The sequence below is a fragment of the Gadus morhua genome, chromosome 22 (genome assembly GCF_902167405.1).
Source record: "Gadus morhua chromosome 22, gadMor3.0, whole genome shotgun sequence".
Classification (NCBI taxonomy): Eukaryota; Metazoa; Chordata; class Actinopteri; order Gadiformes; family Gadidae; genus Gadus; species Gadus morhua.
The window spans coordinates 5,516,117-5,636,116 of NC_044069.1; the positions used below are offsets into that span (position 1 = coordinate 5,516,117).

General features: G+C 47.1%; 6 protein-coding genes and 2 long non-coding RNA genes across 18 annotated transcripts; 4 read left to right on the plus strand and 4 right to left on the minus strand.

Annotated features, from left to right (window-relative positions):
* Positions 1-19,462: 19,462 nt before the first annotated feature.
* LOC115535723 (uncharacterized) lies at positions 19,463-20,040 on the minus strand. Its single transcript, XR_003974548.1, has 2 exons — positions 19,896-20,040; positions 19,463-19,807 (listed from the first exon to the last, which is right to left on the minus strand). It is a non-coding gene; the product is annotated as an uncharacterized LOC115535723 (long non-coding RNA).
* A 14,770-nt stretch (positions 20,041-34,810) lies between these two features.
* cdca8 (cell division cycle associated 8) lies at positions 34,811-54,166 on the minus strand. Of its 2 annotated transcripts, none has more exons than XM_030347144.1 (10): positions 53,919-54,166; positions 53,238-53,366; positions 52,698-52,738; positions 52,507-52,579; positions 50,681-50,754; positions 49,521-49,594; positions 48,266-48,364; positions 46,803-46,932; positions 34,938-35,024; positions 34,811-34,849 (listed from the first exon to the last, which is right to left on the minus strand). In XM_030347144.1, the coding sequence occupies exons 1-10, from the start codon at positions 54,007-54,009 to the stop codon at positions 34,826-34,828; spliced, it is 822 nt and encodes a 273-aa protein (XP_030203004.1). In that variant the 5' UTR covers positions 54,010-54,166; the 3' UTR covers positions 34,811-34,825. The 2 variants fall into 2 exon arrangements, with proteins under 2 accessions (XP_030203004.1, XP_030203003.1); XM_030347143.1 differs by lacking the exons at positions 34,811-34,849; positions 34,938-35,024 and adding exons at positions 40,365-40,709; positions 40,798-40,884.
* On the plus strand, positions 43,659-44,898 carry LOC115535722 (uncharacterized). Its single transcript, XR_003974547.1, has 2 exons — positions 43,659-43,792; positions 44,305-44,898. It is a non-coding gene; the product is annotated as an uncharacterized LOC115535722 (long non-coding RNA).
* A 60-nt stretch (positions 54,167-54,226) lies between the features above and the next one.
* airim (AFG2 interacting ribosome maturation factor) lies at positions 54,227-56,309 on the plus strand. Of its 2 annotated transcripts, none has more exons than XM_030347147.1 (4): positions 54,227-54,733; positions 54,983-55,162; positions 55,771-55,871; positions 56,032-56,309. In XM_030347147.1, exons 1-4 carry the CDS (start codon positions 54,453-54,455, stop codon positions 56,079-56,081), a joined length of 612 nt encoding a protein of 203 aa, XP_030203007.1. In that variant the 5' UTR covers positions 54,227-54,452; the 3' UTR covers positions 56,082-56,309. The 2 variants fall into 2 exon arrangements, with proteins under 2 accessions (XP_030203007.1, XP_030203006.1); XM_030347146.1 differs by having other exon boundaries at positions 54,228-54,733; positions 55,771-55,889.
* A 515-nt stretch (positions 56,310-56,824) lies between these two features.
* cldn35 (claudin 35) lies at positions 56,825-58,995 on the minus strand. The gene has a single exon (XM_030347145.1). It carries the CDS (start codon positions 57,525-57,527, stop codon positions 56,832-56,834), a length of 696 nt encoding a protein of 231 aa, XP_030203005.1. The 5' UTR covers positions 57,528-58,995; the 3' UTR covers positions 56,825-56,831.
* Positions 58,996-60,490: 1,495 nt separating this feature from the next.
* On the minus strand, positions 60,491-87,760 carry ago4 (argonaute RISC component 4). 6 transcript variants are annotated; one of them, XM_030346972.1, is made up of 19 exons: positions 87,570-87,760; positions 79,449-79,623; positions 78,901-79,021; positions 77,392-77,573; positions 76,876-77,012; positions 74,954-75,088; positions 74,102-74,189; positions 73,816-73,963; positions 73,318-73,467; positions 72,517-72,678; positions 71,859-72,007; positions 71,115-71,299; positions 70,164-70,323; positions 69,382-69,553; positions 67,505-67,648; positions 66,922-67,056; positions 66,364-66,465; positions 65,675-65,874; positions 60,491-65,166 (listed from the first exon to the last, which is right to left on the minus strand). In XM_030346972.1, the coding sequence occupies exons 1-19, from the start codon at positions 87,586-87,588 to the stop codon at positions 65,058-65,060; spliced, it is 2,673 nt and encodes an 890-aa protein (XP_030202832.1). In that variant the 5' UTR covers positions 87,589-87,760; the 3' UTR covers positions 60,491-65,057. The 6 variants fall into 6 exon arrangements, with proteins under 6 accessions (XP_030202832.1, XP_030202834.1, XP_030202833.1 ...); XM_030346974.1 differs by having other exon boundaries at positions 71,859-71,992; positions 73,348-73,467; positions 79,449-79,647; XM_030346973.1 differs by having other exon boundaries at positions 73,348-73,467; positions 79,449-79,647.
* A 759-nt stretch (positions 87,761-88,519) lies between these two features.
* Positions 88,520-106,306, plus strand: clspn (claspin). 4 transcript variants are annotated; one of them, XM_030347490.1, is made up of 24 exons: positions 88,520-88,813; positions 89,790-89,907; positions 90,534-90,970; positions 91,481-91,627; positions 92,105-92,179; positions 92,636-92,708; positions 93,111-93,213; positions 93,721-94,334; positions 95,208-95,396; positions 96,372-96,544; positions 97,094-97,272; positions 97,646-97,698; positions 97,979-98,169; positions 98,829-99,345; positions 99,573-99,627; positions 99,791-99,887; positions 100,135-100,259; positions 100,695-100,856; positions 101,284-101,405; positions 102,247-102,374; positions 102,998-103,133; positions 103,645-103,724; positions 104,593-104,748; positions 105,350-106,306. In XM_030347490.1, the coding sequence occupies exons 1-24, from the start codon at positions 88,790-88,792 to the stop codon at positions 105,473-105,475; spliced, it is 4,080 nt and encodes a 1,359-aa protein (XP_030203350.1). In that variant the 5' UTR covers positions 88,520-88,789; the 3' UTR covers positions 105,476-106,306. The 4 variants fall into 4 exon arrangements, with proteins under 4 accessions (XP_030203350.1, XP_030203349.1, XP_030203347.1 ...); XM_030347489.1 differs by having other exon boundaries at positions 88,521-88,813; positions 104,590-104,748; XM_030347487.1 differs by having other exon boundaries at positions 88,522-88,813; positions 97,976-98,169; positions 104,590-104,748.
* Positions 106,307-111,526: 5,220 nt separating this feature from the next.
* Positions 111,527-114,652, plus strand: c19h1orf216 (chromosome 19 C1orf216 homolog). Its single transcript, XM_030347710.1, has 3 exons — positions 111,527-111,685; positions 112,678-113,500; positions 113,532-114,652. Exons 1-3 carry the CDS (start codon positions 111,681-111,683, stop codon positions 114,234-114,236), a joined length of 1,533 nt encoding a protein of 510 aa, XP_030203570.1. The 5' UTR covers positions 111,527-111,680; the 3' UTR covers positions 114,237-114,652.
* The last annotated feature ends 5,348 nt before the right edge of the window (positions 114,653-120,000 follow it).

Consider the following 120,000-nt stretch of genomic DNA (forward strand, 5'->3'; position numbering starts at 1 on the left):
AAAACACAGACCCTGTTCGCTACTCGGGGGGGGGGGGGGGGGGTATGTAATGGTTGAGGACGCAGTCGAACGCCTCAAAGTTACTTTGAGTATCGTATGTGTTACTGGTGGTATGATAAGGTGACAGTGATTAATAACCAGGGCTGACCTTTAGGGGGGCGCGCTCTAGCTTAGCGCTCTGCTTGTTTATGTGTTCTCGTGTAGAGAGGGGGTCTACCTGTCTCTGCTAACAAGGTCAGTGTTAGAGGAGCCTGTTTCATTTGCTGTTCTACTATTCCTCCCCTCACCCCTTCCTTACACACACGCACACACACACACACTCTCTCTCTTTTCCCCCATCTCTCTATCTGTAAACCTCTTTATCTTTTATTTCTACCTCCCTGAGAACAGTTTACAAGGCTCCCCCCAATCCAGACACACACGCTCTATTTATATCCATCTCATCCTCTCCTCTCCTATCCCTATCTCTTCAGCTGTTTGTTATCTCTCTCTCTCTCTCTCTCTCTCTCTCTCTCTCTCTCTCTCTCTCTCTCTCTCTCTCTCTCTCTCTCTCTCTCTCTCTCTCTCTCTCTCTCTCTCTCTCTCTCTCTCTCTCTCTCTCTCTCGCCCTGCCCATCACCCCCTACTGTGTACATTTCGCACCACACAACAACACGTTGTGTTGCGCTCGTTGATTCGTTGTCGTGGGTAACAGCAATGGTGCTTCCCAGTCGTCGGTTTGGCCCGGGCCCAAAATGGCTGCCCTTGGCGTGTCAACTGAAACTAGACTTCTCACCGTTCGAAAAAGAGACGGGAGGTGAGGGGAGAGAGGCCGACAGATGGTGCGAGAGATACAACGGGGGTCCGAGGGGTCGCTGTGGGATGTCTCGAAGGTTTTTCTCATTGCACTGTGACTCTCAGGCCACATCCACACTAATGCGTTTCTGTTTGAGATCGGATACAACTTCCTCATCGTCTCTCTGAACATGGAGATCTCTGGTCTCGATTTTTGCATTGCTGTTCTTACGCTGTGGTCATTTCTGCAATTAAGCGACCACCACAGAGCGAACAATGGGTACTGTTTGCAGGGGCAAACGCATAGCCAGTGTTGTGAATAGTCACGGGATATGTGTTTCGGAGAATACTTCTGAAACTGTGCTAAAAGGCTGGATGGACGGATATGGTTCTAGGGTAACTATTACAGACAGATATGGTTCTAGTGAAAGGTTTACGGAGAGATATGGTTCTAGGGAAACGTTTACAGACAGATCTGGTTCTAGGGAACGTTTGCACACAGATATGGTTCTAGTGAAACGTTTACAGACGGATATTGTTCTAGTGAAAGGTTTGCAGGATGTAATGGTTCTAGGGAAACGTTTACAGACAGATATGGGTCTAGTGAAACATTGAGGTGTGGATGAGATGTTCACGAGTCATTTGTTTGAAGTCCAAGTCGTGTCTGAAGTCTTTGAGCTCGAGTCCAAGTCAAGTCTCAAGTCTTTGAGGGGAAGTTCAAGTCTCAAGTCTTTTTCCACAAGTCCAAGTCAAGTCTCAAGTCTTTGACCATCAGATCTGTCCCTAACACTGTATTGCTTAATCTTATGAAGTGAAAGCATGTCCTGTAGCTACCATCCATACAGTACAGTATCAAAATCAGTTGAAGAATAACTTTATCTAATGCAATGCAATCTGAAGAAACACTAATATAAATCTGTTTCAATTTCATAACTGTATTTAACATTTTGGCATCTCGGATACACGCGCACACACACACACACACACACACACACAGGGAGAGGCTTTTATGCTTTGTATGAAATCAATCTGTTTATTTCAACAACTGCGCCATCAATATCAAATTATTTCAACGTTGGCTTAGGCAGATAGGCCTACACGCGCCGAAACAGATCGCCATTTATTTATTTATTTTACTGAACGCAGCCTGCATGACGGTGAACTAGACACGTCTTTAGCGTATGGAAACTATGGAACAAGTCTGCCTTTCCAGTTTTTGTAAGGGATAATGTATAGAACGCCGGTCATTATCTGGAAAATAAGGCTTATTTTTGATAATGACCGGCGACGTTCTATACATTATCCCACTTATTACACGGCTACTTGCCAAAACGAAAATAGTACGAAAAAAGTGTGTCTTTTTACAATTTATTTCTTACCAGCATTCGTAGTGTCGATCAGCAGAGAAATAGTCTGGCAAAGACGCTGACGTCGTGTAGTAACCGAGGACGCTGGGGTTGATAAGTTACCGAACTTGCGGAGTGATAGGCCTACTACAGACGGCAAAAAATTCACTTTCATTATATGCTTAGCAATGGTGAATTATCAAAAAATTACGACGATCATTGCCCATCCCCAATAGAAATACATGGATAAATGTAGATTTAATTGATTTAATTGCATGACTTGACGAGACTCAAAGCTCGAGTCTGCGTCAAGTCTTTTGGGGGGGTCGCAAGTCAAGTCTGAAGTCACCGTTTGTGCGACTCAAGTGCGACTCGAGTCCGAGTCTCAGACTCGAGTCCCCATCTCTGGGATGCAGACGTCAGAAGGTATAATACACCCTATATAAACCATATAGCTTCTCTCAGTTCACCGCCTGGCGTTCATAAAATGGGTAAAACAACAGGGCCTTCCCTTACACAAAGACAAAAAGTACAACAAGACAAAAAGTGTAAGCCAAGAACATTTTCTCAAAATCACTGACGATAACATCGGTTCATCAAAGTTGAGCAGATGAGAGCCAGACACGCACCCCTGCAAACAGACAAAGACGGGTGTTTGTGATAATGAAGGTGATCTAATGGCTGGTGTGTGATTGAGGCCCACGTCCGTCTGTCTGTTCAGAGCTCTGTGCCGTCCTTTGCTTCCGACTGCGCCGTCGTCATAATAACACGCTTATTAGTGTACAATAAACATAATTAGGCCCATCTTTCTCCCCGCCCGGCACGTCACACGCCATTAAAGTGAGCCCGGTGCGTAACAAAGGCCCCCGAGACGGAACGGTCTCATGCGTAACGCGCGGAGAAGAGGCGCCGAAGGAGCTAGAAAGAAGGTTCTAATCGTGTCATCGTTTACGACCGCGTCAGACACTAAAGGAGACGGGACACAGTGGTGTGTGTGTGCGTGTGTGTGTGTGTGTGTGTTTCTGTGTATGTATGTGTGTGAGAGCCTATGATGTGATCTGTGTGTGATCTGTGTGTGTGTGTGTGTGTGTGTGTGTGTGTGTGTGTGTGTGTGTGTGTGTGTGTGTGTGTGTGTGTGTGTGTGTGTGTGTGTGTGTGTGTGTGTGCGCGTGCGTGCGTGTGTGTGTGTGTGTGAGCCATGTGTGTTAGCTTGCTGTGCGATCCGTGTGTGAGTGTAGGTTCGCTAGACAGTCACGCCGTGGGCGTCGACAGGAGAGGCCTCACCGAGTCAACTCATACAACGTGAGCCTGCTTCAGTAAGAAAAGAAAAACACACTCGCGCACACAAAGAACGGAGACAGAGAATGGATATCCGGTTGCCATGGCGCAGTTTATTTTGAACACGCAGTTACGCAATCCGATTTTTTTCCTCCCTTTTTGCCTTCAACGTCTTTGACATACACTACCTTGCAAAAGTTTGAGGTCACTTAGAAATGTTCTTGTTTTTTAAAGAAAAGCACTGTTTTTTTCAACGAAGATAACATGAAATTAATCAGAAATACAGCCTAGACCAGGGGTCACCAACGTTTTTAAACCTGAGAGCTACTTCATCGGTACTGAGTCATACGAATGGCACCCCGTTTGATACACTCTTCTGAAATAACAAATTTGCTCAGTTTGCCTTTAGTTATATATTACTATTAATGATGATTAATGATACTCATCTATGTGAAACATGTTAATTAATTAAGTCATGTTAAGGATTTCTCACAATAAATACCAACAATGACTTAAAAAAGGTGGGAAAGAGTTGTTCGAGAATGAGTAGCGCTATGTTTAGAACAGGCCTGCGGGTGCCTCACGCGGTCCTTGCGGGCGCCCTGGTGCCACTGGTGGCACTGCGTTGGGGACCCCTGGTCTAGACTTTGTTAATGTGGTAAATGACTATTCTATGACTATTCCGATTTTTTATGGAATATCGACAGAGGCCCATTTCCAGCAACCAGCCAAAAATCAGCCCAGTGTTCTAATGGTACATTGTTAAAAGGCTAATTGATGATTCGGAAACCCGTTGTACGATTATGGTTATCACAGCTGAAAACTGTTAAATTAAATAAAAATTAAAATTGAAACTCAAATAAATTGTTGAGTTTCATGGACGACATGAAATTGGCTGGGTGACCCCAAACGTTGAACAGTACTGTGTATTTAAAGTTCTGCGTTTGGAATGCGAGAGCGTGCGCGTGTCCGCTGTCAATTAAGGCGGTACCCACAACCATGCAGGAGCGCTTGGTTTGTCAACTGTCTGCCCCCGGAGCGGTGCTTATAGACATCTTATAGCATAGACGGAGCATTGGCTGCTGGGACGCGAGAAATACGGCTGCCATCTTGGAGTGGTCAACCGGGAGCAGCAACAGCAGCAGGAACAGGATGCCGGGCTGTTGTTCAGCGTATTCCTGCTCAAATCAGCGGACCATCCACAATGGGAATCGGGGGATTACTTTTCACAAGTAAGATTTAACATTACCGTACTATTGGTATAATTAGTATTGAATAATAAAACACGCCAAACCATGTGGCCTTTATCATAGCTACACGTATGACAAAAAACCGCATGAAAATCTGTGGTATTCAGTGAGGTATGATTGATTAAATGCGCTGACCGTTCATTGCTCCAGCCAAACGGATTACACTGAGTGGAGCGGATGACCACTCCAAGATGGCGGCCCCGCGTCTCGTCAGCGCCAGTAGGCGGTAATGTCGATGCTCCGTCTATCATATAAGATGTCTATGGGTGCACCGACGCGACCGCCTCAATCAGTCAGAGGCAACGAGCTCTCCCAGTCCTCCCAGTCCTCCCAGTGAAGCACAGGCCTACCATTAGCGTAGAGCACTGATAGATTCAGTTCTAACGCCGCCCCCATCCCTTGTCGTCTTGAGTGGCGTTCGTATTTAAGTCTGCGACGGGGGTAATGAGTTTCGAAGACACGAGACCAAAAGAGTTGTTGTCGCGGTGGTGTTAAAAGTGGCCCCTTCAACGAGTATCTCTTGGATAAAGTCGGCCCCGTGGCAACTCTGTGGGAAGCATGTCTGGGGATAATTGTAGTCTTCTGTGTCGTTCCTTCGTTTAGCTGTCGCTCTACACAGAGGGGTTTACACAAAGCTTCCAGGAATAATGTAAATCCGGGTGTCCAAAACTGTGGACACAATTTGGGGTCCCCTGACCTGGTACCACAGGAAACTGCTGACTTATTGGGGTATAGGTATTAGAGGATACACTTTTGATGATAAAATGGTGAAATAAAGTTGGTTTGAAAGGTCCCGTTTAGGCGTGCATGCAAACATACTGTCCAATGATTCCCAGCCACGAGCAAACTACAACCACAAACAACCGAATGGGGCTGAGTGACTGAGCGAAGTCTGGGGTTGAAGTTAGATCGGGAAAAAAAACGTCGGGAGCGAAGAACTGCGCTAAACGAACGAGCATCCGGTGAATGTCCCCGAACGAAGACCCCATTTCACCGGAACGTCCCTGCTTGTAAGCGAACTGGTGTGCACATCGCGAGGCGCCTTCTCCTCTGAAACGACCGAGAATAAACGGTATACTCCCTCCTTACTCCACGGACGAAAGCACTTTGGAGAACACTTCATCTGGATTGGGGGGGGCGTGTGAGTGGGGTTGACAACGCCAAGATCTACCGTGGAGGGGGGTGGTGTTTCTGCAGGCATTCTGTTCTCCTGCTCACAGCAAGGCTCTCTCTCTCTCTCTCTCTCTCTCTCTCTCTCTCTCTCTCTCTCTCTCTCTCTCTCTCTCTCTCTCTCTCTCTCTCTCTCTCTCTCTCTCTCTCTCTCTCTCTCTCTCTCTCTCTCTCTCTCTCTCTCTCTCCCCCCCCCCCCCCCCCCGTTCCCGGAGTCTCAGCACCACAAAGAGGAACACACAGACAAGAGATTTAGACCTCAGATTGATGGGCGGAAGCAGAGTGTTCCATTGTGTGTGCGTGCGTGTGTATTTGATGGTTTGTGTGGATGTGTGTGTGTGGCCTATTTCCTTGAAGAGCCTGTGCTTGAGAGTGTGTATGCCTGTATTCGTATATGATTCCATGTGTGTGCATGTATTCTCTTGCAATTGCTAGCGTGTGCATGCATGTGTGTAAATCCCGGTTTCTTGTGCACATGGTGCGAGACGGCCTTTCTCTCCCTGCAACGTGGGCGTGCAAAGAGTGGGCGAGCGAGGATGGAGAGACATGGGAATGAGAGAGGAAGCTGCTGTTTACCACAATGCATTCTGACCTTCTCTCGCTCTTTCGCCCTCTCTTTCTTTCTGTCTCTCGCTCTTCGCATTAATACCCGCTCGGGGGGGATGAGTTAGTAACTGAGCTTTCTCTCAGGTCCTGAGTTCAAGTTCAGGATTCTGTGAGCTGGTGGGTGACGATTAGGGGTTAGGGGTTAGAGACGCCAGCAGAGATAAGGTCAGTGTAAGGGTTAAGGTAAATGTTAGCAAAAAGCTTTCTTAGCAAGATGAATATTTCCTAGATGGCTTTTATTAAAGTTATGGTCGGGGATAGTTAATGTCGGGGTTAATATGTAATATGGCGATAGCTTTTCCGCGACTGGCTCTTTCACACCTGAAACCATTCGTTGGGTGGATTCATCATGATTCACTTTATATATGAAAATGAAAAGAGATTTCAATCATTTGGATGTAGACAATGCATAAAAGGGTAATATATGCAGGCATACCTAACAATATACCATATCATTTGACTTTCATGTTGAAGACAGACATTGATGCTATGATCCGACCGACCATAGGTTACACACCACTGCCTCAAGAGACTCTCAGTCTACAGACTTTATTCACCTCACCTTGCCATAGTTGGGTGGGAAAACTTGTAAGAATATTTGGGGAAACCAGGAAACGTAGAGTAGCAATGTGTAAAAAGCAGCCGTCTTGTGATTTTCTCAGGGCCCATTGAGTTTTAAACAATGAATTGAATAATGACAGGAAAGAGGAAGTAATTAAATCATTCAAACTTGTAAAATCCTTAGAGTGGAACAGTTCGTCCAATTCTAAAAACGATGTTTCCGTTACAGGGTTTTTTATCGCTTTGAGATTAACTGGAGTGGGTGGGTGCCTTTATTTTGAAGGGACAGATTTAGAGACAGATATAAGGTGAATCACCTGTGTGTCACAATAACTATGAAACCTGAATGTTATATCTATCGCTCTTACTTTATGAAAACTGTAGCCCTTTTCAACAGTTGAGTGTAGCAGTGTGTGCATGCATGCACGTGTGTGCATGTGTGTGTGCGCGCCTTCCATGAAGGTTTCCTTTAATAATATATAAAGAAATGACCTGACTATGTGACTCCTGGCGTCTCCCATGTAGTGATTAATGAGCTGGCCCGAGCTATATGGCTCTGAAGGAGAACGGTGACCACGGCAACTATAAAAGGATACTTTCTCCACAAGGTCACCCCGGCTTTGAAAATAACCTGCTTTGAACCCCTTTGCTGTATCCGCCGTTCCAGAACTTTCTAATTCCTCCACCCGGACTCTCCAGGGCCTCAGCGTAGCCCGATGATGATGATGATGATGAGGAGGAGGAGGATTTCACAGTGTGGTGAGTCGAGGCTGCGGTCTGCTAGCCCTTCCTTGGCCCAGCTCCTGAGGGCTCCGTCCTCTCACACATCATTACACCGCCGCTAGCGTTCTCAGCAGAAGACCTCGCTGTTTATATGTATAATGCTCCTTCTTAACTGGCTTCCTTATGAAGGGCTGAGTATGGTCCCACGTCCGCACAACGCAAAGGGGTTACGGACCTCTTACGTCCTTGCGGACCCTCGTTGCGTCCGACGTAAGGGCGTGACGTGCGCCTCCCATTGTCACCTTCCGTCGAGGCGACGCAGCAGCCAGGGCTGTGATTGGTCGGCTCACTAAAACCCGACGCAGAACCTAATCAGCCCTTTACCCCCCTTGTTTGGATCCAATGATTCAGCACAAGCTGCAACACTGGATGCATTACCCAAGGGAAAATGGCTGCCGTACTTAGAGGGGGGGGGGGGGCTATGCTATGCTAGCGTCCGGGGCCAGAGAACACATCCAGAGCCAGGAAGAGGTGCATGCTGGGTAGTCTGGCAGGCAGCAGGGAACAAACACAACACACTGAGGAGTGATTTGGAAGTTCACCGCTCAACACAAAAAGTTCACTTTAAAGTAAAGAATACAGACTGGGCTGATTGGAGCGTACTCCAATGCTCGTTTTGTATACGCGGTATGGATCTCTACGCGGTTATATCCACGAACAGAATCCACAGCGAACGAAGTTTAGAAGGAGAGAAGAGCAGCAGTGAGCGAAGGAGTGTTTTCTTTTTCCATTAGAGGAACGCGAGACCCGAAGCCTTTTGTCTCCCCCTCTCTCGTCTCTTAATTAATTGGTTTTAGACCATTTTGGAGCAAATTACCCTTCCCACTCCCGTCCTAATTTTCCAATTTGCCATGTCATTTACACCTAATTGATGTGCTCTCCGGGGCTGTATTTGTGAGGCTGAAGCAGGTGATGGAGAGCAGCGAGGGCCCGGCAGAACACAAGGAGAGGGCCCCCCCGCTAAACCAAACATCAATTGAGGGAGGAAGAGGCGGGGGGACGTGGGCGCGCTATGAAGAGCCCTTTAATTGTTTCTCAAAGACAAACTTGGGTCTGCTGTTGGCCTCCCGGTGGGCGCCGTATACGGGCACATCCTGTGTTTGCGTTGGCTCCCGGGGTTTTTAAATGGACGCCGAGAACAGCGGTGGTGTAGCGGCGGGGGGGCGGCTCTGAGGTGATTTGCCTTTGAACACCGTCATGTATTGTGCGATTGCATGACAGGACAGGCGGCTAGAGTCCCAGAGAACACAACGTCCAAGCCCTGAAACACCCGGATGAGGAGGGAGGGAGGGAGGGCAGTGGCTCAGGAGGGAGGGCGGGTTGACTGGTAACCGGAGGGTTGCCGCCAGTTCGATCCCCGGTGTTTGACTCCGCCGTCGACGTGTGATTGTGTGAATCAGGGTTGTAAGACCTTGATAGGATAAAAGCGGCTGCAAAATCCCCTAAAATGTATGAGACGCCGCCTCTCAAACAGGAAGACATCCGTCACTTCCTCTGAACTCCATCTTGGATGGAATGTAACTGGTAATAATTTCGCTGCTCCGGCAATGACAATAAAGTATTCATTCTTCTTAGAGGCATTTCCATCTGGTTTAAGTTGAAGGTCCATGCCCCTTGAGGCTAAAAGAGACCTAAACAGATTCTTCCCTGAAGAGCGTGCAGGCAGGTGAGGAACGTATCCAACATGTGGGGCTTTGTGGGTCTCCTGCCCCACACTGTGACTCGCATATTGCTGGCAACTGAAAGTACCCTCACAGGAAATAGAGTTATTACATTTCTTATGAGCTTTCATTCCACTGAAGAAAATTAGATTCCATCACCGCATTCGAACACAATCAATACAGCTGGACAACATACGTTTTTTCGTTTCAAAACATTAAACCATACACCAGATTTCCTGTGTTTCGTGTCCCATCTCATCCACAATAATACAGAATTATGTCATTACGTATATAAAACATTTTATACATTATATTTGTTAGTTCGTCTAGACATCATTTTCCTGACTGCAGGCCTGTTAGAAGCCACGGTGACACGCTAAGCATTGGCAATAGCAAACGGGGAGAAAACGCATTAAGAAAATGGATAAAGTTTAATTTCGCCAATGTTCTAATCTGGTCTCATCTCCATCATTTCCTGCTTCTTCAGCAGAACGCTGCCGTCTCTGAGGTCTGAACGCCATCAGCAGACGCTGCCAGCCGCCCTTTCTGCCTTTCAACCCAGAAAACCTTATTTAAATTTCAACTCCCACTCACACCCACACGCAGACGCAGACACACACAGACACCCACACACACCCACACGCAGACGCACACACACACACCCAAACGCACACACACACCCAGACGCACACACACACACACACCCAGATGCACACACATACACCCACAGTGTATGCTGGCAACAGATGTTCCACATCTCCCAAGATCAAGATAGGTGGGGGGGTAATAGAGATTGCCTAATCTACATCATGGTGCCACCCCAGAATGCATTGTGTTCCGGCCTCTACCACTCGATCAGCCTTTTGCTCCCTAAAACGATCTTACCCTCTCCCTCCTACACAGTATTCACGCCTTACTTTAGACATAATAAAGCGCTTGACAACGTGGATTTGTCCCTTTTCTGGCGACATTACACCTCCGGAAAAAAAAACACCGAACCCATAATAACACTCTCTCACACACCCACAAGTGTCTCGCGCTTGGATAATGCTGAACCGAGTGAAACGGTGGCAGACGCGTGCGTCTGCTGTGCACACGCGTGTGTTGATGTGAATAAAATCGATTAGCTGAGCGCTTGACGGATGAGGTTTATAGGGCAGAGCGACGCGATAGAGAATTCATTTGGCTGGGCCAACATGGCTACGCCTGGGCCATTTGTCTTGGCAGGGGATTTTGGCAATTCCTCACCCCCCTCCCCCCCAGACACACACACACACACCCCTTTAAGAGCCTCTACCCACCCGCAGGTCTGGAACTCAGTTAAGGTAAGGCACTCCTTTTAGGAGGGGGCGGGATAAGCAGAGTTCACCTCAATGATGGTGGTATGGCTGACGGATTTAGGAAAGATACAGTGAGGAGTAATGTGCAAAAAAAAAATTGCCATTGATTTGATTTCAGTTGGATTATTTAGAAAAACATCCATCGTTCAAAGGGATTTAAGTTATTTTGATATGAAGACATACAATAAAAACGGAATCTTTCTGAAAACACAGAACAGGCTTACAAAATGCTTTGTACATAGTATCTATTCCAGTTTCAAAGCCCTGCTTTCTTTGGCGTCTTATTAAAAACTTTGCATAACAGAAGAGCCAGTGCCAAGACCAGGGGACTCTTAAAGCACAACCAAAAGATTGATCATCGTGTATCCAAGGATCTCCTCGTCTAACTGGATGACAACGTAACTGAATAACAGGCCGGCGAAACCACTGCATCCCGATCACGTGGGCCCGCTAACCATCAGAAGAGAACTTATGCGATAACTTCTGTGATAACTTTGCTCTCCCTCTGCGAGATGACGTCACGCCACGTCTAGCACCCCCCCCCCCCCCCCCCCCCCCCCCCCCTCCCCAGATCCATCTCGATTCGTCTTCACGGATGATTTATGAAGCGGGGGTCGCTGTTTGACCTTAGAATCATCCACATCCACACAGCGCACCTGTCCCTGCCTCACTGGAAACCAAGCCATCCGTGCAAAATAGCAATTTTCCAACCACCTAGAGCAATACGAAAAGAGCCACACACACACACTCGGCGGCAGGCAGCCGGATCCAGGGGTATTTGATGGTTAAGTAGAGCAGGTGTGCCGCGCAGTGTCACGGCAGCGAGGGAGCTACACCTCCGGCACGCTCCGCTGACCGCAACATCTGTCACAGCGGGCGGGTGCCGGGGTGAATACTACCTCCGCCGGTGACAGTCTCTCTGCGCATAAAGAGACGGCAGATGAGGGTTTGGTTGCACTCGCGAGGTCCGGGGCCAGGGTCGGCATAACGGCCGTGGTGGCCTACGATGATGACACAGGGCCGTGCGTTTGGGATTGGTGTAGTGCGTTATTATGGCCGTCTGGTCTTGGGCCAGACCTTGCCGGGTCAGAAGCCCCCTGACAAACCCATCACGCTTAACGAGCCTCGACCGGCCGTGCGGCGTGACGGCGCACAAAGTTGCGCAGGTGCGGCTGCCAGGAGGCACCCCCTCTGCCGCTTAAGTCGCCGCCGCATAAATCACCACAGCGTCTCGTTGGTAAATAAACCACGGAACGGACAGAGCTTAATGGAAATAAACATGCTGTTGATAGGCGATCAGGATTAAGGGTTGTTCGGTGTCGATATGCGAGCGGGAAAGGTTCCAGTTGTACGTTCACACCTATGCGTCAGCCAGTGCGTAACCAAAGTGAAAGTGATCACGTGTATTGGCATAGGCTGGAGGCCAGTATTGCAGGTGAAATTAAAGTTTCTAATGCGGTCATGCACTGGTCAGGACTTCATAAGCATGTCAACCTTACATGGCACATTCCTTCTTTCCGATATCTATGGGGCTACTTAAATCAGCCCTAAAGGTGCATGTCGTTTTTCATGCAGATTGTGCGGTACGAACAGACGAGACAGTTTACCCTTATTAATCTTTTAATACAAGGCAGCCATCTGCTGGTGGTCAAAGGTATCACGGGATACCCATAATGCACTCCATACAGAAAGCAAATAACATTTCTAAAAACACCTGAAAAAAGGTTCATACATACACATCAATGAATCCCGATGACCAGATCATCTTTACACGGTATAAGTGACCAGATTATCAGCTGTATCAGCTGTATCAACAGTCTTCACCAGTCTACCTGCAGGCGTCTGATTCCCTCGAGGGCCGCCTCATCCAGCGACGACAGGTCCACGCTGTCCATCTGGCTGGCCAGCAGCTGGATGTTCTGCCCACACACACACACCAAAATAAGTCCTTTAAATGTCTAAGTGAGCTTGGCTTCTTTGTCAACCGACGGCGGGCGGTGAGGTGGGGAACCTGGTGAACCTGTTTTACTATCCTTTTCAGACCTGCAAACTCCTCAGAGGAAAAAAGGTGACAGTGTCACAGGGGGATTTTTTTTTTTGTTGTAATATACAAATGACACTACTCTGAGCGTGACTTAACAAAACTCTTTATCAAAAATCAATGTCAAAACATCCTTAAGGCTTATAAAAAATATTTTATTTACAACTGTCACCATTTTTTTTTTGTCTCTTATTATTGGAGAGACAAAAAATAATTATTATTCTGTGAAGTTGATGAATTGTCACTTTTAGGTTTTCTAAAAAATAAACATTTGGAATAGTATGCGCTGTGGCAAGCACATGGTTTGCATGTGTTACTTCGAAGGCAAAAAAAAACACAAGAAAACACAAAAACCTACATTCAACCAGTGGGGTATGGCCCCTGACTCTCTGAGGAGGTAGATACCTCCAGGTACCACCTCCATGCCAGGGCGCCCTGAATTTATGTTTATTAACAGCTCCTCCACCGGGGTCAAGACAATTTGAGGGCCAGATCCAGTCTGCCGACTGTCGGCCTATTCACGATTTGCTTAAAAAAATGGCTAATTTAAATTTATACCAATACGATGGTGGCAAAAGCTTACCAGCTTTTATGTTTTTTATACTTCATTTCTATAGGCCTACTTGATCCGCTGACCGCTTGGAAGCCATCGGAGTACATATTTTTTTTAGAAGAAAGGGGTTATGTGGTAGGATCTTTAAGAATGCTTAACTGGGATATTTATATATTCATGGCTCAAATATTAAGGATCATGGTTTTGAGGTGTAACTAACGCATTTACGCGGTCAGCGATCCGCTGCCAGGCTTTGGTTCTCCGGGTTGCAGAGGCTTTAGCGTTCCCTTTTCTTGTGATAATGTCCTTCTCCTCGTCATAGCTCTCCAGGAGAACCTGAAGTTCCATTTCATTGAAATAAGCGGCCCGTTTCGCCATTTCGAACAGGGTTTCCATGATCCATACATCACGTCTTTTTAGGTTTGGCGGTGACGCGCACAACCCTGTGTTAACCAACCGAGTTGATTGAACTAATGCATAACCGCTGCTGTGGAACCGAAAACTCTGGGTTAGTCGGCACAGGGTAAATCAACCTAGAGTTCAGCGTTAACTCAGTGTTTGGTAAACCTCCGTTCGTGGAACACCCCTCTGGACGAGGGTTTCGCAAGCTCTCTTGCGTTGTTTGGCGCGCATGAGCGGTAGGCGACCGTCTCATCCAATGGCGAGCTCAGTTGGCGCTGTGTGCTTCAAGATTCCGATTGGCCCAGAGAAATGTCAATTATAAGAAAGATTCTGAAGCAAGTGCTGAGATTCCGATTGGCCCAAGGAAATGTCAATTATTAGAACGACCCAATAATTATTCGCAATTCTGGACCCCCCCCCCCCCCTCCCCCCAAAAACAAAACTCTCCGGTTCTACACGATTCACGTGAATGACCAAATTGACCAAGAAAACGGCGATTGTCGCCGAAAAGCGACAAGTTTGCAGCTCTGCCTTTTATAACTTCATTCCTATTTAATGTCTCACACGGGATGACGCATTAAAAGACGTCCTACGTCACCGTAATGTGGGCGTTGGAAAATACCAGAACGTTCTAGACGGCCACAATTTAGTATAAATAGAACCAAGAGTTCTCTCAGTTGACACAAACATGAAGAAGATCAGCCAGACTACCGGAGAGGACGGCAGCACGGCCCCACCGACTATAGAGGACGGCAGCACGGCCCAACCAACTGCAAGAGAGGACGCCAGCACGGGCCAACTAACTGGAGAGGACGGCAGCACGGCCCCACTGAATACGGGCGAAGACGGGTCCATGGCCTTCATATTTTTAACTGAAACCGGGCTTAAACACAACATTTTCTTTGATTTAATCAGGTCTTGCCCTATAGGTTGCAACGGAAATTATGTTCATAAATTACAAATTAAAGGGGTTGTAGTCGCCACCATTTATTCTGAGAGATATATAGTTCAACATAGATTTGTGTTTGAATACTTAAAATTGACGATCAAACAGTCGAACAAAACAGACCTCCTTATTACCATTGTCTATCGGCCACCCCGTAGTTCTGAAATAGTTTTCCATTCTCAGTTTGGAGAAATGTTGTCCACTATATGTCGCAAACATCGTAAGATCATTAAAGCTGTGATTTTAATGTTCGAAAATATGTTCCAAGCATTTGAATGATCGGTTTGTAGTAACCAAATATTGTTTTTTTTGTCCAATCAAGAATAAAAAAAACTTAAATTGAATAGGCCTACGTTTTCTGCACATCTTTTACCGTAACTTAAAAACACTATAGTTGTCATACTTAGTCCAAGCATCGTTCTTTAACCAGGGTAAACGTCCAAAAATACAAACATTAAAATACAATAAAACACAAGTTCTCATCTTCATCCGTTTATCCGCGGATGCAGGTATAATCTCTCCACCTAGTACTGGGTCTTCCCCGAGGTCTCCTCCCCACTGGACGTGCCTGAAACACCTCCCAAGGGAGGCGTCCAGTGGGCATCCTTACCAGATGCCCGAACCACCTCAGCTGACTCCTTTCTAAGCAAAGGAGCAGCGGCTCTAATCCGAGTTCCTCACGGATGGCTGAGCTTCTCATCCTATCCCTAAGGGAGACGCCAGCCACCCTTCTGAGAAAACTCATCTCGGCCGCTTGTACCCGCGATCTCGTCCTTTCGGTCATCACCCAACCCTCATGACCATAGGTGAGGATAGGGACGAAGATCGACCGGTAGATTGAGAGCTTTGCCTTGCGGCTCAGCTCTCTTTTCGTAACAACGGTGCGGTAAAGCGAACGCAATACCGCCACCGCTGCTCCGATTCTCCGGCCAATCTCACGCTCCATCGTACCCTCACTCGCAAACAAGACCTCGAGGTACTTGAACTCCTTCACTTGGGCTAAGGACTCATTTCCTACCCGGAGTAAGCAATCCACCGGAACATGCTTTAACAAACCAGCCTCACACCAATGCAACCTTGTTTTTGGACTACCAACACTCCTCCTTTGCCTGTTTTGTGGTTTTCTCCTTAAATGTTAAATAAAAAGGGTTTCATTGAAGGATGACATTGTGATAGGCCTATTGTTTTTTTGTACTGTTTGCACAATTGATCATCAGTTATTAGTGTGTTTTTTTCTCCATTAAAACGTGACTTTAAAACGTGCTTGAAGTGGTAATATGCGCTGCTGGCGTTTCACTCATTCCATGAATTTTTTGCCTCACGATCTTGCTCTCTCGGGATAGGGGGGTTATAGCCCTGCGGATTTAGGTGAGGGCTTCAATTCGCAATAGAAAATACAACCACCAGATGCCGCTGTTTAGACACAGATTTTGTTAATAGCCTACATTGGTAGTCAAGGCGGGGCCCTATTGTTGTTAAACCGGCCGCCTTAACCATACAGTGCTGGGTGCAGTGTTTCCCCCAGCCCCTCATCCCATGACTGTTTTTAGACTGACTGACGATCTCGCTCTCTCGGGATGGTCAGGTGATGTGGTGGACCTGTTCTGATGGTCTGTCATAATCCCTCTCTGATGCTCTTTTCTGTTGGTTAGTTTTTTACCATTTGTTTTGAATAAGGTTCTTCTGGTTATGTCTCGGCCATATTGGTCAGTGAAGCCAAATCACTCATTATCGAATATGATTACTATTGCAGACTATAAAAATACGGAATAATAAGTAGGTTTCAGGTAATTGTGGATTTTTTTCAGTTGTCGTGGCCTTTTTTGTGGGCCTGTGTGAATTTCAATTGGTTATGATTTTGCAAATGTTGCGCTCATCTGTTGACATTTCAAAATGCCTTGCAGTTTGATAAAGGTGTGCTTTCATACACAAACAAAGGTGTCATTGATAAGAGAAGAAAATTGACTAACTGTCAGGCTCGGACATATACATCTTGATGCCTGTCGGGCTCGGGTCGGGCTCGGTTAAAATATGCGGCCCGTTCCGCGCTCTACTGGGGTCACACTTTTCTGGTGGGTTACAGAATACGGTGTAACACCGGAAAGCCGATTCAATAAATCGCTGCTCAGAGGAAGCTTTACTATCCACACACACCGTAGTGGTATGCAATACGTTTCCAAAAGGTTTGGACGCCGCAGTCAACCGCTGCACAGACAGAGGTCCACACGTCCACACAAACCGCCGGTGCCCCTCGTTTCTCTCAATTGGGGACTTATTTCGGGAACAGTGATAAAAAGGCATCTATTACTATGTTGACGATGATATAGTACAAATTTCCACTCTTAAAAATATTCTAAAAACATTTTGGGTTCACTGGCTCTTCAACGTTTCGTCACGTTGCGTAAAGGGGTATCGGGTGGTTGTATCGGAGCAGTATCACGAGTACATGAGCACAGTATCGGGCCCTAGTCCGAGGGTTGCATTTGGTATCGGTGATGGTATCGGTGCATCCCTACCCGCAGGGCACATTCTAAAATAGCACTCGTCACCATGGAGTCACAATTGTGATGATTTACATTTAGGGCATTTAGCGGACGCTTTTATCCAAAGCGACTTACAATAATTACATTTGTCAAAAGAAGTGCATCAATATATCGCTGTCGGTACAGAAAGGATGTTCATAGAACCAAGTGCAAGTACAGCAATCGCTAGGCTAACCAATTCCCTGTGTTACAGCAATGATAGCAGCTACTGCAGTTGCTACACAGTTCAGTACTATAATACAATACAATACAACACAATACAATACAGTGTACAATGGTGGCCAGAAGGGGGAGGGTGGCTATGCAGTGTCGAGGTGGACTCTGAACAGGTGAGTCTTGAGTCATTTTCGGAAGATAGTGAGCGACGCTGCGGTCCTGAGAGCGGCAGGGAGCTCGTTCCACCACTGAGGTCCCAAAACCGAGAAAAGTTGTGACTTTGCTGAACGGCCTTTGCTAGCTCTTAGCGATGGCGGTACCAGACGTCCAGCTGAGGTAGTTGAGCGGAGAGATCGAGCTGGGGTGTGTGGCTTTAGCAATGCTTGGAGGTAGGCAGGGGCAGTTCCATCGACTGCCTTGTATGCCAGTACCATCGTCTTAAATTGGATGCGAGATACTACAGGGAGCCAGTGGAGGTCCCGGAAGAGGGGGGTTACATGGGAGAACTTCGGTAGGTTGAACACGAGGCGCGCTGCCGCATTCTGGATGCGCTGCAAAGGTTTAATCGCAGGGGCGGGAAGTCCCGCCAGGAGTGAGTTGCAGTAGTCGAGGCGGGAGATGACCAGTGATTGGACTAGAAACTGAGCTGCTTCCCTTGTGAGGAAGGGCCGGATTCTGCGGATGTTGTAAAGTGCAAATCTGCAGGATCGGGCCACCGCAGTGATGTTTGCAGTGCAGCATAACTGATTGTCCAATACCACACCGAGGTTTCTGGCAGTTGGAGATGGAGATACAGCGATGTTCTCAACGGTGACCAGTAAGTCCATGTGTGGGCAATCTTTCCCTGGGATTAGGAGGAGCTCGGTTTTGTTGAGGTTAAGCCTCAGGTGATGGGCAGTTGTCCAGGGGCTGAAGTCCGCCAGACATTCCGATATGCGTGTTGCAATCAGGGCTTTATCAGATGAGGGGAAAGAGAGAAATATCTCAGTGTCGTCAGCATAGCAGTGATAGGGAAAGCCGTGTGATGCAATTACCGAGTCCAGAGATCTGGTATAGAGGGAGAACAGAAGAGGCCCCAGTAGAGAGCCTTGAGGGACACCAGTTTCAAGCGTGCAAGGTTTGGACAAGGAGCCATTCCATGTCACTTGATAGGTGCGATTCGTTAGGTAGGATGTGAACCTGGAAAGAGCAGATTCAGCGATGCCAAGTTCGGCAAGAGCGGCAAAGGAGGATCTGGTGGTTCACCGTGTCAAATACTGCGGACAGGTCGAGGAGAATGAGAACCGATGAGAGGGACGAGGCTCTGGCAGCACGGAGGGGCTCAGTCACCGCGAGGAGAGCCGTCTCAGTGGAGTGTGCCTTCTTGAAACCTGACTGGTGAGGGTCAAGGAGGATGTTAGATGAGAGATAGGAGGACAGTTGGCTAGCAACGGCACGTTCCAGTGTTTTAGACAGGAATGAAAGAGATACCGGTCTGTAGTTCTGGCTGACGGTGGTTGTAGAGTTGTTTTTTTTAGGAGAGGCTTTATTCTGGCAGTCTTGAAGGACGCTGGAACAATGCCTGAAGTGAGGGAGGAGTTGATAATTGAGGTGAGAAATGGCAGGATCTCGCTTGAGACATCCTGGAGGAGAGAGGAGGGGGTAGCGTCAATGGGGCAGGTGGTGGCATGGTTAGATGTTATTATTCCGTTGCCCTCGTCAGAGGTCAATGATGATGATGTTTCTATAGGCCTGTGTCGACGTCACGTGACTGTCAAGTTTCTGTTTGCAAAAACGAACATGGCGGACATTCTCAGTGGAAAATGTAATTTGTTTACATAGATCCAGCATTTAAATGGGGTTCTGATGTTTGAGTTTTGCGCTGTACTGTCTGGAATTCGCGACACCCTTCTTCATTAGAGCATGGAAACCCAGTTTAGGATTTCATAAGCATGTCAACCTTACACTGCAATGAACATTCCTTCTTTCCAATATCCATATGGCTACTTAAAGCAGCCCTAAAGGTGCATGACGCTTTGTATGCAGATTGTGCGGTACAAACAGACGAGACAGTTTACCCTTTTTGAACTTTTAATACAAGGCTCCCATCTGCTGGTGCTGGTCAAAGGTATCACGGGATACCCATAATGCACTCCATACAGAAAGCACTTAACATTTTCTAAAAACACCTGAAAAAAGGTTCATACATACACATCAATGAATCCTGATGACCAGATAATCTTTACAAGGTATAAGTGACCAGATTATCAATATTTTCAGCTCTGCGGACATCAATGCACAAGGAAAGTTGCTCCAAAGTTCTCCACAATAAAAGTACAGCAGATACACTATTTACAAGTCTGCGTCAGTCGAAGGTCCATTCAAGCTCCCTGCTCACAACAGGGTTGCCAGGCGACTCTGCAGAAGGGAGGAAGAGAGGGAGGCCGGGGTTAGTTCTCCGTGGTTCAGCCGAAGTCAGCTGTATCAACAGCCTTCATCAGTCTACCTGCAGGCGTCTGATTCCCTCGAGGGCCGCCTCATCCAGCGACGACAGGTCCACGCTGTCCATCTGGCTGGCCAGCAGCTGGATGTTCTGCACACACACACACACACACACACACACACACACACACACACACACACACACACACACACACACACACACACACACACACACACACACACACACACACACACACACACCAAAATAAGTCCTTTAAATATGTAAGTGAGCTTGGCTTCTTTGTCAACCGACGGCGGGCGGTGAGCTGGGGAACCTGGTGAACCTGTTTTACTATCCTTTTATAACTTCATTCCTATTTATTGTCTCACACGGGATGACGCATTAAAAGACTACGTCACCGTAATGTGCCCTTTGGAAAATACCAGAACGTTCTAGACGGCCACAATTTAGTATAAATAGAACCAAGAGTTCTCTCAGTTGACACAAACATGAAGAAGATCAGCCAGACTACCGGAGAGGACGGCAGCACGGCCCCACCGACTATAGAGGACGGCAGCACGGCCCAACCAACTGCAAGAGAGGACGCCAGCACTGGCCAACTAACTGGAGAGGACGGCAGCACGGCCCCACTGAATACGGGCGAAGACGGGTCCATGGCCTTCATATTTTTAACTGAAACCGGGCTTAAACACAACATTTTCTTTGATTTAATCAGGTCTTGCCCTATAGGTTGCAACGGAAATTATGTTCATAAATTACAAATTAAAGGGGTTGTAGTCGCCACCATTTATTCTGAGAGATATATAGTTCAACATAGATTTGTGTTTGAATACTTAAAATTGACGATCAAACAGTCGAACAAAACAGACCTCCTTATTACCATTGTCTATCGGCCGCCCCGTAGTTCTGAAATAGTTTTCCATTCTCAGTTTGGAGAAATGTTGTCCACTATATGTCGCAAACATCGTAAGATCATTAAAGCTGTGATTTTAATGTTCGAAAATATGTTCCAAGCATTTGAATGATCGGTTTGTAGTAACCAAATATTGTTTTTTTTGTCCAATCAAGAATAAAAAAAACTTAAATTGAATAGGCCTACGTTTTCTGCACATCTTTTACCGTAACTTAAAAACACTATAGTTGTCATACTTAGTCCAAGCATCGTTCTTTAACCAGGGTAAACGTCCAAAAATACAAACATTAAAATACAATAAAACACAAGTTCTCATCTTCATCCGTTTATCCGCGGATGAAGATATAATCTCTCCACCTAGTACTGGGTCTTCCCCGAGGTCTCCTCCCCACTGGACGTGCCTGAAACACCTCCCAAGGGAGGCGCCCAGTGGGCATCCTTACCAGATGCCCGAACCACCTCAGCTGACTCCTTTCTAAGCAAAGGAGCAGCGGCTCTAATCCGAGTTCCTCACGGATGGCTGAGCTTCTCACCCTATCCCTAAGGGAGACGCCAGCCACCCTTCTGAGAAAACTCATCTCGGCCGCTTGTACCCGCGATCTCGTCCTTTCGGTCATCACCCAACCCTCATGACCATAGGTGAGGATAGGGACGAAGATCGACCGGTAGATTGAGAGCTTTGCCTTGCGGCTCAGCTCTCTTTTCGTAACAACGGTGCGGTAAAGCGAACGCAATACCGCCACCGCTGCTCCGATTCTCTGGCCAATCTCACGCTCCATCGTACCCTCACTCGCAAACAAGACCTCGAGGTACTTGAACTCCTTCACTTGGGCTAAGGACTCATTTCCTACCCGGAGTAAGCAATCCACCGGAACATGCTTTAACAAACCAGCCTCACACCAATGCAACCTTGTTTTTGGACTACCAACACTCCTCCTTTGCCTGTTTTGTGTTTTTCTCCTTAAATGTTAAATAAAAAGGGTTTCATTGAAGGATGACATTGTGATAGGCCTATTGTTTTTTTGTACTGTTTGCACAATTGATCATCAGTTATTAGTGTGTTTTTTTCTCCATTAAAACGTGACTTTAAACGTGCTTGAAGTGGTAATATGCGCTGCTGGCGTTTCACTCATTCCATGAATTTCTTGCCTCACGATCTTGCTCTCTCGGGATAGGGGGGTTATAGCCCTGCGGATTTAGGTGAGGGCTTCAATTCGCAATAGAAAATACAACCACCAGATGCCGCTGTTTATACACAGATTTTGTTAATACATTGGTAGTCAAGGCGGGGCCCTATTGTTGTTAAACCGGCCGCCTTAACCATACAGTGCTGTTTGCCGTGTTTCCCCAAGCCCCTCATCCCATGACTGTTTTTAGACTGACTGACGATCTTGCTCTTTCAGGATGGTCAGGTGATGTGATGGACCTGTTCTGATGGTCTGTCATAATCCCTCTCTGATGCTCTTTTCTGTTGGTTAGTTTTTTACCATTTGTTTTGAATAAGGTTATTCTGGTTATGTCTCGGCCATATTGGTCAGTGAAGCCAAATCACTCATTATCGAATATGATTACTATTGCAGACTATAAAAATACGGAATAATAAGTAGGTTTCAGGTAATTGTGGATTTTTTTCAGTTGTCGTGGCCTTTTTTGTGGGCCTGTGTGAATTTTAATTGGTTATGTTTTGCAAATGTTGCGCTCATCTGTTGACATTTCAAAATGCCTTGCAGTTTGATAAAGGTGTGCTTTCATACACAAACATAAAGGTGTCATTGATAAGAGAAGAAAATTGACTAACTGTGTCGGGCTCGGACATATACATCTTGATGCCTGTCGGGCTCGGGTCGGGCTCGGTTAAAATATGCGGCCCGTTCCGCGCTCTACTGGGGTCACACTTTTCTGGTGGGTTACAGAATACGGTGTAACACCGGAAAGCCGATTCAATAAATCGCTGCTCAGAGGAAGCTTTACTATCCATACACACCGTAGTGGTATGCAATACGTTTCCAAAAGGTTTGGACGCCGCAGTCAACCGCTGCACAGACAGAGTTCCACACGTCCACACAAACCGCCGGTGCCCCTCGTTCAGGGGCGGACTGGCCATCGGGAATACCGGGGACATCCCCGGTGGGCCGATGGCCGAAAATATAAACCCACCGGCCCATCACTATTATGTACCGGCCCACGCCCATGATCGCATCAGCCCTACAATGGTTAACTCAGCGGCACAAGCGTAATTTTCTCCAAGAGCTATACCTATCTAATCGCACTGACTGACTGACTGACTGACTGAGTTTTATACTGCTACTCGCAATCGGTCTTCACACTCATGGTGACTATTTTTCAATTTTTTTTTAAGTGTCTTCTAATATGTGTTTTACAGACTTCGGAAGTCCTAATTAAGAAAAGATCTCCACCTTATTAATAAACACCTCTAAATTGGTTCTTGCACAGCCGAAGTGTTCTCAGCTGTGCGGATTGAGGTAGAGAATTTGGATTTGCATACAGACACGCAACGCGGCACCCAGTTCTACGCATGCGCTCAACCCATGAGGCCCAGCTCTTCGTTGCCTCTTCCAAACTCTTGTTTTAGGTGTTATTAAATATCACTCACTCTAGCTTATATTATATTTTTTTTATTTTGTGCCCTTTCCTTTTATTGTTTATTTATAGCACATTGAGTTGCATGCTCATTGGTTGCTGAGTAAACTTGTTACATTTGATTTCAAAATAACATTGTTGAGCTGCAGTGCGCAGCCGCAGAATCCTGGTATTAATCGAAAATTACAGTTGGTCCTCCTATCATAGACGAAAGTTAGCCTAACTAGCTAATTATCACCAAACATGGATTTACGAAAATGGCTTAAACCTCCTGCTCCTCCTCAGCCAGTAGCAGACTGTGACACTCCGGCCACCACCACTAGTACAGCCACGGTCTCTGAAAGCCAAGCTGGCCCTTCTACTAACGCAAGCTCCGGGCAACCGCAAACGGATTTAGCCGGCGCAGCCATAGAGCAACGACGATCTACAAGCCCCCCAAGTCAGCGGACAGCGGTTGATGATCTCGGGACGGACAGGCCTGTCCAAACTGTGTTAAAACAGTATCCTGTAACTCTTTACAATGGTAAGGGGAGATGTTTTCCGGTTGTTAATTTATTCACTTCTTGAAGCCAGCCCTGGCTTTCATTATAAGGCCTACTAAGCAGGTAAAATGTTGATTAATGTTTGCTTTGTCTATCTATTGGTGTTTAATAGGCTTGTATACGTATGGCATTGTGTCATTTCTGCCTGGTGCGTGGCTTGTTCAATATGCTACTTTCTGCCACAATGCGTGCCTTCTGTCAGCGGTCCTGTTCTGTTATATGTTGTCAGGGGTGTTTTTGATTATTGTGGAGGCTGTTCTCTAAGGTTTATAAACAGTGCCAGGCCTACTTGATGATTTTTTGGAGGTTCATAAACTGTTGTGTGTGTGATGTGAATAAACTATTTATGACATAGCAGAGGTGGTTAAACTGCACTTATTTGCGTTTAGCATTCACGACAGCCCTCCCCCTTTTTTTGCGTTCAAATATTTCACAAACGGCAGTGCCCCCCCGCTGGCGACCCATGCCCCTCCAGTAGATCTGCTCTGGAGCCGACTCTGGCAACGCGGCGTACTTAGTTGGCCGCGCGCCGTGTATTGAGTGGGCCGGTCTGACAGAAACTCCCGGGCCACTTTTTTCCCCCAGTCCGCCCCTGCCCTCGTTTCTCTCAATTGGGGACTTATTTCAGGAACAGTGATAAAAAGGCATCTATTACTATGTTGACGATGATATAGTACAAATTTCGACTCTTAAAAATAATCTGGGGTTCACTGGCTCCTCAACGTTACGTCACGTTGCGTAAAGGGGTATCGGGTGGTTGTATCGGAGCAGTTTCACGAGTACATGAGCACAGTATCGGGCCCTAGTCCGAGGGTTGCATTTGGTATCGTGATGGTATCGGTGCATCCCTACCCGCAGGGCACATTCTAAAATAGCACTCGTCACCATGGAGTCACAATTGTGATGATTTACATTTAGGGCATTTAGCGGACGCTTTTATCCAAAGCGACTTACAATAAATACATTTGTCATAAGAAGTGCATCAATATATCGCTGTCGGTACAGAAAGGATGCTCATAGAACCAAGTGCAAGTACAGCAATCGCTAGGCTAACCAATTCCCCGTGTTACAGCAATGATAGCAGCTACTGCAGTTGCTACACAGTTAAGTACTATAATACAATACAACACAATACAATACAGTGTACAATGGTGGCCAGAAGGGGGAGGGTGGCTATGCAGTGTCGAGGTGGACTCTGAACAGGTGAGTCTTGAGTCATTTTCGGAAGATAGTGAGCGACTCTGCGGCCCTGAGAGCGGCAGGGAGCTCGTTCCACCACTGAGGTCCCAAAACCGAGAAAAGTTGTGACTTTGCTGAACGGCCTTTGCTAGCTCTTAGCGATGGCGGTACCAGACGTCCAGCTGAGGTAGTTGAGCGGAGGGATCGAGCTGGGGTGTGTGGCTTTAGCAATGCTTGGAGGTAGGCATGGGCAGTTCCATCGACTGCCTTGTATACCAGTACCATCGTCTTAAATTGGATGCAAGATACTACAGGGAGCCAGTGGAGGTCCCGGAAGAGGGGGGTTACATGGGAGAACTTCGGTAGGTTGAACACGAGGCGCGCTGCCGCATTCTGGATGCGCTGCAAAGGTTTAATCGCAGAGGCGGGAAGTCCCGCGGGGAGTGAGTTGCAGTAGTCGAGGCGGGAGATGACCAGTGATTGGACTAGAAACTGAGCTGCTTCCCTTGTGAGGAAGGGACGGATTCTGCGGATGTTGTAAAGTGCAAATCTGCAGGATCGGGCCACCGCAGTGATGTTTGCGGTGCAGCATAACTGATTGTCCAATACCACACCAAGGTTTCTGGCAGTTGGAGATGGAGATACAGCGATGTTCTCAACGGTGACCAGTAAGTCCATGTGTGGGCAATCTTTCCCTTGGATTAGGAGGAGCTCGGTTTTGTTGAGGTTAAGCCTCAGGAGATGGGCAGTTGTCCAGGGGCTGACGTACGCCAGACTTTCCGACATGCGTATTGCAATCAGGGCTTTATCAGATGAGGGGAAAGAGAGAAATATCTCAGTGTCGTCAGCATAGCAGTGATAGGGAAAGCCGTGTGATGCAATTACCGAGTCCAGAGATCTGGTATAGAGGGAGAACAGAAGAGGCCCCAGTAGAGAGCCTTGAGGGACACCAGTTTCAAGCGTGCAAGGTTTGGACAAGGAGCCATTCCATGTCACTTGATAGGTGCGGTTCGTTAGGTAGGATGTGAACCAGGAAAGAGCAGATTCAGCGATGCCAAGTTCGGCAAGAGCGGCAAAGGAGGATCTGGTGGTTCACCGTGTCAAATACTGCGGACAGGTCGAGGAGAATGAGAACCGATGAGAGGGACGAGGCTCTGGCAGCACGGAGGGGCTCAGTCACCGCGAGGAGAGCCGTCTCAGTGGAGTGTGCCTTCTTGAAACCTGACTGGTGAGGGTCAAGGAGGATGTTAGATGAGAGATAGGAGGACAGTTGGCTAGCAACGACACGTTCCAGTGTTTTAGACAGGAATGAAAGAGATACCGGTCTGTAGTTCTGGCTGACGGTGCTATTAGAGTTGTTTTTTTGAGGAGAGGCTTTATTCTGGCAGTCTTGAAAGACACTGGAACAATGCCTGAAGTGAGGGAGGAGTTGATAATTGAGGTGAGAAATGGCAGGATCTCGCTTGAGACATCCTGGAGGAGAGAGGAGGGGGTAGCGTCAAGGGGGCAGGTGGTGGCATGGTTAGATGTTATTATTCCGTTGCCCTCGTCAGAGGTCAATGATGATGATGTTTCTATAGGCCTGTGTCCACGTCACGTGACTGTCAAGTTTCTGTTTGCAAAAACGAACATGGCTGACATTCTCAGTGGAAAATGTAATTTGTTTACATAGATCCAGCATTTAAATGGGGTTCTGATGTTTGAGTTTTGCGCTGTACTGTCTGGAATTTGCGACACCCTTCTTCATTAGAGCATGGAAACCCAGTTTAGGATTTCATAAGCATGTCAACCTTACACTGAAATGAACATTCCTTCTTTCCAACATCCATATGGCTACTTAAAGCAGCCCTAAAGGTGCATATCGCTTTGTATGCAGATTGTGCGGTACAAACAGACGAGACAGTTTACCCTTTTTGAACTTTTAATACAAGGCTCCCATCTGCTGGTGGTGTTCAAAGGTATCACGGGATACCCATAATACACTCCATACAGAAAGCACTGAACATTTTCTAAAAACACCTGAAAAAAGGTTCATACATACACATCAATGAATCCTGATGACCAGATAATCTTTACAAGGTATAAGTGACCAGATTATCAATATTTTCAGCTCTGCGGACATCAATGCACAAGGAAAGTTGCTCCAAAGTTCTCCACAATAAAGTACAGCAGATACACTATTTACAAGTCTGCGTCAGTCGAAGGTCCATTCAAGCTCCCTGCTCACAACAGGGTTGCAAGGCGACTCTGCAGAAGGGAGGAAGAGAGGGAGGCCGGGGTTAGTTCTCCGTGGTTCAGCCGAAGTCAGCTGTATCAACAGCCTTCATCAGTCTACCTGCAGGCGTCTGATTCCCTCGAGGGCCGCCTCATCCAGCGACGACAGGTCCACGCTGTCCATCTGGCTGGCCAGCAGCTGGATGTTCTGCACACACACACACACACACACACACACACACACACACACACACACACACACACACACACACACACACACACACACACACACACACACACACACCAAAATAAGTCCTTTAAATATGTAAGTGAGCTTGGCTTCTTTGTCAACCGACGGCGGGCGGTGAGCTGGGGAACCTGGTGAACCTGTTTTACTATCCTTTTATAACCTCATTCCAATTTATTGTCTCACACGGGATGACGCATTAAAAGACTACGTCACCGTAATGTGCCCTTTGGAAAATACCAGAACGTTCTAGACGGCCACAATTTAGTATAAATAGAACCAAGAGTTCTCTCAGTTGACACAAACATGAAGAAGATCAGCCAGACTACCGGAGAGGACGGCAGCACGGCCCCACCGACTATAGAGGACGGCAGCACGGCCCAACCAACTGCAAGAGAGGACGCCAGCACGGGCCAACTAACTGGAGAGGACGGCAGCACGGCCCCACTGAATACGGGCGAAGACGGGTCCATGGCCTTCATATTTTTAACTGAAACCGGGCTTAAACACAACATTTTCTTTGATTTAATCAGGTCTTGCCCTATAGGTTGCAACGGAAATTATGTTCATAAATTACAAATTAAAGGGGTTGTAGTCGCCACCATTTATTCTGAGAGATATATAGTTCAACATAGATTTGTGTTTGAATACTTAAAATTGACGATCAAACAGTCGAACAAAACAGACCTCCTTATTACCATTGTCTATCGGCCGCCCCGTAGTTCTGAAATAGTTTTCCATTCTCAGTTTGGAGAAATGTTGTCCACTATATGTCGCAAACATCGTAAGATCATTAAAGCTGTGATTTTAATGTTCGAAAATATGTTCCAAGCATTTGAATGATCGGTTTGTAGTAACCAAATATTGTTTTTTTTGTCCAATCAAGAATAAAAAAAACTTAAATTGAATAGGCCTACGTTTTCTGCACATCTTTTACCGTAACTTAAAAACACTATAGTTGTCATACTTAGTCCAAGCATCGTTCTTTAACCAGGGTAAACGTCCAAAAATACAAACATTAAAATACAATAAAACACAAGTTCTCATCTTCATCCGTTTATCCGCGGATGAAGATATAATCTCTCCACCTAGTACTGGGTCTTCCCCGAGGTCTCCTCCCCACTGGACGTGCCTGAAACACCTCCCAAGGGAGGCGCCCAGTGGGCATCCTTACCAGATGCCCGAACCACCTCAGCTGACTCCTTTCTAAGCAAAGGAGCAGCGGCTCTAATCCGAGTTCCTCACGGATGGCTGAGCTTCTCACCCTATCCCTAAGGGAGACGCCAGCCACCCTTCTGAGAAAACTCATCTCGGCCGCTTGTACCCGCGATCTCGTCCTTTCGGTCATCACCCAACCCTCATGACCATAGGTGAGGATAGGGACGAAGATCGACCGGTAGATTGAGAGCTTTGCCTTGCGGCTCAGCTCTCTTTTCGTAACAACGGTGCGGTAAAGCGAACGCAATACCGCCACCGCTGCTCCGATTCTCTGGCCAATCTCACGCTCCATCGTACCCTCACTCGCAAACAAGACCTCGAGGTACTTGAACTCCTTCACTTGGGCTAAGGACTCATTTCCTACCCGGAGTAAGCAATCCACCGGAACATGCTTTAACAAACCAGCCTCACACCAATGCAACCTTGTTTTTGGACTACCAACACTCCTCCTTTGCCTGTTTTGTGTTTTTCTCCTTAAATGTTAAATAAAAAGGGTTTCATTGAAGGATGACATTGTGATAGGCCTATTGTTTTTTTGTACTGTTTGCACAATTGATCATCAGTTATTAGTGTGTTTTTTTCTCCATTAAAACGTGACTTTAAACGTGCTTGAAGTGGTAATATGCGCTGCTGGCGTTTCACTCATTCCATGAATTTCTTGCCTCACGATCTTGCTCTCTCGGGATAGGGGGGTTATAGCCCTGCGGATTTAGGTGAGGGCTTCAATTCGCAATAGAAAATACAACCACCAGATGCCGCTGTTTATACACAGATTTTGTTAATACATTGGTAGTCAAGGCGGGGCCCTATTGTTGTTAAACCGGCCGCCTTAACCATACAGTGCTGTTTGCCGTGTTTCCCCAAGCCCCTCATCCCATGACTGTTTTTAGACTGACTGACGATCTTGCTCTTTCAGGATGGTCAGGTGATGTGATGGACCTGTTCTGATGGTCTGTCATAATCCCTCTCTGATGCTCTTTTCTGTTGGTTAGTTTTTTACCATTTGTTTTGAATAAGGTTATTCTGGTTATGTCTCGGCCATATTGGTCAGTGAAGCCAAATCACTCATTATCGAATATGATTACTATTGCAGACTATAAAAATACGGAATAATAAGTAGGTTTCAGGTAATTGTGGATTTTTTTCAGTTGTCGTGGCCTTTTTTGTGGGCCTGTGTGAATTTTAATTGGTTATGTTTTGCAAATGTTGCGCTCATCTGTTGACATTTCAAAATGCCTTGCAGTTTGATAAAGGTGTGCTTTCATACACAAACATAAAGGTGTCATTGATAAGAGAAGAAAATTGACTAACTGTGTCGGGCTCGGACATATACATCTTGATGCCTGTCGGGCTCGGGTCGGGCTCGGTTAAAATATGCGGCCCGTTCCGCGCTCTACTGGGGTCACACTTTTCTGGTGGGTTACAGAATACGGTGTAACACCGGAAAGCCGATTCAATAAATCGCTGCTCAGAGGAAGCTTTACTATCCATACACACCGTAGTGGTATGCAATACGTTTCCAAAAGGTTTGGACGCCGCAGTCAACCGCTGCACAGACAGAGTTCCACACGTCCACACAAACCGCCGGTGCCCCTCGTTCAGGGGCGGACTGGCCATCGGGAATACCGGGGACATCCCCGGTGGGCCGATGGCCGAAAATATAAACCCACCGGCCCATCACTATTATGTACCGGCCCACGCCCATGATCGCATCAGCCCTACAATGGTTAACTCAGCGGCACAAGCGTAATTTTCTCCAAGAGCTATACCTATCTAATCGCACTGACTGACTGACTGACTGACTGAGTTTTATACTGCTACTCGCAATCGGTCTTCACACTCATGGTGACTATTTTTCAATTTTTTTTTAAGTGTCTTCTAATATGTGTTTTACAGACTTCGGAAGTCCTAATTAAGAAAAGATCTCCACCTTATTAATAAACACCTCTAAATTGGTTCTTGCACAGCCGAAGTGTTCTCAGCTGTGCGGATTGAGGTAGAGAATTTGGATTTGCATACAGACACGCAACGCGGCACCCAGTTCTACGCATGCGCTCAACCCATGAGGCCCAGCTCTTCGTTGCCTCTTCCAAACTCTTGTTTTAGGTGTTATTAAATATCACTCACTCTAGCTTATATTATATTTTTTTTATTTTGTGCCCTTTCCTTTTATTGTTTATTTATAGCACATTGAGTTGCATGCTCATTGGTTGCTGAGTAAACTTGTTACATTTGATTTCAAAATAACATTGTTGAGCTGCAGTGCGCAGCCGCAGAATCCTGGTATTAATCGAAAATTACAGTTGGTCCTCCTATCATAGACGAAAGTTAGCCTAACTAGCTAATTATCACCAAACATGGATTTACGAAAATGGCTTAAACCTCCTGCTCCTCCTCAGCCAGTAGCAGACTGTGACACTCCGGCCACCACCACTAGTACAGCCACGGTCTCTGAAAGCCAAGCTGGCCCTTCTACTAACGCAAGCTCCGGGCAACCGCAAACGGATTTAGCCGGCGCAGCCATAGAGCAACGACGATCTACAAGCCCCCCAAGTCAGCGGACAGCGGTTGATGATCTCGGGACGGACAGGCCTGTCCAAACTGTGTTAAAACAGTATCCTGTAACTCTTTACAATGGTAAGGGGAGATGTTTTCCGGTTGTTAATTTATTCACTTCTTGAAGCCAGCCCTGGCTTTCATTATAAGGCCTACTAAGCAGGTAAAATGTTGATTAATGTTTGCTTTGTCTATCTATTGGTGTTTAATAGGCTTGTATACGTATGGCATTGTGTCATTTCTGCCTGGTGCGTGGCTTGTTCAATATGCTACTTTCTGCCACAATGCGTGCCTTCTGTCAGCGGTCCTGTTCTGTTATATGTTGTCAGGGGTGTTTTTGATTATTGTGGAGGCTGTTCTCTAAGGTTTATAAACAGTGCCAGGCCTACTTGATGATTTTTTGGAGGTTCATAAACTGTTGTGTGTGTGATGTGAATAAACTATTTATGACATAGCAGAGGTGGTTAAACTGCACTTATTTGCGTTTAGCATTCACGACAGCCCTCCCCCTTTTTTTGCGTTCAAATATTTCACAAACGGCAGTGCCCCCCCGCTGGCGACCCATGCCCCTCCAGTAGATCTGCTCTGGAGCCGACTCTGGCAACGCGGCGTACTTAGTTGGCCGCGCGCCGTGTATTGAGTGGGCCGGTCTGACAGAAACTCCCGGGCCACTTTTTTCCCCCAGTCCGCCCCTGCCCTCGTTTCTCTCAATTGGGGACTTATTTCAGGAACAGTGATAAAAAGGCATCTATTACTATGTTGACGATGATATAGTACAAATTTCGACTCTTAAAAATAATCTGGGGTTCACTGGCTCCTCAACGTTACGTCACGTTGCGTAAAGGGGTATCGGGTGGTTGTATCGGAGCAGTTTCACGAGTACATGAGCACAGTATCGGGCCCTAGTCCGAGGGTTGCATTTGGTATCGTGATGGTATCGGTGCATCCCTACCCGCAGGGCACATTCTAAAATAGCACTCGTCACCATGGAGTCACAATTGTGATGATTTACATTTAGGGCATTTAGCGGACGCTTTTATCCAAAGCGACTTACAATAAATACATTTGTCATAAGAAGTGCATCAATATATCGCTGTCGGTACAGAAAGGATGCTCATAGAACCAAGTGCAAGTACAGCAATCGCTAGGCTAACCAATTCCCCGTGTTACAGCAATGATAGCAGCTACTGCAGTTGCTACACAGTTAAGTACTATAATACAATACAACACAATACAATACAGTGTACAATGGTGGCCAGAAGGGGGAGGGTGGCTATGCAGTGTCGAGGTGGACTCTGAACAGGTGAGTCTTGAGTCATTTTCGGAAGATAGTGAGCGACTCTGCGGCCCTGAGAGCGGCAGGGAGCTCGTTCCACCACTGAGGTCCCAAAACCGAGAAAAGTTGTGACTTTGCTGAACGGCCTTTGCTAGCTCTTAGCGATGGCGGTACCAGACGTCCAGCTGAGGTAGTTGAGCGGAGGGATCGAGCTGGGGTGTGTGGCTTTAGCAATGCTTGGAGGTAGGCATGGGCAGTTCCATCGACTGCCTTGTATACCAGTACCATCGTCTTAAATTGGATGCAAGATACTACAGGGAGCCAGTGGAGGTCCCGGAAGAGGGGGGTTACATGGGAGAACTTCGGTAGGTTGAACACGAGGCGCGCTGCCGCATTCTGGATGCGCTGCAAAGGTTTAATCGCAGAGGCGGGAAGTCCCGCGGGGAGTGAGTTGCAGTAGTCGAGGCGGGAGATGACCAGTGATTGGACTAGAAACTGAGCTGCTTCCCTTGTGAGGAAGGGACGGATTCTGCGGATGTTGTAAAGTGCAAATCTGCAGGATCGGGCCACCGCAGTGATGTTTGCGGTGCAGCATAACTGATTGTCCAATACCACACCAAGGTTTCTGGCAGTTGGAGATGGAGATACAGCGATGTTCTCAACGGTGACCAGTAAGTCCATGTGTGGGCAATCTTTCCCTTGGATTAGGAGGAGCTCGGTTTTGTTGAGGTTAAGCCTCAGGAGATGGGCAGTTGTCCAGGGGCTGACGTACGCCAGACTTTCCGACATGCGTATTGCAATCAGGGCTTTATCAGATGAGGGGAAAGAGAGAAATATCTCAGTGTCGTCAGCATAGCAGTGATAGGGAAAGCCGTGTGATGCAATTACCGAGTCCAGAGATCTGGTATAGAGGGAGAACAGAAGAGGCCCCAGTAGAGAGCCTTGAGGGACACCAGTTTCAAGCGTGCAAGGTTTGGACAAGGAGCCATTCCATGTCACTTGATAGGTGCGGTTCGTTAGGTAGGATGTGAACCAGGAAAGAGCAGATTCAGCGATGCCAAGTTCGGCAAGAGCGGCAAAGGAGGATCTGGTGGTTCACCGTGTCAAATACTGCGGACAGGTCGAGGAGAATGAGAACCGATGAGAGGGACGAGGCTCTGGCAGCACGGAGGGGCTCAGTCACCGCGAGGAGAGCCGTCTCAGTGGAGTGTGCCTTCTTGAAACCTGACTGGTGAGGGTCAAGGAGGATGTTAGATGAGAGATAGGAGGACAGTTGGCTAGCAACGACACGTTCCAGTGTTTTAGACAGGAATGAAAGAGATACCGGTCTGTAGTTCTGGCTGACGGTGGTATTAGAGTTGTTTTTTTGAGGAGAGGCTTTATTCTGGCAGTCTTGAAAGACACTGGAACAATGCCTGAAGTGAGGGAGGAGTTGATAATTGAGGTGAGAAATGGCAGGATCTCGCTTGAGACATCCTGGAGGAGAGAGGAGGGGGTAGCGTCAAGGGGGCAGGTGGTGGCATGGTTAGATGTTATTATTCCGTTGCCCTCGTCAGAGGTCAATGATGATGATGTTTCTATAGGCCTGTGTCCACGTCACGTGACTGTCAAGTTTCTGTTTGCAAAAACGAACATGGCTGACATTCTCAGTGGAAAATGTAATTTGTTTACATAGATCCAGCATTTAAATGGGGTTCTGATGTTTGAGTTTTGCGCTGTACTGTCTGGAATTTGCGACACCCTTCTTCATTAGAGCATGGAAACCCAGTTTAGGATTTCATAAGCATGTCAACCTTACACTGAAATGAACATTCCTTCTTTCCAACATCCATATGGCTACTTAAAGCAGCCCTAAAGGTGCATATCGCTTTGTATGCAGATTGTGCGGTACAAACAGACGAGACAGTTTACCCTTTTTGAACTTTTAATACAAGGCTCCCATCTGCTGGTGGTGTTCAAAGGTATCACGGGATACCCATAATACACTCCATACAGAAAGCACTGAACATTTTCTAAAAACACCTGAAAAAAGGTTCATACATACACATCAATGAATCCTGATGACCAGATAATCTTTACAAGGTATAAGTGACCAGATTATCAATATTTTCAGCTCTGCGGACATCAATGCACAAGGAAAGTTGCTCCAAAGTTCTCCACAATAAAGTACAGCAGATACACTATTTACAAGTCTGCGTCAGTCGAAGGTCCATTCAAGCTCCCTGCTCACAACAGGGTTGCAAGGCGACTCTGCAGAAGGGAGGAAGAGAGGGAGGCCGGGGTTAGTTCTCCGTGGTTCAGCCGAAGTCAGCTGTATCAACAGCCTTCATCAGTCTACCTGCAGGCGTCTGATTCCCTCGAGGGCCGCCTCATCCAGCGACGACAGGTCCACGCTGTCCATCTGGCTGGCCAGCAGCTGGATGTTCTGCACACACACACACACACACACACACACACACACACACACACACACACACACACACACACACACACACACACACACACACCAAAATAAGTCCTTTAAATATGTAAGTGAGCTTGGCTTCTTTGTCAACCGACGGCGGGCGGTGAGCTGGGGAACCTGGTGAACCTGTTTTACTATCCTTTTATAACCTCATTCCAATTTATTGTCTCACACGGGATGACGCATTAAAAGACTACGTCACCGTAATGTGCCCTTTGGAAAATACCAGAACGTTCTAGACGGCCACAATTTAGTATAAATAGAACCAAGAGTTCTCTCAGTTGACACAAACATGAAGAAGATCAGCCAGACTACCGGAGAGGACGGCAGCACGGCCCCACCGACTATAGAGGACGGCAGCACGGCCCAACCAACTGCAAGAGAGGACGCCAGCACGGGCCAACTAACTGGAGAGGACGGCAGCACGGCCCCACTGAATACGGGCGAAGACGGGTCCATGGCCTTCATATTTTTAACTGAAACCGGGCTTAAACACAACATTTTCTTTGATTTAATCAGGTCTTGCCCTATAGGTTGCAACGGAAATTATGTTCATAAATTACAAATTAAAGGGGTTGTAGTCGCCACCATTTATTCTGAGAGATATATAGTTCAACATAGATTTGTGTTTGAATACTTAAAATTGACGATCAAACAGTCGAACAAAACAGACCTCCTTATTACCATTGTCTATCGGCCGCCCCGTAGTTCTGAAATAGTTTTCCATTCTCAGTTTGGAGAAATGTTGTCCACTATATGTCGCAAACATCGTAAGATCATTAAAGCTGTGATTTTAATGTTCGAAAATATGTTCCAAGCATTTGAATGATCGGTTTGTAGTAACCAAATATTGTTTTTTTTGTCCAATCAAGAATAAAAAAAACTTAAATTGAATAGGCCTACGTTTTCTGCACATCTTTTACCGTAACTTAAAAACACTATAGTTGTCATACTTAGTCCAAGCATCGTTCTTTAACCAGGGTAAACGTCCAAAAATACAAACATTAAAATACAATAAAACACAAGTTCTCATCTTCATCCGTTTATCCGCGGATGAAGATATAATCTCTCCACCTAGTACTGGGTCTTCCCCGAGGTCTCCTCCCCACTGGACGTGCCTGAAACACCTCCCAAGGGAGGCGCCCAGTGGGCATCCTTACCAGATGCCCGAACCACCTCAGCTGACTCCTTTCTAAGCAAAGGAGCAGCGGCTCTAATCCGAGTTCCTCACGGATGGCTGAGCTTCTCACCCTATCCCTAAGGGAGACGCCAGCCACCCTTCTGAGAAAACTCATCTCGGCCGCTTGTACCCGCGATCTCGTCCTTTCGGTCATCACCCAACCCTCATGACCATAGGTGAGGATAGGGACGAAGATCGACCGGTAGATTGAGAGCTTTGCCTTGCGGCTCAGCTCTCTTTTCGTAACAACGGTGCGGTAAAGCGAACGCAATACCGCCACCGCTGCTCCGATTCTCTGGCCAATCTCACGCTCCATCGTACCCTCACTCGCAAACAAGACCTCGAGGTACTTGAACTCCTTCACTTGGGCAAAGGACTCATTTCCTACCCGGAGTAAGCAATCCACCGGAACATGCTTTAACAAACCAGCCTCACACCAATGCAACCTTGTTTTTGGACTACCAACACTCCTCCTTTGCCTGTTTTGTGTTTTTCTCCTTAAATGTTAAATAAAAAGGGTTTCATTGAAGGATGACATTGTGATAGGCCTATTGTTTTTTTGTACTGTTTGCACAATTGATCATCAGTTATTAGTGTGTTTTTTTCTCCATTAAAACGTGACTTTAAAACGTGCTTGAAGTGGTAATATGCGCTGCTGGCGTTTCACTCATTCCATGAATTTTTTGCCTCACGATCTTGCTCTCTCGGGATAGGGGGGTTATAGCCCTGCGGATTTAGGTGAGGGCTTCAATTCGCAATAGAAAATACAACCACCAGATGCCGCTGTTTAGACACAGATTTTGTTAATAGCCTACATTGGTAGTCAAGGCGGGGCCCTATTGTTGTTAAACCGGCCGCCTTAACCATACAGTGCTGGGTGCAGTGTTTCCCCCAGCCCCTCATCCCATGACTGTTTTTAGACTGACTGACGATCTCGCTCTCTCGGGATGGTCAGGTGATGTGGTGGACCTGTTCTGATGGTCTGTCATAATCCCTCTCTGATGCTCTTTTCTGTTGGTTAGTTTTTTACCATTTGTTTTGAATAAGGTTATTCTGGTTATGTCTCGGCCATATTGGTCAGTGAAGCCAAATCACTCATTATCGAATATGATTACTATTGCAGACTATAAAAATACGGAATAATAAGTAGGTTTCAGGTAATTGTGGATTTTTTTCAGTTGTCGTGGCCTTTTTTGTGGGCCTGTGTGAATTTCAATTGGTTATGATTTTGCAAATGTTGCGCTCATCTGTTGACATTTCAAAATGCCTTGCAGTTTGATAAAGGTGTGCTTTCATACACAAACAAAGGTGTCATTGATAAGAGAAGAAAATTGACTAACTGTCAGGCTCGGACATATACATCTTGATGCCTGTCGGGCTCGGGTCGGGCTCGGTTAAAATATGCGGCCCGTTCCGCGCTCTACTGGGGTCACACTTTTCTGGTGGGTTACAGAATACGGTGTAACACCGGAAAGCCGATTCAATAAATCGCTGCTCAGAGGAAGCTTTACTATCCACACACACCGTAGTGGTATGCAATACGTTTCCAAAAGGTTTGGACGCCGCAGTCAACCGCTGCACAGACAGAGGTCCACACGTCCACACAAACCGCCGGTGCCCCTCGTTTCTCTCAATTGGGGACTTATTTCGGGAACAGTGATAAAAAGGCATCTATTACTATGTTGACGATGATATAGTACAAATTTCCACTCTTAAAAATATTCTAAAAACATTTTGGGTTCACTGGCTCTTCAACGTTACGTCACGTTGCGTAAAGGGGTATCGGGTGGTTGTATCGGAGCAGTATCACGAGTACATGAGCACAGTATCGGGCCCTAGTCCGAGGGTTGCATTTGGTATCGGTGATGGTATCGGTGCATCCCTACCCGCAGGGCACATTCTAAAATAGCACTCGTCACCATGGAGTCACAATTGTGATGATTTACATTTAGGGCATTTAGCGGACGCTTTTATCCAAAGCGACTTACAATAATTACATTTGTCAAAAGAAGTGCATCAATATATCGCTGTCGGTACAGAAAGGATGTTCATAGAACCAAGTGCAAGTACAGCAATCGCTAGGCTAACCAATTCCCTGTGTTACAGCAATGATAGCAGCTACTGCAGTTGCTACACAGTTCAGTACTATAATACAATACAATACAACACAATACAATACAGTGTACAATGGTGGCCAGAAGGGGGAGGGTGGCTATGCAGTGTCGAGGTGGACTCTGAACAGGCGAGTCTTGAGTCATTTTCGGAAGATAGTGAGCGACGCTGCGGTCCTGAGAGCGGCAGGGAGCTCGTTCCACCACTGAGGTCCCAAAACCGAGAAAAGTTGTGACTTTGCTGAACGGCCTTTGCTAGCTCTTAGCGATGGCGGTACCAGACGTCCAGCTGAGGTAGTTGAGCGGAGTGATCGAGCAGGGGTGTGTGGCTTTAGCAATGCTTGGAGGTAGGCAGGGGCAGTTCCATCGACTGCCTTGTATGCCAGTACCATCGTCTTAAATTGGATGCAAGATACTACAGGGAGCCAGTGGAGGTCCCGGAAGAGGGGGGTTACATGGGAGAACTTCGGTAGGTTGAACACGAGGCGCGCTGCCGCATTCTGGATGCGCTGCAAAGGTTTAATCGCAGGGGCGGGAAGTCCCGCCAGGAGTGAGTTGCAGTAGTCGAGGCGGGAGATGACCAGTGATTGGACTAGAAACTGAGCTGCTTCCCTTGTGAGGAAGGGCCGGATTCTGCGGATGTTGTAAAGTGCAAATCTGCAGGATCGGGCCACCGCAGTGATGTTTGCAGTGCAGCATAACTGATTGTCCAATACCACACCGAGGTTTCTGGCAGTTGGAGATGGAGATACAGCGATGTTCTCAACGGTGACCAGTAAGTCCATGTGTGGGCAATCTTTCCCTGGGATTAGGAGGAGCTCGGTTTTGTTGAGGTTAAGCCTCAGGTGATGGGCAGTTGTCCAGGGGCTGAAGTCCGCCAGACATTCCGATATGCGTGTTGCAATCAGGGCTTTATCAGATGAGGGGAAAGAGAGAAATATCTCAGTGTCGTCAGCATAGCAGTGATAGGGAAAGCCGTGTGATGCAATTACCGAGTCCAGAGATCTGGTATAGAGGGAGAACAGAAGAGGCCCCAGTAGAGAGCCTTGAGGGACACCAGTTTCAAGCGTGCAAGGTTTGGACAAGGAGCCATTCCATGTCACTTGATAGGTGCGATTCGTTAGGTAGGATGTGAACCTGGAAAGAGCAGATTCAGCGATGCCAAGTTCGGCAAGAGCGGCAAAGGAGGATCTGGTGGTTCACCGTGTCAAATACTGCGGACAGGTCGAGGAGAATGAGAACCGATGAGAGGGACGAGGCTCTGGCAGCACGGAGGGGCTCAGTCACCGCGAGGAGAGCCGTCTCAGTGGAGTGTGCCTTCTTGAAACCTGACTGGTGAGGGTCAAGGAGGATGTTAGATGAGAGATAGGAGGACATTTGGCTAGCAACGGCACGTTCCAGTGTTTTAGACAGGAATGAAAGAGATACCGGTCTGTAGTTCTGGCTGACGGTGGTTGTAGAGTTGTTTTTTTTAGGAGAGGCTTTATTCTGGCAGTCTTGAAAGACGCTGGAACAATGCCTGAAGTGAGGGAGGAGTTGATAATTGAGGTGAGAAATGGCAGGATCTCGCTTGAGACATCCTGGAGGAGAGAGGAGGGGGTAGCGTCAAGGGGGCAGGTGGTGGCATGGTTAGATGTTATTATTCCGTTGCCCTCGTCAGAGGTCAATGATGATGATGTTTCTATAGGCCTGTGTCGACGTCACGTGACTGTCAAGTTTCTGTTTGCAAAAACGAACATGGCGGACATTCTCAGTGGAAAATGTAATTTGTTTACATAGATCCAGCATTTAAATGGGGTTCTGATGTTTGAGTTTTGCGCTGTACTGTCTGGAATTCGCGACACCCTTCTTCATTAGAGCATGGAAACCCAGTTTAGGATTTCATAAGCATGTCAACCTTACACTGCAATGAACATTCCTTCTTTCCAATATCCATATGGCTACTTAAAGCAGCCCTAAAGGTGCATGTCGCTTTGTATGCAGATTGTGCGGTACAAACAGACGAGACAGTTTACCCTTTTTGAACTTTTAATACAAGGCTCCCATCTGCTGGTGCTGGTCAAAGGTATCACGGGATACCCATAATGCACTCCATACAGAAAGCACTTAACATTTTCTAAAAACACCTGAAAAAAGGTTCATACATACACATCAATGAATCCTGATGACCAGATAATCTTTACAAGGTATAAGTGACCAGATTATCAATATTTTCAGCTCTGCGGACATCAATGCACAAGGAAAGTTGCTCCAAAGTTCTCCACAATAAAAGTACAGCAGATACACTATTTACAAGTCTGCGTCAGTCGAAGGTCCATTCAAGCTCCCTGCTCACAACAGGGTTGCCAGGCGACTCTGCAGAAGGGAGGAAGAGAGGGAGGCCGGGGTTAGTTCTCCGTTGTTCAGCCGAAGTCAGCTGTATCAACAGCCTTCATCAGTCTACCTGCAGGCGTCTGATTCCCTCGAGGGCCGCCTCATCCAGCGACGACAGGTCCACACTGTCCATCTGGCTGGCCAGCAGCTGGATGTTCTGCACACACACACACACACACACACACACACACACACACACACAGTAAGTCCTTTAAATATGTAAATGAGCTTGGCTCTTTGCTGCCCGACTGCGTCGAAACCAGCCATGTTAGTTACAATATTTAAAAAGGCGTAGAACCAATTTGAAGGCGGCAACTTTTGGCCGTGGCAGTTCAACAGGAAGCAGAGTTTACAAATACACATTTGTCACATTGGTGTCATTAAGTGACTTAAGAGTGAATTAGGATACAGGACGCTAATCAAGCCACCATACCTCCCCGTCATCACTGCTAAAGTACTGCTAAAGTGAATAGTTTTATAAAAACCAAACCGGTACTTCATTAATGTGGTTAGAGTAACAGTAGCGTTTGTGTTGAGCAGAATGAAAGGAGCCATGTGAAGTAGACCATGGAATCCCCATCCGAGCCCGACGGGCCGGGTCAGGAACTAAATTAGGTTTGGGTTCGGTCACATCTGCGCGATAAGGCGTTGTCGCTTGTCGTTGTCGACCAGTTTTGTTTCGGTGAGGATGTTGTTGAGTTCTCCGCTAGAGTACTTGGTGCCGTTGCAGTTAAAATAAAGAATGCATGAAAACGCAGAAAAGAAATTGTGCTTTTGGACTACCAACACTCCTTTGCATGTTTTGTGGTGGTCTCCTTAAATGTTGAATAAAAAAGGGTTTCATTGAAGGATGACATTGTGATATCTGAGTTTTCTTGTTCTGTATGTACAAATGATCCCGTTTTTCCTAATTTCTCTGATATCTTAGTGTGAAAATTGTTTTTTTCCCCCAAATCAAACTTTTAAAAGATACTTTAAACTTGCTTAAAGTGGTAATATGTGCTGCTGGTGGGGTGTTTCACTCATTCCATGACTTTTTAGACTGACGATCTCGCTCTCTCGGGATGGTCAGGTGATGTGGTGAACCTGATGGTCATCCTTTTTCTCTGATGCAGTCCTCTTGTTAGTTGTTTTTTACCATTTGTATTGAATAAGCTTATTCCGGTGATGATCAGCCAGATTGGTCCGTGAAGCCAAATCACTCATTAAAATAATAATAATAATAACTCACAAAATACGATTACTAATTGCAGACTTTAAAAAAAATGGATTCATAACTGCAGGATATCTATTTAGTTTCTCACACGGAAACTTATCACACGGGATGACAGCATTAAAATACGGCTACGCCTAATGGCCTTCGTCACCGTAATGTGGCCGCTGATTAGGATGTTACAGAACGCTCTAGGGTTGCATTTGGTATCGGCGATGGCATTAGTGCATCCCCACCCGCAGGGCATGTTCTAAAAATAATCCTTGTCACCATGGAGTCACAATTATGATGATGTTCGACCCAATAAATCTTGCATTAATGTAGATTTGTTATTTATTGGTCAGAAATGTTTAAATATATTATAAATATTACTTTCATCATTAAAGATTAACCATAAAACTTGTTTTTTCAGGAAGTTTGTATCAAACAAGTAGCTCTTCGTGTTACTCGGTACCCTAGAAGTAGCTATCAGGTTGAACAGTTTCTGGTCTAGACCAACAACTGTGTCTCATGCTGCCCATTGCCCTTGTCTATTTAGACCTAGCACAATTTGTGTGATTACCAGTTAGAACAAGACAAAATGATTTAGGTGTCTGTCTCAGGACCTTGTACTCAAGATACACAAGGTCTTGACAAATAGATGTTATAAGGTTCAAATCATCTGGAATATCAACATAACGGGCAGGTTTTGGTTCTTCATTTGCAATCTATTATCCAGGAAATCAGATTGTGCAGCTCAAGTCGCACAACAAATTTAGCTTCAGTCTCCTTTAAATCATCCGACGGTGGCAACGGGAACGTTATACCGGGAGAATCATTGTTGTCGAGTGCCCTGCCGGAGTACTTGGTGCTGTTGCAGTTAAAATAAAAAAAATGCATGAAAATGCTGAAAAAAATGATGTTTTTGGACTACCAACTCTCCTCCTTGGCCTGTTTTGTGGTGGTCTCCTTAAAAGTTGAATGAAAAGGGTTTCATTGAAGGATGACATTGTGATATTGTTGTCTTGTACTGAATGTACAAATGATCCCTCTCATTCCTCTGATACAGTGTAAAAAATGGCTTTTTCCCATTTAAACTTTTAAAAGTTACTTTAAACTTGCTTAAAGTGGTAATATGTGCTGCTGGTGTGGTGTTTCACTCATTCCATGACTTTTTAGACTGACGATCTCGCTCTCTCGGGATGGTCAGCTGATGTGGTGAACCGGTTCTGCTGGATTGTCATCCTTACTCTCTGATGCTTTCCTCGGTTGGTTAGTTTTTTTACTATTTGTTTTGAGTAAGGTTATTCTGTTTATGTCTCGGCCAGATTGGTCCGTGAAGCCAAATCACTCAATTTCGAAATATGATTACTATTGCAGACTAGGGCTGGCCCGAATTATTCGAATATTCACGGGGAAAAACAAAGGAACTTCAACCTACTTAGGCCTACTAATTAACGTTCAAAAGCTATTAAACCTTCAACAAAATATGCAGATACTGTCAAAATCGGTTCCAGGCAGTATATAGGGATTATTAATGTTGTTTTTGATGGTGTTTTTTTCTGGAACGAGTATTCGAGTATTCGCTCGGAAAAACCAACGAGTATTCGAAGCCTGAAAAATGGTATTCGTGCCAGCCCTATTGCAGACTTTAAAAAAAAATATTGTTAACAGCAGGATATCTATTTCGTTTCTCGAACGGGAGAATCTTATCACACAGGATGCACAGCATTAAAAGACGCCTTATGGCCTACGCCTCCGTAATGTGGTCGCTGATTAGGATGTTCCAGAACAATCTAGATGACCAAGGTTTAGTATAAAAGAACCAACAAGAGACCCGTCACAATACAAATGAATTTGTCAATTTTTAAATGTAAGTAAACCCTTATTTCGATATTTCATGTTTTGTTAAACAAGCCTATTACCATAGGTTATTCATTCACTTGAGACTAGAGCTATGCGATTTTTAATTACATTCACTAAACTTACACTTAATTTAGAATATTGGAGGCTTTTGTTTTGCTATAGCCCGTTTTATGCACACAGTCTTCTACTGTGGCGGAGTTCTCTGGTTATGGATTGTCTTTGTAAATAATGCCGCAAGCTCAGGAATCAATGTGACATAAGGCAGTGTCACTCTAAAATATTCAAAATGTATTAAGATACATTAAGCATATAATAATAATAAATTTAATTTAGAGGCGCCTTTCAAGGCACCCAAGGTCACCTTACAGAGCATAAAAATATCATAAATTGTTTAAAAACTTATTGAAATGTCTTCACTATTGGAACAATCAACATTATTTGACTTTCTTAATAAGTGTTGCTATTATGGAAATATAATTCAACTCACCAAGGCTTATCTTATCTTTGCTTATCTTTTAGATGCGTTAAATTTTAAATCCGCCTTAAATCTGAGGCGGATACCGAAAACAAAACAAAATACATCAGAGGAAGGGAGCGCGGACCAACCGAACACCATCCCCAAAAAACAAGTGCCGCCTGAGCAAGGCAGACATCAAGAGGAAGGGGCCGGAGAGAGCGGGGACCAACCGAACATCATCCCCAAAAGACAAGTGCCGCCTGAGCAAGGCAGACATCAAGAGGAATGGGCCAGAGAGAGCGGGGACCAACCGAACACCATCCCCAAAAGACAAGTGCCGCCTGAGCAAGGCAGACATCAAGAGGAATGGGCCGGAGAGAGCGGGGACCAACCAAACACCATCCCCAAAGACAAGGGCACTTATTTCCATCCGTCAATCAGATTGCTAAATTTTACCTTTGATTTTACCTATTTAATAGAGCTGGGTTTCGATTCAAATTTCAAGAATCGATTCGATTCCGATTTTTAAGTTTCAGAATCGCTTTTTTCCAATTTTCTCAGATTCCATCCGATTCGATCAGATTTTCATCTGATTTCCGATTCGATTCGATTTCGATTCGATCCGGGGGTTAATGTTATTAAAAATGAAAAATGTATTTGAACCGTTTCCTTCACTTCATGACTGTGTAGAGAAGCAACATATTAAAACTAGTATTATATCAATATTAAACAGCAAATCTTACAAGTATTGGTAGTTACTGATGGCTGGAAGACTGATGAAAAGGTTAAGGGTCAATCTACCTTCAAGAAAGATAATTCAGGACAATAAATGTAGGACATCATTGAGGTGACTATATCTGCAACAGTGGATTCCTACTGGGACACTAACCAGTGCATTATTATTATGCTTGAAAATAATTAAGAATTCACCCAAAAGCGGTTGCTACCAAAAGCATTTTTATTTTAATACTGCTCACACTTAATAAACTGAGAAGTACTGAAACTGGAAGTATAAAATGTAAACGTTGAGCATTTTTCTTTAAAGTGCGAACATAAGAACAGAACATTTTAAACTGTAAAAGCACTGAATGGCGTCTATATGAGCATGTTCAAATCTGTTCTAAAACCACACTCAAGATTTGTTTAAGAATATGCAGCACCCTAAGTGTCCAGGGGAATCCCATGAATATTTTCCAGGAATATATCAAATATAAATTTTTAACTTATAAAATTCAATTTTTTTTTTTTTTTTTTATTAAAAGAAAATCGATCTTTGGACGTACGTATCGATAATCGGTCATTAATATGCGAATCGATTAAAAATCGGAAAATCGATTTTTTCAACACAGCTCTACTATTTAAATATGAAAAATTGTAACCTTTAAAGTAGGACCTGGCAAGCAGCTCAGAAGAAATTATTATTCAGAAAAGACACGCATGTGTTGCCTGTTTGTAGTAACCAAATTTGTTTTTTTCCCCCCAATCAAAAATAAAACTTTACATTTTTTTTACACATCTTTTACCATAACTCAAAAACATTTCTAGTTCATACTTTACCAAAGCACCGTTCTGTGAAGCACATTCTCTTCAACAAATTAACCAGGGTAAACGTACAAAAATACAAGCATTGAAATACAATAAAATCATTAAAACATTAAAAGTATTTAATGTTTTAAAGTTGTAACGTATTTTAAAAATCACATACGTTTTAAATATTCTATACTTTGTCTAACATGTTTTAGACTCACTTCATGAAGATGGTGATGGATGATGCCCATGTAGTTAGGAACAGTCCTATTTAGGAACGAGCTTTAACAACCCAGCCCCACACCAGAATGTAGTACAACTATGTTGGTCCACAGCGGAAAACTTAGTAGTTTTACAATAACGGCTCTAGAAATTTGAGATGCCAATTTTTTTGGCTTGTTACAGCTATTCACACCTGATGGTATAATATGGGACCATTAAGAGAATACACTCTTCCGTCTACTCACTCAATGTGGTAGATAATTGAGATTATTCAGGTAGATTCCACATTCCATCTTTAGATGATAAACAACTATTGATATATGGTTCTCTATTCCTTATTCCTATAAATATGCAGCTTGCCATGATCATACACACTGAGCATGAAGAATAACCGCTCACAGATGAGGGGGGGGGGGGGGGGGCGGTCATTGCCTCGGGGGTACTCGGGGAGGCGCTGTTCTGTCTGGATTTCACGACACCCTACTTGATCAGAGCATGGAAACCCGACGGGGGTCGGGTAAGGTTCAGAAAAATATTTAGAACGGAAGCTCGGGTTCGGGTCGGGCTCGGTCACATCTGCACGATAAGGCGTTGAAAGTTGGCGTTGCTTTTGTGTAAACGTTAATTTTACATCGCTGGGGACGCTCGTGTTCATTTGAATTTCATAGGCTACCCGTCCTACAGAACCTCAGAACCTTTTCTATGTAATTTTATGGATTTCTTTCAGTTATTTTTCTGGCCGAAATGTGAATTTCAATTGGTTATGATCCTGCGCAACAAGTGCACGTAAAAAATTGAATGTGAAGCCCACCTCTCCGTTGCCGATGGGAACGTTGATGACGATGTCCTGGTTGCTGGACTGTACGGGAGAGCCGTTGACCGAGATGCTGTAGATCCTCTCCTTGTGGCGGGGGACCCTCACCCCGGGGGTCTTGGGAAGCCTGCAACCACAACCACTCATCAGACCTCCTGCTGTGCTGCTGCTTCTGGGTAGGGGACCAGTTTAGACGACCACTAAGAATCCATCACATCTACTGGTCAGTTGGCCCACCAATAAGAAACCTTCTTAACGTCTACTGGTCAGTTAGCCCACCAATAAGAAACCTTCGTCTACTGGTCAGTTAGCCCACCAATAAGAAACCTTCTTAACATATACTGGTCAGTTAGCCCACCAATAAGAAACCTTAACATCTACTGGTCAGTTAGGCCGCCAATAAGAAACCTCCTTAACATCTACTGGTCGGTTAGCCCACCAATAAGAAACCTTCTTAACATCTACTGGTCAGTTAGCCCACCAATAAGAAACTTTAACATCTACTGGTCAGTTAGCCCACCAATAAGAAACTTTAACATCTACTGGTTAGCCCACCAATAAGAAACCTTAACATCTACTGGTAAGTTAGCCCACCAATAAGAAACATCCTTAACATCTACTGGTCAGTTAGCCCACCAATAAGAAACTTTAACATCTACTGGTCAGTTAGACCTCCAATAAGAAACCGTAACATCTACTGGTCAGTTAGACCTCAAAAAATAAACCTTAGCATCACCTGGTCAGACCACCAATAAGAAGCCTTAACATCTACTGGTCACTTAAACCACCAATAAGAAACCTCCATCACACCTACTGGTCAGTAAGACAACCAATAAGGAAACATAACATCTGAATCCAAATACTGGTCATTATTTTTTTTTTTTATAGGAGCAGGTCAGGTTTAGGGCGAGGTAGGGTTAGACTGAGGACTGAGCCAATACCTTTCTAGGGCTGAACGATTTGGGGATATAACCTAATCGCGATAATTGAGACAAATATTTTGATGGCGATGTGATTTTTTAAATGTATTAAGTTCCTTATGTTCTGTATTATTCACAAAAAAGCAATAATCATTCTTTAGTATGACCAAAAGAAAATTGAGGCTAGGCCAATGTGTTCAGATGAATTGATAACATTTATTTAACAATTGGATTGTATAAGAAAAATAAATATAGTAATAGTAATCAGTAATGTTAACAAATCACAAAAAAATATGTATTGAAAAGAAAAGACAGTTGTTTTATTACTGCTGCCTTTGCGATTTATTACACAGAATTGTATTAATCGTTAGCGCTAAACCTTCCCCCTGGGAGTCAAACAACTCAACCACTATAATATCCTGCCCCTATTCCACATCAGTATACATAACTAAGCAATATCTGAACAGTGTGGTCGCGTCATTTATAGCTGCAGCAGTTAGTAAGCTACAACATGTGAAGGTTATAAAAGCTGCGTCTCACCTGGGGTCGAAGCGGGGTGTGATGAGCGGAGTGGCGCCCATCATCATAGAAGAGTCCAGCATGCTTCTGGCAGGAGTGACCAAATTCTTCCTGGTAGACCTGAGGCACACGCACACAAACACACATATGTTGGCATTGTACTCCCACAGTGCGAGTTAGGAAACATGGCCGCATTAGGCCACTGTTGGAAGAGTGCATCTAAAGGAATATATTTTAGCATGAAGCTGCCGTTGTAACAGTGGATCCCAGGCAAGACAAAGAAACCTGTTAGCATAATGCTACTGTTGGTATTATGCTAGAGTTGCTAAAGTGAAATGTAAAAGTGGCGATAATAAAATCTGTGTTTTCCCATTAACAACTTCCAGTAGCTTGAGAAGTAGTTAGAGCTATGTCAATAGTTTGAAAAAAAATTCTGACAGAAGTCGAGACTCATTAAAGTGTAAGTCCGTCGAAAATTGAACCCATGGTCTTAGTTTTGGCATGAAAACCCATCAAATAAGCCCTCCAGATACCTTTTTCATTGAAAAGCGAGTATTAGAGTTTGCCCGGCGCAATGTTTGGCATCCATTTTATTGGCTTGGTTTCTCCTTGAATTCTACTTGCCCAAAGTCAATTTTCACTGGCCCCAAGTATAGTTCTTTTATTAGTGGGTATCAAATAACGACAAAGATTCAGGTAAATTGTTATATTTGATAACAGGTGGAAACACATCTGCTCACATCAGTGGCAGAGTCTGCCAGGACACTGAAGTTCTTCATCAACTGACTGCAGCGTGCCCGCTACCTGCCGGGAATCTCGCGATCTCGATTTTGATTGGCCGATGCCACATTCAAATAAAATCAAAAATCAAATAGTACACCAAGCATTATCCGAAGAGTGCAAGGGGAGGGGGCAACATAATAACTTTACCGATGATCGAAAAAAAGAAAAGTTCCAATTTTTTTTGTTTTTTTTGCTTCGAGTCCTCCGCTTGCCCGAACGGGCAAGCGGAGGAGCTCACGGCAGCCTTCATGCTGTATGAGAGGGACGCAGACACTCTGGATCTGTACACCTGCACCCAGGTGTACAAACAACAGTATCGTTGTGTTGACGTCCGGGTTGATAGTTACTTGCCCGACGTGGCGTTTTACTTGTCACGGGATGTCGGCGGGGTTTTCGTTTACTGATTTTTCCTAAACGGTTTTGATTTACTAAAGGGTTACACGTGTACACGTGCACACCCCTAGTTGCCAGTAACTACCAAATATGGCCTTACTTCCTGCCGGTCTGCCCGAGGACCGACTGGACCCTGGTCTTCTTGGAGGTGACGGGGGGCCTCTTGGACTTGCCCTGGAGGAGAGAAGAACCAGAGATCAGACGCCAACCCCCTGCATCTGGTTTTTAATCATTTATAAAAACAAACATGCTACTGGTATTAAGACACGGTCAAACAATGTAGTCAGAAAAGGGTGACGGTACTTAGTAGCATCACTAAGTAAGTATGCAAAATGTATCCGACCCATTTACACCCTTCCTTCCTGTGCAAGGTCACCCGTTTCCTGTGCGGAGTGACCCAAGCCTTCCAGTGAACTACAGATCCCTGGATTAAGTGGTTTGAACCAGACTGTGGTTTCTGTTGAATGGAGGCATATCCTTGCTATCCAAAAGGATTGGATGTGCCCTCACTCTGTCCACTAGGAACTAGGGGTGGGAAAAATAATCGATTCTTCGATGCATCGCGATTACCTCTAGAACGATTCTGTCTATTCCGTTAAGAAACTGAATTTAATAAAAAAGATCAAAGTTGTTGTTTTTTCGCCTGCTGCCACATTCTGTCTGTCACATTCTGTGCAAATTATCCAGAGGGATAATTTTAAAATTAGTTAATTTATCTTCAGTGTGTTTTGACCAATCTGATTTGTCTTGACACGATTGCGATTAAGCCTACACATAGCATGCAAGCAAACTCACAGCCAGCCACAAGAACTCCTTCTAATTCAAGAGCAGCTTTTTCTTTAATGATTTAGAAAAGAAAGATTAGAAAGAAAAGGAAACTGAACCCTATTTTATTTTTTTTTTTTACATACTTCCATATTGTTTTGTAATGCAAGCTGCATTGATTATTACATTGTTCATAGAAAGTCATATTTGTGACAAAAGCTTTTTCTCTCATAAAATATTAGATAAGTTAATTCATCAGTTGATGTCTAATGATCATCACAAAAGTAGGAAGTGATTAGCAAACTCTAGTAGCAAACTCATATTTTTTGAAAATCAATCATGGAAAAGTACATTCAAAAAAATGTTTGCATCGATAATAGTTTTAGAATCGAATCGTTGACCTCATAGTCGGAATCGAATCGTGAGGTGCCAAGAGATTCCCACCCCTACTAGGAACGTGAGCAGAGGACAGGTTGAGGGAAGCTCTCTCCTTACCTTCTTCGTCTTGGTCTGAGGTGCCGTGTTCTCGTCTTCTGGACTAGACTTGGCATTGCTCTCCTTCTTTGACGCTATTGGACGGATGGGTGGGATGATGTCATCAGGATTGGTACATACATACATGAGCTCAACAGACATCTGAGGGGTGTTCCACGAACGGAGGTTTAACAAACACTGAGTTAACGCTGAACTCTAGGTTGATTGACCCTGTGCCGACCAACCCAGAGTTTTCGGTTCCACAGCAGCGGTTATGCATTAGTTCAATCAACTCGGGGTTGGTTAACACAGGGTTGTGCGCGTCCACGCCAAACTTAAAAAGACGTGATGTATGGATCATGGAAACCCTGATCGATATGGCGAAACGGGCCGCTTATTTCAATGAAATGGAACTCCAGGTTCTCCTGGAGAGCTATGACGAGGAGAAGGACATTATCGCAAGAAAAGCGAACGCTAAAACCTCTGGAACCCGGATAACCAAAGCCTGGCAGCGGATCGCTGACCGCGTAAATGCGTTAGTTACACGTCAAAAGCATGATCCTTAATATTTGAGCCATGAATATATAAATATCCCAGTTAAGCATTCTTAAAGATCCTACCACATAACCCCTTTCTTCTAAAACAATATGTAGCCTACTCCGATTGCTTCCAAGCGGTCAGAGGATATATAAGTATAAAGTATAAAAAACATACAAACTGGTAAGCTTTTCCCACCATCGTATTGGTATAAATTTAAATAAGCCATTTTTTTAAGCCAATCATGAAAAGGCCGGTACCTGGAGGTAGGCCTACCTACCACCTCAGAGAGTCATCATGGGCCATACCCCACACTGGTTGAATGTAGGTTTTTGTGTTTTCTTCTAGGCCTGTTTTAGATTTTTTTTGCCTTCGAAGTAACACATGCAAACCGTGTGCTTGCCACAGCGCATACTATTCCAAATGTTTCTTTTTTTGGTAACTGGGTAGAAAACCTAAAAGTCACAATTCATCAACTTCACAGATCAAGATGGATCAGTGCTTGTAATGAAGCCGCCGGCTACGATCGAACATTCTCCAGTGGATGCAAGTCCGTTAGGACTATTTTATACTTTATGTTGTAAATGCCTCTCGGCATAGTACTCAGACAATATTGCTCTTTGTATGATAGGAGGCCGATACAAATCTTGGATGGGTCATCTGAAACGACTGTGATGTGCTCAGCATATCCAGCCTTATAGCCTAGATAAAACTACCATTTGAAAAAAACGGAGGGCTACGCAAATAGTCTGGAGTGAACTGAGGCCAGGTCCTCGATTGGTAGAGTTGGCTATGTAAGGCTATTTAAATATATTAAAGATTTGCGCGAGAATCTATATCTCTCCACTCCAGCAAAAAGTCATCCAATATGCCAAGATGTCGAGCCGTGGTCTTATCAATCGCTCCCGGTGGATTGCACGTATAATTTGCGCTCTGATATCAGCAGTTCTCTCATCAAAAGGGCATGCCATTGTGAACACATGAAATCTGCGGTGAACGCCGGTTGAAATACCCAAAACCGGGTTATGTTTCAAACTTAACCTACGCAAAACCTGGTCCGACCAGGTTTGATTCAGAGCATATGTTGCTATAGCAACTAACATACCGTGATCCTTTTGGAACGGAAAACCTAGGGTTACCGAAAACCCTGGGTTAACTTACCCGGTTATGTGATAAAACCGGCTTTGTGGAACATCCCACTGAACTCGCTTGTTGTTGTTTTTTTCACACGATTACAATTAAGTAAATTAGAAGATGCTTGTATCCAAAGAGAACGGATGTATGTCATAGAGTAGCAGGCAGCCACTTACCCTTCTGGAGCGTTTTAGGAGCGGCCATGTGGTTCTCAACCAGAATGTTCTCCAGTTCAGGAACCTCTTCTCTCTAAACCCAGACAGAGACACAACAATCACAGAGTTACGGGTGGCGAGAACATCAGTAGCTTCCTGAGCTGTGGTACATGCTGAAGATGTGCTGATGTTGACACAGAGGGTGATCGTACCTTTGAATCGTCCACCGTTGGGGATTGAGGTTTCTCTGGATCTGAAGGGAGAGGAGTAGAAACATTGTACTATTATAACAGCTCATTTCCAGAGAGCACCACACCGGGTGGGCTGATCTACCCATCATTCATCTGGCTGACACGCCCGATGTCACTAGAGGGTACATTTTGATAAAGCTTTTAAAGGCGTACATCAGACCCGTTAGTAAAATGGGGAGGGTTTGGGTTAGCCAGTGTACCCACTATTTCAGATGTCATTGGAACACTAAGTGATTAATTTTTTTTCGAGTTTCGGTAAAGAGGGTTATCCCCATGGTTACGATCTAAGGCACCTTTTTGATACTTATTTAGTACCGTCGTTGTGTAAATTAATAGTGTTATAATAAGCGATGTTGTATATAAAATCTGCCCCAAACCGGGACGTCGGACTACCTCGGGAAAAGTAGTTTGACGTCGATAACACCATCTACCGAACCCCCTCTTCGCCAAGCTCCTAACCCCGTTACCCCAAAGGTCAGCAGGTACCAAGAGTGTCCTTACTGAAGTAGAGCAGCCAGTTCATCTGCCTGACGGCCTTGGGAAGCTTGATGATGGCCATGTTGTATCTGTTGTCAATCTCCGTCAGCAGTTGCATCTGCTGCTCCTTCAGATGCAGAACCCTGGACTTCACTGGAGACGTAACACAAATGCTTGGTTATGAACAGACACAGACTTGTTATCAAGTATAAAGAGACATGATGGTACTTTATTAATCCCGGCCGTGAAATGTGGGTGCCACAGTCAAAAGTCGAGAACCATAGGTAAAATTAAAAAAGTACAACATAAACAATTGATACAGAAAATGCATCGAATGCATACATAGGAGTAGTGGGGAAAAAAAGGAAAACTATTAGAGTCACCTGTTTAGAGCAGGACGTTATAGTATGATAGCTCAAGTGTGACTATGCACTACTGAACCAGTTCAGTAGTAACATGCACTAACTTGTTCAGTACTGCATGTTCCCCAGAGGATTCGTCCATACCTGGGTAGGGTACACCTCCTACTTAACGCAGCCCAAAGTCATCATAGCTTCCATTTCTGGACCGTTTCCCCTACGTTTGCCTTCTATGATAGAGTACTGTGCCCCCCATTTTCAACCAAAATATCCACGTTCTATGCGATACTTTAATAGGAAAGCGCTACCGAAAATAGCCACGCAAAAAACAACAAGCCGACATTACCTTCTGCGTCGAAGTCTTCGAGGAAGGCGTCGAGTTTGGCCTGCCTAGGGTTTTGCTTGGCTTGTTTCGTGGTCCTCTTCTGAGGAGCCATGTCTGCCGAGATATATGAACCCTAAGAGGTCAAATGTTATTCTTCAGCGAGCTATGTTTGCCGATAGCGTGAAGACAATCCGACTGGCTGCGGCGAACCTCTCAACTGTCGCTCCACAAAGCAATTTGAAATCTCGGCGCAGAGCCAGGGAGCTACGTAGAAGCGATCAGCCAATCACAAGACCGATGCGAAACGTAATATCCGCTTCCTGTAATGGACCAATCGCGAAGGTTGTTGACATCCTGACCCCGGAAACTGGACTAGCCAGGAGAAAGCAACGTGAGCTCGTTGTGATAAATTCCTATTTTACATCCAGGTAGTAGCTACGTGTTTTGCAAACTGATTATTCAGTACATAGTATCGATAAGTATTTTTTTTAATTAAAAATGCATAACCGTATCCCCGTAGTCTAAATAGTGTGTCTTAAAATATCAAATCGGTGAATGTCCAGTGAGATGTCGATACCTTCGTCTTTGGCTCTCCAACAAGTTTTGAGGAAAAGCTTTCAGCACTTGGAAACCAATCAGAAAACATGGCACTCTGTGTTGGCCGAGTGCATCCCTTTGGTAGGGTCTGTAGGAAATCTGGCTCAGCAGCTGCGAGCTCTCTCCAACGTGAACATCCCCAACACACCACTCCAAGCCTTCCCTGACCTACAGCAACGTCTGCATTTCAAGCTTGTCCTGGCATTGGATATAGTGCTGGAGAAACTCAACGAAAAACTGTAAGAGTTGTAACATAATAAACGAAAAACGTTTTTAATTGATTTCATAGTTTAAAGTAATGTTGCCCTAATATCGAAATGTCCACCTGAACTGTCTAGTGTGTATATTCTTTCTTATTCCTTCTAGCCAACTGTCAATTTCCTGTCCTAAAAGGCAAATCGGAATTTACTTCCCTCTCTTGTAATTGTCATCGTTTTCTACTACCTCAATATGCCAAACTAAGTGTACATGGGCTCTCTGTGTATTAGGGTTTTGCTGCAGTCCGTGAGGGACTCCCACAGTAACCAGCTCATGGCAGCCTTTCAACTGTATGAGAGGGACGCAGACACTCTGGATCTGTACACCTGCACCCAGAGGTCTCCTGTCGCCCCGTCCATCGCTGACATGCTAGAGTGGCTGCAGAATGCAGAGCTTTACTACAAACAACAGTATCCTTGTGTTGACGGCCATTTTATTGAGGAATACTGCATGTGTCTCTGTGTCTTGTTTGTTTCGTTATGATAACATGTCAATTTGACTCATTGGTCAATAGCGATTCATTCATATTCATCGGCTATTATGATTCTGAGAACTATTGAATGTAATTTTTATTTTGGTTTTTTGTTGTCCCTAAATATACTATTAAACACTCTTACTGTAGACTTAGAACCACCAAACATACAATGAAATATTAAAACAACTTTCAGAAGGAAAAAGAACAAGGCCTAGTGGCAAGAGCTATGGGGGGGGGGGGGGGGGGGCATTTGGCTCAGGAGGTAGAGCGAGTTGACTGTTAACTTAAAGGTTGCTAGTTTGATCCCTGGCTCCTAGAAGTGTGTCTTAACCCTAAGTACTCCAGACGAGCTGGATGTTGCCTTGCATGGTTGACACCACTGTCTGTGTATGAATGGGTGAATGTTGGGGAATATTGTAAAGCACTTTGAGAGGCCACTGTTTAGAAAAGTGCTGAACGCATTCCATTCTCGTTTAGCATCTAATAGGAACAGATAGGGGTTAATCAAATGAAAACAAGTCATATTTCCTAATCCGTGTTCAGATTTCTGAAAAGAAAGACTTTGTTACACAGCCTGATGCCCGACGATCTCTCACTACTGGAATCAACTCCCGAGAGATGGGACTCTCTAGAGACATCTAGTGGTGAGGAATATATTACAGGTAAAAAATAAAAACTACTTGATGCACAGTTAACAGTATCACATAGTGTTGTTAATGATGTTTTTCTTTTATTTGAACCAGAAGAGTTATTAGGTGAAAATACAGCACATTAAGGATTAATTTATTGTTTGTCCTTTTTCAGATACCCTTTTCCGGGTCTCTTTCTTTGTGGAGTCAAACAAAGGAGAGTAAGAAGAATGTGTCACCTAGGATGAAAATCTATTGTTTACCCACGTTTACATTTGTCCGAATCTGATGTGAAATTGTATTCTTATCAAAGCTGGAATTTTGTATAAGGATGGACAAAAATGTAAAAGGTCATGGGGTTTTCCGGACAATGTGAAAGGAAAAGAATTACAATTTCTAAAACACTGTTCTGATAATTCCATAGCTGGAATAAAGTTTTTCTCAGCAAAACTGTTTCATTGCATTGTTGCTTTATTGTGTTCTGTTGGAAATAGATACTTAACATCATTGTGTATTTATGTGAGGAAATTCTAGAACACACACACGCCACACACACCAGGATTGAAGTGGAACAAATCAAGTATTGATGCATGCTCTGGGAATCCCGTTAGTGTAATTCCCGTTCGGGTAATTTAAGTGTAATTTAATCTTAACCAAAGTTTTTAATTAGCTGAATGTGAAGGGACAAACAGAAGACCCTTAAAACCGAGCCCAGAGACGCTGATCAGGGAAATGAGCGTTTTCTTCTCATCAAATGTTCAGAGCACAACGGTGAATATCACAGTGAAGAAAAAGGCAACAATTCAAATAAATATACAAAAGTTATGAAGCACAACATACAGAAAACCACTAACCCCTTCTTTTTTTTATTAAATTAAGAACCCTTATGTCCAGTCCCGTTGTCCCCCTCTCCCTCCCTCCTCCACTACCTCCTCCCTCCCCCCCCTCCCCCCCGCCCACTAGTCCCCAAAGCGTCTAAACGTACTCCTTCATCGGCAGGCTGTAGTTGTTGACGATGGGCTTCGGGGGCTCCGGCGCCATGGCGGGCGTGTTGGCGAAGCTTCGCCCCATGTAGCCGCCGCGGCGGTAGCCCACGCTCTCCTCCGTGTGCGGACACGTGAAGCTCAGCACGGCGCCGCTGATCATCAGCAGCACGGCGGAGGCCCAGCCCAGGTAGATGGCCTGGCCCAGCTCCCGCTTGTGCATGGTGGGCACCGCCGGGTTGTAGAAGTCCTGGATCACCGTGTTGGCGATCCAGGACACGGGCACCAGCACGCACAGGCCCGTCACGATGAACAGCACGCCGCCGGAGAGGGCGATGCCGGCCTTGGCGCGGCGGTCGTCGCCGGCGCAGGTGGTGCACTTCATGCCGCAGCAGGACACGGTGCAGGAGAGCCAGCCCATGAAGATGGCCACGCACATGAGGGCCCGCGCCGCCTGGATGTCGGGCGGCAGCGCCAGCATGGAGTCGTAGGTCTTGCACTGCATGTGGCCCGTGGTCTGGTACACGCAGTTCATCCAGATGCCCTCCCACTTCACCTCGGAGGTGAGGATGTTGCTGGCGATGAAGGCCGACACCTTCCACTGGGGCAGCGTCGTCACGGCGATGGCCATGATCCAGCCGGTCACGGCGCAGGTGAAGCTGATCAGCTGCATGCCCGTGTTCACCATGATGGAGCAGGGCCCTCCTTCTCTCTCTGGGGTCGGTGGAGGCACTTTGACCTTTGACACGCGCTCTTACGGTCGCGGCTCCGCCTCTTCTACTGTTAAGGGGTGGTTCCCGTCGGGGTTCGGGGGTTCCCTCCTGATTACCTTTGAGCACAGTAGTCTGCCGTTCCCGGTGGTCTAAAGCTGTAGTTCTTCCAGACTACAACCCGCTCTAGCGTTGTTTTCAGCGCTGACCTTTCCCTGTAGTATTTACATCAGGGGGGGGTCAGCAATGTGAGGTCAGTGTTCCTATTCTGTACTTTCCCTTTGTATCGCCGCTCTTCTCTCCACAGGTCTTAATCCTCTTGTCTTCTTTTATCACCACCCCTCTCCCTCTGGAGGCTGGGGTCTCTCGCCCACTTTCCCCGTTCCCCTCAAAACAGTCAAGACGGATTGTACAATAACGCAGAAGTGAATTATTGATTGAAGTTAATGATTGATCAGGCAATAGCGGTCCTGCCACAGTCCAGAACCAGTCCCCGCTGGATCGGTCCGGTCGAGGTGTCTTCGTTGTTTACCCTAGGCCCGCTGGGGTTTGCAGCTGAAATTATTCTTTTGCCGTTGCGTCACTGAACCGGGGAGCTCCAGAACCTTCCGCCAGCCCATCACAGCCTGTGGTCACCTGCCACGCTCTGGTCCAGCTGAGGTGTAGTCTTACCAAAGGGGACAGCTCACCGCGCTGGTATCACCTGATACCGAACTCAGGCGCCACACCAGGGGACAGGCACGCTCAGAGTTTAACAGTAGTGATGCTGGACCGTCCGAACCAAAGATAAAATGTGCTAAATGCACGTGTTAAATAATAAATAACGCACGCAGGCGCCTCAAAACACAAGTTTCCCGAAGAGCCACTAAAATCATCCTCAAACACAAAGCCTGTTGCTGGATTCCTCGCCAATGTCAGTCGAAAGAGCACTCAAATCAACATTTGAGTAAATCAACATCGTCGGTCGCTTTTCTTCCAGTTCACTATAATCCCGGCGGGCGGTTCTTTGCTCTCGGCGTGTGTGGATGAGGAAACCACACAATCGGTCTTCCAGGGAACGATGAGCGGCGTCCGCGCAGCTGCTGCTGCTGCTTCACCGGCCTCTTCAAGTGTCTCCTCGCGGCGACAACAACAATCAGGAATGGCGCCCCAGCCTTGGGGGAAGGCCACTTGAGTGAGGCTCTAGCCAAGCAGTTGGCGCACACAAATCACCCCCCTTCTCTCTCTCTTTCTCTCTCTGTCTCTCTCCACACGACACTACACTCGGTCCAAGCAGGTCAGTCCTTCGTCCGATCCCTGAGATCCAAAGTCTGGGGACTGGAGTGGCTCTGATGGGCTAGGTGGAGTAGATGGAATCAACGTTGTATGTTGTATCTCCTTCAGAACCCCTCACGTACGTGTGTGTGTGTGTGTGTGTGTGTGGTCAATCTGTGCATTATGGCTAGGGAGAGAGGGAGGGAGGGAGAGAGACAAAGGAGGGAGGGATGGAGGTAGAGAGGAGTGTTTCAGATCTATTACCACAAAGACCGCCTACGAGAGGGCCCCAACAATGAGGCTGACACGCAGTCACCCCATTCCATACCGCCTCACGCTCTAAATGGAAAGCAAAAATCAGCTTTCAGCCACCCAGTTTGTTGTTTTGTGTGCTAAGGTTGAAAGGGAGAAGTTACGTGGAAAGTGTGTGTTTGCTTGTTGCTTTTTTTCCTTTGATTTGGTTGCAACTAACACTGGTCACACCATGGTGAAAACTATGAGAGAAATGCACATTTCAAGAGCCTTTGTATGCCACAGAAATGTATTGTCTTAGAAACAGTGCAATGAGGCTGGGAGGTTTGACGGATGTTTGACGGATAAAGTTTGGATTTAATTACTTGTTTCAGTTTGAGTTACATTTGAGGAATAAAAATGATAACACATTATAAATGTATTTAAAATAATTAATTTTAAACTCTCTAGGTTTTGGTTCTAAATGTATAGCAATTTGTTATAAACTAAATTAAAATATACTTTACAAGCTGGATTATTTTGATGTTAATTTTTGATAATATTTAGATATTTCTCAGTCTAGACTCTGCAGTGTGTGTCAGCAATCCTGTTCACTTTGGGGCGGTGATGAATTAAATATTACCGCCACTAGATACATGGTTCAGCTTTCGCTTCTTAGATCGCCTCCCCTCTCCTTGGCAACGGTAGTCATGACAACAGACCGGGACACAGGAAATGGGAGAGGAGAAGGGGTGACAGATAAAGGGGACATCGAGAAGTGTCTTACCAAAGATGGCGGCCGTGTAAACAAATAGGCATGATTTATTCCCTGTTAATTTGGTAGCGCGAGGAAAATCTTGATTAAATATTCTATCAATAGGCCTTGTAATTTTTACATCAAGCTTTAAATAAGAATGAGGTGTATGGATATTGGGTTTTATCACGCATTTTCCATGTGACAGGTGAACTGCTAAACTTCTCATGAAAGAGGACTTCACTAACCTTCGTAATATGTTTACCTGTCCATCTAAATCTTCATATTGCAAATATTTTAATCTTATCTCATTAAAATTAAATAACAAATATTGAAATTGTTTTAGGACAATGCGATTTAGCGTTTAAACCCATACATTTGTGTAATTTGGGTCGTATTACGTGACTTGTCTTACCTCAGGACTACCACTAGAGGCCACCGTTGCTTCACTGAAGCATGTTCATGTTGAACTAGTTCTCTTGTCTAGGCGCGGTTCGGTTTGTATAAGTCTGAGTGAAGTAATGCACTGAGTAAATGGCTAAGAATACATTTACCATTTAGGTGCGTGTGTTTATAGGTTAGTAGGCCAACATTTGTTTACTTCTGTAACTGCTTTTGCATAGTAAATCTTTATTTGCCATGTCTAAGTTCTTGATTTTAATTGAGAAAACGCAAAGGACAAAGAAGAAAAACGTCATCAAGTCGGTTTTGATATGGGCATAAAATATCAATTTATTACTTTGCACATTAACACAAGTATTCCCTGCAGGCTAAAAAAAGGAAAAAAGTATATAACATCACATAATAGCAATAACAGCAAATGATTAGGCACCCTTGTTCAGGGGCCAGAGGAAGTCCCGCCCCTTCAAACTTTTTAAAAAGGGTTCCATTCATATAGAATCAGACCGAACAGTTCTGATTCTATTGTTCTATTGCTATTGGACAATCACACTGCGAAGAGACCACTAGCTAGAAAAAAAAAAACGGTAAGCTACAACACACCCCGAATAAGGAACCAAAAATAAGGAAACAAAAAAACAAAATTAAATTACACAATACACAATGTCAACTTACAAATCCATTAAGATATAATCATATATATCAAAGTCATAGGAATTACAAAATAAACCATGCTCTCTTTCAATAAGGGCCCGAAAGAATGTATGGATCCATTTCGTGTTCTTTTTAAAAAGGTTATAAAGAGGTAATCCTGTTCCGTAGGTGCCGTTAGGTTTTGCTAAAACTCACCGCCGCCACACAAAGAGTAAGTGCATTTGTGTGAAGATGGTACATAGGTGCCAAGGACACAGGATGGGGGGGTGGGGGGCACAAAAACCAGGAAGGGAGAGGAGACCCCTTCCTCGGGGGGGGGGGGGGGGGGTGAGGAGCAGGGGCAGATCTCGACCAGGTCCGTGTTTTTTTTTTTATTTTTAAGAAAGGGGTACCTCGTTTGAATGTGGACGCCGGGCAGAGATCGACCCCCGCCCGCCCCTCACCCCCCGGGGAGAACCGGGCGACGCCGGCCGAAGAACCGACGGCAGGTGTGTTTGTAGGAATCTTTAAAATACGTCGGGTCGGTTTGAGACTGGACAAATTTCGCTAGCCTTAAAACAGCCTCACTTTTAAAATCAACGCTTTACCTTAGAAAAACTGTCGATGTATTTCCTCCTTGTCGTCATAATGCTAATTTTTTTTCTTGTTTTTATATTTATTTTTTTAAAAAGGACAAAATTCATGGCATGCAGGCGGGGTGATAAAATAAAACGGAGTCAACAGAGCCATTTCACGAAATGCACGTCCCCACTGATTGATACAAGCAAGAGAAAAGATACAAATAAAAAGTACACACAAACAAACGACAATAACTGACCGAGAGAGCCACAAAGAGAGAATAATTATAGCTTGATTTCTTCGCGTCTGAAAAACTACATATTGGAATAATATTGCTTTGCAATGTCGAGTTGAAACACGGGGAGTGATTGCTGATCCTATATCATAAGAACGTTGTGGGAGCTCGAAAAAAAAAAAAAAGACTTGTGCCGACGGACGAATCCTGAAGCCTTTCGAACAACATTTCATGTCAGCCCACTCGGCTGAGAAAACTAGTGCACGTTTAAAAAAAATTAAAAACAAAAAAATAAAAAATGTAACCACCCCTGTCTGGATTAATTTATTGCATGCAATGCCTGGACAACACACCTCTTCTTCCAGAACCCAGCGAAGAAACGGCTCACCGGCCCCTCCCACATTCCACTCCTGCCCTCCCATTGGCCGAGGCCGAACGCGCACGCGCCCGGCAGGCGGGTGCTCAAACTCATCCATAGTAAACCTGCTGCTTTACGGGTGGTTTATTACAAAATGGTTTCCCGCCGAGCTGCCCTCCTGGCGAGGCGTGTGCGTCGACGACTCCCCCTGGGCGCCCCTGAACTCTCTCCCGCCCTCCCGTCGCACGCCGTGGAGGGGTTGGCCACCGTCAGGGTTGCCAGATTGGGCAATTTTTTTTCCCGCCCAATCTGGCAACCCCGGCCACCGTAGTGTGGCTGTCGCTATGGCTACCACTGGTGTTCCCAGAATTAGTTGGTTAAGTGTTTGTGTTGAAGGGGGGGGGGAGATGGGTGAGTCAGTGCTAATGCTTATCGTCAATTCATTAAATACAAGGGTAAAAATGCATAAATGTACAAAAGAAACGGAACAAAAAAAAAACACGTTTTAAGAGCCTTCTAGATATCCGCGTTGTCGCTCGAAGAGGACGAACGACAATAGAAAAGAACCGTTGGTTTTTCTTAGTAGGTTTGAAGTTAAAAAATAAATCCAATTCGTCGCTGCCCCACGGTTATTCTTTTTTAAAAGTCCAATCCCCTGCGCTTTACCACTCAGACGTTCGTCGTCTCCACAACACCACCACCGCCTCGTTGAGCCTCGACCAATCAGCGTCCTGCTCATCCACACCCTCACTGACGAGCGGGGGCACCGACCAATCAGCTGCCTGCTCATCCACACCCTATCCCTAATAAGCAGAGGCTGACTCCAATCTTTACACACAACGGTAGCTACAAAAAAGGAGTATAAAATCAGCCATCCTGCAGCCTCGCCCTCCCTCTCCTCCTTGTCGTCACTCTCCTTCTCATGGCCAGAATGCTACCATTAAGTTTTCCAACACAAAGCTCCACTGACCCACAGGCTCACTCTAAAAGTCACTATATAAAAACTACACAAGTGGCTTTGCTACCAAACCTTAAAATGTCATCACCATAGTAACAACAAGAACAACAACACAGAACAATAACAACACCGACGGTCATCTACCGATTTCTAAACGACAATATTTTCTTCAAGAGAATGTCCACCAAAACGTCTTATATTAAACTTTTACAAATCTGTTTTTGTGTCGATTCTTATGTATAAATGCATAAAAGGTCAGGTGAGTTGTTTGAGTGCGCTCCATTTCTGTCCCCCTCTCGCCTGGGTCAGTATCAGCGATGGCCGGACACACACACACACACACACACGCACACACACACACACACGCACACACACACACAATACAGGATGGCTAGCACCTCTATTGTGGGGGAAGAGATTAAAATAAAACAACCAATCCTCTTTTGACAGTGTATCAACATCGCCTCAATCGGGTGATTATCAGGGCTCTGTGGCTTGAAGCCCTACCGCACTCAGACAGCGCCATCTGGTGGCCAAATCTGGAGCCACAGGTGAATGAATCTAAACGCACACTAAACCGCTGCTACATGAAAAGGCCCAAGCCTGTTTCCCCTGGAAACCAATCGGGTCACTCCACACTGCTGCTGCTGCTATGGTTACCACTCTGGGACAGTTTCAACTGTACACAGAAAACCGTTGGTGTCGCAAGTGACATTAAAAGTCACGTTTGATTTCACCAGCCACACAGCCAACGTTAGTAGGATACAGAGTTCGCAAAAACCCAGTGAAGTAGTATTTGTTAGGACCGAAAACGCGCAGAGTGACCAAAGAGGTTCCGCTGAATAACAGACCTGGGACTACTGCCAATACCTCCCCCTGGAGGGGGGAAAAGATACGTAATCTGCTTAAAAGTTGCTCTTATAGATTTAAATATAAGTTATATATGTCCTGTATGTGTGAATATAAAAACATCAACATCTGAGGCTTTTACAGCAGTTTTCCCTTTACAATGCAGTGGCTTGCAATGAAACGCGCACACACACACACACACACACACACACACACACACTTTACCGACCCCTTGTATACACACAGGCACTGCCATACACAAAAGCAAACACACACACTTATTTGTTGCTAAATGAAGGGGGGGGGGGGGTGGGGGGGGGGAGCAGTGGATTTGACCAAGGTCACCTCGCTTTTGTAGAAGACTGTAAAGAAACGAACCGAACGCGCACGCTCATAAAAAGGAACAAAAAATATATGCATCATATATTTAGATATTTATATATAGACATATTCTGAAAAAAAAAAACTCAACTCCCCTTTCCCCCCCTGTAGCCCCCCCCCCCCCCCCCCCCCCCCTCCCCTTAAAGGAAAACTCAACCCGAGACCTTGTGACAGAGTTGTGCCCGTGTGGGGCTTTGAGGTAAAGGTAGAGTCAGAGTCCTGTCGGCTGATGGGAGCTGCCATGGCAACGCGGCGCCGCCCACCAGCGAGTTCACCCAGCACATAACGGCCATGTTGTTGTTTCGTGTTTTTTTTCTTTTTCTTTATTTTTTTTTTTAACCCCCCCCCCCCCCCCCCGCCGCCCGGTTTAAAAACAAATCAAGGTTTGAGGAACGATCACTCGGTTTGGGTTAAAAAAACAAACAATGGAACCGTCCCAGTAATGGCTCGTAATGGGGTCTGTGTGTGTGTGTGTCGTCTTTTTAAAAATCGATTGTGCATCGGGTTCCACGGTTGCCACGATTTGCTGGTTGTAGAGGCGGCTCCGTACAGAACTCTTGTTGGTGTTGGTGTTCGCGTCCCCGTCCCCTCCCTCTCTCCCTCCCTCCCTCCCCCCTCCCCCACCCACCCCCAGTTCGAACAGAAAGGTGCCAGGAGGGCGAAGAAAGATGGCAGAGTTGAGGCCTCGTCAGGGAGGATCCTCAACAAAAAGAAGGGAGAGAGACATAGATAACCGACGGCGGGGAGGGAGAGAGACACAGTGATAGAGAAAAAAAAAAAAAGGGAGGTTTAAGGTAGTGGGGGGGGGACAGACACGGAAGAGAGGAGAGAAAGGGGGCGGGGAAGTGCGGAAAAGGGAGCTGGCGTCTGGTGGTGTTCAGGCGAAGTACATGGTGTGCTGGGTGTCGTAGTGGATCTGCACCGCCTTGGCCAGCGCCTGGGGGTCCCGGCCGTTGCTCTGGCCCGACACGTGGCTGCCCTCCGCACTGTGGGGGAGGGAGGGAGAGAGGGGGAGAGAGAGAGCAAGGGGGGTTGCGGTCATGAGACGGGAGCAATTGACATGGCGTCGCCACTTACGGGGGACCAGACCCGCTTACAGGGACCAAACGCAATTATGGGGGACCGCACACACACACACACACACACACACACACACACACACACACTTACGGGGACCTGACACACTTTTGGGAACCCCCCACACACACACTTATGGGGACCCCACACACACACACACACACTTATGGGGACCCACACACACACACTTACGGGGACCCCACACACACACACTTAGGGGGATCGGACACACACACATTTAGGGGGACCGGACGCACACTTACGGGGACCGGACACACACCTACGGGAGACCTGACACACACACCTACGGGGGACCTGACACACACACATAACACTCTCACACAGACCCTCTCTCTATACATTTCAAACACACTTCCGGAGCCCCATGCCTATTAAAGACCCATCACGCGGTCCTACCTGTCGTGGTCTTTGTCCACCAGGTGGTAGCGTGCGCGGAAGGCCACCAGCCGGGCGTAGTAGGCGGGCGCGGGGATGGACACGGAGCGGGTGCAGCGCACGTAGGTGTGGCACAGCTGGTAGGTGAGCAGCTGCAACTCGTCCGCCGTGAAGCAGTTGTCGTCCCACAGGACGTGGTAGTGGGAGGGCCGGCTCGTGCCCTGAGGGGAGAGAGGGGAAGCTCAGGACTTTAAACGTCACCCAAGACGCTGAGACAAAGCCCGTCAACGGTTTACTACGGTGTTGTGGTTTTACTGTTCTATTCTGGGCAAATGGCCCGGACGTTTGACCTGAATTTAAATACAGTGAAACAGATTGAAAAGTCACAAAAAGTAATTTCTTTGGATAAATTTGTTTGGTGTACATTTAAAATCCAAGGTCTGGTTTTAAGACCGATATACCGCTTGAGGGATACAGAAAGAGAGGCGGAGACCCAGGGACAGAGGGAGAGGAACAGAGATGCTAAACCGGTGAACTGCAAGGTACATAGAGAGAGAGTCAGAAGTAGAGCTGGAGAGAGAGATTTTGAGGTGTGTGAGATTGATTGTTGGTTGGAAACTTTAGGCAGCCATCAACAGCACACTCTCCCCCCAGAGAAAAAGGGAGACGGTGATACCAAGAGGAGGTTCAGAGCGAGGGCCAGTCCTCACCTGGATGCCTGCATGGCTGCACAGGTAGAAGTCAAACTCGGACGGGTGTGTGATGGTGCTGTCCACCGTGGTTCCTGCCGGGACGTTCCCGCTCTTCCCAACCTGTGGCCACAAGCCAAAAAAAGGAACATGGATCACACCACCGAAAAAACGGGCCCAGAGGGCATTATGGGAGTTTGAGTTTAAATAAGCAGTGAATCGTAAAACAACATCAAGTGGTGACATCAACCTGGTTATTTTTCGACGTGAATTTGCACAACCCCGATCCAGGCCAAGAAAAAGCAAGATTAACTTGATCTTAGGTTTAAATAGCTTAATTATTGATAATAGAAACACTCACACTAGGTACGTTAAAGTACATGATTGTAGTCATTACATATTTTACTACAGGTTGCCCGAGTGGGAATCAAACCCGTGACCCTGGCGGTCTTTAACGTCACGCTCAAGTTAATTATACATGTAAGGCCCTGTGTAACTGAACGGGTAAAGAGGCACCAGGACTCAAGGCCATGAATAATGAATGTAAAATGCATAGGAATGCAGATGTAGGACCCGCACCCTCTCGGACTTGTCGGAGCAGAAGAGGCGGGTGTGATGGCGCTTCTGGACCACGATGTAGGTGATGCCCGGCCGGTAGTCCTCCTCTAGGCTGATGCAGGCCTTCCTGATGGCGATCAGCTCCGGCCACGCCACCTGGGAGACACACACACACACACACACACACACACACACACACACACAGTTAGAAGTGCTCACCTAAAGACCCGTGAACAGCAGACCAGACATAACATGATGGAAAGACCCGACCAAACTCGGGTTAAAACACACCCTGTCCAGGCTTACGGCCAACGGTGACGTGGTACAACGTGGGCACAACACGTATACATTTAGCAGACGCTTTTATCCAAAGCGACTTACAATAAGTACATTTTTCAAGAAGTAGGAGAAACAACAATATGTCGCTGTCGGTACAGTCTGGCACATCCCCCGTTGAGAAGGGACCTGCGGTTAAAGGACCGGCATAACTCATTCGCCCGGGCTGTCTGTGTGCACGCCCCTCCCATCGTCAGGCCAAGGTTCAAAAGGGTCAAGGTACAAAAGGTCAAGGGGTCATGGGGTCGCCGGGGGGGGGGGGGCTCACCTGCTTCATCTGGCCCTCGGACACGCCCCCCCGGTAGTAGATGATGCGGGTGGGCTTGAAGCGTGTGGACTTGTAGAACTGGATGAGGAGCTCCCGAACCATGTTGGTCAGGTCCTGGATCACCTCCTGGCTGAACAGCTGCTCCTGGGGGAGGAGAAGGGGAAGGGGAGGGGAGCAGAGGGGGTTAGGAGGAGGGACATAGTACAAGCACAACCTTATCTACTTTTTAAAACGTTAAAAACACATATTTTTAGTTCAGCTTTCCTTTCCGCCTTCTGATTTCTACCCGTTTATTTGCCCTGTTTTTACTTGTTCTCATCCCTACATCTGGTGAGCACTTTACGCCCTATGCATTGTTTGTTTTCCCCTCTGAGTGTCTCTATGGGTGTTTTTCCCTTTGTACCTTGCATCCGTTCATCCTGTGTCAATCTCCGTCCTGTACGCTTGCTCTCTGACTGTCCCTGTCTGAGTGTATAATGCATATAGTGTCAGTGTCTGATTGACTCTATGTACTTTGTATTGACTTTATGTATCTTATTTGTACAGTGCCCTTGGGTACCTTGTAAGGCGCTTAAAAAAAAAATAAGTATTATTATTATTAGTACCGGACCAAAGTACTGGAGGTCTGTGTGTGTTTGTTGAGTAAAACCGATATGACACTCTTGGTTTGTGTCGTGCCACACAAATGGACGTTATTCCCAGAATGTATGCTAACAGCGCCGGTCGTCAGTTCAGTTGTGAACGGCAACGACAGCTACTGTAAAAAAAAAACGTAGGGTCACAGTGGATATGAATACCATCCGCAATCTTCAGCTGGGGAATACATCTGGTAATGATCGCAATAAATTGTCGGATCGGTATGAATTAGGGCTTTGACTCCGAACTTCGTCATTCGAATATAATTCGAATATCAAAAAATAAATCAAAATTCGAATTAATATTAGGCAGCCCTTAATATCTGAACCTGTTATGGGCAGGTCAAGAGGGAGAGACGTCGGAGAACCCGACGCAGTCTATTCATAATATTGTAATGACCACGGAAGAGGCAGTGAATGAAGCATTGATTAGACAGCGATTTATTAGAAACCTAATAAACCGTTAAGACCGGTAACCATAGCAACGCGGTAAACAAACCGCAAGAAGCCCAATCCATGTCTTACTGAAGGAATTTAATGGTCAAAATATTAATAATAAATATTCGGATATATTCGAATATTAATATTAATAACAAACTAACAAACAAACTTCGAATATGATTTTTGGGCAAAGGTCAAAGCCCTAGTATGAATCACAAGTCATTTTTTTTATTTTATTTATTTATTTCTTATTGCTTATGTTTATTTATTTATTTATTTATTTATTTATTTTTTCCACAATGTCTTGCTTTTTAAAAAATGTATGATGACTATATGCTCTGTAAGGTGACCTTGGGTGTCTTGAAAGGCGCCTCTAAATTAAATGTATTATTATATTATTATTACAAGACACACACACACATGTCTGTTAAAGGGGCGCCATTTTGCCACCAGGTGGGAATGTGTTTATTGCCAATTCGAAATCCCTCCTCTATTGATATCATGAGAAGCCACCCAGATGTATGATAGACAGATAAGCCTTTTCAACACCACACCTGGTGGCAACATAGAGGGCACTCTAAGAGTTTGTTTACATTGTTCGCTGCGGAAAGTTTGAAAGCAACACGCTTGCATGTTGAAAAAAGAAAATTAGTCAGGGCCTCATTTTTTGAAAGGGAACGTTTTCAAAGTCAGACCTGAAAGAATAAATTGGAAAAAAATAATCATGCGTTCATAGCACCCGTGGCCCCGGCTCAACACTGGGGGGTGGGGGGGAGGGGGGGGGGGGGGCACGGTCCTTACTTGGGACAGGTCCTGCCGGGACGTCTGGACGCGGACAGTGGCGCAGTAGCGGCTGGGGTGTCCGTCCATGCTGCCCACCACCGCCGCGATGGACGGCTTCTTCCCGTCGCCCGCCGGCGGGTGCGTGACGTCCGCCCCCAGGAAGATGACTGGCTGCTGGAACACAGAGGGCCTGAGGGGGGGCGGGGAGAGAGAGGGGGGAGCCAATGAGATGGTTTTATTTATGTAGCTTGTTTTTATTGAGTTAAAGCTGCACTATGTAACTTTTTTAATTGCGGCTATTTATTCCAGGACAAAATATATCCGAACTAGACTGTTTCTCAAGAATAAACCACAACCATACCTGAGAATTACTATAATTCTCTTACTACAAATGAAACTACAGTCAAGCTACTCGAGTTTGCTGAAGCACGCAGGTTTAATATTTTTACTAGTCTAATCTTATGAGTCAAGTCCTTCAAGAGAGGCTTTCAGAGTAGCCATAGGAACACAGATTAGTGCCATTATAAGCCGTAGCTTTTCTACTGCAGCTGTGTATTCCACGACAATAATATCCAAACTAGACTGTTTCTCAAGAATTAAACATACCAATCCACGGGAATTGTATAACTATAAGTTGGGCTACAAGTCAAGCTACTAGAGGTTGCTAAAAGGGTAAAAAAACGAAATTTACTTCTAATGTAAGTCCATAAGGATACCCCTTTCAGAATGGCTATAGGAACATAGTTTATCGACTAGCACAGCATGGGAGCCATTGAAGGTCGCAGCGTGAGGATGCTGACCTCTGGTGCGGCACAAGGACGTTGTTGATGCCCCCCAGTTTGGCGTTGATCTTCAGGCAGAGGTTGGACAGGGTCTGGGGGGAGGTCTTCACCACGTTCTTCACCTGGACACACTGGGTGGCCATTCCCAGCAGGGTGTCTCCCACACGCTTCACCTCCGCTGGGGGGGGGGAAACATCACGTCATTTGTGAACCAGGATCAGAAAAGGACTTTTCTGTGGTTTACTGGTGCAGAAAATAGGAAATGGATTGGAAGCGTCCGTGACTCCCAAAGGGGCCGATAATGTGAACGGGGAAGAAGCTTCTTAGTTTACAGTATATCTCAGAGCCATCACTATCCATTCGTAACCCGAGCATGAGTCTTGTGGTCGATCTATTCCACATTAGTGGAGGTATCCAATGCCAAGTGGGCAATTCCAAACTCCCCAAACGCCGCTTGTACCGGACACGTTTAAAACCCCCACTCATGGGGCTGTGCAACTTTGTACTCGCATAACGCTGTCTCACACACATGGACTTGTAGTCAATAGATAGAAAACTACAAGTCCCACACACATGGACTTGTAGTCAATAGATAGAATACTATAAGTCCAACACACATGGACTTGTAGTCAATAGATAGAAAACTACAAGTCCAACACACATGGACTTGTAGTCAATAGATAGAAAACTACAAGTCCAACACACATGGACTTGTAGTCAAAAGATAGAAAACTACAAGTCCAACACAGAAAACTACAAGTCCACTACAAGTCCACTACAAGTAGTCAATAGATAGAAAACGACAAGTCCCACACATGACTTTGAGTCAAGAAAATAGAAAACTACAAATCCCACACATGGACTTTTAGTCAATAGATAAAGAACTACAAGTCCCACACATGGTCTTCTAGTAAATAAAACGGAAAACTACAAATCCCAACGGAAAAAGAAACAACGACCTTTCCCTACCATAGACGGGGGTCTTGCCGGGCAGGATGACCACGATGAGCTGCAGGCCCACGTAGGACATCTTGAGGTGTTTGAACATGGGCTCCACGCTGTCCGCCCCCTGGGCGTATTTACAGAAGCAGGGCTGGCCCTGGATGGGCATCCCCGCGTCCTTGGAGATCTTCCTCAGCTGGTCCGTGAAGCTCCTGTCAGAGGGTAGAACGGCCAATCAGCATGTTTGGTGTACTGAGAGTGTTAACTCAGCCAATCAGCATGTCTGGTGTACAGAGAGTGTTAACTCAGCCAATCAGCATGTCGGGTGTACAGAGAGTGTTAACTCAGCCAATCAGCATGTCTGGTGTACAGAGAGTGTTAACTCAGTCAATCAGAAAGTTTCCTAAGAGATTTACACAGCCACGTCGGGTCAAGAGTGTCGAACTATAGGGGGGTGCTAATGGGCCCGCCTGGTGTTTAGCAGAGCGATTTGATTATGGTTTGGAAACATTGATATCACCGGCAGATGTCGATCGGGTAAGAACTTATTTTGCATGGATCCAGATGCACTAAAGTTAAAGTTGGGCGTTTCAAAGCTAAACATGTGTTTGACGTGGCAAAGGAGGACGGGAACCACTGGTCTAGGACCTTGGGATACAGGGGATCAGGACACAAGGAGGTCTAGGTTTATTGGGTCAGAAGGGGATCAGGACAACAGGAGGTCTAGGTTCATAGGGTCATCAGGGGGGGGGGGGGGGGTCCAGGACTCACTTCAGCAGGTCCTCCCGGCACTGTTTCTGCGGCGCGAAGCAGGCCACCGCCCACACTTTGATCTCGATGCCGGCGTAGAACTGCTTCCCCCTCATGTCCCACACGCCCTGGTTGGGCGTGGCCACCGTCTTATTCTGCGGAGAGAGTCCCTAACCCCTTAGTTATCCCCCCGGTTTGGCGAGTCGACACAGCAGGTGGTACCACAGAAACCCCAAAGGCCCCCCCCCCCGTTCCCCGACCATAAAGCGTGAGGTTCATTATCCAATCCAAGGCCTATCTATTAGTGATGTGAAAAATTATAGTAATTAAAGTCGTCACGTACACCACCTGTTTGTGACATCAGAGAATCTAGCCATTAGTGACATCACAAAAATCTAGCCATTAGTGACATCACAAAAATCTAGCCATTAGTGACATCACATAGTCAGCCCCTTAATGACATCACAAAACCGACCCCCCGATTAGTGACATCACAAACGCTTTACCCAATTGGTGACATCACAAAAGCTATCCCCCATTCGTGACTTCATAAAAACAACCCGTTAGCGACCTCACAAAACCCAGACCCCCATTAGTGACATCACTAAATCGACCCGTCTGCGCCCGTCGTGCGTGCCGGCCGCCCTGACCCCGGCCCCCGGCCCCGCGCGGTACTCACCCTGCCACAGTCCCGGCCCGAGTCGCTGCCGACGCGACCCCCGTACTGCAGCATGGGCGCGGGCAGCACCCGGCCCGTCACCTCCGTCATGTCGTTGTGCACCACGATGCCAAACTCCTTCAGGTACGGGTCGGGACCGCCCACCATGCTGTTGCTCTTCACCTGGACAACGGGGATAGAGAGAGGACGGCGTCAGAGCCAGCACGCGGTGAGCGTCGACATGTAGCTCGTTACCGTGGGGACAGTGGAACAAAGGTGGCGGCTTGCCCTCTTGAACGAGGGAGTTACACATGAACGTCGTTAGCATACGGAAGTTATGGTACATGTTGGAAAAGGTCAAGTCTTGTAGAAACAGCCTGTTACGTTTGATTAAATGGTAAACGGACCGCATTTATACAGTGCAGTTTTAACCAGTGGCCACTCAAAACGCTTTACAAATATTGCCTGACATTCACCCATTCGTGCACACATTCACACACCGACGGCGGCGTCAGCCAAGCAAGGCGACAGCCAGCTCGTCGGGATCAGTTAGGGTGAGGTGTCTTGCTCAGGGACACCTCGACATTCAGAGAGGAGGAGCCGGGGATCGAACTAGCAACCTTCCGGTTACCAGCCAACCCGCTCTACCTCCTGAGCCACATTCGACATTCCGATTAAATAAATTGAATTTAAACTAATAAAAATACATTTCTTAAGCAAATAAATAGGTAGTTGGCAAAAAAAATGGCGAGTATATAAATGTATACATGACATGTAAATACAATTATTATTATTTATGGGAATATATACTGCAGTACCCACCCCTGTCCAGAGGAGGGCGCCGTCACTCACCAGTCGGCTGATCTCCTCCTGTCTGTCTGGGGCAGAACGGGCGGTGGCTTTGATCATGGTGGACGTCTGGTTGTCTGTCAGCTTCTTGATGCAGCGCTGGCCGGCCACAATGTTACACACCTAACACACGCACGAATGCACGACAAATGGATCAGGCTACAATAACTGGAACCTCCAACTGGACGCTCGTGGAGAACGAGTCGAGTTCAGGTTGTATCTGTGGTGCAACGGGGAGGAAGTGATTCAGGAGAATATCTTTTCAAATGAACTCCTTCTTTAAAGTTTTTATTTTTATTTTTTTAAGTAAATCATCATTTTTTTGTTCTTGCTGCGGCGTGATAAGTGGAGAAAAGAGAAAAAAATACGGAATTATACTAAGTAAAAAAAGAAAACGAGACACACTTCCCGTCATGAATCACAAAAAACTCCACAATAAAAGCCCCGGGCACTGGAAGCCTCTGTGCTCACCTCGAGGGGCAGGTAGGTGTGCTTCTGCTCCTGCCCCACCTGCAGGCAGGGCAGGTGGGGGTACTTGAGCTGCAGGCTGTACTTCTGCTTGAAGTACTGGGCCACCGTGCACTCCATGGCTTGGCCGTTCTCCAGCTGCAGGGGGAACCTGGGGGGGGGGGCATCACCGGGGGGTTCACACGCACGTCAAGCTCCCAAACGGGGGGGAGGAGGATGGGTGGGGGAGGTTGGGGGTGGGGGTGTGTTCGTTGCAAGTATGGTTAAGGAGGGGGGGGGCGGGGCTTACGTCTGGTGGCTGGCAGGACGGCGGGTAACGTTGCACACACGGTACTTCCTCTTCATCTGACCGCAGTGTGTGACCTCCACTTTAAGACCTGCACACACACACACGTTCGTGTTCACACACACACACACTTGTGACAAAGCCACAGCCAGTTTACCACTTTCCACTTTGAGCGCGGGCCTTCTACAAATGTCATCCATTCCTAACAAGTGGGTGTGGACCTGTTAGAAAACACTTTCGGGTTTAAAATGGGACATTTTACAAACGTTACAAATAGAAATACGACCCCAGCGGCCAAATAGCCAATCTCCTCGCATTTGTGCCCATGTGATGAGGAAACCCAACCAATCATGTTTCAAGCAGAGTGTGAGTGTGCGCGAGAGAGAGAGAGAGTGTGCGAGAGAGAGAGTGTGCGAGTGTGCGAGAGAGAAAGTGTGCGAGAGAGAGAGAGAGAGTGTGCGAGAGAAAGAGAGAGAGAGCGAGAGAGATTTTGTGAGAGACTGTGTGGGAGATAGAGTAAGAGTGTGTGTGAGAGAGAGTGTGTGAGAGAATATATGCGTGTGAGAGTGTATGAGAGAGAGTGTGAGAAAGAGTGTATGCGTGTGAGAGTGTATTAGAGAGAGTGTGTGAGAGCGAGTGTGTGAGAGTGTGTGTGCGCGAGTGAATTAGAGAGAGTGTGTGACAGCGAGAGTGTGTGAGTGTGTGTGTGTGTGTGCGTGTGAGGGTGTATTAGAGAGTGTGTGAGAGCGAGTGTGTGAGAGGGAGTCTGTATGTGAGAGTGTATTAGAGAGAGTGTGTGAGAGCGAGTGTGTGAGAGCGAGTGTGTGTGTGAGAGTGTGCGAGAGTGAGGCCGACCTCGTATTTCCTTGGTGAATTTGACGCGCTGGGAGTCCGTGAGGGGCTTGGTCTGCTCGTTGATGTTCTGGATGTCCAGCACCTCACACATGAATTCTATGACCGGCTGGGCCCGGTAGAACGCCGTGGCCGACACTGGGGAGAGAGGAGAGAGGCGTCGTCAACGCACCAATCGGTCAAGAGGAGAGGTTAGAAACACTTTACGCGTGCTCAGTCGGGAGGTGGGATTAGCATGAGACTGATCGAAGATGAAAGACAATTAGGCTCATTAACCAATCAATAGATTGACACTCTTGACATTGGATAGCTGCAATGTCCTGGATGATTACCCACGACAACACCCAAAGAAAATCGTTTTTTTATCAACTAAATAAAAGGCAAAAATGTGTGTGCTGGTGTTGGTCCATTCATGCGACACAGTATAAGGCAATCGTCGCAGTTTATGGAGTTAGAATCATGCCAAAACCCCGCACACACGCAAAACGTGTTTTGCTCACGCATAACAATTCACACGCACACAAAACGTGTTTTACTCACGCACAATGATTCACACACACGCTCAGTGTGGTTTGCAAATACAAAACATCATTCACAAACTAATGCATTTTGCTTAGTACACAAAACAATTCTACAAGTACGGAACACGAAAGCTGCGCGTGGATCGGAATGCATTTGCGCACGGATCGGAATGCATTTGCGCACGGATCAGCAAGGCGGAAAATTAGTGCCAAAAGTCACGTGACAAACAAATGTCCTGTGATTCACACTACAAAACAACAGGTGGCGTTGTTCCTGCCAAACCGCACGGATTCCGTGCGGTTTAGCACTTTACCTTCTAGGGCCAGTTAGTGGCCTTCTTGGCTTTCCATAGAATCCACACACGGTTGGCCGGCATCAAATTAAGATTTTGGGGAGAAAAAAAGATCGTCCTGGCGGCCTTAAACTGACTCAACAGCGCCACCTGCTGTTGTGTAGTGTGAATCACAGGACATTTATTGGTCACGTGACTTTTGGCACTAATTTTCCGCCTTGCGGATCCGTGCGCAAATGCATTCCGATCCGTGCGCAAATGCATTCCGATCCACGCGCAGCTTTCGTGTTCCGTACTTGTAGAATTGTTTTGTGTACTTGAAGGACTTATTTTTGTTCTTTGTGTAAAACATACTGTATTTGTTTCTGAAGCAAAATGCATTAGTTTGTGAATGATGTTTTGTATTTGCAAACCACACTGAGCGTGTGTGTGAATCATTGTGCGTGAGTAAAACACGTTTTGTGTGCGTGTGAATCGTTATGCGTGAGCAAAACACGTTTTGCGTGTGTGCGGGGTTTTGGCATGATTCTAACTCCATAGCAGTTAGCTTAAAAAAGGTCCAAACTGGTGGGTGGTCTTAAATGAGATCAGCAATCAATCTCCCAATTAATATTGATTGTATTGACGAAAGAGGCTGTGATTAAACTGTCCTTCCAGAGGGCTTTGGCCGGCAGCACAGATTAGGGGGAGCAAGAGATCAATCACTCCAGTCACTAACGACCTCCCTACCCAATTAACATCTACTCAACAGCTCATCAGCACCATCACAAAGTCGAATTAGTGAGCTGGCGGCACACGCCGTGAAATCAGTTCAATGCCCTGAAATGTAAACGACAAGCCATCAATGGACACAACCAGTAGCTATTCGTCACCTCCCGCTTCATGTAAACATTGGCTCAATACTTTCTGTAGTGTTATTGCAGTCATTATTCTACTTCCCTTAATTGTATCGTTTTTTTTACATCACTATTTCTCCGCCTTGTTATGTACGGCCAGATTGGGCCAGATTTCCCGCCCAATCTGGCTGCCGGATTGGGTGGGAAATCCGGCCCAATCCGTCAACACTGTCTGTCATGTAACATGTCAATAAAGTTTTCCCTGCGCGTCTCACCGTCGATGTTGAGCATCATGTTCCACATGGCAGGACGGACAGACTGATGGAAACCGAACCACACCTCCCTCCCCCCCCCCAGGGGGTGGTAGTAGCCTTCTGGGGGGGAGAAAAACGAGCGGCCCACAGGAGTGTACCTGGAGTCCCGGGGGGGGGTAAGAGGAAGACAGAACGGACCATGAGCTTCAACACAAGGTTCAAACCCAGTGCCCCAAACCCAACGAAGACACATCAAAATATATATGGCACATCCTCACATTCTTTCTTTACATTCCTACCAAGCATATCTTGTGCATAAAGATATATTTAAGAATATGTGTTTCGTTTTGCATATTGGTAAAGACAAAATGTTTTTGAAAACATTTATTTTAAGTTTTTAGATATTAAGACGTCAAATCTTAAACAAAAAGTGGTGTGATACATAGAATTAAAATATAATTTCAAATCCTGAAAGCTGAATGGGACTCTCCCACATGAGGGACGGGAGGAAGGGGGGAGGAAGGGGGAGACGCTGACCTCATGGAGGGCAGGTGTCGCGTGATGACGTCCAGGGCCTGCACCGAGTCCTCCGGGACCTCGTTGAGGTGCCCCGACAGGGCCTCCAGCAGCATCTGGAGACTCACCACGCACACCCACTGCAGGGACACCTTGAAGGTCTGGTCCTTCCCCTCGCCGGGCAGGGTCACCTCCAGGTCCACCTGCAGAGGGGGAGGGAGGGAGGGAGGGAGAGGGGAAGTTAGTGGGTGGGCAAGTGACCGAAATAGATTAAAAAAAAAGACAGAGAGGGAAGGTAGGAGTGAGAGGGAGTCAGAGAGAGAGAGAGAGAGAGAGAGAGAGAGAGAGAGAGAGAGAGAGAGAGAGAGAGAGAGAGAGAGAGAGAGAGAGAGAGAGAGAGAGAGAGAGAGAGAGAGAGAGAGAGCCCATGAGAGACCCAGTGTTTGAGTAGGGAAAGGGAAACATTAGGGAGGAGAGATGAAGGATGAGAGAGAGAAAGCGGATAACAGAGGGTGAAAGATCAGAGGTGAAACGGTTAGAGACAGATTTAGAGGAAGAGACAGATGTAGAGAGAGAACGATGGACGTAGAGCGAGACGGATGTAGTGAGAGAGAGACGGATGTAGGGTGAGAGAGATAGTAAAGAGTGATAACAGTGAGGGAGATAAAGAAAAATACGAAAATAGCACCGTGAGTGGGATGAGACAAGAGAGAGTAAGGACAAAGGGAGAGAGAGGCAAGAGGACATAAGAAAAGACAGTGGGGGAGAGAGAGGAAAGAGAAGAGAAATAAAGCGGGACGAGAGAGGGGAGGTGATGGAGGCAGGGAAACCAGATGATATTATATAATTAATAGAGAGACGGGTAGGAGTGAGCGATAGAGGAAAGCAAAGGTCAAACGGACGGAGAGAGTAAGGTGTGTGTGTGTGTTTATAATAGATGAGCACAGGGGAGATGGGAAATAAATAGCAGAGGGAGAGAGTGAAAGAGAGAGTGAGGGAGACAGAGAATCATCACTCATCTACTTTGATGTGTCCTACCCTTGACATGGCCCAGACAAGCATTTTAATAATGTACCGTCTGCTAAACATTCAGCAATTTGGATTGAAGGTTCACAATGTCATTTAGCATTTAAAATTTAATATTTGTCAAGTTTATGGTCCTTCACAGCAGAAACAAAACGTTTTTGTATAGTTTCTAGCCACGGGAGCACGGCCATATACCTGTTCTATCTAAAACTTATTTAACTGGGAGCAACCCAGTATTGCCACAGCTCTTTGTGGGAATGTCAGGCACCGTCATGGGAGAAATAGCTTGTGTACACTTCAAATCTTTCACCCTTGAAAATAATAATTTTAACTTCAATTGGAAATTCAAGGGTAAACATCTATAGCTTAAAAAGGTCACCAATCTTGGGTGACCGCCATTGATCATCAGGTGGCCCTGTGTGGTCTCTCGAACCACCACTTGGGGACCGCAGGGCTAAGACACAGTACTGGCTGGTGAACGGTGGGCGGTGTGGGGGTACCGACCCGGTCTCTCCCGATGGGCAGCGGGTGGGCCGTGTACATGTTCCTCTTCCCGTCGTAGCCCGGCTGCCGGTCTCCGAAGATCTGCATCTTGAAGTGGCGGACCATGGTGTCCACCACCTCCCTGGTGGATCACAGAGTGGAGCGATCAGACGGGACTACGGGAGCGCCGATAGCGGTGTTCCACCGATCTTAACTAGGACAATCGATTTTGATTATATCGCCCCGCAATGTCTTTGGAAGAACAACTAGAAGACGGCCGGTTTTAGAACAAGTGTAAATCAAAAATCAAAGGATAAATGGGTGTTACAACTCATGTCCATCTTTACGGTTGAAAGACCACAGACAAAGTTGGTCTGATAAGTAAGACAGACAGACACGCACACAAACACACACAGTGACCCACGCGCACATACACAGTGACCCACGCGCACACACAGTGACACACGCGCACACACAGTGACACACGCGCAGACACACACACACACACACAGTGACCCCCACACACACACACAGTGACCCACACACACACACACACACACACACGTTACCTGTTGACCCTCCGCGGCCGCTTCTCGGGCTTGATGTCGATGTCATAGTGGTACACGTCGATCTTGGGGATCTGCACCTGGAAGTGGTTGGCCAGCAGGCGGATGGGCTTCCCCACCGTGCCCAGGCCGGGCCGCCGGGGGGGCTGGAACGGAGAGGGAGCCGGGGTCGGCGGGCCTGGAGGGGGGGGCGGAGAGGGTACTACACTGTGATTTAGCAGAAGCCCGCGCGCCGAGCCGCCGCCGCGGTGGGACCCGAACCCAGAACCTCTCGGCTGGGAGTCAGGCCCACCTGCCACTACACTACCCTGACCTGCCCCACCTGCCCCTAGCCTCCGCCTCGGTGGGGATCGAACCCAGAACCGCTCGGCTGGGAGTCAGGCCCACCTGCCACTACACTACCCTGACCTGACCTGCCCCACCTGCCCCAAGCCTCCGCGGGGACCCGAACCCAGAACCTCTCGGCTGGGAGTCAGGCCCACCTGCCACTACACTACCCTGACCTGCTCTTCCCCCCCCCCGCTCCAGGTAAGGCTAACTACCAGGAATAGTTAGGTGACAGCTCACTAATGCACGTAGGCTGTCAGGTACAGGATCTATAAGCAGGAATAACAACTTGTTGGATTGAAGTGTACAGGACAAACTTAAGGCCAACAAACCATCAATGAGAACGACCCTATATGCTCACAAACACACACACACACACACACACACACGCACACACACACACACACACTAGGGCTGGGCGGACCAAGTCATATCTCGATATCTTCAAGCAGAATATCGATATAAGATAAATATCGATATTTGACGCAATAACATAGTTGCCGTTGCTGCGCTCTAACTCGTCATTCTACGTCGGTGGCGTCGCTGTGCTCTCGTTTCCAGCCTGCCTGCGTCGCTGTGCTCGTTAACCCGCCTTGCTGATTGGGGGGAGAGGGGGGAGTTACCGTGGAGTTACCGTTATTACTATAGCCTACCTACCTACCGTTTGGATTTACCGTTACTATTCCTACCGTTCCAAATTTAATACAGTGTGATGGTTGAATGAAGCTCCTCTGCGCCGCGTTAGCCAGCGGACTCCGTGTTTCGCGCCGTAGGAGATTTTAAAAAGTGACGTGAGTGGAAGGGGGGCCTGGCAGAGTGTGTGTGAGCCGGAGAGAGATAAGCAGAGTTACGAGCAGGCGGCAGTCGCTGTTCGAAACTGCTGTCATTTGGATCAAATATGCTGCACTTTCAACGCGAATTAAACTATCGATGACGACGATAGCGTAAAAAATATCCACACACACACACACACACACGCCTAGCTAATGCTTCTGGCAGAGGCCGCTGCAATACATTAGGGAGCGCTACAACAGGTGGGCAGAATTGATGACTGGTAGCAGGGTTAGCTCGTTAGCCCGGCCGCCTGCGCTGAAGTATATATAGTGTGACAAACCCCCGCCAACGCGTGAAGAGTGCTAGTGGAGAACGGTTTGTTCAGGGTGTTAGCACTCATTAAATGAATCGCCTTTAATAATAGTATAGACCATCAACAATGTTGTGTCTTTGCATAATCATTTAGGGCGTTTAGCGAATGCTTTTATCCAAAGCTTCAAGTACATTTATCAGAAGAAAGAGAAACAATATATCGCTGTCGGTACAGTAAGGGTATTCATAGAAACAGGTGCCACGCAATAATAATTGTTAGGTTAACCCATTCTGTATACAACAAAGATATCTAGGGTAATGCTGCACAATGCTTAGTACTATTTAAAGTACCAGGACGTACAACATACAATAAGTGCGTACATTAAGTGCCAGGACGTACGACATACAATAATTGCTTACATTAAGTGTAAGTTAAGTTATGTACACTGTATGTTGACACATTCATGTTATGCTAGGGCCAACCCTTCTCCTATAATTTAACTCTGTACTCAACATTATGTACACTTGGTACACCAATTAAATTCAAGCCTTCCACGATATCATTCAAAATGTGTTTATACAGCACGGCCACTCACTTGGCTACAGACAGACCTGGCTAATATCAAGTACATTTAAGAGTCCAAAGTAAACAAGCAGATGGCCGCTTAATGACGAACCTCGTCAAAAGCAGAACATGGATTCCCGCCACTTGTTGCCCAACACCCTCTCCTCCCAGCGCGGTCATTTCGTCTTCCTCCTCCCAATCCCTCCACCCTCCTCCTCCCAACATCAACACACGCACACCCTCCCAGTCCAAGACCCCGTCGGCCGAGCACAAACCTCAGCCTGCCCGCGCCCCGCGCACCGTGATTGATCCAGGGCCCTGGCCCCTGACCTAGACGGGTCAACAAGGGCCCCTCAAGACAATGGCCCCCCCAATTACCCAGGGGCCCGCCCCCCCAGCTCCACCCAGACATACAGGGACAACCCGCCCACCACACCCAGACAAAGGCTGGGGTCTGCTCCCAAAGACGGGGGTGGGGGTGAGGGTGGGGGGGGGGGGGTGATGGACACACAATGCAAACAACTTGGGATTTCCGTTACGAGTGTACATAATATAAACGTCCCACCCCCACGCACACACGCGCGCACGGAGGCAACCTATGCACTGTGGCGTTGGGCCCGTGCGTGCGTTGTGGAGCCAACAGCCTGCAGGCCAAGGGGTTGGTGTTATTTTGGATTTGAAAAAAAAAAAAAAAAAAAAAAAAGCCCTCATGTTGTTATTAGATTAGATTAACTTTATTGTCCGCCTCGGGGATCAAAGTGTGTAACGACACGAGTGTGATCAGACGGTTAAAAGGGGAAACACACACACACACACACACACACACACACACACCCACACACACTTTGTGTGTGTGGGTGTATACAGCTTCATACGAGCGTTCTGCAACGACCACTCTGTTTACGGTTTCATGTGCAACCAACGACCATTTAACATTTTCCTTTGACCAATGCAGAACAAGAACCCCGGACAGATGACCTCATCGGCCCGACTTCGGCCAAGAAAATAGCAATGCCCGTCTGTCCCCACTTTAACCCAAACAGCCAGCACGCACGGCTGGGCCGTAATCGCGGTTATTTACATAGCCAGCCACCTAAGGAGCCTCGTGCGTGCACACCTGAGCACCAGCATGCATTAGTCATGATGAAGCAACATAGCATGTAGGTCCGCGAGCAACGGCGCACACACACACACACACACACACACTCACTCACACAAAGAGATATCCATTCACGTTCACGATCACTACGATTTGTTCCATTAGAAAAAAAATCAATAAAAACAACATTTGCATACCGCAGTAGTCGCGCTATGAATATGCATGATGTTCCTGAGGCGGGTCGAAGTAAGTAAGAACCGAATTGATCATACAGGATTCTGGCACATCCATACGCTGGCTTCGTCTTCAAGGGTCTGGAGAGCGAGGGGGGGGGGTCCGGGCGGGGTCAAGCCGTTTAATGCCATTGTCAACAGACAGCTAGAGGGGCCATGGTGCATGAGCACGCTCCAGTTATCAAGTGAAGCGCATGAACCACAGACAATCACGACCCCCCCCCGCCACCCACCCAAAGGAAAACACTGCTGTTCCTTGGACACACAGACACACACACACACACACACACACACACACACACACACACACACACACACACACACACACACACACACACACACACACACACACACACACACACACACACACACACACGTATTGTAGTGCAAGCAACTTTTGCTACCGTTTGCAGATGATGACGAAGTGAGCGCCGTGGATGCGTGGTGAAGGCCACCTCCTCTGAGTGCTTCAGTCACAAGTCGCCCTCTGCGTTTGCAGTCGTCGAGTTTGTGCAACCGGTTGCGAGGGGGAGTACAATGAGACGTCACAATTTAAGGGACCGCTCTCGTGGTTTACACATGTCGCAAGCACACACGTTCTGTACGCCGCACTATTTCATTCATGGGTCCGTACCATCTCCATGGGTTGCATAATCTATTTCACACACACACACACAAGGTTTACCCGTCACAACAAAACATGCATATCACGATTCAAAAGAATCAACCTCTAGTTCAGACAAAACCATTAGACTGGCCCTTTGACGACAAACACCGATATACAGCGCCACTAGTCCTCCTCTCGCATGAAAGCAGCGATTTTTTGGTCTTAGTGCATGCACAACTTCCTGGCGTTCAGGAAGTTGTGCATGCAAACGTACAGCGCAGAGATTCCTATCGTCCCGTTCTCCACTTTCACCAAAAACAGAACGCTGCCTAAATATATCCTCTACAGCTGCCACAGCACCATCACCAGATCTCCCCGTGTGTGTGTGTGTGTGTGTGTAAGTGCGTGTGTCTGTGTGTCCGTGTGCGTGTCTCCTACCCACTATCGCCCCACATGTCTTGACACAAACCAGGGCTTGCCTTGGACTACCTGCACCTTTCAGCGCAACCAGATATCCCGAAGCATTCGGTGCATGCTTCTTGGTGCTGGCTCTCTGCCTTTACCCACAGAGATTTACTTTGCCAAATCGTTCTAAAATATGAATTGGGACGAATACAAAACTCACCAGAAGACAAAGCATTAAGTATAGACATTAAACAAATGGACCGATGCCAAAGAAATTTGGGCCCAGACGGGAGATTAACAAATTAATGGTCATAATTTTTGTTATTAATAAAGTGCTGTGTTATCCTTGCACGTTCTACCAATTGCGACACAGACAGAACTCCCATGTTTGCAGTGCACGATCGGAAGGTAAACAACAACATGGTAGCCAAACTGTACAACCAAAAACAAACAACAAACACTCGGCTTGCCTTAAATCGTTAGTTTTATAGAATCCATTTTGACAACAAGACACAGAAGAACAAAGCCCCACAGCAACATAAACATCGTCAGTCACCCCACGCTACAAAATAGGCTGCAGGTCACATGGAAAGCAGCGAGGAGCCATGAAAGGCTCCGTCACTCAGACCCCGGGGCCCAAACATCAGGGGGGGGGCCCTCATGACGAAATCCTCAAAGCTGGTTCCCCCAACTCATATAAGCTTTAAGGTGGAATGGAAACGGCAGCCTATACGCGCATACATATAATGCAAATAAGGGGGAGCATGCAATACTGCTACACAGGGAATGGCTTTGGTATTTTCTTGCCCAGGGGCCCCAGGACTTAAGAGGGCCCCTTCATGATGCAGAGGTTTGGGGTAAGGACAAGGACGAATGCAAGGACAGGCCCATCTGTGAGGGAAAAGTGTTGCTGGCAGAGACCTAGATTTCCATCATAGTAGGCATCTTGAACATGCGTCTCATTCCTCAGGGCCCTGGAGATGATGTGATGTCAACACTGTATTGAAGGCTCTGCACATGATGCAGCCAGCAGGTGGACAATAATAAACAAACCACATTTACTTTGACTTTCAAAGAAATACACAACACATGCAAAGTAATCCATTACCGATCCAAGAAAACTCCAACTTCGTTGTGCCTCATCATCAATAAAGTGATCAACCCTAATCAAATCCTTTACATCATCCTTCTAGATAAACACACTTCTGTCATGGTAGGTTCACTCTTGCCGGTGGAGGATTGGGTGTAGAACCAGCCCACATCAACACCTCAGTAGCCTCCTCCCAGAGCACCTCCCGTCACCACCGTGGTGGAGCAGTCCGGACAGTTCCTGTAAACCATCTCCTGGTTCCTGTCCAGCCTCCGGTTTGTGGCTGGTCTTTTTCACAGCAGCACCGACAGCTACTGACTCAAGGGGTCTGGGTCTGTGGTTATCATTACAGCAAAAGGTGCTAGGTGGCTGTATTAATAGCACAACAGCAAAGCGCCCAACAACAACAACAATCAGAAATCCCCAATGGCAAAAAGATCAAAAAGGGGAGACCACAGCTTTCCTGGGTTCAGGAGAACCTGCATGGTGCGAGTCGCGCTGGTCTGTGACTTTAACAACAAAGGAAGTGCTCGTCACAGAAGGTTAACGTATAAATGCCAATTGCCAGACGGACAATACAGCAGGGGGGAAGAATTTATCATTTCATTGGGGGGGGGGGGGGGGGGGGGGGGGGGGGGGGGGGTCGGCCATAACAAAAAAGACTGAGTGTGGATACACCGCAACCTTCTCCTTTGAATGACCAGAGTACTGAGGAGGAACAGTGGGTGAGAGCCTATTCCAATACAAACACACACACACACACAGGTCATTAGTACACATCTTGACGTATCCCATTGTTAACACATACAGGTAATAAGGGGTAATGTTGAATGACCTGCCTTAAGAAATTAAAATGGTATAATAAAAAGGTGTTCAGCCAAACCACTTCTTTCTCATAGTACACCAATACACAATGCAGCTCAACAACAAGCAGATTGAGATTCAGCGAACCTCAGTGTGTTTACGTTACGGTTCACACATGCAGAACTCTCATGGCCCAAGCCCAAGCCATGCCAGGCACACACACACAGACACAGAGCTGCCAGACGAAACTAGCAGGATTCCTCAGTACTGTGGCATTACATCATATCTTCACGACATGACAGAACAGCCGCCTGTTCAGAACCAGCAAAACGATTTCGGCAGCTATGAAACATAAATGTCCAAATCAAAAACTTGAATACTCAGCTTAAAAACTGGGTGCCATACCTTATTGAGAGACGCTGAGCGTAAGCCAACCACTGGGAGAGGACGGGGTCAACCACAGTTTAAAGCATTCAGCAGTTTAGGAACTATAGGGTGGTGTACTTAGACCCAACCACAACTGAGAATGAAATTAAGCAGTGAATACAACTGGAGTAGATGTATGTCAACCAATAACGAAAGAGACCCAATTAGTATAACCACCACATATAGGCCGACACAGCAATATCACACAGACAACATCTCACACACACACACACACACACACACGGAGAACAATGCAATATTTTGTGAAAAATATTTAAGTTTAGGTCTACATGACACATTTCTGTTGGCGTAGGTACAATTGACCGTTTTTATTTGTGTGTCCTTCAGATTGACATGCGAAATTACTGTAATAAAGCCCTAACCTCTATATATATCTGTGCCAGCATGCTATTGCATGCATAAGGCCATACCAAACGAAGCTTACATCTAATAAAAGTCGTTAAATAAAAATAAACGGTTAAGTCGTTGTGAACAATGCATGCAACGTGTATTTGTTGTGCATGCGCTATTCCTTGGACATCCTTATAAGACATACCTAAGGGGGCTACTACCGCTTAGCTGCATAGGTGCCTTTGTTACATTAACGGAGCACAGATCAGAATCCCCCCACCACGATTCCGATCGATGAGAGCGCCATCCCTACCGGAGCCCTCAGTCCCGTGTTCACCGGGCGGGGGGAGAGAAGAGAGGCTCGGGATGGCTTCCCGGGGAGAAGCGAGGATTGCGCGTAAAACGATGACAGAAACATGAATTATGCAAGCACACGCGATGAGTAGATTGCAAAAAAATGTGTCGCCTTCGCGTGTTCCGTGATAAGTGGGGGGGGTTGTGCCGTGCAGGAAACCCGTGTTGGGTCGCCCACCACCATCCCTCCAGGAGCAGCACAACACGACCGAGACACCGCTCCCGATGACGAACGTTGAAATGCGCTGTAGCACACACTAGTCACACACCCGGGCGCTGATTTATCCACGGAAATTCCCTTATCAAGATCGGTGTGTTTCACTGTCACACGTCGTTGGTTTCAGGTGCGAACGGCGTTCACATATATGATTGTAAACACGTCGTACGACGCGGAAGGAAGGAAGGTCCTAGTTAAATCCCCCCCACACACACACACAATGCCAGCCCCAGCGCTACGTGCTTCAGAACCATCAACAGCCGAGTGGGCAGCTATATCCGCCACACGAAATCAATTATCTACACCGCTTGCTGTACAATGTGCTATTCAAGACGAACACTAAGCTTGTGCTCGATGTAAATAATGTGTCACACATGGGGCTAGGGCCTAATCTAAAGCTTTCGTTTGTCTTTCCCCTCCACCTCCCCACCACCTCCCCCTTCTAGGTTGCTTGTCTTGTCGTTCAAGGCCTCGCTGCAGCCACGGCCCCCAGTGAAGCGATGTGTGTGCGCACACGCTCTAAACACGGGGCGCCTGCGGTCTGAGGTGTCCTCTCTTACCGGGTCCGAGCGCTTCCATGGCCGAGGGCTCTCTCTCCGTCTCTGTCCCGGCCTGGCGGCTCCGTACCGACACTGAAATTGGGGGCGGTATCGCGAAGCTTAACGTGGCTAATTTAAGAAAGAGGAATATTGATGCGTAGTTGACCAGCGAGCTCTCTCGGATGTGTTGTCTACTGACTGAGTTTGTCAGGGGGGGGGCGGGGGGGATTTCTAATGTGAGCATGCGCCAGGCGAGAAAGCTTGGGAGTCGTCGGTGCGCCTGCGCAATTCGCTGGCGTTTTAAATTGGGGGAGATGGGTCCAACAGTTGTATTTATCTGCAAATGCTGGATGGTAATAACGTCTTTATCGTTACTCTCTCCTCAATTTGAACGTATAGATATGATCATTTTATTTGACGATTCAGGTATTTTTCAGCCAGGGATCAGTCAATAATGTGTGTAATTTGATCCCCCACTCTTAAACAATAAAGTAGAGAAATGATTTGATTTGTGAATCATAAGGTCTAAGTATCCAGTATCAGTAACAGGAAATTAACTGAAATAAAAATACTATATTTATCAGACGTAAACAATACATACACCAGATATGCTGAGTGTATATTTTCTATTTCTCATCATATAGATACTCAAAATGTACTATTTACCAAGCATATTGAAAATAGGACATGTAAGCAGCCCTCAGAAAACATAGCGTCCCCTATGACATAAAAAAAAACGAGGAAAAATGCCACAACCAAATCTATCTGTAAGAATACCTACTCACCAAGACCGCTCGTGGGATATATTAATCAATTTATCAATTATTAATTCATAATGTATCATTCCGCCTTTTCCATCGAACCACCGGCCGTTCCCCTTGCATAAATTATCCGCCACAAAAAACGTCATAAATATGGGCCGAACCAAGTCGACCCGCCAGCCAATAGGAACGCGGGACGCGGTCGAGTGACACATCGGCAGCGGGAGGGTTGCCCCAGCTGTCACAGAGCGCGAAACATTGAAAATTCTATTCAGTGGCTAACAGGCGGGAGGAAGGAACTAACTGTCCGGGGCTCATGCACTACTCTGAACGACAATTTATCAACACAAAGTAGCTATTTTTGTTTCATAGTCACTCTGACAACTTAGTTTGTCCGCTGCTGAGGTCCATGAAGTGTCTTCTCCGTCGTGCCAGGCTTTCGTTTACCCCAGCAGTGAGCCCGGATAGAGGCGGACAAAGATGAGCCTCGTCCACTCCTCGCAGGTGAGCGCATGCTAACATGCTAAGCCAAATATTGGGTTATTTAGGCAAAATAAGTGAATATATCAGGTAGGAATGGGTTTGTGCATCGGTGTATTTGCCAAACTACTGCATTTAGAGTTAGTTGGTGATGTTATGTTGGATGTCTGGTTGTGTTGAGGTCGGCGAGGAGGCCAAAGCTACAGCTACAGCTGCACACACACAACCCCTATGTCCTGAGTTTACAGAGCTCTCTTGGTCGGTTTTAACTTTATTAACGAGTGATTTAAGCTCCGTACATGGATGGATGTGATCTACAGGGTCGTTTATCCTGGTTAATGATTGTTTTACAAGACTAATCGCAACTTGCTCGCTACAAGGTACTCGCTAGCTGAGTTTGCGCCTGCGCCGATTCATTGTGTGAAGTTGGCGCTACTAGAGCCACCATTTGACCACCTTGCTAGACTTTCAACAAAGGGTTTAATACTACAACTACTCAAAACTTGACATTATTTAGTGAAACATTATTCTAGTAACCTGCCACAACGTTAAACTACGTGGTGTAACGCCACGCCACCTACATGTAAATCACAACAAAGTATGGTTTGGCTTGTCAAGGAAGCCACAGCATCCACCATAACTGAAGGAAAGCCAGGATTACTTTGAATTTAATAAAATGGCTATTATGGTTAAGATCTTGCTTAAAACATTTCAGCCTCTGATATAATCAAAGCGTTTTCCATGAATCGTTGGTTGTCTCTACAGTTGCCAACAAATGCCAAATTCATCCTTACCACTCAATTAGCAATAAACATTTTATTTGGAAAAAGTATTGTCAACCACTGTTTGGTAGAACATTTTTTTCATACTACCTGGTAACTTCACAGGATCAACAAGTCTCATTTGGAGCCCTGGGCTAAAACTCTAGTAAGGGACATGGTGTGAAAGAGCTTAGTACTTCAAGTTAAATATTAACGGCCTGTTTTGTTTTGTCCACCAGGCAGAAGTGGTATCTGCAGTGCTCCAGGCGCCTGGGGAAAGTGACTCAGACAGCGGGATGGGCTCTCCGGCAGAGGAGGTGTTGACCCTGATGAGCAGCAAAGGAGAACAATGTCAAGGTAAACCACAGTTCTAGGAAATATTGGATAAACCTCAGGGAAAGATGCTGTGGAGTTGTTCCGGCTATTGTTACTATTTCGTAATTCATCCAAAAAAAATGTTGTTCCCTGCAAAACAACTTGGTGTAAGTTTCTTTGGATGCATGTCATTAATGAGCACCAATGTGTGGTGCCAATGTTATGCATCTTGCTGAAGCATCCCTTCATGTATTGAGGTTTTGAACCCAGGACCTGCTGTCTTGCAGCCAAACGCCCTGATCAATAGTCTATCCTGCCCTTGGCTTATAGATTACTTGACAAGGAGATATTTTTTTGAATGAATGGCACTTGATGCCCTTTGTGCAAATATAAACAATGGTGTGGCCAGATCATTCATTGTTATGTTACAATGTTAATTATGTGATACAACAAGCAGGTAGAGCTGAGTGTAAACGCTCAACGGCAGTCGGCAGGCATGTCCTATTGATACTCTAAAGTGCTTTGGTATTTCAACAACCCCCTCCTACCATTCTGCTATTCACCGGTGTCTTTTTCAAAACCGTGTACCCTAGTAAAGAAAGGCAGGCTCTGTCATTTAACGGCAAGGTGCCGCTGAATACCCATCGTCCATTTTGATGTTTTTCCAGATTCTGACGGTGATGGAGATGACGAGATCGTGGTTCACAGGAAACCCCGCTGTCACAAGGCCATCCGGGACAGTGACGAAGAAGAGGAGGATATGGAGACCAGTGTGAACATGGCGGAGGCTCTGGTCCTGTCTGAGTCAGATGGCGAGCAGCACAAGGAAGAGGAGGCGGAGTCCCAGAACATCAAAGAGGAGAGCAAGAAGAAGAAAGGCAGGAGGATATCACGTGCACCTGTCGACAGTGAGGAGAGCGACCTCGGGGAAGGAGGCGCCGAGAAGGAGATGTTGGAGGAGGTGAAGAAGGACGTGGGATCGAAGGAAGAGAAGCGAGAGAAGAGCCAAAGGCACAAGGAGAAGAGGGAGAAGCGCATTAAAGCCATGGAGAAGGTGAAGACGACGAAGAAGAACAAGAAGGAGAGGTTTCTTGAAGTGGAGGAGGTATTTGTTTACCCTAAATCCTTTGGCCGGTTCTAACTTTATTTATCTTGTCAGTTGTAAGGGATGAGTAATCCTGACAGTACAGTACAGGGTTAACAGATTTTTGTTGGAGCATCAAAAAAAGAAAACAGTATGCCGCTACACACAAGTGAGTTGAAGAGCGGGTCGTTTGTGGTAGCTCTGGTTATTCTGGAGGAACAACCACGGCAGGGTGTAATGCTTCACTAGTTGTGCACCGCAACCAAATCACCACCAGTGATTTGAATTATTGCGGGAGTGTCAACATCGCCACCCAGTTTGTAACATTCGTCATGTTATAAATACCAGTGGCTCAGGGCCTTCACCGGTGGCCCATAGGCCCAATCACCATTGTGTTGCCTCATACGGCCACAGAAAGCGAATTAACCGATTTGTTAAAGGACACATTTCAATGTGCACCACACAATTGTCTCTCCTGCCAATCAAAGTTCTATCAACAACTCTACCCTCTAAATCTGTTCCGTTTCCCAGGATGCACCTCCCCCTGTCCCGTTGAATGACAGCGGTTGTCTCCTTGGAGACACGGACCTGTTTGACACCGGATTGGATGGAGACAGTGAGGAGGAATCTCTGGATGCCATCAGGGCAGCTGCTAAACACAAGTTCAAAAAACACCAGGTAACCGATGGGATATGATGCAACAGATTCATGTCAATATATCTCGGGAAGGTCTGCTGCGTACGTCTCCCAGTACAGGGGTTCTTTGATAAAATGAACAATTTCCACCTGCAGGCATATCTAACCCTCCCTGATCAATGATGACGTGAATCTGTTTGAACTAAAGTAGCGTTTGATAAAATCATCTGCTAAATTGCTAAATTACTAAATGGTAGAGGACAAAATGGTAAATGTATGATCCATTGAGATTATTATATCACCGTATGTTCTTTTTCACATTTTCCTTGTATTGATACATTTAATTTAGATGGGTGGTATAAAAAGGCTTACTATACTTTTGTGTACACAAGAATCTTGGATGTTTAAACAGGAGGCGGATGCTGATGTATTCTTGTAGATATTTAGTTCACCGTGTCACGTGGCATCAAATTGATCTGCGTTAGGCCGTGTCAGTGAGCTGTGTGGTTTCTCTTTCAGGAACCCCTCTTCAACGCTGAAGGTGAGGGGGAGGAAGACGAGGAGGAAGAGCCGTCGGAGAAGCCCCAGCGTGTGGTATGTGACACTTTGCAGTGGGGGTGGTTGGGTGGAGGCACCACCCCTCCCGTGTGAATCACATCATTTGATATGTGGCTGTGGTTGGCGACACCCAGCTTACAAAACCAGAGACAAAAGTATTCGAAATGCAAAGTGTCAAAAGGCCACAGCCACAGGCGAGTTGCTGGTCCTAAGTCTCTAGCTCCATCCTGTATTGAAGTGCCCCCCTGGAGCCAAAAAAAACGGTTCAATCTTAACAGCTCCTTAAGAGCTGGCCGTGCATGTGTTGTGGATGTAAAGGCACTCGTATTAGCATTGTGCTAAACTTTCTTACTTTGATGCGGTCCCATGTGTTATTTGAATGCAGTGTGCCGTTAGCATTTGGCCAACCCTTCTCTGTTTTGGGTACTGTCCCATGTGTTGTTTGACGCAGTGTATCGTTAGCATTCTGCTAACCCTTCTCTGTGTTGGTAGGAGAGGAAGGCTGCCCGCGCTAGCAAGGAAGCTATGAAGCAGATCCACAGTGAGACTCAGAGGCTGGTCAGAGGTGAGTTTGATTTTTATCTAACTGTTGGGTCTGTCAAGAGACCTAGAAGTTTAAGTTCTTAGTGCACATTTTGTTGATGCAGTTCGAGTTAAAAAAACGTGCATGCATACAAAATAATTAAACATTACTTTTTATAATTCTTGGTGTTCCATGTATATTGCGTCAGGGATTTATAGAGGCCACATTTTGAATGCCACAGCATTTCCCATAATAAAATGCTAAGATTGATGATAGATCAAAAAGGTGGGGGTTGTAATCAATAAACAGATACTTTTGGGGATTTCCTTCTGATTGACACGATCAATATCTGTTAAACATGGCTCTTTAAATGGTCCTCCTCTGTGCTGTGGAGGGTCGATAACTCCCCCCTCACCCTGTGACGTGTTGCCCTGCCACCCACAGAGTCCTCCCTGGGTCTGCCCTACCACATCCCCCAGCCCAAGAGCATCAACGACTTCTTCAAGAGGAGAGCCCGACCCGAGGGGCCCGCCATGGCCCTGCTCAAGTAATCCATTCATTCAGCGTCTTTTTTTTATCCCTCGTTAAGACATGTCGACACAGGGTTCCTAGACACATTATAAAAATTTGAACATCATGGGGGGGGAAAAGCATTTTAGAAAAAACATTGAGACGCGGTAAATTTCTAAACTTATTTCTTTTGTCGTTGTAATTAATAGCGGTACTTGATGTATGCAGGAATGTAGAGTTTCTTCTGGGGTAGTTTCTCTGGCAGCGTCAACTGAAATCATTCAATGGTGGTGTTGAATCTGTCAATCAAGTCTCCATCGTGTGCCAAACTGATGAGGTTTAGCGTTCTCCTTTGGCTTGATTCAGGCTGGCTGTGTGAGGCGTAGTGGCTGTTACTGACGGTTCATGTTGTGCAATGTAAACCTGTGTGACCGCGGAAAGGTTATGGAAGATGCCCTGGGATATACACCTGGTCAAAACGCGCAGGAACGTATAACCATTTCATGAACCACACTCTAACCGTCCATCGTTGTTTCTCTGTTAGATCTTCCAAGTATCAGAAGATGATATTCGAGGCGACCCCAGCCCCACCTCGTGTCCCGGCCAGCGAGCCCCAGGACCCCCCCCCTGCTCTGGACCTTGGCTCCAGCCAGCCCCAGGCCCTACCTCATCCCGCCGCGACCTCCTCCCCCCAGCAGGACAGCCTCAGCCAGGGACCCACCGAGGCACCGTCCACCCTACCTCAGGACCAGGACTCCGGGCCCATGCTCTTCCTCTCAGAGAGCCTCCAGGAGTCACCGACCACAGACAGCCAAGACCCAGAAGCTCTGCCTTCAGAGCTGGACAGGGCAGAGGGTGGACGCGGCGCTGACACAGGGCCGCACCAGACTCCGGCCTCGCCTGGTCCTCAACCCCAGCGAGCAGAGGCTCTCCCTGGGGCCAATGAGCCGGCTATAGCGCCCCGGTCGGATGCGTGCGTGGGTGTTGGTGAGGGCGCTGGAGTCCTCTCAGCGTCTCAGGCGCCCGGCCTCAAGCTGAAGCCCAAGAAGGACAGGCTGGCTCGGCTGAGAGAGCTGGGGATGGACCCCCCTCCTGTCCCCAAACTGTGTGCGGACAATGGGCTGTTTGTGGACCTGGAGCCCCCTGCACCCAACCCTGGTAAGGAGACCCAGAGTTACGGCCACGGCCGCAGGGCTATGCTACTGCTGTAGTACAGCACTGGATATAATGATGCTGTCATTTAGGTTACAATTTGGCGAGCCTTGCAATATTTGTGATCAAATATTTATTCGCCTGGTGAAGGAATGTCTGAGCACTCCACATTGCTAAACACAGATCCATCATTTCTTTACTGTTATGTGCAGTTGACTCATTCTTAAACAGTTTAATCAATATGCAACGATCTTCACTTCAAACCAAATGGCTCTATGCATGGAGTTATTTATAACTTAGTGTGCCATCACTCGGAGCAGAAGCTTGGTCGGTTTGTATTATATTCCAGTCAAAGGCTGCATGGGGCAAGACTCCAAGACGCTGGGAAGATTTCCATTGCCATAAACACAAAATAGTTGGGTTAGGGGTACTTTTTTAATTCATCACTTAGAAGTGAAGCTCCCTGGAAGGCCTGACTCTTCACTGCAAAGGAAAACCAAACCCTAAGCCCCCCCCTGAATAGCAATGTAAGTGGGATACATTATCAGTGATGTGGACCGACCCTGATCCAAATCTTGATGAACTGACGATGACCGGTCACATGAATTACGCTGTTACCGGCCATCGTCATCATGCAATACAATGCGCTTAAACTGTAGAGGGCTATTTGACTTCATATTATCATTATCCTAAAAACTCATGGTTACCGTCCAATAGGGGGGTTATCGAGTTAATGTCTTTAAAACGTTCATCTTTGTCACTGATATAGCCCCGCCTCTGAACGGCGGCAAAAAAATGTGCCGTGATTTTTGTCGGTAGTGGGCGGCGACTAGCGCTTGTGAAAGTGTTTTCAACAAACCCGTGGTCCTCCTCCGTCAGGTGTGGAGGCCCTGAAGGAGCGCTACCTCCGCCACATGAAGCCTGTGCTGCGGCCGCAGGGCGAGAGCAGCGTGCAGCTCAACATCGTCCGCAAGGGCAGCGCCCCCTCTGGCCAGGAGGAGCTACAGGCCGAGTCCATCACCGTCACCATCAAGGAGGGGTCCGAGGAGCCCAAGGCGGCTAAACCCGGTAAGCAGAGCTAACCTGTTAGCTCGCTAACCGCTAACCTGTTAGCTCGCTAAGATGTAAGCTAACCGCTGCCACAGGCATAATGTCATGTGTTTTCTGTAGCTGTTTGGGACGGGAATCGACAGGGACCTAACGGTACGATTTTTGAGCGGCAATACGATATGTATTGTGTTTCTGTAAGTATCCATAGGTCGATAAATACAGTTGACCACTAAGAATGCAATCAGAGAACTGTGTTGAGAAACGTAGATAGTGTCCACGGTGACAATGACGAAGATGTACAATTGTGATTGGTTAGAGTGATTTATTCGCAAGCTAACGACATCGGAAAACTACCTTGGTGAAATAGAAAATGACTCATTTGTTTAACCACAAAACGGAAATGTTGGCGTTGGCTATGACCTGTAACCAAACCCATGAGCTGCTACTTAATTCTCCTCCCTGGTCCTTTACAAATGGTTGGCCGATCTCGACACACACTGAGGGTGTTTTGAGTAATGTGGTTTCAGTGTTTTCCCCAGCACTGTATGGTTAAGTCATCCGCCTTAACAATAGCCCCACCCCCCTGCTCGCTCCTTGACTAAGACGTTATCTTGGGACAACACTGGGTTTCACTTTCCACCTGTTGAGTAATTACATAAATTTTCCAGTGACTCGTTTAGCAACTCTTTTCTTTGTCAGTGGGCAGAAGGGAATAGTGTAATGACTCCCAACGCTTCTATTGAGTAGCAACATGTTACTATGTTGAGTAGCAACATGATTCTCTGTTGAGTAGCAGCAGATGTTGCTGTGATAAGCACTCGCATGTTGCTGTGGTCAGCACTCGCATGTTGCTGTGGTCAGCACTCGCATGTTGCTATTAAGAAGTAACATGTTACAGTAAGAAGCAGGCAGTAACATGTGACTCTTTGAAGCAGCTACATGTTACTGTTATAAGGAGTAACATGTTGGTGCTCTCCCCCCCCCACTCTGCAGGAGAGAGGCTGAGCGGTCTGAAGCAGAGACTGCAGCAGGCCATGGCACTGCGCCGACAGGAAGAGAGGGTCCGCAAGGCCGCCCTCCATCGCCTTGACAACGAGGAGTGTGGAGAGGGAGACGAAGAGGAGGAGGAGGAGGAAGAGGAGATGACTGACGACTCAGAAGCAGAGGTGAGTGTTGAGTGGGATCCTTTTCATAAATTGAGGTTCGATTTACCATTATTATGATATTGATATTGACATTTACAATTATTATTTTTTGCGATATCCACCTCTCCTTAAATGGGAAGCGTAGAGGAAATACTATGCATGTAACAATGCATTGTTTTAATTATTTGTTAGTTGGGAAGGTTGCATTTCGTCTTTTTAACTAAAATCCAATAATAGTATAAATAATCTTGGTACAGAATGCTCAAACTCAGTTTGGTGTCAGCAATACGACAACATAAGATCGGACCGCAATAAGATGGCAATTTATCGATGTACGTACGTACATGCAGATAAATGTAGGATACAACAGGGATCGAGGCATGGGAAGTCTTCCCATTTTAAAAAACGGCCGCTGACAGCACTGGCAGAAAGTGATCGAGTGCGGATGTAACATAATCAAATGTCAATTACATTACCACAATAGCCTCAGTGTCAACGTTGGTTAGCTCCCCCATCCTTCGGTACGACCGCTACTCTCCCCAGTGTGTTCAACCACCTGTACCTCCCCAGGGGGTGGACGACCTGCTCGGAGGAGGAGGGGACGAGGACGAGGACGAGGATGATGGCAGCGTGGCTCCCAGCATCAGAAGCCCGTCGCCTGCGGCGTTCAAGCCCTCTTCCTCCATCAGGGAGCTCATGAATGGAGACGGTTCCCTCATGCTGTTCGCTGGCAACTCCTGCTCTCGCATGTACGTCCCACTCTGTCTGGGCTTTGATCTCGCCAAGAGGCGTGGGTTTATAGAAAGGGATTCAACACGACTCGAGGACGAAAGTCAGAAATTCGCAAAAAGTTGACCAGTATTTACCTAACCAAACAAAACTTGTAATGGTTTTACAACGCACTAGTCAACTAGTCCGTTAAGATGCATCTGCATGGATAGGTTTGTCTTTAACTGATGTTTCAAGAGCCTTGAATAGTTTTTTACATAAATGGAAGTTGTGTGACAGCTGTATAACCGTGTATAGGATGTGTGTTTTGTGTACCAGATGGTATTTCATTTCCATGTAAGCAGGAATACGGTACTGAAGACCGATTGGTTGTCTTGTTTTGATTTGATCCAGGGACGGGGTCAGGAAGACGGCTCCTTCAGGCCCAGACGGCGATGCTAAAATGGGTAAGTACATCTCATCCGGAGAGTCATAACTTCCATCCCTTAATGTTGTCGTTTTCTTTGTCACGACAACAATTAGTTCAATGGATTTTAGTTTTTATTCCCTCGTTAAGAGTTTTTGTCTTTCACCGTCCGACATGTTTTCAGCTCAGTCTGTGTCTGGCTAATTAAAACAAGGGGCCCATTCTTCAGCAGTCCCTCGAGAGCTGTGATTCAGTTCTGAAGCCTAATGAATCCCATGTGTCTTGTTTCTTATTCCCTCCCTCTCTCTCTGCATCAGAAGAGGAGGACTCTCTATCCCTGGCCAAGGACAACAGTCACAACAGCAGCTTCGAGCTGCTGGGCTCCATGATCCCCTCCTACCAGCCTGTCAGTCACCAGCGGTCCACAGGAAGGGGCGGGGTCAACTCCGCCCTCTTCCGCTCCCCCTCTCCCTGCTTCTTCAGGCCCAACTTCCTAGGCTCCGCCTCCAAGGTAAGGCCAGCGATGAGCCGGGTATCGGCACTGACAGGGTTGGGGGTTCGATTCCCAACAGGGTCGAACCAAGCTAGGAATGAATGCTCAGGGTATTGTAGGAAGCATTAGATGGCTTGTATATATTTTTATGTTGAAGTTGTTCTAGTGGTTATGGTGGCTGACTCCCCTACAAAAAGGTTCTGGGTTCGATCCCCAATGTGCGACGAGCTGATCCTTAATGACATCCAGCTGCAGTAATGTCTTCTAGAGCCGATATTAGGCATTTCCATGTTTAAAAAAATATGTTTATTTATTTATTTTGGTTGTTTTTATTCAAAGCACTTTGGGTTTCATATCTTAATTTTGTATTTTTATACATTTTAATTATCAGGACTTTAATAATTTTTGATTTTGACTTTTCTGTCGTGACAATAAAAGAATAAAATAAAGTTTATTTTTAAACTGCATTACCTTATTATTTTAGTGAGGACTCATAAATAACTACAAAGAAACAATGTTAGGGAAATCTGTTTACGCGCTTTGTTACGCGTTTCTGGAATTTATTTTTTAAATGCATATCGGAATATCAAATCACCAAATATTTGTATCGTATCGGTCGGGCTCTAATTTCTTCATACGGGGGGCATCCACCTAAACGCGTCCACGTTCCCCGACAGAGCTCAGGGAAGATGTCGGAGCCCTCCCTCTCGCTGCCCGTGGAGGACTCCCAGGACCTGTACGCCCCCTCCTCCCCCGGGGGGGACTCCGGGCCCCTGGGGGCCCCGCGGGGCCGCTTCAGCCTGGAGGACGACACCCACTCCCAGCTCCTGGACGCCGACGGCTACCTGAACGTGGGGCCCCGAACGGGGGGGCCCGCGCACCACAAGAGGCAGCTGATCCTGGACAGCCTGGACGAGAACGCCATGGACGCCAACATGGGCGAGCTGCTGGGGCTCTGCTCCGGGGCCTTCACTGGGGGGCGGGAATGTGGTGGTGGTGGAGGGATGGAGGGCAGCGCCGGCTCCACCAGGGACAGCCGAGGTGGGGGGCAGAGCCAGGAGGATGAGCTGCTGGGGCTGTGCTCCGGGGCCTTCCCCTCAACACAGGCTCAGGGGGGGGAGGAGGATGGAGAGGCCGAGCTGGAAACCATGGACCAGCTGATGGGCTTCGGGTCTAGGAAGTTCCCTGATCAAGGTGAGGAAGGCTGGGCTCTTCTAGGACTTGTGGGTGCTTGAATAATTCTTCCTAATGCAATTGGAGGTTGTGTGAGTCTTATGTTCTCTAATGTAGTTAACAAGTCATAGTATGCTTACGTATAAAGTTTGTTTAGTTATTCCATTGTTTTAGCCCTGCTTGAAGATGGATTGTTTTGGTGCATCTAAATATTAATCTTTGTTTTCACCTCTTCCCACGTTGTTCAGAGGACTCTATGCCGTCTCTGCCCAGTCCCAAGATGCATTCAGCATCTGACAGCAGGTATTTACCGTACACACATTGCTGTTGCCTTTCTTTACTCCTTATTCAATTGGTTATATTTCTTACGAGTGTGTTTTGTCACTACATTAACAGTACTTTGAGGTGAACGTTATTGATTCCACTGTCTTAATGTGTCACAATGGGATGAATCTCCCCTCTTCAGTAAGAAGAAGCCTGTAGTGGAAGAAGAGGAGGAGGAGGAGGATGAGGAAGACTGTGAATTCAGACTCCTCTCTGATGTTGGCAGCCAGAGTGAAGATGTGAGTCACCCACGATTCAATGTGATTGGTTTAGTTTAGAATCCAGTCCACTGGAATAAAAGCCCTTAATGTTCACGTATTTATTAATCGTATTCTTCATATTAATATTAATAAAGTTTATTTTTAGAGCAGTGTGTTTCCTCAGTTATTTGTCTTTGTGCTGTTGGTTGCCTCTGGGGTTTTGTTTCCATCGGTTACGCAACAACGAGTTGACCTCGTCTTAAATTGTTGTGCCACTTCTTTCCAGGAGGACGGAGATGAAGACAAAGAGGACGACGGTGAGGAGGAGGATAAGGAGGTGGAGGAGGAAGAGATGCAGGCTCTGTTTCCGTCTAATCGGGAGGAGCCGAGGAAGAAGAAGAAGAAGAAAATGTAAGTAGAGGCGGCGTGGTTGGAAGTTTGAATTCCTCCTCAACTCCCTTAATGCGAGTTTTTATTATTTTCTTTCCTTGTTAGTTCAAGTTCACTCTTGATAAGCAACATATCACCCGATAGAGGCATGTTCTTGACGTGTCGTAGCGTTATGGAGCCGTCGTGGTTGGCCCGCCGACCTTTGACCTGTCGCAAGGCTGCCATAGTCCAGAGGGACTCAAATTCTGTTGAACTCTACAGAAAGAAATAGTGCTTGGCATCTTAACCTAGCTATATTTGTTGCGTACGGGGAACGGGTTAACCTAGAGATTGTTAGTGCTTGGCCCTTGTTTGTATGAACGTCTGTGCTGTACAGAGATATATTACTCTTTCTCTTCCTCTTGACCAATGTACTTATTGTTCACCCTCGTTGACCCCGCCCTCTCTTTGGCCCAGGCGCCTGGCCCAGTACGTGGACTCGGAGGCGGAGCTGTCGGGGAGCGACGTGGGCAGCGAGGACGAGGACGGCGGCGGGGACAGCGAGTACGAAGAGGAGGAGCTGCTGGACGAGCTGCCCTCCGACGAAGAGCTGCAGGACCAGGTCAACAAGATCCACATGTGAGTACGGGCGGTGGGTCCCCGTGTTGAGGACCTGGTCCACGTGTTGGACCGGGATCGCCCGTCTGTGTTCGGCTGCTCTAGGCAAACGAATCAAGTCCTGCGTCCGAAATATAGTCCGCAGATCCGTTTTCTTTTTTCTTTTTTAATAATTCTGCACAATCATTTTTTAATTCTGCACAATCATTTTTTAAGTGTTCAAATAAATGTGATAATTAAGTCCAGTGTGATCCCCAAAAAGTATAGAAAGGCCCTTATTTTAAAACTTTACATCTTATATATATTTATTTTTGTATTTCAAATGTCACTTTTGTATTTCAAATGTCAATTGAAACCCCCCCCCCCCCAAAATTGGACCACCATGTCTAGCTGTTGGGTTGCCCTGGTAACCCGGTCCCCCTTGCCCCCCCCCCCCCCCCCCCCACAGGAAGCAGGTGATGGACGACGATAAGCGGCGTCTGCGTCTGTACCAGGAGCGCTACCTGGCGGACGGGGACCTGCACTCCGACGGGCCCGGGCGGGAACGCCGCTTCCGCTGGAAGAACGCCGGTACGACGCGCTGCTCTGATGGGGCCTAAAAAAATGTTTTTGTTTGGTTCCGGTTTCCGACCGACCCTGTCAATTTATGTGCGACCCAAATTACTTTATGAGCTTTAAACAAATAAATACAAATATTCGTTTTTTTTATTTTTCTTTATGCGAACTATAATAACGTTTTTGTACAGCTCCTCTTCATTCTATACAAGGATGAGCGCATTCTCTCGTTTTTAAATGAAAACAACCTACCTATCATTCGCTGCCGCTGGAAAAAATAAAATAAATTCCCTACCTACTCATGACCTCAACTGACAACCAACAGGAACCAAACTTTTTTTTTTTTTAGGCCTGGTTTCACGGGTCAGCGCGGAGACGTGCAGGAGATGCTATGGTTTCATCCGGGGTGACGTTTGTTAAAGGGGTGATTTATTACGCCTTCGTACTCTGCTCTGGGAGTATCACGCTTTTGCATTTAGTAGTTTAGAAAACAATCCGTCGGGTGTTTTTAACATAAAAAGAAACTAGGTGTAAGAGAAAAAGGATCTCGTAAGAATCGTCTCGTAATTCCTTTCTTCTATGACTAAATCGATCGCAGGTTACAAGAATCCTTTACTTTAGTCCTTTAATGTTAATTCCATCAGCTTCATTAGAAACCTTTTCAAACGTTGAATCGACTCATGGCGCCCACGAAGCTAAATAGAACGGTGAGATGTTGGAACGATCAGCCCCTCTCACCGAGACCTCCCAGATGGACACGGTGGTGGGCTCCAGCATGGAGTTGGACCAGGGGTTCCTCCACGGGCCAAGAGCTCCTTCTCTAAGCACACGTCTGGTTCTCTCTGCTCGCCAACAGACGACGGCTTCAACCTGGACCGGATGGGCGGAGACGGGGAGGAAGAGGAGGAGGATGAAGACGTGGACCTGTCTGAGTTGCAGCGCAGGAAGGAGCGACTGGAGAGGGACCAGTGGCTCAGGGAGCAGGTGTGTGTTGCGTCTCATTGAAGCCCCACTGTTACATAAATTAATTCAGTCTTTTGTTGCAATGTAAGCATTTTCTATCGTCCTCTGATGATTGGTTACCCCGACGCTAATGCATCCATGGAGCCGTAGCATGTGGTTGGAACACGGACTGTTAACATTCTTGTGGATGTAGCGTGATGCTACTGCATGCATGTTGCTGTAGCATGATGCTAATGCCTGCATGTGGCTGTAGCACGATGCTAACACACACATGTGGATGCAGCACGATGCTAACACACACATGTGGCTGTAGCATGTTGCTAACACATCCATGGGGTTTTAGCATGATGCTAATGCCTGCATTTGGCTGTAGCATGATGCTAAATGCATACTTATGGCTGTAGCTAGATGCTAGCACAGGCATGTCGCAGTAGCATGTCTTTAGCCGTAGCATGGCATTAATGCATACGCGTAGCCATGGCATGCAATCAGTGACGGAAGGATGCCACTGCCAGCACATCCATGTGGCTGTAGCATCATGCTAACCCGTCCGTGCAGCTGTGGGATGATGCTAACACAGCCGTGTGCGTAGCCATAGCATGGAGCGCTGACGATGTGCATTAACCCGCCGCGGTTGTGGTCAGTCTGAGCAGAAGGGCCAGAAGGGCCCCTCGGTGCGGGACGCTGAGGAGGAGGAGGAGGAGGAGGACCTGGGGGAGGAGGACAGTCAGTTCATGAAGCTGGCCAAGAAGGTCACCGCCAAGACGCTGCAGAGGAAAGGTCAGCGCCGCTTAATCCCCCTCCGATTGGTCCGCTCACTCACCGGCTCGTTTGCATATTTATCGTAATTTGATTGGCGTGGAGATCCGGGGTGGGGTCTACCGGGAAAGGGCAGATGTCTGAGTCCTCGGTACCGATGCCTTCATCCCCTACTGATCTTGGATTAGTGCTTCAGATTGCTTGGATGACGAGTGCTTTATGAGTGAAGTTCATTATCATGAGTAGTGTTTTATTTTATACATGGGAGTCAACCCTTTTACCATTGACTTTAATTTAGTCAAAAGGTTAATTACCTTTTTCTTTATGGAAATTATAAGCAAAAAATATTTTACCATGTAAGTCCAATCTAGTCCATTCATGGGAAAATAAGGAAATGTTTGACGTATATATGCATAGAGGTGCTTCCATTATCTGCATTATTTTTTCTTTTGATCAAACAAGGGTCATGTCTGCTTTCTCCTCCAAATGTTTTCTAACCGTGCGTTAATCTATGTTCGATCTCTCTCTCCAGAAACGCCCGTGGTATCTGCCATGGAGAACAAGACCTCGTCTTGTATGAACCCTTTCCAGAAACCCTGCCAGCCTGGCCAGGTGAGAGACACCCCCCCCCCCCCCCCCAACAGTCACTATGTAGTAAAAAGGAAAATGATCGATTCTTCGATGCATCGCGATTCTCTCTAGAACGATTTTGTCTTTCAGTAATTTTGAAATTATTTAATTTATCTTCAGTGTGTATTGGCCAATCTGATTTGTCTTGGCACGATTGCGATTCAGACTACGCATAGCATGCACGCAAACTCACAGCCAGCCACAAGAACTCCTTCTAATTCAAGAGCAGCCTTTTCTTTAATGACATAGAAAATAAAGTAAAGAAAATAAAACGGAACCCTATTTTTTACATGCTTCCATATTGTTTTGTAATGCAAGCTGCATTGCTTATTGAATTGTTCATAGAAAGACATATTTGTGGTAAAAGCTTTTTCTCTAATAAAATAATACATAAGTTAATTCATCTGTTGATATCTTTAATGATCATCACAAAAGAAGGAAGTGATTAGCAAACTGAGTAGCGAACTCTGATAAATAGATATATTTTTGAAAATCACGCATGGAAATGTACATAAAAAAATGTGTTGCATCGATAATCATTTTAGAATCGAATCGTTGACCTCATAATCGAAACCGTGAGGCGCCAAGAGATTCCCACCCCTACCATGTAGCGCTTCACATAACCCGTATCCGCCCCATCTATAACCAATGGCCACCGATGGGGGTTTATAAAAGTTGACTAAAACCACAACCTGTAACTGATGGCCCAATGAGTGTGAATCACACCAATGAAATCAAAGTCAGACTCTGAGGGGATCTAGTCCAGCCTCTCCTGGCTCTGACCCGACCTGGTCCTCTCTGTCCTCTCTCTGACCCTTTGACCCCTGTGCCCCCCCCCCCCCCCCAGCAGGTGAGGCGAGGCTCCCTGCTGAGCCAGCCCCGCTCGGTGCTCCAGAAGCTGGCCTCCATCTCCGACGGGAACCCCCTGGCCCCCCGCAGCACCCGGGGCTTCCTCTTCCAGACTCTGTCCCCCGAGAAGGACTCCTCCAGCGCCCCCAAGAAACAGGTGAGGTGGAACACTCACACCGTTGGTTTTAATGGCAACGGGTGTAATGTTGAGGATGTGACACTAGGGGGCGACAAAGCCCAACAAACCCAACGGACGCTGAACTGCCCTATGAAGTACTGTAACAGAGCAACCTTTTTCTGTGCCAGTCTCAATGAAACCTGTCACTACTGTCAATCAAAATGGATACAGAAATATGTCATTAATTTGTAAACTAAAAGACAGCAGTTGATGTAGCCTGATGGTTCAATTAAAGGATTTCAGTTTTTCTTGTCTGCGATCACTGGTAATGACATTTCCATAGGTTTTGCTATTGCTCTGCAAAACCTTTACGCTATAGAAAAATATTTTAATGTGTCTTAGGAATTGCGTTTCATCATTCTAGTCTCGGGAATGATGAAAAGCAATCCTAATCATATTTGTCAAGAAGAAGGTTTTGTCCATAGTGTATAGGTTTTGCATAGCGATAGCAAAACCAATGTAACTACCCTAATCATGTGGTGTAGAACGGCCTCAGCCTCCAGCACCACCATACTGACGCCCACCTGGAGTTGATGCAACACCTATCTGACAGCAGTGTTTTTCTGGGGGTGTTCTCCAGGTGAAGCGGGGGCCCACAGAGACCACTAACCCCGCCTCCAAGAGGGTGTGCCGACCCGGTCAGCCCGCGGCCCCCAACTCGTCCTCCGGGGCCCCGCGGAGCATCTTCAACTTCCTGGAGCGCTGAGAACCCCGCAACCGTAAACCATCTTCTCCCAGTCCGGACCTGCCGCCACTCGGTTGGGGTCTAGGCTTCTGATTGGCTGCTAGCAGCCAGCTGCTGATTGGCTTCTAGCGGCTGAATGCTAGCGGCTAACTGCTAGCTTTCAATTGCGCAACGTCATCATCATACACATGATGTGAGGCTTAATTATAACGAACCACCACCACCACTACATGGACTCCTGGGTGAGGGTGGAGATGGGGAGGGAGAGAGGGTAGGTAGAGGGGAGCCGATCTGAAAGCTGGTGGTCTTGCTTGGGGATTTGCCAGATCAGGGGATATTTTCAGAAATTGGTCAACTTGGAGCACAATCTGTCCCGCTATAATTTTTTTTGGAGTTTTTATAGCATCGGCAGGAATTTCCTCATTCGTCTAGGGACTCTAAAGTGTTGTGTTTACTTGTGTGTTGCCGGGAGACGGACATCAGAATCACAAACAAATACAACTCTTTGTACCGCACTCCTCAGCAGATTACTGACGGCCGTTAAGATTACACGAGCAACGGGAAAAACAAAGTTCCTACTTATCTCGCAGACAACAAACTAGCTCTATTTAATGTGTGTGTGTGTGTGTGTGTGTGTGTGTGTGTGTGTGTGTGTGTGTGTGTGTGTGTGTGTGTGTGTGTGTGTGTTAGAGTCAACGGGGCCATTCAGAATGGAACCCGGATTAATTGTTTTTTTAAAAATGTATAAAGGACTTTCGTAACTTTTGTGTATGATTTTTCTAATATCCTGGAGCTTGTAAGATTTTATGTAATTGTTCTACGATGTAAATAAAAGTGTATTTTAAGAAATGGGACATTTGTTTTGCTTTGGTCTACAGATAAGAGGGGAAACTAATTCACAGACAAACAAGAGATTGTGTTTGCTCTAAAGGGGTTACTAAAGCTTTTATAAAGGGTCGTTAATCAAATGACATCGCTACAGAGATTCACTTACTGGCACGTCCAGACTGTTTTCCGCAGAAGGACCATAGTACTTCGGAATAATAAACAATTGAGTCAACTAGATGCTAGGCAGTATATTGTATATATAATTAATAATTCATTGACTATTGAAAATATAGATGCACAATAATGGAACATAACATTTCTGTAGTCAGAAAGGCAAGGCCAGAATAGATCAATCAATGAACAAGACGTGAGACGATAAAACATGAGAAACTACAAAATGTAAATTACTGAATTCGACAACGAAAAAAATAAACATTTAATGTCTTTCCACTATTGTGGCGACTATTACATTACTCCCATGTCCAGTCTTCAGAGATGTACAGCAGCACATTCTCATGATTTGCCTGCACTTGTAAGTCACTTTGGATGAAATTGGCGCTAAATGTTCACCTAATTGCCCGACATTACGATCGTCGACGACGTCTCACCTCCTCGGGAACCGTCTCAGAACCGCTCCGAGCGGACATCTCCGGAGTTCGCCCCTCACTCCATCCTGGTCGAAACTTAATTGCAGTTTAGAGTCTAATGAATTGATAAGCGGTTAATAATAGGGCCTCGTTAGGAGAGCCACTTCTAACGAGGCCTTTCATCTTTGGCTCCATCTCATTAGTGGCCCCGGTGATTAGATGCGGGTCCTGGGGTGACGTATCGGGGCACAGTAGGGGCCCCCCCACATTACACATCATTAGGGGCCGATGGCCACGAGCGCTGGGGTGTTGGAGGTCCCGGCGCGGGCGCCAGCTATAGCTTAAGTCCCCCCCCCCCCCTGGCCCAAGGGCACGGTGGCAGACTGCCTTGGTCCGGGTGTTGCTTAGTCACTCGTAACCTTTAAATGGATCTCTGCAGGATCGCGCCCTGCACTCTTTCTTCTCTCTCTCTTTCTCTCTCCGTCCCCCGCTCTCCCTCTCTCCCTGTCTGTCTGTCTCTCTTTGTCTGTTTCTCAATAGGACCTTGACTCGATTTTGTCCTCTCCTCTCTTCCCTGTCTCTCAAGATTCAAAGGGATTCATTGCCTTGGAAAAACATGCATTTCCATCGCCCGAAGCACCAAAAGGAAGACGAGATCCATCCCTTCTGTCTTGTGATCTCATTCTTTCTGTCTCTCCCTCCTCTCTGTCATGCCGTCTCACTATCTGTCAGTCTCTTCTAGATCTGTTTGTCTGTCTCTCTTGTTCTGATGTTGACGTCCCTTTCCCAGTTCCCTACTCTGTACCTTCTTTTCTCTGCTGAGGTTTATATAAGGACACTAAGCATAAACCGAGGGCCGTTAACCCAGAACCTAGGGCCATTAACATAGAACCTAGGGCCACTAACAGAGAACCGAGGGCCATTAACATAGAACCTAGGGCCACTAACAGAGAACCGAGGGCCATTAACACAGAACCTAGAGCCACTAACAGAGAACCCAGGGCCATTAACACAGAACCCAGGGCCAAGAGCACAGAACTTAGAGCCACTCACACAGAACCGAGGGCCAAGAACAGAGAACCTAGGGCCAAAAACGGAGAACCCAGAACCCAGGCCCCTGTGCTCGGTGCAGAGGGGGGGGGGGGGGCTACTAGTTGGGTCAGTAGAGACCCACCTTAGTGTGTGTGTGTGTGTGTATGTGTGTGTGTGTGTGTGTGTGTGTGTGTGTACTATCTTTTGCCTATTAACTCAAATTCCCCTAGTTTCCGGAGCGTTGTCCTACTGGATCATCACTGAGAGAGAGAGAGAGAGAGAGTGTGTGTGTGCTAGTTTTGGCTGGGGGTCAACCGGGGCTGCATTACATCTATTTAATATCTCCCCAGTACAGATGTGTGTGTGTGTATGTGGGGGGGGGGCATCTGACAGAAGGGCCAGTGGGTGTTGTCGGGCCCCGTGGGGCCCCTGTCACAGCAGAGTCTGGTGTGAGCGCAGAAGTGGGTCACAAGCCACGGGGCAAGCTTGACTCAAAACAAGGTCTTTATGTTCACTAGGTGAGGCATGCTGGCTGGCTCTCTCTCTCTCTCTCTCTCTCTCTCGCTCTCTCTCTCTCTCTCTCTCTGTCTCTGTCTCTGTCTCTGTCTCTCTCTCTGATGCTATGTCTATGTCTCTCTCTCTCGCTGTCTCTCTCTCTCTCTCTCTGTCTCAATTTTAATTAAATTGAATTCAATTAAATTCAATTTTCAATTCAATTAAAAAAAGCTTTATTGGCTTGAGTAATATACATTTGCATTGCCAAAGCAGGTGAACAATAAAATAAAAAGCGTTATAAAATAAAAAGTGAAAAGGTAAGGTATATATTATAATAATAATAAGTATGAACCCTTAAATACAAAATATCTATGCATACCAAATGTTAAACTATAAAAGTACTTTAAAAAGTAAAGTGTGCGATATTATAAAAATTACAATCTCTCTCTCTAATGCTATGTCTCTGTCTCATTCTCTCTCTCGCTATATCGCTCTCTGATGCTATCTGTCTGTCTCTCTCTCTCTCTTGCTGTCTCTCTCTCTCTCTGATGCTATATCTCTGTTTCTCTCTCGCTATATCTCTCTCTCTCACTCTCTGTCTTTATTGCTCGCTCTCTCATGCTATGTCTCTCTCTCACTCTCTCTCATGCTATGTCTCTCGCTCTTTCTCAGTTAAGAGTCTCTCTTTTTATGTCTCTCTCTGATGCTATCTCTTTCAGTGTCTCTTTGTGTCACTATCTGTGTGTGTGTCTCTCTCTCTCTCCCTCTCCCTCTCTGTCTCTCTCTCTGTCTCTCTCTCTGTCTCTCTCTGTCTCTCTCTCTCTCTCTCTCTCTCCTCTCTCTCTCTCTCTCTCTCTCTCTCTCTCTCTCTCTCTCTCTCTCTCTCTCTCTCTCTCTCTCTCTCTCTCTCTCTCTCTCTCTTTCCCTCTCTCTCCCTCTCTCTCTGTCTCTCCCTCTCTCTCTCCCTCTCCGTCTCTCTCTCTCTCTGTCTCTCTCTCCCTCTCCGTCTCTCTCTCTGTCTCTCTCTCTCGATCTCTCTGTCTCTAGCTCTCTCTCTGTCTCTCGCTCTCTGGAGAGCAGGCTTCACTGTACTGATGTTTCACCTTGATAATCCAGAGGTTCCCACAGGTCAGGTGGTCTGTGTGTCACAATAAGAGCGTGTGTGGTCAGGATATCTGTGTCACAATCAGAATGTGTGTGTGTGTGGGGAGGGGGGGGGGGGGGGGGGGTTCAGTTCTCTGTTTAATGGTCCTGATATCTTCTTCTATTTTTCTATTCACTCTCTCTCTCTCTCTCTCTCTCTCTCTCTCTCTCTCTCTCTCTCTCTCTCTCTCTCTCTCTCTCTCTCTCTCTCTACCTCTCTCTCTCTCCTCTCAATCTATGCAAGACATAGATTGAGAGAGAGAGAGAGGATGGAAGATAGAGGGATAAAGAGAGAGTGAGAGATATCGAAAAATAGAGATAAAGAGAGAGAGGGGGGAGTAGGAAGAAAGAGAGAGGGAGGGCTATAAAGACAGAGAGAGAGGGAGAGAGACAGAGAGAGAGAGAGAGAGAGAGAGAGAGAGAGAGAGAGAGAGAGAGAGAGAGAGAGAGAGAGAGAGAGAGAGAGAGAGAGAGAGAGAGAGAGAGAGAGAGAGAGAGAGAGAGAGAGAGAGAGAGAGAGAGAGAGAGAGAGAGAGAGATGATTTTACATGTGACGCGGCCTTGGGCGTCCAGTTCTCGTTTGATGTATTTTTGATGTGCTAGGGCTACTATTGAACGGTGGGGATGGGGGGGGGGACACAGCCTGGAGCTGGGGGACTTGAATGGGCTTGTTGTTGGGGGGGGGGGGGGGGGGGGGGGGTAGGATAGAAGTAGGGGTGGGGGAGGAGGGGGGGTTGGGGTGCATGTGCTTTTCAGCCGGCAGCGACGACATGTCAGAGAGGTGGGGGGGGAGGGAGGAAGAGGAGGAGGAGGAGGAGGAGGAGGAGGAGGAGGAGGAGGGGAGTTGAGCCGTCTGATGTAGCCTTCACATGCTCATGCCACTCACCTCTTGTCCCTGAAGCGCCACACACACACACACACACACACACACACACACACACACACACACACACACACACACACACACACACACACACACACACACACCAAGCATGCGTTCACAGACATGAAGGCCCACACACACAAACACATGCCCACACACAAATGCACGCCCATACATTAACAGACAGACAGGCAAACACCCATGTGCACCTACACACACATGCATGTTCTGTCACACACACACGCAGATGCACATTCGTACACACACAAAAACACCGTCACCGGTCATACACACACTCACAGGAAAACACTAAGGTTAATGATGTGCGTGCATTAATCCCATGATGGGAGACAGACCCTGGGGTTGTTCCCAAGAAATGCAACCCCCCCCCCTCGACACACACACACACACACACACACACACCACCACCACCACCAAGTCAACTAGTCGTCGACATCATCCCCTCTACACCCTGATCTACGTCTGAATCAGATGTTAACACACACCAAATCCCCCTAATTGTCCATATGGGTCATAATAATCATGATATTATTCATAACGTGTAGTATTTGGTCCCCCTAATATTCTTCATTCATGCACAGATATATGCATATGGAGTCCCACCATTATCAATCTGTTGTTGTATATACTATTATTTATTAAATAATTGTATCTTTTTTTTATTCCATGCTACTTCAGTGCTCCACATGAGTCCAGTACTTGTAGCATCTCATGGTAGAACTCCCAGTCCAGTATCACTGCTTTAGACCCAAAGGTCACGTCATATGATCGCTGCGGTCCCACCGAACTCAACACACTCGGCCCTGCTGGAAGTGAGTGGAGCATCCTGTGCTTGTTCAGCCCAGCCCTGCCCAGGAAGCCTGAGTCATTGGCTACCCCAGCAGTCCATTCTCCCGGACACACTGTACGGGTGAGGGAGGGGGGAGACACAGCGAGAGACAGAGAGGGGAGGGGGAGAAGGGAGAAAAAAAAAAGATAAACATCACATCGCAGGCTCGAGCGGAGGAGGGGAAGAAGAAACAGGGGAGGTGCTCTGGATCCAGCTTCCTGATCGGGACGCTAAACCAAAAAAGGTAAGGCGCTGGTTTTTTTTTTTTTAATCATACGGATTGGGTTCGAGAGTTCGTGTTTGTGTCGATCCTTTGGTTTATGTAAGGAGGAGATAGGACAGTTGGGATGGTCTCCTCTGAGGGAGGATAGAGGCTGGCTGCTCGGCCCGGAGACACGCAGTGAGGACATGGGGTGAGCGCAGCTGGGAGGGTTACATAACGGACCAACATGGCTTATTTCAGCCAGATTTAAAACATATGCATAGAGAATGGTCAGCTCTGATTTATGATAAAGACTCTGAGGCGGTCTTGGGGTTGTCTCGTTGCCTTCGTTTTTTTCGGTTGTTTACAACGCGGGCAAAATACATTATGCAGCAAACGACCGCCATTGCTCGCCTTTTTCGCGTTTTTTGTCTTTCTACGTGCAGAAACCGGAGTCACTTGAGGATTAAACGACCGTTTTGGTATTATTATGATTATATCGTCAAGTGGTGGAGATTGGGAGATAGTTCGTCGCATGAATATCCGTTATAAACCTCGTCAATGTCGATCGTTTTTGAAAATGTATTCGAAATAAATAATATCTACAGCAGAAAAAACGTATCATATGATTCCATATTTTTACAATCGTTAGATTTGAACGGTAAACGATAGTTTTTCGTGACCGCCAAGCATGCATCACATCACAGCTGTTTCGATGCTCGCGTCCGTCCGCAGTCGCTGTCCTTCAGCACCACGTGAACGCGCACTCATATAGGCATACTGGGGAGAGGGTGGGGGGGGTCGCCAAGCCCGCGCGAGGTTGACTGACAGTCCCCCCCAGTCAGGATTAGAGAGATTTCCATTCTAAAGAGACATGTAAATATTTGACGCTAATATAAATGGAGAGTGTGCCCGAGCAGCCCGAAGTCACGAATAAAGCCGAAGGAGACTCTCTCGGTTCGGGATCGAACGGTTTTTATCTCCGGTGCCTTGACCCTGCGTCCCCGAGCGATAACGAAAAATAAAACACACTCTGCTAGATTGGATTTATCTCCGGCCGAGTGATAACATCAGTCCTCGTAGCGTGTGTGTGTTCCTCTTTATCGGTTAATTGTTTACGCTTTATTTGTGTCTCCGAGGTTAATTCAGATTTCACGCCGTATTTCGGTCTCAACCGCTCTCTTTGTTTTCCGTTTGTTCCAGTGAGGCTCAGTCAAGGTCGAGGATGCTCCACGTCCAGGACCCCGCTCAGGGGCCCGCCTTCGAGGGCCGTGGCCGGGGCCCCGTCGGTGGCACCTCTTCGTCCCCATCCTCTTCTTCCTCGCTGCAGAACAGGAAACACGACAAGGACAGCAACTTCAACTTCCTGCCGCCGGGGGGGAAGAGCGATGAGAACCGCAACCAGAACCACCAGGGGCGCCCGCGGAACCTGAGCCCCCTGGGCCGGGACCACCAGTCCTCGGGCCCCCCTCCCCCACCGGGGCCCCCCTCCTCCCCCTCCCACCACCTCCTCTCCCCCCTGTCCCGCTTCCCCTGCTGGAGCCCCCTGGAGCCCCTCCCCGAGATCGAGAGCGGGGACGACAGCTCCGGCCGCGTGCCCCCCGACGGCGCCGAGGAGCGCGGCCCCCCGACGCCCGAGACCGGGGCCCCGCCCCGCCTGGGGGGAGGCCCCGCCCCCAAGGGCCCCGTGATGACGGCGGCGATGATGAAGAACATGAACCGCAACAACGAGAAGGAGCGGGTCCGGGAGGTCAGAGGTCAGCAGGGGGAGGAGCAGGAGGAGGAGGAGGGGGAGGAGGAGGGGGAGGACCAGAGGGACGATGAAGAGCGCGTGAGGGAGCTGGAGGACGATGACGAGTGGGGCGACAGCGGCTCCGACCTCGAGCTGAGCTACCGCTCCGGGGGCAGTGTGTCCTCGCTCAACCTGCAGAGCGGCGAGGACGGAGGGGGCGGAGTCCTCCTCCCGGGCCCCTGGGACCGCATGGGCGTCGGCCAACCCAAGGCCCCCCCCCACCTCACGGAGCCACACCCCCATTAACCCCGCCCCCTCCGCAGTGCCACCAGGCCCCCCCACCGCCGCCACCGCCGCCTCCGCCGCCTCCGTGCACGCTAGCGCTGAGAGAGGCGCGGCCAATACCCAGAGAGGCGTGGCCACCAACGACAGAGGCGTGGCCACCACCGAGAGAGGCGTGGCCAACAAGGAAAGAGGCGTGGCCCCAACCACGCGAGTCATGTCCCCGCCGAGCAAACACGACCGCGTAGACGACGACGAGTCCGACGGCCAGAGACCCGTCGCGATGCAGCGGCGACCCCCGCCGGGCGGCCGGGCCCTCCCGCTCCACCACCTCATCGTCGAGGAAGAAGACGAAGAGGACGAAGACCGAGAGGAGGAGGAGGAGGAGGAGGAGGAGGAAGAGGAGCGGGCCCGTCGCCAGTCGTCGGACTCGGAGGGCGAGCCCCTGCTGGACACGGCTTGGACGCTGCGGGAGCGCGAGCGCTTCAAGGCCCAGGAGATGGAGCGCCACCAGGTGCAGCTCACCATGTACCGCCGGCTGGCGCTGATCCGCTGGGTGCGCACGCTGCAGGGCCACGTGGCCGGCCAGCAGGACCGCCTCCAGGCCAGCTTCGACGTCGTCCTCACCCACCGCAAGGAGCTGCTGCGCATGGGCGCCGCCGCCGCCGCCACCGGGGGCGTGGCCGGGGGCGTGGCCTCCGCGGCCGCCCCGCCCCCTGTCAACACGGCCGTGGTCGGCCAGTCGTAGAGGAGGAAGGAAAGGAGGGCGTGGGGACGGAGGGGTGGAGGGTGGGAGTCGAGGAGAACATTTTTTTCTTAGCGCTTGCTAAGAGGCGGACTGATTTGTTCTCGACTTGGAACCAAGATGGCCGCCGTTTGATCTTGACCTTTTGAAACTGGCAATCAGGTTTCCTTTCAGGGTTAGTGTTGGTGGTTCCTCATTGGTGGAACCCATTCATTAATGTTCCCTTCCAGAGTCTATATCCCCCGATGTGTTCCTGTTGTCTGTAAATATGAGTGTAATATCCGATATCAATCTATGGCAGTCATCGCTCACTGGAACCAAACGCCCTGGCCAGGCCCTGAATTATCTCCATAAATCTGTATATGAAATGTCTATCAAAGAAAAAGCATGCATGATGATTAAAGATATATATAATATATATATATATATATATATATATATATATATATATATATATATATATATATATATATATATATAGAAGATAAGAGATATAAAGTTTATTTTATTGTTTTTTATTTTATTAACAAATGTTCTAGATAAATATATATATATATATATATATATATATATGAATGCCGTTTAAAAAACCGACTGTATGACGTTATATTGAATGTTTTCAGAGACTTGTACGTTGTATGCTGTGTTTATGTGCAAAAATGATGTGATGATGGCAATAAAGATAAATCAACGAAATAATTCGTTAATCTGCTATTTATTATTATTGAGATCTTCTCGTGCGCTCATTAATTCAATTCATTAATAGAATCCCCTATCTGGGGATATTCCACGAAAAAAAAACAGCTCCACCTCTCCTCTAGTGAAGATAAAACTGTCATGAGATCTTCTCGAGGTACCTCCAAAAGCAGACGCCAGATAATTAATGGTTTTCAAGTGCAGCACAATAGCAGGTAAACCCGTTAATTAGAGCTCCTTATCACCGCGTTCATTCCAAGGACGGATTTAATCAAAACCTTTCTCCGTGTTGACGGGACGGCTTTTCTAATCTTCAGAGAAACACGGAACTCACCCCCGCGGCAATGACCTTCAGCAACGGCTAACAAACGCCTGATTGTCAGTCGAACAAAGTTGCTCTGTATCGGTACATCTCACGGGGTAGGGTGTGTGTGTGTGTGTGTGTGTGTGTGTGTGTGTGTGTGTGTGTGTGTGTGTGTGTGTGTGTGTGTGTGTGTGTGCGTGTGCGTGTGCGTGTGTGTGTGTGTGTGTGTGTGTTCTGCACAGGGTGTGATAGCCGTGGAAGGGGGAACCAGCATGAGTGTCTGCGGCCCGTGGTTATCAGACTCGGGGCCCCGGGCGTTGCTGGTACATGACGGCTCCTTATTCTGCCCTTTCCGCTTGCCTCTATAAGCGGGTTTGTGTGCGCGCATGTGTGTGTGTGTGTGTGTGTTGTGTGTGTGTGTGTGTGTGTGTGTGTGGTGTGTGTGTGTGTGTGTGTGTGTGTGTGTGTGTGTGTGTGTGTGTGTGCGTGCGTGCGCGCACGCGCGCGCGTGTGTGCGTGTTTGTGTGGGTGAGTTCGAGAGATCCCAGCCTCTTTGCCACCCTATCTGTGGCTGAGCCGAGCCGGGCCCGAGGCCTCTGGGCCCGGGTGGGAGTCCCCGGGGGACCGCCGGTGACCGCCCCGGGGCCCTGGCTGTCCTATCCGGCCCGGTGAACAGACGCCGGTCCGGTGACGCGCATGCGAGCCAGACCCCCGGGCTGAAGTTGGGGATAATCCCCGGCTCTGCCGCCTCGGACCTCCAGGCGTCAGCTCGTCTCTCTGGAAGCTTATCTCGTCGCGGACACGGGCATCACGGAGGCGCTGGTGCGCGTGGATTTACATACACGGTCTCGTTGTTCGCGGGGCTTCAGCTTAGCGCGAGGCATCCCGAAGGCGGAACAGAAGAATTACATGTTTACACTGTAATTGTTGTGGCTATGGGGAAGGTTGTAACTCACCGTATAAGGGACTCAGAAGAAGACAGTGCAGAACACAGAGACGGCCCTTTGATGGCGATGCGGAGCACAACCGCGATGTCAGGGGTTGTTAGGGGACATTAAAGTACACCACTCGGGGGCAGGAAGCGGGAAGGGCCCCGTCTCTGGCGGGCTCCCCAAGGCGGATGCACGGTGGTATACAGAGTCACGTCACGTGTTCTTTACTTTGACATTTGGGAACTGTGTGGAATTAATTTATTAGTCTCGATTCGTTACTACTTTTATTTGATTCCTCGCCCTTTATCACACCCCCCCCCCCCTCCTCGGTTAACACTGTATAATGGCGCACGGCAACGTGTGACGAGCCCTGCTGAGCGCGAGCGGCGGTGGCGGTGAAAGCGCACAGCGCGCCCCGGGAGGCGCACATATGGATGCTCTCTCTCTCTATCTCTCCCTTCCTCTCTCATTCTCTCCCTCTCCCCACGTCTCTCTCTCTCTCTCTCTCTCTCTCTCCTCTCTCTCTCTCTCTCTCTCTCTCTCTCTCTCTCTCTCTCCTCTCTCTCTCTCTCTCTCTCCTCTCTCTCTTCTCTCCTCTCTCTCTTCTCTCTCTCTCTCTCTCTCTCTCTCTATCCAGAGCTGTTAATTCGGTCGAGGAAGACGAAGAGAATATTTCACATTGTAACATTGAAAGATCTTTGGTTGTGTTTTATTTTCCCGCCTCTTCTCGCGTGGAGCTCCAGAGGTGAGCACAGCTGGGGGGGTACCGTTGAAACCCCCCGCGGTGCCACGTGCGCGTGTTTGTGCCCCCTCAGACTTCACGAGGCGCTTGCAGGCAGGATCGCCCCCTCCAGACCTGGATCCAAATACACAACTTCCTCTGCCAAGAAGTTTATGGTTCATATTTAGACTTTGTGATCGTAAAAATGACGGGAACATTGTAGTAGGGCCTATATTCAACAATATTACAACAAGATCTGAACTAAAGGAGTTGATATGTACGGAAGGGACTAGGGCCACATTAATCCCAGTACTCTGAAATGAAAGTCAAAATTCTGAGGTTAAAGTCAGAATTCTGAGAGTAAAGCCAGAATTATGTAAGAACTCCATAGATGTACTTCGCTTCATGTGAGATAAGGTTTGCTGGAACAAGATGGACCAATCATGACCGGACTCACTGCTGGCCGGTCGGTAACCGGTTCTCATCCGATGCGCCGGTAGAGGGAGCCTCTTCATTCCGGACTGAACGGAAGACTGTTGGGGTCGGGCCGCTGCCGCGCATGCAGACGCCAGGGGGCGATCTGTAGCACGACATAGTCAGTCAGGAGAAGGGCACGGGTCTATATCCCACCCAGACCTCTCTCTCTCTCTCTCTCTCTCCTCCTCTCTCTCTCTCTCTCTCTCTCTCTCTCTCTCTCTCTCTCTCTCTCTCTCTCTCTCTCTCTCTCTCTCTCCCTCCCGAGTCCCTCCCCCTATCTCTCTCTCTCTCTCCTCCCCCTATCTCTCTCTCTCTCTCCCCCCCCCCCCCCCCCCCCCCTCCCTCTCCTCCCTGGCTGATGTAGTGTGACAGTGTGTTTGCCCGCAGCACTCTGTTGGCGTGGAAACAATCAGCTCTGACAGGAAGGGGGTGTTGGAGGGAGAGAGGGGGGGGAGAGAGAGAGAGGGAGCGGGGGAGAGAGAGTGAGACAGAAAAAGAGAGAGGGGAGGGGGGGTCAGCCGGAGGCCTGTTCATGATGAACTGGGTAGAAGACCTGCCGTCACAAAAAGGATAGTGAGAGAGAGAGAGAGAGAGAGAGAGAGAGAGAGAGAGAGAGAGAGAGAGAGAGAGAGAGAGAGAGAGAGAGAGAGAGAGAGAGATAATCGGACAGACGATGATAGATAGATAGATAGATAGATAGATAGTATAGATTAGATAGATAGATACATAGATATATAGATAGATAGATCCATAGATAGATAGATAGATAGATAGATCCATAGATAGATAGATAGATAGATAGATAGATAGATAGATAGATAGATAGATAGATAGATAGATAGATAGATAGATAGATAGACCGACAGATAGTCAGGCAAAAGACAGGCGGATATACGCTGTATCTTTACATTCTCTCTTCGATTGAACCAGATCTTTAGATTTCACTAACTGAATGTAGCATGGTCTCATATGTTGCATAATACCGCACTAATAGCCTGCGATTGTTGGTTCCAAACCCATGGACCTTCTGACACAGACCTCATGCGACCTGTTGGCTCGAAAATCAGCCACTTGACCCGGGCCACTCGACCAGGACCTCCCTACTCAGGCTGCGAGGACCCCGCCGTGGAGCTGCTATGAGAGGGGTTTAGGAAAGGGGTGCCACCGCAGAAGCCTGTTGGAGCTCCGCTGGGCGGGTGGGGGGGGGGGGGGTCAGCTGCCTCGCCTGCTATAACCAGCTAATAAATATGAAACCAGCAGGTTAAAACTTTATTCGTCTCGGGGGCTGAAAGGGATTATCCCCGTCTATGGAGTGCCGCGCGGGTCCCCGCGACCTCATAACGCACAATGTTGCCCCATAAAAACGTGTCGGACAATGGGCGGAGAAAGGGAGCCTTTTCACGCATAAGGGGTTTTCTCAAGCCCGCTTTGAGGGGAGCCCCGGCCGGGGTACGCCCATAGATTATCCGGGTGGCGGTCGGTGAATGGGCGGCAGGTGCGTGCGCCAGGCACGGGGGTCGAGCCTGGTGACCGGGGGGGGGGGGGGGGGGAGATCGCTATGACGGGGGGGGGGGGGGGTCTCACTATGTCGAATGCGAGCAGCTGCCGGCAGGAATTTTTTCAGATTGTCAGTTCCATTTAACTTGCGCTTTTTCTTTCTCTCTAGCCTCCCCACTCCCCATACACACACACACACACACACACACACACACACACACACACACACACACACACACACACACACACACACACACACACCACACACACACACACACACACACACTCACACAAAGAAATACCAGACACACACACACAAACACAAACACACACACCACACACACACACACACACACACACACACACACACACACACACACACACACACACACACACACACACACACACACACCATCCTCGAGATGGAGTGGTCGCTCTTTTGGGCTGAACTTAGTGTTTCCCTCCCCACGGAGGACGAGGTTAACACTTGAATGTTTCATGAAACAAATTTTAAACATTTGCTAAAGGAATTGGTTAACAGACCTATAGCCTATATCTACTTCTAGAGATTCTGCTACTTTACGCTCGTTTGACACATGGAATCAAACGGGCGAAACCGATCGCAAAGACAACTAATGGTTATAGACCCCTCCCCCCCCCCAATGGTGACAGTCTGACAGACCCCCTGACTCCGGGACAGTTTGTGAAATGGTCCTCATTTGCACCGCGCCTGCTAATCTCCGCTATTCCACGCATGTCCCACTCCAAACTCAGGCCCGGGGCACAACTCTCCACACCTAATCCCCTCAACTCTTTCTCCTCCGCTCCTCTGGGATTTGGATAAAACGCTACACGTCGAAGATCTGCGACACAGTTTTGTTTTTTTTACACCGTCTCCGCACCTAAAAAGGGGGATTAATGTTCTGGCTATTATGAATAATGCGAATGAATAACAGCCGTCAAGCTGTTTATCCCACACAATAAATAAAAAACAAGCAGCCATAAGTGTGTGTGCGTGTGTGTGTGTGTGTGTGTGTGTGTGTGTGTGTGTGTGTGTGTGTGTGTGTGTGTGTGTGTGTGTGTGTGTGTGTGTGTGTGTGTGTGTGTGTGTGCGTGTGTGCGTGTGTGTGTGCGTGTGTT

Coding starts and splice junctions, on each gene's coding strand:
- cdca8 (XM_030347144.1), bottom strand. CDS start 54,009: ATGGCTCCTCAGAAGAGGACCACGAAACAAGCCAAGCAAAACCCTAGG. Junction 52,580..52,697: donor CAACGGTGGACGATTCAAAG/GTACGATCACCC, acceptor GTCTGGGTTTAG/AGAGAAGAGGTTCCTGAACT. Junction 46,933..48,265: donor ACACCCCGCTTCGACCCCAG/GTGAGACGCAGC, acceptor TTGTGGTTGCAG/GCTTCCCAAGACCCCCGGGG.
- airim (XM_030347146.1), top strand. CDS start 54,453: ATGTCCAGTGAGATGTCGATACCTTCGTCTTTGGCTCTCCAACAAGTT. Junction 54,734..54,982: donor GAGAAACTCAACGAAAAACT/GTAAGAGTTGTA, acceptor TCTGTGTATTAG/GGTTTTGCTGCAGTCCGTGA. Junction 55,890..56,031: donor TGGTGAGGAATATATTACAG/GTAAAAAATAAA, acceptor GTCCTTTTTCAG/ATACCCTTTTCCGGGTCTCT.
- cldn35 (XM_030347145.1), bottom strand. CDS start 57,527: ATGGTGAACACGGGCATGCAGCTGATCAGCTTCACCTGCGCCGTGACC.
- ago4 (XM_030346970.1), bottom strand. Junction 77,013..77,391: donor CGACACCTGCCCTCCATGAG/GTCAGCGTCTCC, acceptor CCGGGACTCCAG/GTACACTCCTGTGGGCCGCT. Junction 66,466..66,921: donor GCTCCGACAAGTCCGAGAGG/GTGCGGGTCCTA, acceptor TTGTGGCCACAG/GTTGGGAAGAGCGGGAACGT.
- clspn (XM_030347487.1), top strand. CDS start 88,790: ATGAGCCTCGTCCACTCCTCGCAG. Junction 102,375..102,997: donor ACCAGTGGCTCAGGGAGCAG/GTGTGTGTTGCG, acceptor GGTTGTGGTCAG/TCTGAGCAGAAGGGCCAGAA. Junction 103,134..103,644: donor CAAGACGCTGCAGAGGAAAG/GTCAGCGCCGCT, acceptor CTCTCTCTCCAG/AAACGCCCGTGGTATCTGCC.
- c19h1orf216 (XM_030347710.1), top strand. Junction 113,501..113,531: donor CCCCCCACCTCACGGAGCCA/CACCCCCATTAA, acceptor CCCTCCGCAGTG/CCACCAGGCCCCCCCACCGC.